General features: G+C 36.6%; 1 protein-coding gene across 2 annotated transcripts; it reads right to left on the reverse strand.

Annotated features, from left to right (window-relative positions):
• Positions 1–91102: 91102 nt before the first annotated feature.
• On the reverse strand, positions 91103–92456 carry LOC149180246 (protein BZR1 homolog 3-like). 2 transcript variants are annotated; one of them, XM_089415987.1, is made up of 2 exons: positions 92115–92456; positions 91103–91968 (listed from the first exon to the last, which is right to left on the reverse strand). In XM_089415987.1, the coding sequence occupies exons 1-2, from the start codon at positions 92328–92330 to the stop codon at positions 91351–91353; spliced, it is 834 nt and encodes a 277-aa protein (XP_089272113.1). In that variant the 5' UTR covers positions 92331–92456; the 3' UTR covers positions 91103–91350. The 2 variants fall into 2 exon arrangements, with proteins under 2 accessions (XP_089272113.1, XP_089272111.1); XM_089415985.1 differs by having other exon boundaries at positions 91103–91971.
• Between the last annotated feature and the right edge of the window lie 51723 nt (positions 92457–144179).

The following is a 144179-nucleotide window of genomic DNA, read 5'->3' on the forward strand; positions in this document are numbered from 1 at the left end:
CTAAATTGACATGCTATAACGACTTCCCATCATGGAGATAGTCGAGGACATGCACCTCCCACGAGTTCTATGACCCCCCACGCCCAACACCACACATTGTACCTGCACATTGCTTGGAGCTTAGACCACTCACATATGTTGCGCCACCTTGAGAAATGACAAGAGTAGGTGAAACTTCCATATTTTTTAGGCCAGGACATGCAAAGAGCAAGGACTAGGCTTCATGATGAAATACAGAAGGAATCTGAGGTCCTGGAGGCAATATCCGAGTTGAACCAAAGGCCAACTGAATGAATCCAGCAGCACACAGGCAAGGATCGAGAGCCCCAATGAGAAACCACCTTCCGCTAGAGTCCAGGCAAACCCCGCCACAGACTGAGAGGGTAAGAGAATCCAACACAGTAATTCCCTCCATGGGAAATTCACCACCAAACTAGAACCGAACTAAATCAGACCAAGCGAATGAATCCACAATGGAAAAGGCTAGAAGGTGAATATAAAATATCACATAACAGAGATATGAAAAGCGAGCTCCTAGAATCCATACCGATGCCAAAACCACAAAGAAATGTCAAAGGGAGGTCTGAAACCAGTGACCCCGAATGGGAAGAATCAAGAGATGAAAATGCCCAGAGACTAACACCACCCCTGAGCCAATTCTGCGACCCAAAAGGAAACAACAACACTAGAACACCACTAGAAGCAGCGGAAACCATACACATACAACCCAAGAAGAACCCACCAAAAGACAAAGGCGAGAAACCCAGAGAATGCAAAGTGATTAAACCTGAAACCAACTAAAGCCATAGACAACATGCCCTCCGGTTTAGGATGAAGAGGGAAAGCCTCTTCTCTGGAAATGATTTGACTGAGTTCGTCTAACATCGGTGAGTTGAAGGGAAGTGACCAATTGGAAAGGAGCTCCTGATCGTTGTGGTTGCTTCCCAGTTGGCTAGCTTATTAGCAACTTTTTCCCTCACTCTCTGACGTGTTCCATGATCACGTAGTCAAAGGAGGGAAAACGAGCCTAGACTTTTCACAAATATACGCCAATCGCCAGCTCTTGAACATTATCCAGAGGAGAACCATTAATAATTTTTTGAATAATAGAGATTACCAGCTACGAGTCCCCTGAGACTTGCAGATTTGTGATGCTCATTTCTAACGCAAGGTGGAGACCCTTCTCTAAAGCCAAAAACTCATCAACATTGTTGGTAGTGGTGCCACATGCCATCGTAAATACTTGAGAGTTTTCGTTTCCACGTCTCGAATTAGACCACCCAGCCCAGTAGGGCCGAGATTACCTTTGGAGGTGTCATCAAAGTTTATTTTGGTGAACCCTTGAGGAGGACAAAGAAAGTTGTCTGTCGAGGGTCTCTTCAACGCTCACTGCCAAGAATGGGTCGAAGAGGAGGTAGAGGGGCGAAGATCAAGGTCTCGAAGAATATGGGCCTCTCTTCCATCCCCCTTCTGGTCATCATCTGCCCAACATTCCACAAGGTTGGTCTTTTTGCTATTAAGCTTGGTCTCTGCCCAAATGTAATTAATTTGTATAGGACTTGAGTGGAAGACTGCTTTATTCCTAGCTCTCCATAGGTTCCACAAAGTGAAACCTTGGGATAAGCATGATGCTCTATTGACTATAGGATTTTTGAACAGGTTCCAATGCCATAGCTCCAAAGATTATTTCGGACCGTTGACCGAACGATCTTGTGCTCCAAAAAGATTTTCCACTTGTGTCCAAAGCTCATCTGCCATCAGGCATGAGTTCAAAAGGTGATCTATTGCCTCTTCTTCATTTAGACAAAGGGGTCATCATGATAGAACTTTGAAGCCCTTTTTCGGATTTTGTCCCATGAATTCCCAATTGAATTTTGAATGATAATAATTCTTAAAAATAGAATAAATAAGAATTAATCAAAATTTAAAAATTATTAATAATTAACTAATTTATAATAAATCAGAATTAATAATAAAATAATATCTGTTAATTGAAAATACGAATTAATAATTAAAGCATAATTAATTATAATAAGAATTGAAAAAAGAATTCAAATAAGAATTAATTAAAATTAAAAATTAAAATAAAATAGAATTAGCTGAAATTTTATTTATTTATTTTTAATAATTTAATTTACAAAATAATATAAGAATTAGTTAATTAGAACTAGTTGATTTAACTAATTCTCAAATTTAGTCCATTTAACTAATTCTATTCTCAAATTTAGTCTATTTAAATAATTTTCATATTGTTTTACTAATTAAATTATTGATGATGATGATTAATGTCCACTAAGACCAATGCGGTCTATCAAACTTTAAGAAAATAGGAATCTAAATGCGATTATTCAAAATATTATTTATATCATCAAAAAGAAGGGAAAGAAGTACTCCAAGGTCACCATAGTTAGGTTGACTTAACATGTCAAGAAGATTCGAATTCTGGTAGAAGTTTGATCATTGTTGTTATTATAAATAAATAAATAAAATTTCAGCTAGTTCTATTTTATTTTTATTAATACTTATTTCAATTCTTATTATAGTTAATTATGCTTTAAGTTTTAATTCTAATTAATTATTATTTTCAACTAATAGATATTATTTTATTATTAATTTTTATTTATTATAAATTAGTTAATTATTGATTATTTTTAAATTTTGATTAATTCTTATTTCTTTTTTAATTAATTCTTATTCTATTTTTAAAAAATATTATTCTTTGAGAATTTGGTAAAATACAAATTACAATTATTATTTTTAATTAATTTAATTTGACTTAAATTTCTTAAATATCAATTTGGTCAAATACCTATTTCACTTATCAATAAATTTAATATTTTTTATTATTTGAACTTGACCAAATTTATTCTCTATATGTTAACCTAACAGATACTTTGTTCCTTTTATCCCATAAAAAGGCTCTCAACACTTGTTTACTCATAAAATCTCTTGGGTCCCTGATGATGGATGGGCTAACCATCTGAAACATTGGACGGATAAAAAAACATTACACAATTCACTTATGGAAAACTCCAACAACAATATGAATAACTGTGGAAGTCTTCAATCACTTATATGAGACAGATTTAGCAATATTGGCCAAAACTAGAGGTCAACTGAAGTTGGAACTACATATAGAAGTCTATCTAAACCATGATATATTTCGTAATTGCAAATTTTGGCAGTTTAGCACATTTTCTCTCACATAGATAGAAGATGTTATTTTGAAGACTAATTGAATACATCTAGATGAGTTGAAAATAAGAGTTTATGCATGAATAAGAACTAAAGAGAATTAAAGTGTTTAAACCTAAAAGTATCAGCTCAAAGTCTTTATAAGAATAATTTAATTTTTGAGAATTTATTTGTTTAGAGGTTAATGTTGTTGTTATTGGTGTTGTTGTTGTGTGTGTTGATTAGAGATCATGTTGAAGGTGATTTTGTGGCGATTGATGTATGTGATTGAGGAGGAATTAATTTGTTTTATGAAAGAGAGTGTCCTTCATTATTTGAGTTTGAAAATGGAATAAAAGATGAATCAAGAAGGTCAAGCAAGTAGTAGCTTGCAGATCAGGGGTTATAGCTCCTTCTAGTAGTGGTTGGTAAACAAGTAGGGGGTAGTTTCTCCTTTCAGTGTGAGTTGATAAACTAGGGGTAGTTGCTCCTTTCAATAGTAGCTGATAAATTAGGGAATAGTTGCTTCGTTATGGTTGTATCTAGAGAACTTTGTAATAGAAAGTAAAATATTACCTTTGTGAAAGTAATTGAAGAATCTATGGGTGATTCTTATGTTGATGCTTGTGATGCCTATATGAATGATTTTTGAAGTGTTTATTGGTGTCTTAGGATTCTTTACTTGTAAAAGAAAATTTTAAAATTCTCACAATATTGATATACCCCACCCCCCTCTCATTATCTCCCTGGTTTCTAACACATTCTATAATGAAATTGAGCCATGCAAATAAGCAATGCCTTTGAGGAACACATAACGTTATAGAACCTTTGATCCTCCAAACAATTATTCCAAACAATGCCTTCGAGAAATATTTGTGCTTCAAACAACCAAAGTCACCTTCAGGATTTTTTGCTTCCTACATATTTCTCACTTGCATTTGGCACCATGGACACACACATATATGTTTGTGTGTCTGAATGCCCCCCGAGATGACACAAATTTGAATATTTAGGCTGGCATAGGTTTAAATTTTGGAGCTCATGTGACCATACTATGTGACACAGACCTAATGGTCCATAGTCAATTTGATGTTAATGTTAGCATGACATCACCACTACCATGTGGCACTCCTTGAGAGGTGTCATGTGTCACCAAAAAATCACCCCATTAGCAAAACCAAATTTTCCAAATCAACATGCTACGTATCACTATTTCATGTTGCCATGTCATCGTGTCCATGACGTTACTGAGAGTCAGTCTTAGGTTGTCGCATCTCACTATGTGGGTTTTCCTTCTACATGCCTATGTGACACATCCACATGGTGAGCAGGGGGTCGATTGACCTTTGTTAAAAATCATGCACGTGTGCACATGATCCTTCGCATGTCAAACCAAAGATCATTTCTGATCGATGGATCTACTCAAGTTGCATGAACTTTAACCTATTAAACATGATGCAAGTTGGGGCCAAGCATCGTTGATTACCTAGTAAAGAAGCATAGATCTTATATGGGACTTGCATGACCTTTAATTAATTTTGGGTTTGAACCCTTTTCACCCTTTCCTCCAATGTGATTTTCAAACTAACATATCTTCTCATTCGAGAAGATTTTGGCCATGTGTGATGTACCATTGGAAAGGTGTTGGAGAGGACTATCCAACCATACCATCTGTGGATTCATTTGAACAACATATATTCAATAAAATCTCAATAAAATTTGAACCACTTTGACATCATTTGATGTGATATTGTCAAGCCATCAAACTATCAAATTGTCATCAAACTATCATGTTGCTTCCTTTGACTTACCCTTTAACATAAATTACACTAGTTGTCATCAATGACAGCAATACGTCTAATATAGCTATCATCATAGGGGGGTCGAAGGGGGGAAGTGACACTTTTATGGAGCCCCCCTAATGGAGGATTTCAATGGTAGTGCCTCTGAAGAAAAATGTTAGGAAATTTTGCCTTGTAAAATATTAGAATTTCATATTTAATTTGGAATATTCATCATTAGATCGTAGATCTAATGGTAGAATTTATGTTAGGGTTTTTTTTCCCTGGAAGGAAACCCTCTTTTAAGAGGGAATTGTACAACAGTTATATAATCATTCAAAGATATATTAAAAAATATTTTTGGTTTTCCCAGTTTTGGGTTTCCATGATAATTTTTTATGTTAATGTATGTTTTCCATTGCATATTTTGTATTTTAATTAATAATTTTTTTTAGTAATTAAATTGTATTTTAATTAATTAATGCGATGGATCCGGAAGAAAATCTACACAAACATGAGACTCGCAGAAACCTCAAACACAAAATAAATTGTATAAGGTTAAAACATACAATATCCTCTTTTATCATAGCTTCATGTACACCATGAAGGAAGTATTCTCATCTATTTACTACACAATGAGATTCCCTCATAATGGGAAGATAGTCATCATAAACTAAATCATGTACTATGACCCTAAGATTTAGGTTGGTCTTGATAATGTGATCTCCTCGATGATTGGCCACTAAAATATGCCTTCCTTTGCTGAAATCATCCGTGGGATCTACAAATACTCTTCACTTCTTGGGGCTTACTACATTCCATCACCTTATATTAGTGGACCTAGCTCCTCTCAAGTGTCCATGGTGTCTAGATACCAAGCATCATAGAGGTATATATTCCCTTTTGTAGCTAGCTCCTCAAAAATATACCCCTACAAATTCAACAACTTTGAATGGGGGCATCCCCCTTTGTCACTACCCATGTGGCTAGATTCCTTTCCTATTCCCACTCCTGTGAATGTTTATCACACTAATGATAGCCATATTTAATTTTCCAAACCTTATATTAGGGATTCCAATATGGTACTTGGATCCTCAAACTCCTACAATGCCCTCTTAGCTACAACTTTACTTGAAATTGACACCCATTTGAGTTATTCCTAATACCCCATCCACTGCTTCAATTCCAGCCAAACCCCAACTAGCTTTTTCTCATGTTATGCAAGCATATGAAAACTAGGGGGCAAGGCCAAGAAGAAAGGGGGCACTAAGAAGACATCTCAAGGTGTGGCCACCAAAGTTGTTGCATCAAAGCCTTCACTTCCTTGTGCTTTGTGTGATATTCATGGCCATGATACTAATGACCTTCCTTCTCTTCTTAATCTCAACGAGCTTATCACCCTAGACAATCGAGAATCATATTCAAATTTTCTAGTGATACAAGTCACTCTTCCTAAATCATCTAAGTGTAACAAATCATTATGCACAACCACCTTTATGCTTTGTGCAACACATATAATCACTATTACCATTACTAGCCTAGACTTGAACATTTTTGTGATACATTAATTGTTGTGTGAGAATTTCAATCCACTCATAATGGAGTCTCTAGTCCTCTAATTGTAGCCTTGGTTCCTCCCCTATGCTAGGGAAGGAAACCAATCAACTAATCATTGAGATTGGTCCCCTTGATGTGGAAATGGCCAAGAATATTATACATATCCTCCATATTTTATCATGACTATAGTATTGACATCTTCATACCCTCCTTTGGCATCTAATCACAAACATACATACATACCTTCTATGTCCTGTTTTGTTTCAGTCTCAACATCAGTGGAACCTTAATTCACTACTCATCAGTCTACCCTTGTAGACATTGTGTATGTGAACCATGTTTCTCATTTCTATGGTGATGATTTAGGATTCACTTCACCATTAGTTTCATATGGTAGTATAGACTCTAGTACCATTATTCTTCCCCATCATGAAGAACTTTTGGAGTCCCATACTACTCCAGATCATCCTAGGGATGATCCACCCAATAATTCCTACTTCTTACCTCAACAACCCAGTCCATCCATCAATTGTGTCTTTGCATCACAGTCTCTTCTAGATGAGCATCAGTGTATAATATCCCTAGCCACTCCTTGGTATGGTGACACCTCTTTCCAAACCCAACAATTTAGTCCATTTAATTCATGTATGCAATGCCTATATAGATTGGCACTGCATCATTTCCTTTCTCCCACTGCATTATTACATTCATACCAAGAAGGTAACATTCTCACAAATTAGCGAGTACATAAAAATGAAACATGCATAATCATATTATGTATACCATCATCTAATATTTTCAACAATACATTGTTTAGAGTCCACTCCTCTAAATACATCTAGCATGTCCATAGCATGCTACATACATACCTAGCTAGGGGCATCATTTCCACCTATGCATACTCAATCAATTCCCCTCCATCATCATCTGTTTGGGGGCATTATGGAAACTTTGGCCAATTTCCAAATTATTCATTATCCACTTTTAGGCTAGGCCCCCAAGGTCAAGGTAAGGTATATTATCCTCTCATTCATTGTGTAGTCTATCATACCAATTTCAGAGGCAAGACATATATGCATTTCATATATTTTATCCTCGGTATCATATATTGAAATATTCTACTCTATGTGATGCCAAATTTACCATCAAATCCCCATGTTCGACTTGGTAGGGGGGTGATTGACTCTAGGCCCATCGCCTCAACCTTTTTTGTTTTGATTCTTCACCACCAAACATGTTTCAAAGAAGCATTAAGGCACTTTTCTTCAACCCCTTAGGCCCATTTTGAACCATTCTTAGAAAAGTGAGGTCACTAACTTGAAATTCACAAATCCATAATCCACCAGCTAGTTTTTTTAGATTGATATCTCCAATATTTAAGGCATCCTGCTCCTCTCCAAGCTCAGCTCCACAAAATGCACAAATTACTTGGAATTGAAGGGGAAAGAACTTTCAAAGAAAAATCCACCATTATTCTCTTGGTAAAAATGAAATAATCTAAGTTTTGTTTTATGAACCATCAACACCATTGGAAATATCTCTTCAAGCCCTCAAATGGGTCTTCATTAGTTTTCGATGCTTTGATACTTCACCCAAAAGCCAATTTTTTCCATGAGGTATTAAAGGCCCCTATTTTCAAATCAAATTTATTCATATTTGTATCTCTTATTTTGACACCACCTTGTCTTTGTACTTGCAATAGGGGAATTTTGAGGTCTAAAATGTGCCTCATAAGGAAAATGATAAAATAATAGTCAAAATAATAAAATAAGATTTATGAATTTTTAAAGAAAATGAAAGGAAACTACTTTTTTTATTGTATTTTCGACTCATCTCCTTTTAGGTTTACTCAAATTTCAAGTGTAGACACTTGATGGATACAGAATTCAATTCCACATCCAACAGAGTACCCACTCTAGATACTTATGAGTATATCCACATCAAAAAGAAATTGAAAATACATGAAAAAAGTGTGTTGAACATGTCTTTTTCATGTTTTTTCATTTTTTTTTATGTGTGTCTACTCAAAAGTATGTAGAGTAGGAAATCATTGGATGTGGAATTGAATTTTGTATCCACAGGTGTTTGCACTTGACATTTGAGTAAACCTATAAGGAGATAAGCTGAAAATACAATTAAAAAAAAAAAAGAAAAAAACTTCTAAATTACAAGTGATTTGTAGACATCCTAATGCTAAAAAGTTATTATTTCAAGTTGTCAATCAACAACCCTACGTGTCCTTGTACCTGTTAGAGTCGCTCTTGTCAGTCCTCCGTCAGAGATCAAAATTCTTTTTGCATTTCATTTTTAGGTGTCCCATCTTGCTGGATCACTTGCATTCCACTAGGAGCATGCCATAAATATAACGGAAGGGCTTTGTCATTCATTCCCCTCATGTCTTATACCTGATGGCTTAGGTTTTTTCATCGATGTTTATTAAATTCCATGACAGTCAATGTTTGATCTTTTAATGGGCAACGATTCATGTCAATCATAGGTCTAGGGTTTCAAAAATTGATTCGTTAAAGTGTTCAAATGCCAGCGGGCCAGAGGGAGGTTCTACACATGTTTTCTATTTCGCGAATTTCATCATTATATCGATGGATTATGACTGTTCTTCAAAACTCTGTTTTGAAGAAAAGTCAACATTTTGTCCTTTGTAATAATTTTCAAAAGTTTTCAGTTTTTGAAATCTTCAAGCGCAGCCCTGGTCTCCTTTGTCAAATTCCATGTCAGCTATCCCTGCAAAAATTTGCCAAGAATTTCATTGTTTCATTCAAAAAACCAAAAGGAAATTAAAAAACAGAGTTGTATTAAAATAGAAAAAGTGCCAATGCCAAAACATTATAAAGATGGGTCTTGGAGAGTCAAAAATTAAATCCATGCCTTTATAAAGACATTTTCATGAAGATCAATGTCATTTGTATGCCAAGACCTAAGAGAAGCCATTCAAAGCAAACCGGTAGAGTTAGTGTGCGATTTGGGTGAAGTTGGAGGAAATTTGGCCGGTGCGGTGCACTCGGAGAAAATTTCCAGTGTAAATCTGAACGGGCGCGGCGCACTAGCACAGCGCGGTGCGTTAGGCGATCGGCGCAGCGCATACACCTGAAAGCCCGAATTTGCTTTAAATCTCTCCAAATTACCATTTATTTGCGTGGATTCGCCAGGTAGGGTCGACATCTCAATGTTTCACCCATTTTTGTGATAAGGGATGGTGGTTTATGGATGTTAATGATTGAAGCAAAAATCGAAACCCTACTTCAAACGTGCCTCAAAGGAAATTGCTGTGGTTTCAACAATTTACTGTTTTGCTACCAAAGTCATTTCTCCATCATTCCATTCTCCCTTATTCCATTTCTCCTAGATTTCATTCTTCCCTATCCCCAAAAGTTACTAAACCCCTATCCTAAAATTCCCTTTCCCAAAAATTTCAAATGTGAAAAACCCTAAAACCCTATTCCCACACCTAAATTACTAAAACCCCTCCCATATTTCCCAAACAAATCTCTCCCAATAATTCCTAATCCGTTGATATTATCTCCCTTTCCTAACAGTCCCTGTTTCATTGGTTTTCCCCTTTGGTGGCAGAGTTGGCACACATTACTAAAAGAGCAGTCTAAATAGTTTTCATACACCAGCGTTTTCATCTTCAAGGTAGTTTGAAAAACAGCAGTCATGGCATTTGAGCATTCATTAGACTATGAAGTGGAAACCCAAAGTGACTCACCCTTGGAAGAACAGGCACCTCGGAGGCCTCATAAAAGTGGCAGACATGTTAGAGAAGAACCGACCACCCTTACAGAATTGTAGGGATGCCCTCTTGCCATGTTTTGTTTTCAGCATCAGTCATGCTATGAGTTTTGTCAAAAGGTGGCTAGTGTTCAATTTCATCATGAGTTGGCTCGTCTTTTTATGCTGCACTTACATGGAGATCAAGCTATCTTAGCTGGTGTCACCTTCACACTTACACCAGAATCTGTCTCATTAACAACCGGCATACCGAACATTGGTGAACCATGGAACAAGAAACAGAAGGTTGACCGGTAGCATTATAAGCCATACATTAAAACCAGTTTCTTGAGGTAGCTCAAGAGAGTGTTCCCATTCCGATATCTGAAAGATGAATATGCTCCACTAATGAAATTGATCATGAAATATTTCAGCTGTGAGGGATGGTTCTCTCGTCTCTATGCTTATCACATCAAGTTTCTCATGCATTTCACCAGGGTACGGATGATGAACATTCCGTATTTCATTTGTCAGAACATAGAGAGGATGACCACCCTTGTGCAGCATAAAACCCCTCAGCAGCAACTCAACAATGTCATTCATTTTGCTCTTACTAAGATTTTGGTGGTTCATCAGCTTGAATTACAGGGCATAAATTGGGATGATTTCATCTCTCGCGACTTTTTCAGAGCTTCACAGGAATTATTAGAGGTTAAGCATGAAGGTGGACCATCTCATCAGTATGAGCGCCATGAGACCGCTAGTGTGCCGGTATTCATCACATATCAGAGAGGTACCAGACATTTGTTTGCAGCGGCGAAGCGAGTGTTATCTCCACCCGGGGTGGAAGGGGCCTCGTTTCCTCCATCAGCATCACAGGTACAGGACAAAGGCAAGAGGCCAATGCAGGATGAGGGGCCTTCAAGTGAAAGAGAGACCGACTTCATTCTCATTCATGATGATGATACAGATACGGGCCCACAAAGTGCCAAACTTAGGGAGATCATCCAGGAGCAGCAAACAGAGATCCAAGCCTTATCCCTTGACTTGGAGAGAGCTAAGTGGACCATGAAATATTTGGAGCAGAGGAAAAAATATCTTGAATATCAGCAAGCAATCATGGAGCTACAGAACATCCGCGAGAATCGCCAGGCTGCACAAAGGAGAAGAATTGAGCTCACGTCATTGGAGCAAGAGATTAATGAGGATCGGGAGTCTAATCTCGAGAGAGTTAACATGCCCTTAGAGAGTCTGTTGGACAACACCAAAAAGGACCATGCATTTCTGAGACACATGGATTTCCACTACATGGCACAGAACAAGGTCTGCAAGGCACGAATCAGGAATTGAAAGGCAAAATTGAAGAAGGCAATAAGGAAGCAAAAGAGGAAAAGGGAGATTGATCGACTTTAGATATTGGCCGAAGCCTCTTTAGCCCGGCATAATACTTAATGAAGAAGCTCCAGCCCAAATTTCAAGAAATTTGGGGCATTTTTGGCATTTTGGCAAATTTTGGTACAAAAAACAGGGTTTTTCTCCCTGTGCGCCACACCACGTGGCACGCGCTTTTGCTAGGGAACTCCAAATTGCAAAAAGTTTACATTTTTGGATTTTTCATGAAAAATCATGACTGTTGGTGCATGGCCAAGAAGTTTGGGCAAGTTTTGAGTCCCCAGGAGGTCAAAAACACTCAAAAAATGACCTCACTGCCCCTATTTTGACACACAGGAAGCAGTCTTGGGAGATTGACGTTTTGGAGGGGCAAATGGGCACCAAATTCTGAAATTCCTCTTGGGTTGGAAAGTAGACAGGAAGGGATTTCCAACAAGCATACTTGGGCTCAATTTGAGCTTCAGGAAGTTCCTCAAAATCAGCTCCAAAGTAGCATGACGCATATAGATTTTGGCACGACACAGAGGATTTTTGCTCAATTTTTCACCTTCCAGCTCAGAAATTCGGCCAGTTTGACTAGTTTTGCTTTGTGATGTAATTTTTTATCTATCTTGATGTAATTGGATAAACATGATGTAATTTTGGCACTTATTTACTTGTTCTAGAGGATTCATTCACTAAAAAGTGAAAATTTAATGAATGAATCAGTTTCCTACCTTATAGAGGCAAGTTGTTTTGATTGCCTAGATTTTAGTGCTTTCTTTATAATTGGTTGAAACAGCTCCTAGAATGATGAGCTCAACCCCTAGAGGCAAGGGAATGGGTTGGGCTAGTCTATATCATGTAATTCCTAAGTCATTTTCAGGGTTGGACACTTGGGATTTTTTTGGCATATCATTGTACATTCTATCTCTGCATTTTTGGCTAAGGAAAGACCAGGGTTTTGCAGCATTGTTTGGAATCCATGTGGCTTTATGTTTTGATGTTGTGCTTCTCTAAGTAATTGTAAGTTCATTAGCGTTATGTATATCATTTTCCTCTCTTTTCTTCTGAATTGGAATAAATGAGTGATTAAGGTAGAATCCATTAACTGCTATGCTCTGCCTTTGAATTTGTTTAAATTTCCATGTTTTCATCTGTTTAAGGAGAATTCTCGAAACTCTCTTGCTCTCCTTAGCTTCTCACTAGTCTGATCTATCCATTTCACTCAATTTAAAGCATCAAAACGATTGCCTACCTTGCCCCAATCAGAACTCTGTAGAAATTGTGCCTCATCCCCGAGCCCAATTTGCCTTTCCTTGTTTCCAACACAAAACCCCCAAAAAAACTCAAATTAAACCTTTGTACTTCATACCTAGCCTAAGATTAGCTTTTATTACAGTCATCTCGAGCCCCATCGTTTGTCTTTTGCCGACATCAACCCAGAGAGAGCCCTCTCCTGTCCTCGTAGGGCTAGCTACGAGGCTGAGCGTGGTTTGATGTGGACCTAGAACCTTTTATTTTCAGCCTGAGACGAATCTAGGCTCTAACATAGTGGCGACCATACTAGGGGAGAAAATGGTTTGCTTGTTGATGTCATTTGTTTTATAAGCTACAGACGGAGCCTAAAGTTATTCCAGGTAGCCTTCGAAACGCTTTTGCTTTGCATTAGCGCAAGTAGATAAACGATGCTTCAATCAATCTCCGTTCTAGCTTGTAAACGTGACATCTAACTTTCTAATTTCCCCAGTACATGTATCAAGTTCAGATCTAATTGTTGATGGTGGACAACGATCAGACATAAGAAGGCTAAAATCATTCACCTGGCGACTCCATTCACTGAAAAATCCAGAGATCAATGCTTCATGGTGACTCCACTGCAGGAAAATTAGTAGCTTTAAGATTTTCAAGATGGAACGGGTTGCAAGAAGATACGCTCCTATGAGCCGAGATCACATCCCAGGTTTTCCGAATAAAATTCCGAAGGTAGATTGGTCAGGAAATTTTCCTACATTTAAAGATGATGGTAAAAGGATGCTGCTTTACATCTGGTTAGATTTCACATGCATATTCGCAAGTTGAAGGTTGATTTTCTTGAAGATTGCTTGATGAAGATATTCCTGGCCACTCTGGAAGGTGAAGCCCAATCTTGGTATGAAAGTTTGCCGCCTACTTGTATTTACTGTTTAAAGGATTTTCATGCCATGTTCATTGAAAGGTATAAAGAATCATATCCATCCTTGGCTTTAGTTCAGGACTGTTGTGGCCATGTTCATAGATTTATTGAAAATCTTGAGAAAGTTTATGAAGATGATAATTTCATGGATGATGAGATCATGGAAGCCTTGTATGAAAATTCGTTTCAGCAGCATACAAAACTCTTAGAGGAAACTTTGCAGTAGGATCAAGATCTTAGTATGGTGGAAGTTGAAGGAATTTTGCATCTTGACAGTCAACGGGAATTACATGAAATGGATCAGCAGTATGAGGAAAATTTGTATACTCCTTCACTTGAAATTAATGAAGACAATCACTGTTTGAGCGAAAGAAAACAAAAAGTATTATCTCCTCTGTCTGAAGATGAGATAGATCAACTCTTGAACGGTCATGTTCCAGCTCAAGTTAACGCAGATCTGCAGTGTGCACATGGTCAAGAAGGTGATGGTGGAACTTCTTCCTCTTCTAAAAAGGATGACAGTCCTATAAGCAGCTTTATAGATCAGCAGGTTGAAGATGTCCATATAGCTGAAAGTGATGAAAGAAAAAGTGTCATTTCATATCTGTCCATAGAAGAAGACAGCATGCAGGGAAGTCAAGTTTCAAATTCAGAATGTGATAACGTTAAGTCAGTCATTTCAGATCTAGATTCAGATTGTGATGACCAAGAAAACCTTGTAATGAATCCCATGAAGGAGAACCCTGCTGCTGAAAACATCTGGAATGAAGAAGACAGAGTTATGGATCCAACTGTTCTCATGTCATCAGAACAAATCCTTCATAAATAAAGGATCCATTCAGGTCAAGTAAGGGAACAACAAGATGAGATCTTTGTGCAAGTAAGTGAAAAAGTTGCTTTAGATGAATTTATGGTAGATGATAGAAATGATAGTGTTGGGTTTCATGAAGCATCTGAAGTTTCTTTTCTCGTGATTGATGAATGTAATGAGAATCTGGCTGTCATATCATATGAAGATGACCTACAACATATTCAAACTACAGAAGATCAGACCATTCGAGATTCCCTTTCAGGTTCTTCTTCATATGCCTCATGTTTTGAAATGTTTTTCCAAGAGGAGATCTGCTCATCTACTTGTTCAGAATTTTGTGAGGACTAGGAACATACTCTTTTTGAAGTACATGATGAAGGAAGATCAGAATCAAGTGAAAAAGATACCTTGTTTTTCCAGCAGGAGGTAAATCTTCATGTTTTTCATGATCCATTGGCAAATCTATTGCAGGCAGCAGTGAAGGTGATTATTACAGTGTTCAGTGACGAAGGAGATCATGGTCAATTAGCATTTTGGATGCCCAGTTACAAGTATCTACTGTTGACCAGAAGATCTGATCAGGAGAATTAGTCAAGAAGGCATCTGCTTGATTGGTTACATTGGCATTTTGATATAGTTTGATCGTATATTGTCTTGTGAGAAACACAGGTGGTCATGTACTACCACCAAGATTTAAGTCTTAAGTTCAGGTCTTAGTCATTTTGAGTTAGTTTGTTAGAGTCAGTTTTTCAGTCATTTCAGTTTCATAATCGAGTCGTTTTGCATCAAGTTTCAGTCACATAAATTGAGTTAGAGTCTTGTGTTGTTTGTTGAAATAATGACTCCATAGCCCAGTGCATGAAGGCACTGTCTAGCTCTCCCAGAGGTTTGCCATTCTTGGCACCTCCAAGGAGCTACCATCCCCATTGGAGCCAATGTTAGAGTCGGTCTTGTCAGTCCTCCGTCAGAGATCAAAACTCTTTTTGCATTTCATTTTTAGGTGTCCCATCCTACTCTATCACTTGCATTCCGCTAGGAGCATGCCATAAATCTGACAGAAGGGCTTTGTCATTCATTCCCCTCATGTCTTATACCTGATGGCTTAGGTTTTTTCATCGATGTTTATTAAAGTCCATGACAGTCAATGTTTGATCTTTTGATGGGCAACGAGTCATGTCAATCATAGGTCTAGGGTTTCAAAAATTGAGCCGTTAAAGTGTTCAAATGCCAGCAGGCTAGAGGGAGGTTCTACACATGTTTTCTATTTCGCGAATTTCAACATTATATTGATGGATTATGACTGTTCTTCAAAACTCTGTTTTGAAGAAAAGTCAACATTTTGTCCTTTGTAATAATTTTCAAAAGTTTTCATTTTTTGAAATCTTCAAGCACAGCCCTGGTCTCCTTTGCCAAATTCCATGTCAGCTATCCCTGCAAAAATTTGCCAAGAATTTCATTGTTTCAGTCAAAAAATCAAAAGGAAATTCAAAAACAGAGTTGTATTAAAATAGAAAAAGTGCCAATGCCAAAACATTATAAAGATGGGTCTTGGAGAGTCAAAAATTAAATCCATGCCTTTATAAAGACATTTTCATGAAGATCAATTTCATTTGTATGCCAAGACAAAAGAGAAGCCATTCAAAGCAAACTGGTAGAGTTAGTGTGCGATTTGGGTGAAGTTGGAGGAAATTTGGTCGGCGCGGCGCACAGAGTAGGTGGCGCGGCGCACTGGGAGAAAAATTCCATTGTAAATCTAAACGGGCGTGGCGCACTAGCACGGCGCGACGCGTTGGGTGAGCAGCGCGGCGCATACACCTGAAAGCCCAAATTTGCTTTAAATCTCTCCAAATTACCATTTATTTCCATGGATTCACTAGGTAGGGTCGACATCTCAATGTTTCATCCATTTTTGTGATAAGGGATGGTGGTTTATGGATGTTAATGACTGAAGCAAAAATCCAAACCCTACTTCAAACGTGCCTCAAAGGAAATTGCCGTGGTTTCCACAATTTACAGTTTTGCTACCAAAGTCATTTCTCCATCATTCCCTTATCCCTTATTCCATTTCTCCTAGATTTCATTCTTCCCTATCCCCAAAAGTTACTATACCCCTATCCTAAAATTCCCTTTCCCAAAACTTTCAAATGTGAAAAACCTTATTCCTACACCTAAATTACTAAAACCCCTCCCATATTTCCCAAACAAATCTCTCCCAATAATTCCTAATCCCTTGATATTATCTCCCTTTCCTAACAGTCCCTATTTCATTGGTTTTCCCCTTTGGTGGCAGAGTTGGCACACATTACTAAAAGAGCAGTCTAAACAGTTTTCATACACCAGCATTTTCATCTTCAAGGCAGTTTGAAAAACAACAGTCATGGCATCTGAGCATTCATCGGACTATGAAGTGGAAACCCAAAGTGACTCACCCTTGGAAGAACAGGCACCCCGAAGGCCTCATAAAAGTGGCAAACATGTTAGAGAAGAACTGACCACCCTTACAGAATTGCAGGCCTGCCCTCTTGCCATGTTTTGTTTTCAGCATCAGTCATGCTATGAGTTTTGTCAAAAGGTGGCTAGTGTTCAATTTCATCATGAGTTGGCTCATATTTTTGTGCTACACTTACATGGAGATCAAGCTATCTTAGCTGGTGTCACCTTCACACTTACACCAGAATCTGTCTCATTAGCAACCGGCATACCGAACATTGGTGAACCATGGAACAAGAAACAGAAGGTTGACCGGCAGCATTATGAGCCATACATTAAAACCGGTTTCTTGAGGCAACTCAAGAGAGTGTTCCCATTCTGATATCTGAAAGATTAATATGCTCCACTAATGAAATTGATCATGAAATATTTCAGCTGTGAGGGACGGTTCTCTCGTCTCTATGCTTATCACATCAGGTTGCTCATGAATTTCACCAGGGTACGGATGATGAACATTCCGTATTTCATTTGCCAGAACATAGAGAGGATGACCACCCTTGTGTAGCATAAAACCCCTCAGCAGCAAATCAACAGTGTATATCATTTTTCTCTTATTAAGATTTTGGTGGTTCATCAGCTTGAATTACAGGGCATAAATTGGGATGATTTCATCTCTCATGACTTCTTCAGAGCTTCACAGGGATTATTAGAGGTTAAGCATGAAGCTGGACCTTCTCATGAGTATGAGCACCATGAGACAACTAGTGTGCCGGTATTCATCACATATCAGAGAGGTACCAGACATTCGTTTGCAGTGGTGAAGCGAGTGTTATCTCCACCCGGGGTGGAAGGGGCCTCGTTTCCTCCATCAGCATCACAGGTACAGGACAAAGGCAAGAGGCCAATGTAGGATGAGGGGCCTTCAGGTGAAAGAGAGACCGACTTCATTCTCATTCATGATGATGATACAGATACGGGCCCACAAAATGCCAAACTTAGGGAGATCATCCAGGAGCAGCAAACAGAGATCTAAGCCTTATCCCTTGACTTGGAGAGAGCTAAGTGGACCATGAAATATTTGGAGCAGAGGAAAAAACAGCTTGAAGATCAGCAAGCAATCATGGAGCTAGAGAACATCCGCGAGAATCGCCAGGCTGCACAAAGGAAAAGAATTGAGCTCACGTCATTGGAACAAGAGATTAATGAGGATCGGGAGTCTAATCTCGAGAGAGTTAACATGCACTTAGAGAGGCTATTGGGCAAGTCTGACAAGAACCATGCATTATTGAGACACATGGATTTCCACTACATGGCACGGAACAAGGTCTGCAAGGCACGAATGAGGAATTTAAAGGCAAAATTGAAGAAGGCAATAAGGAAGCAAAAGAGGAAAAGGGAGCTTGATCGACTTCAGATATTGGCCAAAGCCTCTTTAGCCCAGCATAACACTTAATGAAGAAGCTCCAGCCCAAATTTCAAGAAATTTGGGGCATTTTTGGCATTTTGGCAAATTTTGGTACAAAAAACAGGGTTTTTCTCCCTGTGCGCCGCGCCACGTGGCGCACGCTTTTGCTAGGGAGCTCCAAATTGCAAAAAGTTTACATTTTTGGATTTTTCATGAAAAATCATGACTGCTGGTGCATGGCCAAGAAGTTTGGGCAAGTTTTGAGTCCCCAGGAGGTCAAAAACACTCAAAAAATGACCTCACTGCCCCTATTTTGACACACAGGAAGCAGTCTTGGGAGATTGAAGTTTTGGAGGGGCAAATGGGCACCAAATTCCAAAATTCCTCTTGGGTTGGAAAGAATACAGGTAGGGCTTTCCAACAAGCACACTTGGGGTCAATTTGGACTTCAGGAAGTGCCTCAAAATCAGCTCCAAAGTGGCGCGATGCATAGAGATTTTGGCGCGGCACATAGAGGATTTTTGCTCAATTTTTCACCTTCTAGCTCAGAAATTCGGCCAGTTTGACTAGTTTTGCTTTGTGATGTAATTTTTGATCTATATTGATGTAATTGGATAAACATGATGTAATTTTGGCACTTATTTACTTGTTCTAGAGGATTCATTCACTAAAAAGTGAAAATTTAATGAATGAATCAGTTTCCTACCTTATAGAGGCAAGTTGTTTTGATTGCCTAAATTTTAGTGCTTTGTTTAGAATTTGTTGAAACAGCTCCTAGAATGATGAGCTCAACTCCTATAGGCAAGGGAATGGGTTGGGCTAGTCTATATCATGTATTTCCTAAGTCATTTTCAGGGTTGGACACTTGGGATTGCTTTGGCATATCATTATACATTCTACCTCTGCATTTTTAGCTAAGGAAAGACCAGGGTTTTGCAGCACTATTTGGGATCCATGTGGCTTTATGTTTTGATGGTGTGCTTCTCTAAGTAATTGTAAGTTCATTAGTGTTATGTATATCATTTTCCTCTCTTTTCTTCTGAATTTGAACAAATGAGTGATTAAGGTAGAATCCATTAACTGTTATGCTCTGCCTTTGAATTTGTTTAAATTTCCATGTTTTCATCTGTTTAAGGAGAATTTTCAAAACTCTCTTGCTCTCCTTAGCTTCTCACTAGTCTGATCTATCCATTTCACTCAATTTAAAGCATCAAAACGATTGCCTTCCTTGCCCCAATCAGAACTCTGCAGAAACTGTGCCTCATCCCCGAGCCCAATTTGCCTTTCCCTGTTTCCAACACAAAACCCCCAAAAAAACTCAAATTAAACCTTTGTACTTCATACCTAGCCTAATATTATCTTTTATTACAGTCATCTCGAGCCCCATCGTTTGTCTTTTGCCGAGATCGACCCGGAGAGAGCCCTCTCCTGTCCTCGTAGGGCTAGCTACGAGGCTGAGTGTGGTTTGATGTGGACCTAGAACCTTGTCTTTTCAGCCTGAGACGAATCTAGGCTCTAACAGTACCTATAAGAATTACACTACAACAAAGGGGAACATGAAACCATTAGGATCATGCATGTGCACCGCAATGAAAATAAGGGAATTTAGGAGCAACATGTTTACTCTTGAACAAATCATTGACAAAAATAATATCATCCTTCATTAGGTTATGTTAGGGTCCTATATTTTATAGGATGAGCTGACTATTTGCTGTTGATTTTTGTCTATGAGATTTTGTAAATAATATTTTATTATTACTATTAATTATTAGTATTATTATTAATTTATATTATGAATCATTTATATTAAGATTAAGATTAAGAATTAGTATTTAATTATGAAGTTCTATTAATCAACTGATTAATTCTCTTAATAATTAGATTTAATAATAAATAGTTTTTAATTATTGTTATTATAATATTTTTAATTAATTAATTAACTTCTAAATTATTAACTCTTCAAAAATTATTATAAATTACAATAAAAAACTTAATAATTACAATAAAAACTTTAAAATGTGGATAATAATAAATATTATTAAACAGCTGACCTTCATCTCATCCTTAAATCAACTCACCTCATAACTATTTAAACCTCTAATTTAACTCTTCTACTATCAGCGTTCAAAAATAGTCCTGATGATGGATACCTGCTGGGATTTGAAACGTTGACGAATATGGTTCTTATTGTGGGTTCTCCAGAAATTAACTCAAACGATATAAACCATAGATGTCTAAAATCCAAAATATTTTATTATGCAAGTTATTTCCAAAAGGTAGAAAAGAAAAAATAAAAGAAGAAGAAGAAAAAAGGGGATACAATATATATGTGTGTGTGTGTGTGTGTGAAAAGAATAAAAAATCAAAAAATATGAAATAATAGAAAAAATCATAAAAAAAGACCCCAAAAAGAATGAGTGAGCAAATCTAAATGCTACTCAAAAAATGAAAAATGCATCATGTAATACCTTAAAATTTTGTAATGTGTTGCTAGTCAAAATGCCACATTGAAGTAGATTAGTTATTTTAATCACATTGTTTAAGTGTGATTAGGATGGATTAAATAAAATTAGTTTAGGTTAGTGAATAATCAACCACATAGTGTAATCGTGGTTGAATTAGATTAGTTAGAATAGAATTAATAGGCCTGCATGTTCAAATGCGCCTTTAGAGGTGAGTTAATTAGATTTAATGTTAAATGAATTGCTAAGTTAATCGCAACTATAATTTGTAAATAAAGTTTGGATGTGACATGTTTTGTTGCTACATAATAAAGTGGGCACAAGTTCGAATGGTTATGATCCACCCCACCCAGATCAATGGTGGGGGATTGTATCCCCCCCAAGCCCTTCCAATGCTTAATCACTAGGGGGGTCTAAAAAGACAATAATCCTCGGCGACATGGCGGCTTCTAGGTGTCTTGCACCGCACCCCCCCCCCTTCCCCCCCTCTAAAAACTATCATCCCACTCCCCACTCGCACTGACCATTGACTCCGTCTGCTCCTGTACCACTTGCATTCCACCAAGTTGACCTCCCATCCCCACCTTGCTCCTACGTCAGTCCATATTCCTCCACTGCCTGTCCACCACCTCACACCTGCGGACCCCACTCCCCTTCCACCAAAACAATCTTCCGTCACTACTTCTCCTCCAATGTAATGCTTCCATCTGGCACTCCTACCACCTCGTCAGCAGACCATTGAGAAATAAATGCTACATTCTCCCGCCACAAGGGACCCGCTCCATTTTAACAGTGAATTAGCAATGATAAATTCATTTATCCTATATAACCCATCATATCCTGTTCAATCGCATCCTTTTGTTGTTTCATGATAACAGGAAAGCAGAAGTTGTAGTGCACAGTCAACAAACAAAGTCTGCCCCAATTCCCAGCTAATGATCCATGCCATCGCTATGACCAGTCAGCATAACCGGTTGCTGGAACTAAGGGCCTAATTGTCAATTTGCATCCAGATACCAGTTTTCACCCTTTTTTTCTCGGGTATTTCTCAATTCCCTGTTCTTTTATTTTCTATCATGGTACCTAAAGGAAAATCCAAGGCCTCTGATCACAATCCTATGCTTCCCCCTACCATAGACTTAGATCACCAACCACTAGTAGACCAAGAGTACAAAATTGTTGAAACTAGTTGTGAATTTGACCTGTATGAGTTGCACAACTAGTTAAAATAGAACTTCTTGGACCAAAGCGATGAACTGAGCCTTTGGGATTCTCTCCTACCGCAATTCATTTTCCCTAGACACATCACTTCCCCAAATTCGTCTCTTGGTGTCAATTCAGGTATATCCCTAGTCAAAGGGAAATTGTTGCCCAAAACAATGATATCCTCTTCACCATCACTGCAGAATCCATCTCCCAAATGCTCCAATTGCCAAATTCTGACTCTCTGCAATCACTTTCAATAGATTCCCTCATGGAATTTTACAAAAACCTAACCTTCCCATAGAGAGCCAAGGTATTTGATATTTTTCTCCCTGAGGATGCCCAATTACCCAAGAAGAATCCCTCACACTCATCCTCTATGTTTCTTGAGATGATTAAACAAGCAATTTCAATTATTTCATGCATACTTGGCTATCAATCCAATTAGTGGGTTGATGATGACATTGTTGGTTTCTTATCATTTTTTGCAACTGGTGAGAAACCCCCTATTTTCAATTATAGTGAGTTCATTGCATAATCAATTCATGACCAGTTCCTCAAGTTCTCTACTGAAGGGACTTTTAAATATGCTTCAGTGTTGGTTTATTTGTTTCTTTATCATCAGGCATATAGTTTTTCATTCCCTTTGCAGAAATTAGATGAGCAGGGTAATCCATAGTCAGTAATCCATTTGACATCCATAGTGAGGAAAAATTCCACTGAGCACACATTCTCTGATTATGTTGATCAATTTCTACACACATTATCATGTTTATTAAACCACAATGTAGAGCCTAGGATAGGACCAGAGATATAGATAATTTTTCATCTCAGTGAGCAGACTAAACCGAGATGAGAGTTTATGGGTGTGAATTGCCACCATACAGGCTGCCAAAATTTGTTCCTATGAGGATCTTCTCTTTGGAATATATAAGGCAAATGATTCATATGGATGATCTTCATTTTGTTGCAGAAAAAAAGAAGTCTCAGTTTAAAATCAAGGCACAAGTTGGACCATTTATTTGTAACACCAAAGCAGCAGGTAAGGAGGCAGATTTGCTCCTTAAGAAGATGAACTTCAAGTTGAGTTTCACCTGGTCATATGACCCTTTTGGCATCATTTCTAAGTTGAGAGTGGAGCAGAAAACCACTCCTTACACTCACACTCCTAGACCAGAGATAGAAAAGTTCATGAATCAAAGTCAGTGGGAGGAGAATACACTATAGGAAGCAGAAGAACAAGTGATATCCATGACTGCCTCACAGACTCCAGTACCTCAAGAAAAAAGAGACAAGATGCCAAGGGAGGATGATTCCCCTTCAGTGACAGAGATTGGAGTTAAGGAATTTATGATATAAATGAAGAAGCAAAAGAGTAATTCTAAACCATTTTTTCTGCGAGAGGATGAGGAGTAGGCCACCATAATCTTAACTAGCTATCATGTTCCTACAAGAAGAGAAGATATCTTCAAAGGATCCCCATCTTCATTAGCTTCCCAAGATCCACTAGATACAGCTCAAATATCAAAATTGGTTTAGGACCAAGATGAACCAAATATTTTTGCAAAATATAGAGAAATTAAGAAGAATGAGTAGCTCAAGGCCACCACATACACCCAATTCTGAAAGCAAAAAACCTCTTCACAGCACAAGATTCTTTTAGCCTTCAATATAGAAAAGTGGAAAATGCAAATTGCATTCCTTCAAGCACAAGTTCTATTTCCAAAGACTCTAGTTGATTACAAGAATTTGTTTTTCTCCTTTGATGCTAAGCATATTCATCCCATTGACCAAATAGACTTGCATAAACAAACTGGTAAAATGTTTCACTCTACTTTGACTAACACAACCATGACAGCTTCCAAGTTGCAGACCTCACTCAATAACATACAATCACAATTGAAGCTTGAAAAGGTCTCATCTTTGGCTAAGGACACTAAGATCAAATCATTGGAGGACCTTGTAATTAAATTGGGGTATGACCCCAAAGATGTAAAAGCGACAGAAGAAGTTGTGAGGAGGAAAAATGCAGACATAGAAGCATTAATGAAACAACTCAAACTTCCCTCCACTAAGGATCCCCAAGCTAAGGATGTTGAGGAGTTTGAGAAACAAAAAGAGAACATGTTCAAGATAATAATTGAACAAAGCAGCCAAATTAAGGATATGGAAGTGGAAATGGAAAGACTTCTCAAGGAAAAGACCAATCATCACAACTAGCCATAGTTCCTCTAACAGTAATTCCTATTTCAATTGCAACCACAGCAGGAGTATCTACATCAACAACAACAGAATCATAGACCACAAATTCCTCAAATGAGTTGGTTAAACCTATGGAAGGCATGTCCAATAGAGGGCAAGAAATTGAAAAATTAAACACCCAAGTTAAAACTTTGCATGATCGGAAATTAAAGATAGATAATTCATACATAGGAGAGCTACAAAAATATCGCAAGCTAGCCCAAAGGATTGATAAGCTAGAGAATGAGTCTGTGATGGCTCAAACAATAGCACATGCTAAAGAATGCATATGAGTTGAGATAAATGAGGCCATCATAGAAATCTGACCTTCAATTGAGATAATATTTGAACAAGAGGACTCAGTGCAGAGATAAAAGGAGTTAATGGAAGGAGTCATAAGTAGCTTAGGACAGAGGCCAGGGGAAGCTAGCACCTTAATTAAAATTTTGAATTCAAAAACCAGGGATGAGTTAGCAGATTTTGAAATTGCAGATAGGACATAAACTGTGTTGGAAGTTAGGAGAGCCCTTACTAAAAGGAACTTACTAGTATAGTTGGAAAACAAGTGCTAGCACTTGGAGACCAGCATCCATAAGTTTCATAAGAAATTAAATGCATTACATTTGAAGGGATTGCCAGAATTAAAGGGAATTAGAGACAAGCTAGTGCCCCTAGTAGATTATCAGCAAAAATTGTACTCAATAGCCCAGTACAATTCAAAGTTTTCAACTATCAAAAGCTCAATCACATGAAAAGCTTTCATGGAGGCTTTGGAATTTGATCTGCGTATCACAACTAAAATCAATCATTTATTTCTAGTCAAAACAACTTTCCATAAATATACCGAGGTAGATGAGACTTAGCAAAAGTTGGTTAAAATGCCCATTCCAAATGAAGACAGATGGGACCAGCTATGTCAAATATTGTAGTAAAAATTGTTTTACCTTTAGTAACAGAGCAACACTTTTCTAGACCTAGTCATCAATAATAAGCCTCAAAGATAGTGCTATATCATCACACTTGTTTCAATTATCTATATTTTTGTTCTATTTTTACAAGAAGTTTAGGATATTTTGTAAAAGATCTTAAGGGTTTCACTCAACATATTTTTTGATAATTTTGTATAAGCACTTCCCAAGTCAAAGTACAAATGTTGGGACTTGTAGCAAGAAAGGACTACCATTTGATGTAAAGTTGTTCATCGAGCTAAAGTGGTCATTTTTCATTAATGCAGACAATGTTCCAGCATTCATGTGTCAGGCTTAATTGGTGATGTGTTTTCTACTTGTAATTCGATAATATCTTTGTTATTTTCATATGTATTTCTTTCCTCTATTGCGTAAAAGAAAATTATGGGCTGAACTTGTTTAATTACACTCTGCCTTAGATTTTAAGCAATATATATGTTTTCCAACTGAAATTAAATATAGAATTATTAATTGCTCTATGTTTAATTAATTCTAAACCTTTTCCTCCCTATCACTCCATCAAGCTCTAAAGATCCAACGGCTTGCCTACCTTGCCCTGTTATTTCTAATCTGATATTCATGCACTTGATCACTCTAAGACTTTGACTCCATTTCCCAATGGCCTTACCTTGCAGCCTCAACCAAACAATTCAAAAAACCAAATTCTAAACCTTATATCTAGCCTAAAATCCCACCACAACAAAGCTAAATATGATAGAGAGATCCCTCTCTGAGTTTAGAAGTGATAGCTTCTAAACTTAAAAATGGTTATGTGGTTAGCTCTGGGTTTATTTTGCAGGCTTAAGAAATTATGGAGTGCTAACGTCCTGGCAACCATACTGGGGAAATTTGAACAAATCAATTGTATTAAATTTTTCCCTGGTAAATTTTTGTTTCAGTACTTAAAGTTATTTCTAGGTTTTGTGGCTCAGAAATAGATTTTGATTTAAGGTTGTATTCCACTTCAAAATTTGTATATATCTTATCTGTGAATACTTAATAGTAGATCTGGCTCCTAAAATAATTTACACTAGAGCTAATCCAGATCCAAATCCACCGAAAATTGTAGATAATCCAGAAAAAATAATTAGAAAGAAACCTGTATCTAAGAGTGAATCAAGTGAAGGCCCTCTACCTAGGGTTACTTCCCTTCCAAATAATTTTGTCATTTTAGAAGATATAGAATTTTATCTAGCTTTTGAAAATAGTCTTTTTAGAAGTAAATCTGACAGCTTTGTGCCTAAAACTATGATTGATGAAAGCCTGCCAAAACCCTACAAATTAGATTCTCTTGTTGATGAAATCAAACAATTTGACAAGCTTGAAGATATGGTTAGTTAGTTAGATCAAGCAGTACATAAATCCCTCCTTCATCATTCACCAAAACCTTCTTCTTCTTCTTCTTCTTCTATTTCTTACTCTCCAATCTCATAAATAACTCCACCTAATTTTTCTATTCAATTTGAAATTCCCATTGTTTATACTACCCCTTTAAATATTCCTACTATTTATGCTCCTCTAGAGTTTCATGTTGTTTCTATTCCTCTAGAAATTTCTTCTATTCCTACTGTACCTTGAATAATCACCCCCATTTTCACTACACCCATTTCATCTTCAACCACTACCACCTCTACATCAACACATCAAAGTGTAATTTGTTGTAATTTTAATTTTTCCTTGAATTAAAATTTGAATTTAGTCTCACCAACTGCTTGAAAAATAATTAATTAATTCATCTTGAATTAATTAGTTGGAGAAATTCAAGCTAGAAGTTTTTGTGAGGTCATGAAATAGTTATCCCTTTGATTAAGGAAATTATCCCTTAGTTAAGGAGATAAGGATGAGTTGTATTTGAGTTGTAATTAGTTAGCTCAGTTAAATGAGTTAAGTCCAGTTAAATTAGTTCCAAACGGTTTGAGGAACTAATTGTGAGTTCAATCAGTTAATGCATGCATGCATGAAACTAGTGTACTCCAGATAACTAAATATTCTCTCATAAATAACTCATTCATGCCAGTTCAAAAAAGGACCCAATTGAGATTAAAGGCAGGGAAATTGTACTATCATTTGCAAGAATTTTCATATAAGAAAATCTCTTGCATGCAGAAGGAATTCATTCCTTGAGATTTGTGCAGTTTTACAATGTGTTGGAGCAATGTGTGAGATTAGTGCCACACAAGGTTACACTTGGAACACCTAGGGAAAACAACGCAAGGAAATAGGAAGCTTGGAGGGCATAGGAGAAGGCATATGAGTTGTCTAGCCTGTCTATGAGCAGAGTGAGGGATTGTACTAAGAGCTAAATCTGTGTGTAATCCTGAGATATTTCCACTTGTATGATAATACAGATAGTAGGGTTTTTAGCTGAGGCTTTTCCCAGAGTATTCTTCCGTGTTTCATGTGTATTGATTCTTCTTCTCTTTTATATGTGTTTTGTTTGATCTTGCTCAAATCGATTAAGCTTCCGCAAGTTTGATTGTAGAAGTAGATTAAGTATTTTTCTTTAGTTATATTGCATAATCAGGTTAATTTATAGTGAGAATTTCTACATGGTATCGGAGCAAAGGTGATCAGAGCTATGAACAGTATACTGAGAAGGGAAATTCGAAGTTTGAAGTTCTTGATTGCAAGTACAAAATCGAATTCTTATCACACCTCAAAGTTCACCAATGGCATTCAATGGCTTGAGACTCAAGTATGCACTAGATGGAAAATTGAATTACATAGCAAGGAAGTATCGCATGGAAGCGGTATTAGATGACAATGGTTTGAAGGATTTCATTGATCAAGAAATCCCCAAGCCAGCTGTAGCTAATGCACAAGAATTGGTTGAATGGAAGAAGTGTGTGGCAAAGGTGAGAAGGATTCTTCTGGAGGGAGTTCGAGACCATATTGTTTCAAGTCTTCATTGGAAGGAGACTCCGTTTTCAATTTGGACGACATTGAAGGACCTATATCAGAACGGTAGCTACCAGAGGAAACTGGCGCTCAAGGATAAGCTTCGGAAAATCAAGTGTTAGAAGGGTGACACTATTTCTACATATCTGAACAAGCTCACCACCTGTAGAGATGAGCTTGGTAGTGTGGGAATAATGATAGATGATGATATGGTGATCCTTTCTCTCCTCAGTCTTCCAAAAAGCTAGAATAGCTACCAGGACTCAGTGAATGGAAGAGAGAAACTGTCGATTAGGAATGACTGTGGTCGGACTGATGCAGGAGGAGATCAGGAGGAGCGGAAGAGATGGTTCTTCATCTAAGCATGATGATGAAGAAAATCTAGCCTTAGCAAGTAAGGCAAGGAAAGGGAAAGGGAAGGCTTCCCATTCCAAATCAAATTCTTCCCATGGAGGGAAGAAGATTGACAAATCTAAAGTGAGATGCTTTAATTGTCATGAGGTGGGCCATTATGCAATTAATTTTCCATTGAAGAAATCCAAGAAGGGATCCTTGAAAGGATCAGAAGGTAAGGCACTGGCCTCTCAGTTCAAATTGGATTTTACCCTCATCTCATGCATGGTTTCATCGATGGTGGGTTGTGTTTGGTATTTGGACAGTGGAGCCTCATTCCACATGATCGGCGATAAAAGTTTATTCAGTACCTTGGAGGAGAAATACCTCAAGATGTGCATAGAGATGGGTGATGATGGAAATTACTGTGTTTCAGGAGAAGGCACAGTTGCTTTTCAGAGGGAGCATGGAGCTCCTCTCACCCTGACTGATGTAAAGTATGTGCCTGGACTAAAGAATAACTTGGTATCGGTCGTGATGTTTGAGGACGAAGGCTATGATGTTGTCTTTAGTAAAGGAAAGGCATTCCTAAGACATATTGCCATGGGTCAAACCAAGAGGATTGGGATTCAAGTGAAGAATATCCATAAGCTAGAGGTAGATGACTGTGTTGCATTGAGTTCAAAAGCAGAATTGGTGCAAAGCCAAGACATTGGTGAGTTATGGAATAGGTGGTTGGGCCACTTGCATCATGGGGCCTTGAAGATAATGCAACACATCTATACCGGACTTCCCAAAGGTAAACTTGAGCAAGTGGACACATGCAAAGGTTGCACCTTGGGAAAGTACACCAAGTCTTCCTTTCATGATCGAGACAGTCGAGCTGAAGAAATCATGAAGCAAGTTCATACTGATGTGTGTGGACCATTCTTGATAGTATCCAATATGAAACAAAGGTATTATGTGATTTTCATTGATGATTTTTCTCGTAAAGGCTGGATCTATTTCATGCAGAAGAAGGATCAAACCTTCTCAAAGTTTTGTGAGTTCAAAGCTTTGGTTGAGAAAGAATCAGGGAAGAAGATCAAGGCCTTGAGAAGCGACAATGGTCAAGAGTATGTCTCTCAAGAGTTTAAGGACTTCTGTGCGGCGGAAGGAATTAAACTGGAGTTGACGGCACCTCATAACCCACAACAAAATGGGGTGGCCGAGAGGAAGAACAGAACGATTGTGGGTGAAGCTCGAGCGATGTTGCATGACCAAGGACTACCACTTCATTTGTGGGCTAAGGCATGCAACACAACGGTATATTTGCAGAATAAAAGCCTGCATCTCATTTTTGGGATGAAGACACCAGAGGAAGCTTTCTCCGGGAAGAGACCAGATGTGGGTCACTTAAGGATCTTTGGCTCATCGTTATATTGTCTTGTGACCAAGGATGCCTGGAACAAACTTGAGCTGACAGCTGAGTTGGGAATACTTGTGGGGTACACTGATACACCTCACAATTATCGGGTGTACTTTCCTACCAGTCGGAGGACAGTGGTTCGTAGAGATCACAAGTTTGATGAGCAGAAGTCCATGTGAGTTTCCTTTGAAAGGGAGCTCCAACTATAGGCTGTGGAGGAACTTTTGGTTCCTAAGGAGGAGGAGCCTCAGACTGATGCGGAGCAGCCGCATGCAGAGATTCTAGGAGTGGAGACATCCACTCAAGCAGAGTCTTCCAGAGAAGGACAAAAGCACACAATAGAAGCTGACAGATTGTTGTCGGATGCGAGAGAGAATGTGGGAGAACCATCTTCTCAGCGCAGAGACAGGATCGAGGTGGAAAATAATCCCTTTCTTGTTGAGAGGGAGTGTTGAAATGTGGAAACAAGAATATTCCAATTTTAATTTGTACTTTAATTAAAATTGAGAATTAAAATTCGAATTTAGTCTCACTAGCTGCTTGAAAAATAATTAATTAATTCCTCTTGAGTTAATTAGTTGGAGAAATTCAAGCTAGAACTTTTTGTGAAGTCATGCAACAGTTATCCCTTTGATTAAGGAAATTATCCCTTATTTAAGGAGATAAGGATGAGTTGTATTTGGGTTGTAATTAGTTAGCTCAGTTAACTGAGTTAAGTCCAGTTAAATTAGTTCCAAACAGTTTGAGGAACTAATTGTAAGTTCAGTCAATTAATGAATGCATGCATGAAACTAGTGTACTCCAGATAACTGAATATTCTCTCATAAATAACTCATGCATGTCAGTTCAAACAAAGACCCAATTGAGATTAAATGTAGGGACAGTATACTATTAGTTTCAAGAATTTTCTTATAAGAAAATCTCTTGCATGCAGAAGGAATTCATTCCTTGAGATTTACGCAGTTTTATAGTGTGTTGGAGCAATGTGTGAGATCAGTGTCACACAAGATTACAACTGGAACACCCAAGGAAAAAAACGCATGGAAATAGGAGGCTTGGAGGGCAAAGGAGAAGGCATATGAGTTGTCTAGTCTATCTATGAGCAGAGTGAGGGATTGTACTGAGAGCTGGATAGCTGTGAGAGCTAAAGCTGTGTGAAATCTTGAGATATTTCCACTTGTATGATAATATAGATATCATGGTTTTTAGCTGAGCCTTTCCCTAGAGTATTCTTCTGTGTTTCATGTGTATTGATTCTTCTTCTCTGTTATATGTGTTCTGATTGATCTTGCTCAAATAGATTAAGCTTCCGCAAGTTTGAATGTAGAAGTAGATTAAGTATTTTTCTTTAGTTATATTGCATAATCAGGTTAATCTACAGTGAGAATTTCTACATAATTATACCCCCTTTCTTACCTTCCATACCCAAACATATTGTAGTCCCATCTACTTCTCAAACACCAATCATGGCAGCGTGATATTCTCCCTTGGTCCTACCTGCAAAACTCAATGCAATGCCTCAAAAGTACCATAGTAGGATTCCTCAATTCGATAGCACTGGGCCCATAACTTCTCAGCAACATATTAATAAGATGAATGACTACTTAGACCTCCAAGAGATAGATGATGCTGATGTGAAAATGAGATTGTTTTCTCAAAGTCTCACTGGTGAGGTTAAAAAATGGTTTAAAGGGTTACCAACCAACTCTATCTCGGACCTTACTCAATTTCATGACATCTTCCTCAAAAGATGGGGAGTGAAAAAGAACCCTCTACAAATTTTAGCAGAGTGTGAAAGTACCAAAAGAGCCCTAGGTGAATCAGTCTAGGACTATTGTATCAGATTTAACAATGTCTATAACTCTATCCCTACAGTAATACAACCTCCTCCGGGGCTAGCCCTAATTAAATTCCCAGATGGTTTTGACCCTAATATGTCTTACCAGTTAAGAGAAATAAACCCTACAACCCTTGAGGAAATGCAAAGAAATGCAGTTAGTGTTGAAGCCAATTTGTTAGCAAAGAGAGCTAGACTAAAAGTTGAAAGGACAATTACTGTAAAACAGGAGAAAGCTTCTTCTTCCTCTAATGTTAAGTTAGATACTTTAGTAAGAACAATGGAGAAAATGATGGAGATAATTTCTATAGATGATAGAACTCCTCCAAGGGAAAACCAAGGTGGTCCCCAAATTAGAAATCCAAATTTTAGGAAAAACCAACCTTGGATTAAACAAAGAGAGTAGAGAGGCCAAAATGATCAACAACAAATTAGACCTCCATTTCAAGAAAACTATGCAGATGAGGAAGCTAACATACTTGAAGATCCTGAGGAAATAAAATAAATTTGTTTAAGGAAACTAAAGTTGACCACACTTTCCTAACTAAGGAAGAGAAAGACATTTTCTTACTCTCAAAACCAGAGGGCATTCATTAGACTCTGAAGACTACAAACAAGGATATCATAACGCAATTATGGAAGTACATAGACAATATTACTTGAGGAGTAAAAAGACTATTGACACTCCTCCCAAGAAGACTCAAAATGATACCCCTTCTACTAGTCAGCCTAAAGATGATTCTCAAAAGGAAAATTCTAAGAAACAAGATGCAACTACTAAAGAAATAGAAATAGAAAAACCTCCTACATCTTTTATCATTGAAATTGAACTGGCTAAAGTAAAAATGTTTATTCCCCTCACTGAATTAATCAACAAAAATGAATACAGATCACAAGTCAGAAAATCCTCAAAGATAGGGGAAGGGACTGACACAGTGAATTTGGTTGATGACCGATCTGAGTTATTGTTTGGGCCTAAGGTTGAAGGAAAATATCAGGATGGAAGTGTACCCCCTTTCTACATTATCTTGAACATTCATGATAAAATTCTACACAATGTTATGCTTGATTCTGGAGCCTCACATAATCTAATGCCTAGGGCTATTATGGAGAAACTAGGTTTAGACATAACCAAGCCCTACAAAGATTTATACTCATTTGATTCAAGTAAAGTAAGATGCTTAGGATTAATCAAAGATCTATGTGTTACTCTAGTCCAAATACCAACAAAGAGCTTGGTAATGGACATTGTAGTAGCAGACATACCTCCTAAGTATGGAATGTTGCTCTCTAGATCCTGGGGAGAAAAATTACAAGGCACTTTACAAATGGATATGACTTATGCTACAATTCCAGTGTTTGGTCAGCCAAGAAGATTATACAGGGAAACATTAATGAAGTACATGGTTAGTAGTCAAGGCAAACCCAACAATTACCCCCTATATTTAGTGCATTCAAACATGGATTCATTTATCTTGTACAATAACGAATGTGTAGAAAATGAAATTTCACACTTAGAAGCTGAAATCGGTAGTACAAAGGTAATAAAATTGGATACTGAAGAAAAATATGTAGAGGGAGAGGCTCTTTGGAATATGGATTTTGATGGGGCTGTGAGTAAGGATGGAGCAGGGCAAGATGTTTTCATTGTAAACTCATCCACAAATATGGAAAAGGGACATGGTTACAAACTTAATTTTCAGTGTACCAATAACATACCTGAATATGAGGCACTGATCTTAGGGCTGCACATTTTAAAGAGATTAGAAGCAAAAAGAATATTTGTGCACGGGGATTCTGAGCTAATAATCAATCAAATTAAGGGTGAATATGATGCTAAACACCCTACACTAAGAGCATATAGAAATGCAGTCTTAGATTTTTTGCAATGTTTTTCTGAATATTATTTGTTTGTTATCCCTAGAAGGAAAAATATTTTAGCTGATGCCTTGGCTGTTTCAACCAACACTTGCAAAATTCCTTTTCATCCCAATAGGAAATATGTGGTGGAAGTAAAACATAGGCCAACTATTCCTGATAATGTAATATATTGGCAAGTTTTCAGTAATGATAAAAAAAATAGAGAACTTTTTGCAAATGAAAGTTGAGTTTGATTTTGTAAATATTGATATAGAAAATGATATAGATGAAAAAGAAAAAGAAATAGTGTTTAATGAAATTGATGATAATCAAGAAGAGCTTAAGGTTCTGCAATTAAAGGACAATATGCTACCAAGAGGATTGGTACCATTGGAAGAGCTTTTTGACTTTGATGATGTAGCCAAGAAGCCAAAAATAGAACCAGTAGGAACTAAGGTAGAGGAATGTAACATAGGAACTACAGAAAACCCCAAAATTGTCAAACTGTCTAAACCTTACCTCCTAAAGAAAAACAAAAATACATTGAGATTTTTAAATAATTCTCTGATGTGTTTGCGTGGAGCTATGAATACTTAAAATCTTATGATACAAGTATCATTTGGCACACCATTCCCATCAAGGAAGATCAAAATACTTTTAAACGGAAATTGAGGAGAATAAACCCAGTCTTACTGCCTTTGATAGAAAAGGAAGTCAAGAAACTTTTCGAAGAAAAGATTATTGTACCCCTCAATTTTCGAAATGGGTCTCAAATCTAGTACCTACTAGAAAGAAAACAAGTGAAATTAGGCTTTGTGTAGATTTTAGAAATATTAACAAGGTTTCTCTAAAAGATAACTATCCCCTTCCCAAAATGGATCACATCCTACAAAAGGTAGTTGGTTCCAGCAAAATTTCATTTTTGGATGGTTTCTTAGGATACAACCAGGTTCTGGTTCATCCTGATGATCAACACAAGACAACATTTACTACACCATGGGGCACTTTTATGTATGTAAAAATGCCTTTTGGCCTTATGAATGTTGGGGCCACTTTCCAAAGAGAAATGGACATAGCCTTTGCTGATGAAATTGACAGGTTCATTGTGATTTACCTAGATGATATAACTATGTTTTCAAAGATAGATGAAGAACACTTGTTGCATTTAAGAAGAGTTTTTGAAAAGTGTAGAAAATATGGTATCTCCTTAAACCCTAAGAAAACTCTTTTTGGTTTAGAGGAGGGAAAAATTCTAGGTCATATCATTTCCAAAGAAGGTATTAGAATTGATCCTAATAGAGTCGAAGCCATACTGAAAATTGACCCTCCCAGAAACAAGAAAGAAGTTCAATCCTTCATTGGTAGGATAAATTTTCTCAGAAGATTTATTCCTAACTTGGCTGAAATTTTAAGATCCATTACAAATATGTTAAAGAAAGACATGGAAATAAAATGGAATACTGAAGCCAAGAAATCCTTTAGTGAAGTAAAGTTAGCTTTAACTACTGCTCCTGTTTTGATAAGCCCTGACTTTACAAAGGATTTTATCATTTTTTCTTTTGCATCTGAGCATACTATTGCAGTTGTTTTATTGCAAAAAAATAGTGAAGGCCATGAATAGCCCATAGATTTTTTCAGCGGAGCTTTAAGGGATGCATCACTAAAGTAGACCATCATGGAGAAACAAGCCTTTGCTTTGGTGAAAGAATTAAATGATTTTAGAGTGTACATCCTACATTCTCATATCATTGCATTTGTCCCAAGTGTTGTGGTAAAAGATATTCTCACACAAACTGACCCAGATGGTAGAAGAGGGAATGGATTGTAGTGATCCTAGAGTATGACATTGAGATTAAATCAACCAAGTTCATCCAAGGTTAGGTATTTTCAAAGGTAGTGGTTGAGTCCAATCTTCATGCACTGGATATCAATTATATTGTTGGACCAGATGAACAAGAAGATTTGGTGAGTCCACAGGTATCAGAGACCTTTACTACCTCACCATTATATGTAGACATAATATTTGTATTAAAAAACTTACAAGCTCCTCATGTTTTAACCAAGACAAAAGCTAGGTTTCTAAAACTAAAAGTTAAGAAACTTTGTATTTTAGATTGGAATGTATATTGAAAAGATTTTGGAGGTATTTTGCTAAACTATTTATTGAAAGATGAAGTAGACAGGTTCATGGAAGACTTTCATCAAGGATACTGTGGAGGCCATTTATAGTGGAAAACCAGAGCCAAAAAAATCCTAAGGGATGGCTTTTACTGGCCTACCTTGTTTGCATATGTGCATAAGAAAGTCACCACTCTCCACCAGTGTCAAATATTTGAAGGCAAGAGAAAGATTTTTCCTTTACCCTTAAAACCCATTTCAATTGAAACTCCTTTTCAACAGTGGGGTCTGGATTTCATTGGTGAAATTCATCCCAACTCCTCAGGCAAACATAGATGGATCTTAATAGCCATTGGTTACTTTACCAAGTGGCTTGAGGCTATCCCAACTAGGAAGGCCACAAACACTGTCATTATCCAATTTTTAGAAGGTAACATTATGTCTAGGTTTGGGTGTCCCCATAAGATTATCACTGACAATGTTGTTGCCTTTAAGTCAAATAAAATGGTTGATTTTTGTGAAAAATACCATATAATATTAGGACACCCAACTGCCTATTACCCATAAGGAAATGGGATAGTTGAGTCCTCCAACAAGAGTTTAGTCAACATCATCAAAAAGTTACTACAGGAGAATAAAAAATCCTGGCATAAAAAGTTGATTAATGCCCTGTGGGCTGACCGAATTAGCACCAAAAAGTCTATTGGAATGTCTCCATTCCAACTAGTATATGGAGTTGATGTTGTGTTTCCTATTTCTTTAGGAGTTCCTGTGTTAAAATTGTTACAAGAATCACAAGTGGAAACTAATGATTTACAAAGAAGGATCAACCAGACCATACAGTTGCAACAATCCATGGAAGAGGTCTATAACAAAACTCAACTTGTTCAAGACAACATTAAAAAGATCTATGACAGGAGAACAAAAGAAGATGATTTCTAGTTAGGTGACCTGGTGTTAAAGTGGGACTCAAGGAATGAAGACAAAGGAAAGCATGGTAAGTTCGACAACTTGTGGAAAGAGCCATACAAAATTGAAGCTTTCAAAGGTAATAATGCATTTTTCTTGAAGGATTTGACTAAAGAAGCACTTCCTGGTGGACCTATCAATGGCAGACTTCTCAAACACTACTTTCCTCAAAGTTAAATCAGTTTCATTTAGAATCATTGTACATATCATTTTACTATTCTACTGCAAGAGTGAGGGTAGCTCACATCAAAAATTGAAGCCCAGAGAGAAGGCCCTAAGCTTTTTATGATTTGTTTCTCATATTTATGATTAATAGCAGGTGGATCAGATTCAGTTGCAGAATAAGGACAACATGCCCAAGGGATCAAGGCTACTGATCTACAACGTTCTTGACACCTCACAAGGAGGGTTCCATCCCCATTGGAGCCACTGTTAGGGTCCTATATTTTATAGGATGAGTTGACTATTTTTTGTTGATTTTTGTATATGAGATGTTGTAAATAATCTCTGTTCTGCAAGTTGTTTCCAAAAGATAGAAAAAGAAAAAATAAAAGAAAAAGAAGAAAAAAAGGGGATACAAAATATATATATGTGTGTGAGAGAGAGAGAGAGAAAAGAATAAAAAATCAAAAAATATGAAAAAATAGAATAAAAGAATAAAAAATACCCCAAAAATAATAAGTGAGCAAATATAAATGCCAGTCAAAAATGAAAAATGCATCATGTAATACCTTAGAAATTTTGTAATGTGTTGCTATTCAAAATGCCACATTGAAGTAGATTAGTTATTTTAATCACATTGTTTAAGCATGATTAGGATGGATTAAATAAAATTAGTTTAGGTTAGTGAATAATCCACCACACAATGTAATCGTGGTTGAATTAAATTAGTTAGAATATAATTAATAGGCCTACATGTTCAGATGCCCCTTTACCAGTGAGTTAGTTATATTTAATGTTAAATGAATTGTTAAGTTAATCACAATTATAATTTGTAGACAATGTTTGGATGTGACATGTTTTGTCGCTACATAATAAAGTGGGTGCAAGTTCAAATGGTCATGATCCACCCCACCCGGATCAACGATGGGGGATCATATTCGACCCCCCCCCCTCGAGCCCTTCCGATGTTTAATCACTAGGGGGGTCTGAAAAGGCGGTAATCCTTAGTGACATGGCAGCTTCTATGTGTTTCGCACCCCCACGAAAAATACCATCTCACTCCCCACTCGTCTGACCGTTGGCTCCGTCCACTCCTATGCCACTTGCATTATGCCAGGTGGACCTCCCATCTCCACCTTTCTCCTACATTATTCCATATTCCCCCACTACCTGTCTGCCACCTCACACCTGCAAACCCCGCTCCCCTTTCGAAAAAACAATCTCCCGTCACTACTTCTTCCCTAATGTAATGTTGCCACCTTGTACTCCTGCCACCATGTCAGCAAATAGTTGAGAAATAAATGTTATCCGCTCCCACCACAACAAACCTGCTCCATTTAACGGTTAATTAGCAACGTAAATTCGTTTATCCTATATAACCCACCATAGCCCGTTCAATAGCCTCCTTTTGTCGTTTCATGATAACATGAAATGAGAAGTTGCAGTGCATAGTCAACCAGACAGAGTCTGCCCCAACACCCATTCAATGATCCACACCATCTTTGTGACCAGTCAGCATAAACAGTCATTGCAACCAAGATCCTAACTGTCAATTTGCATCCAGATACCAGTTTTCACCCCCTTTTTTTCCTGGGTAATTCTCAATTCCCTATTCTTTTCTTTTTTATCATGGCACCTAAAGGCAAATCCAAGGCCTCTAATGACAATCCTATGCTTCCCCCTACCATAGACTTAGATCACCAACCACTGGTAGACCAAGGCTACAAAATTGTTGAAACTAGTTGTGAATTTGCCCTGTATGAGCTGCACAACTGGTTAAAACGTAACTTCTTGGACCAGAGTGATGAACTGAACCTCTGGTATTCTCTCCTACCGCAATTCAATTTTCCCCAGACACATCCCTTCCTCGAATTCTTGTCTTAGTGTCAATTCAAGTATATCCCTAGTCAAAGGGAATTTGTTGCCCAAAACAATGACATCCTCTTCACCATCACTGCAGAATCCATCTCCCAAATGCTCCAATTGCCAAATTTTGACTCTTTGCAACCACTTTCAGTAGATTCCCTCATGGAATTCTACAAAAACCTAACCTTCCCATAGAGAGCCAAGATATTTGAGATTTTTCTCCCTGAGGATGCCCAATTACCCAAGAAGAATCCCCCATACTCATCCTCTATGTTTCCTGAGATGACTAAACAAGTAATTTCAATTATTTCATGCATACTTGGCTATCAATCCGATCAGTGGGTTGATGAGGCCATTGTTGGTTTCTTATCAGTTTTTGCAACTGGTGAGAAACCCCCTATTTTCAATTACAGTGAGTTCATTACAGAATCAATTCATGACTAGTTCCTCAAGTTTTCTACTGAAGGGACTTTTAAATATGCTTCAGTGTTGGTTTATTTGTTTCTTTATCATCAAGCATACAATTTTTCATTCCCTTTGCAGAAATTAGATGAGCAGGGTAATCCATAGTCAGTAATCCATTGGACATCCTTGGTGAGGAAAAATTCCACTGAGTACACCTTCTTTGATTATGTTGATCAATTTCTACACATAGTATCATGTTTATTAAACCACAATATAGAGCCTAGGATAGGACCAGAGATACAGAGAATTTTACATCTCAGTGAGCAGACTAAGACAGGAGATTGGTACTTGTACCAAAATTATACCGAGATCAGAGTTTTTGGGTGTGAATTGCCACCGTACATGTTGCCAAAAAAATTTCCTATAAGGATCTTCTCATTGGAATATATAAGGCAAATGACTCATATGGATGATTTTCATTTTGTTGTAGTAAAAAATAAGTCTCAATTTAAAATCAATGCACAAGTTGGACCATTTATTTGTAACACTAGAGCAACAAGTAAGGAGGCAGATTTGCTCCTTAAGAAGATGAACTTCAAGTTGAGTTTCACTTGGTCATATGACCCTTTTGGCATCATTTCTAAGTTGAGAGTGGATCAGAAAACAACTCCTTACACTCACACTCCTAGACCAGAGATAGAAAATTTCATGAATCAAAGTCAGTGGGAGGATAATACACTATAGGAAGCAGAAGAACAGGTGAGATCCATGACTACCTCACAGACTCCAGTACCTAAAAAAAAAGAGACAAGAGGCCAAGGGGGGATGATTCCCCTTCAGTGACAGAGATTGGAGTTAAGGAATTTATGATATACAAGAAGAAGCAGAAGACTAATTCTAAACTAGTTTTTCTGCAGGAGGATGAGGAGCAGGCCACCATAGTCCTAACAGGCCATCATGTTCCTACAAGAAGAGAAGACATCTTCACAGTATCCCCAACTTCATCAGCTTCCCAAGATCCACTAGATAGATCTCAAACATCAGAATTGGTTCAGGACCAGAATAAACCAAATATTTTGCAAAATTTAGAGAAATTAAGAAGAAGAATGAGCAACTCAACGCCACCACATACACCCAATTCTGGAAGAAAACAACCTCTTCACATAACAGGATTCTTTCAGCCTTCGATATAGAAAATGGGAAAATCTAAATTCATTCCTTCAAGCACAGGTTCCATTTCCGAAGACTCCAGCTGATTACAAGAAAAAAAAATTCTCCTTCGATGCTGAGTAGATTCATCCCATTGACCAAATAGACCTTCATAAACAAACTGGTGAAATGTTGTACTCTACTTTGACCAACATTGTCATGACAAATTCCAAGTTGCAGGCCTCACTCAGCAACATACAATCATAGTTGAAGCTTGAAAAGATCTCATCTTTGTCTAAGGACACCAAGATAAAATCATTGGAAGACTTGGTAATTAAATTGGGGTATGACACCAAAGTTGTTAAAGTAGGAGAAGAAATTGTGTGAGGAAAAATGCAGACATAGTAGCATTGAGGAAATAACTCAAAATTCCCTCCATTGAGGATCCCTAAGCTAAGGAAGTTGGGGAGCTTGAGAAAGAAAAAGAGAACATGTTCAAGATAATAATTGAACAAAGCAACCAGACTAAGGATATGGAAGTGGAAATGGAAAGACTACTCAAGGAAAAGGAGTAGTCGTCACAACTAGCCACCGTACCTCTAACAACAGTGCCTATTTCAGTTGCAACCACATCAGGAGCATCTACATCGACAACAACATAAGCACATACCACAAATTCCTCAATTGAGTTGGTTAAAGCTATGGAAGACCTATCCATCACAGGGCAGGAAATTGAAAAATTAAAAGCCCAAGTGAAAACTTTGCAGGATCAGAAGTTAAAGATAGATAATTCATACATAGTAGAGCTGTAGAAATCTCACAGGCTAGCCCAAAGGATTGAGTAGCTAGAAAATGAGTCTGTGATGGTTCAAACACTAGCATAGGATAAAGAACGCATATGGGTTGAGATAAATGAGGCCATCACAGAAATCTCGCCTTCAATTGAGATAATATTTGAACATGAGGACTTAGTTCAGAGATCAAAGGAGTTAACGGAAGGATTCTAAAGCATCTTGGGACAGAGGCTAGGGGAAGCTAGCATCTTAATTAAAATTTTGAATTCAAAAAACAGGGATGAGTTAGTAGATTTTGAAATTGCAGATAGGACAAAGACTATCTTGGAAGTCAGGAGAGTCCTTACTAAAAGGAACTTACTAGTACAGTTGGAAAACAAGTTCCAACACTTGGAGACCAGCATCCAGAAGTTTCATAAGAAATTCAATGCATTACATTTGAAAGGATTGCCAAGACTAAAGGGAATTGGAGACAAGTTAGTGCCCCTACCAGATTATCAACATAAATTATACTCAATAGCCTGAGACAAATCAAAGTTTTCAACTATCAAAGGCTCAATCACAGGAAAAGCTTTCATGGAGGCTTTGGAATTTGACTTGCATATCAGAGCTAAAATCAAGCATTTATTTCTGGTCAAACCAAATTTCTAGAAATATACCAAGGTAGATGAGACTTACATAAAGTTGGTTAAAATTCCAATTCCAAATGAAGACAGATGGGACCAGCTATGTCAAATATTGGAGTAAAAATTGTTTTACCTTCAATAACAGAGCAACACTTTTCCAGGCCCAGTCATCAACAGCAAGCCTCGAAGATAGTGCTAGATCATCACAATTGTTTCAGTTATCTATATTTTTGTTCTATTTTTACAAGAAGTTTAGGATATTTTGTAAAAGATCTTGAGGTTTTCACTCAAGATATTTTTTGATAATTTTGTATAATTACTTCCCAAGTCGAATTACAGATGTTGGGACTTGTAGCAAGAAAGGACTACCATTTGATGTAAATCTATTCATTGAGCTAAAGTGATCATTTTTCATTAATACAAATAGTGTTCCAAGATTCATGTGTCAGGCTTAATTGGTGATATGTTTTCTACTTGTAATTCTGTAATATCTTTGTTCTTTTTCATATGTGTTTATTTTCTCTATTGTTTAAAAGAAAATTATGGGTTAAACTTGTTTTATTACACTATGCCTTGGATTTTAATCAATTTTTATGTTTTCGAACTGAAATTAAATATACAATTCTTAATTTCTCTATGTTTAATTGATTCTTAACCTTTTCCTCCCTATCACTCCTTCAAGCTCTGAAGATCTAACTGTCTGCCTACCTTGCCCTATTATTTCTGGTCTGATATTCATGCACTTGATCACTCCAAGACTTTGACTCCATTGCCCAACGACCTTACCTTGCAGCCTCAACCAAACAATTCAAAAAACCAAATTTTTAACCTTATATCTAGCCTAAAATCCCACCACAACAAAGATAAATCCGACAAATAGATCCCTCTCTGAGTTTAGAAGGGCTAGCTTCTAAACTTAAAAGTGGTTCTGTGGTTACCTTTGGGTTTCTTTTGCAGCCTTAAGAAATTACGAAGTGCTAATAGGTTAAACCATCAATCATGCCAAACCCAAAAGCATTGGTGCCAATTATTTGACCAATAGATCATTTATGGTATGAATATGTTCTTCAAAATTAGTGACACTCCCTCCTCAGATATGTGAGGAGGACAATGTCATGAAGGAGAGAACATGATTTTGGAGTAAAATGGTGTGGAATGTACCCACATACCATCTCACACGAGTGAAATATCCTAAGTGATTAGTGGTGTTCTAGAGGCTCATTCACAAAATAAATTAGAATATAAAAACATGTAATGATTAATGCCTAGTGATAAAAGTAATTTCTAAAAATATAAAGTATTAATTAAAACTTAACCAGTGCTCTTATGTTAATATGTGCATTGATAAGCCATAAACACACTAATGTGTTGTTAGTTTACTAGCATGTCTATATGTAGATAATTTACTCACACACAAGCTACAATCATGGTAGTAGTGCACTATGAAATGCCAATTAACCATCATGTTGCACTCATGCCAAAGCGTACCATACCATGTACACGTTATCTATTATTCATATTGAAACCCTTAGCAATATTAATGCTTAACGTGTGTGTATGTGTGTGTGCGCGCGCGTGTGTGCATGCACCACCAACATGGATAGAAATGTCACTACTTAACCATGTTAGTGGTGTGCATATATATTTAAAGTGCACTGATATTGTTTTCGAGGTGCCTCATATTCACATGCTTCAGGTGCCTGATATTCACATGCTTCAAAAACACATATGGGCTATGTCATGATGCATTCTTGGCATTAGAAATACATCATAATACAATCAAAATGATAATACAATACAACATTGTAAATAAGCAAGAACAAAAGAAGTACATCCATCCAACATTGTAGTGGAAAAAACTCTTAAGTAACACAGCACATTAGTGTTTGAAATAGAAAATCAAATACTAAGGATGAAAATTCTCTAAAAAAAATTTAAAAATATTTGTTTTTAATCTTATACCCAATCCAATGTACTAATCTATTTAGCATACTTATTCACCTCAAAATCTAACCAATTATATAAGTCCTAATATTATTAACAACTAATATTGAGATAACACATCAAAATATTGATATGTTAGAATTGTAATTCTAATTAGTGTGTAATTCATAGGACACACTAGTGTGTTGTGTTATATGTTACTACACATGTAACAATACAACCCAACATATTGTTTCTTATTTAGCATATTTATTCACCTCAAAATCTAACCAATTATATAAGTCCTAATATTATTAACAACTAATATTAAGATAACACATCAAAATATTAATATTATTAACAACTAATATTGAGATAACACATCAAAATATTTTGATATGTTAGAATTGTAATTCTAATTAGTGTGTAATTCATAGGACACACTAGTGTGTTGTGTTATATGTTACTACACATGTAACAATACAACCCAACATATTGTTTCTTCAAAAAAACACACATAGATATTGTTTTTTCAACAACCACAACAAAAGAAACACAAATATATATATGCTTTTACCACAATTTTGTTAAAATTTTTATTAATATAAAATTTTAAATATCATTTTTCGAAAACTTTTATTAAAAATTATTTTTTAATAATATAAATATAAATTAAAGAAAATAAAAATATTTATAATATTAATTTTATATCTTTAAAAACTTCAAGGGGTTTAGCATCCATTTAGGAAAATATTTGATGAATGATGTCATACTTCAACTTTTCGTCGAGTCATGAAGAAGTAATCATGGATATTCAACCTAAATATGGAATACATCTGATACCATGCGAATAATGTGAACAGCATCGCAGGAAGTCACATGAAGGTACGTGATCATTGGGAAGACACTCTTTGGTTATGAAGGTATCTTTTAATCATTGGCCTCTAAATAGCTCCTAGCACCATGAGTGTAGCGCACTTCTTCGCTAACATTATTAATAATTAAAATGGTTTTTTATATCTGTATAATTTAACGAATAAGTATTTTGTTTATTTTATTAAAATTTAAAAATATATTTTTGAATAAGATTGTGAGTTTTCTAAAAAAAATTCTATAACACATTCAATTTTTATAAATTACACTATTTAAATTTGCACTTCTAAAAAAATCTCTACCAAATTTCACACTATATTAATAAAAAAAAAAAACCAAAATATTTATTTATTAATTCAACTACACTTTTTATAAATATATATTATTAAAGTCAAACCACCCACGTTAACTTAATTAACCATCAAGTACATTTTATTTTTTTATTATTTAGGAAAAAGTTCAACTAGACTAATGTTCAATACAAAGATTTAGAAATAGAAATTACTATGATAATATTTTCTTTTACCAAATTATTTTGTGTTTGTATGGAGTTACTTTATGATTAGTTTTGTTTCCTATAATTATTTACACAGAGTTGGTGAAGACTTTATTATTTATTTATATGAAGTTTCATTATTTTTTTGTATGGAGTTACTTAACACATATTTGTTGAAGACTTTATTATTTCTATGAAGTTTCATTATTTGTTTGTATGGAGTTACTTTATGACTAGTTTTGTTTCTTATAATTATTTATTCAAAAATTTAGTTTTGTTTCTTATAATTATTTACACAAACAATGTCAACCTGTAATTATTTATATGAAGTTAATGTCGACCTGTAATTATTTATATGAAGTTTTTTTATTATTATTAGGAGTTGAAAATTGCGTCGAAAAATGTATTTTCATGTAATTTATACCGAAAAGTTTTTCTCATAAACTTGATATAGATCACAAAAACCTCAATTCAACAAAAAAAATTATATATATATATATATATATATATTTCTTAATTATTATTTAAAAATAAATAAATTTAAATTTCCAACTCCTAATAATAATAAAAAAACTTCATATAAATAATTACAGGTCGACATTAACTTCATATAAATAATTACATGTTGACATTTTTTGTGTAAATAATTATAAGAAACAAAACTAAATTTTTTAATAAATAATTATAAGAAACAAAACTAGTCATAAAGTAACTCCATACAAACAAATAATGAAACTTCATAGAAATAATAAAGTCTTCAACAAATATGTGTTAAGTAACTCCATACAAAAAAATAATGAAACTTCATATAAATAAATAATAAAGTCTTCACCAACTCAGTGTAAATAATTATAGGAAACAAAACTAATCATAAAGTAACTCCATACAAACACAAAATAATTTGGTAAAAGAAAATATTATCATAGTAATTTCTAAATCTAAATCTTTGTATTGAACATTAGTCTAGTTAAACTTTTTCTTGAATAATTAAGAAATATATATATATATATATAAAAAAAAATTTTGTTGAATTGAGGTTTTTGTGATCTATATCAAGTTTATGAGAAAAACTTTTCGGTGTAAATTACATGAAAATACATTTTTCGACGCGTTTCAAGCTAATGTGGTTCATCCTTAGGACAAGTTGAAGAGTCAGATCATGGCTACATATTAAATAGGGAGAGCAGATCTTCCAACGGCTAGGTTTGACTAAAGAAACAGCTATATTAGGTCAGACTGGACAAACGGCTATAATTGACCAAGAAACGGCTAGATTTGACTATTCAAATTGTTTAACTATATTAATATGTTAAAATTAATATTATTATAATATTTATCATGTGTTATTTTAAGTAAAAAGTTAATCAGACTACATTTAGGGAATATTTACCAAATAATAACTTTAATAATAGAAGAGAATTAATATAGAATAAATAATATTATATTATTATTATAATAAGTTACTGTATTAATCTTCTTATTAGTGACTTGTGTAACTAATTAAAAAAAATTAATAGTAAAGTTTATCAAATGGGAATAAGTGTAAATAGATCTAGAGATATTAATAATAATTAGAATAATATTAATTCTTGTTATATTATTTGTACTAGATTATTCAGATTAGACATGAAAAGGGGAAATATTTTATAATAATATCAATCGTGGATAATTAGTAACAGTATGGAATTAATATTAAAAATAATATTACTTATTATTGTACTAATTAATAATAAATTAGTACTTCTTAATCATTTTTTTTTAAATTAATTTAAATTTGAATTTGAATTTTCAATATATTTATTTTAATAAATATTTCTGAATTATTATTTTAAAAAAATTAAATTTGAATTTTTTTTATTATTAAGAAGTGAAAATTCAAATTCAATTTTTTTTTAAATAATAATTCACAAATATTTATTAAAATAAATATATCCATAAATACATAGAAAATTCAAATTCAAATTTAAATTAATTTGAAAAAAAAAAAATGATTAAGTAATAATTTATTATTAGTTATTTCTATCCTAACTTGGTATAATTCATTTCATGATATATTCTGAGAAGAAATAATAATTATTTACATAATTTTATGAATAAATTAATTTGTTTTTTAGATCTAAAGGAATTGGTAATTTGTTGAGGTTACTTAAGCCGAGACTATATTTAAAGCTAAGTGGTTTCCATTACAACCTCTACGCTAGTGCAACAACAAGAAGCCAACACATAGTAGGAAACTAATGACTTAGTAAGAGCGGAGGCATCCAGAGGCATACCAAGGGTGTGAACCTCTATCCAGAGGTAATCTACTCTTTTAACCATATCACAATAGGTAAACTTGTCCTTTTGCACAATATAAACCTAGATAAAAGGGAGAATAAACCATGTTCCCAACCACCCAAGCTAAAACTAAATATCCAAAATAAACTAACATAGAAACATGACATTACAACATTAAAAATAATAAAGATGTTGGGCAGTGGATTCCCCGCGTAATGGTTTTGGGGCTTAAAGCCCACAATTTTGGGTAAAAGTATGGTAAAATTTCCGCGAATTGCGCGAAGCACGAATTGTAATGGGTTAAGTCCAAGGGTAGTCCACCCTAAAATGTTATAGATTAATCTAGAATGTGTTGGCTTGCCCATGGTCCGCGAACCATGGAAATGTATAAATAGAGCAAGGATCTAGGTTTAGAAGACAGTTTTTGGATAATAGCTTTGATGTATGGGTTTGCGAAAGCAAGAGTAATCTGAGTCTGTAAGTCCAAGTCGTGGGTAGTAGAGGGTAGAGTAGGCTCTGTAGCTGTGTGCGCAGAGGCCTGGTAGAGTCCGCAGCTGAGTGCACGGACCTCTACAGCTGTGTGCGCAGGGTGGAATTGTATTGCATTAAGCGGAAGATTAATAAAGATAAGTGTTCCTGAACTACTGTGTACCTAATTGCAGATCTAAATGTTTATGCTTATTTTATGGTTTTATGAAGTATATGATTGCGCGCACTGGGTTTAACTATTAAATGCTCAATTAAAGACTGTAAAGAATAAATCAAATCTATAATAACTGCAATGAGACTAAAGATCTAAGAAACACCCCTTCGCAGATCTTCGCAAAGGCCAAAATATTGCACGGAATAGCAAAAGTACGTAGATCGAGTTGCGAGCCATCCAGACCTCATCAAGACATCCCTAGGGTGCGGAAACCTGGTTCTAGCACCCTCCCATACTACCTCGGGTGAGACCTCAGTCCGCGCTCCGCGGATTTTTGCCGAAAGGGTCGGTAGTACAAGATTTGTTTGGCTAAAACTCTTCTGAACCTAGGTCAGGGCCCAACAAGCCAACAAATGGTTCCGTTGCTAGGACCGGGATCTGCCTAAAGGGATGTTTGATGTCAGAACACTGGAACCCTACGAAAAAATAGATTGAAGAGTGGTTGGATCAGAAGATTCATGAGTTCGTGGTGCAGGAGAACAAAACCCCACAGATATCTGAGAAGAGGTGGCTGGATCGCTACATATACACAGAAATCCACGAGATCTTCTTCGCATCCTTCTCGTTAGAACTGTATGAGTGGATCACGATGCTAGTAGACAGCATAGGAAGGTGTAAGCTTGATTAGTCGATAGTGTGGACTCTGGAGTTAGTATGCAAGCTAGAGGCATCTAAAGATAAGATCACGCAGGATGCAGATCATTGGTTGGATTGAATAATAGGAGGGTTTATCATTGAATTTGCGATAAAAACAACTAAAGCCAAAAGGCGTTTTCTCAAAGGACCGCGAGGTAAGTACATCAAATCATTGAATACCTGGATTAAAATGTTGTTATGTGAAAAATGGGTTATGCGAATCCATTGATGTCTGGGATAACGCGGAGCAGAAGAGGCTACCAAGGGATCGAAGGATTAGAGAACAGTCCCCTGATTTCACTTTCACGAGAAAGCGAGGAGGAGCTTGCTGGGTTTTCTCCGAGAAGTGCAGTTCGGTTGATAAAGCAATGCATTCCATAGCTATCGCCCCCATCCACAGTGTCGCCTTCTTCACCTCCATCCACCCCATCTCCACCTACCCTACCTCCACCACCTCCAAGGGTTGGAATGGTGAGTGCGATCAAATTGCCTATGTTTAGAGGCGTAGGAAATGAGGAACCGGATCAATTATGGTTTGTGGTAAAGGCAGTATGGGAAGCCCAAGGCATTACAAACGATAACATCAAAAAGGCTACCTTGGTGAGCGCGCTGCAGGATCGTGCATTGACGTGGTATATTAAGAACTCTAGTGATCATCCGAATGTTGGAATAGCAGAGATCCAGGATGCGTTGAACAAAGAGTTTAGTCGACCAAAATCAGAAACTCAGTCAATCATCGGATTTAAGGAAATTACGATGCTTCCAGGTGAGACACTGTGGGATCTGGATCAGCGCCTGAAAAGTATGATCCGTGAAGCTAATATGACATTGTCAGATGCGTAACACCACGCCTAGTTTATGCATCCTTGACACCGCATCTAAGAACGGCGCTGTCACAATAGAAGATCTCAACCCAAGCTGAAGCTTTAGAGATAGCGATGAGGTTGCATGAAACACCAATACAAGATCCTGGGTTGGGAGTCCAACAAATCCACGCGCAATTACAAAACCTATGCCTAGAGATGCAGAGTTTGAAGAAGGATAGGGCGCCCCAGTCAGAGGCGCGCGAAGAAGTGTGGTGTATAAAATGTAAGGGCCAGGGTCACGATAAGGATCACTGTCCTGTATTCACGAACTATTTGGCAGGAGGGGGACCGATGCCAGTGAGGCTGGAGGTACAAGCAGGGCGAGTGCAGCCCCTACACTTTGGTGCATGATTTGTCAAGTAGGAGGAAAGCACGCAACGGACAACTGCCACCTATTGCAAAAGTATACCCAGGCTCCACAGCAATTATACTGTAACTTTTGTAGATCAGTGGGCCACGATGAGTGAACGTGTCAGAGCTATGAACTAATGATGGATAGAACCCTGACGTACCGAATGCAGACTGAAACGCGAGGTTTCGATCCAGCTGCAGGGGCATGCAGAGGATTCCAAGGACGTGGATGAGGGAGAGGAGGAATGGGACCTGGACAAGGGCACGGACAGCTGATCTATTATAATTGCAGCGGGCTGGGGCACTACGCACACGATTGTACCAACCCAATGAGCATATCTTGTCCGTACTGTGAACAGTTTGATCATGAAATGGTGGATTGCCCGACTCTGATTACCCAAATGCACGAGAAAGGGGTACTACAGCCTACCCCAACTCAAATATCCAAATGATGAGGTTTGAAACACACGAAGAGGACCCCAATGTGAACATGGTACTTAGAAGTGGCGCAAATACATGGGAGGATAAGGAAAAGCAACCTGGGATGATGTATAGGTCCACAAGACCCCTACAAAGGCAATTGAACTTGACTCGGGACGCGTAAAGGAGATGGATATGGAAGCTACGCAGAGCTTCATGGATGTCTCTACCTCTGGTAGTAAGAAGCAACCAGAACCGGGAATGGATCCGTCTATGATTACTACCTTTTTAGAGACTTGCATGAAGTTGTTACGAGACAATGAGGCAGTTCAAGGACTCCAAGAGTTGATCACTAAGTGCGCAGGCCCAAGGGAACCATGCGTAGTCCGAAAGATGGGAAAGCATACTTTGCGTACAGGGAGGGAAATGCGGTTGAGAGCACAAATTGGTGAATATGAGATGGATCAGGTAGTTCTTGACCTAGGTTCGGACGCGAATGTGTTACCAAAACAGACTTGGGAATAACGTGAATGTGTTACCAAAACAGACTTGGGAATGAATGGGGCGACCCACGTTACAGTGGTCTCCTATTCAATTGAGGACGGCAAATCAGCAGAAGATCGTTCCCATGGGAAGACTACAAGGGGTAATTGTGGATATTGATGGCGCGAGTACACAGACAGATTTTGAGTTAATAGAGATTGTAGATGCCAATAACCCTTACCCCGCATTGTTAGGGATAGATTGGGCTACAGACATGAATGGAGTCATCAACATAAAGAAGCAAAAAATGATTTTCGAGAAAAAGTCTCTACATGTAATTGTTCCGCTGGATCTAGCCGAAGGAATGCGCTGCACTGAACCTGTGCGTGATGAGGACAATGATGATGAACTAGACTACATTTACTAGATAAGAGCGCAAGACCAAGACCGCGTGAATCCGACGGCGTACGGAAGATTTTCATGGGAACGCGACAATTCTTGCACATCGGATTCAAATGAAGAGATAGAGCGATGGTAGAACTGATCACATGAAGTTACAATACTAAATTGTAATATGATGATTAGATCGATGCAGCGTGTGGTAGCCGAAGGAAGGACACTGCCATTAGAGGATGGCACCACAAATAGGGAAGAATTCGTAGACTGGTGGGGAATTACATTTATGGAGCAGAAGTGGCACAATGTGCAAGAAAGGGTGTTGTGCGCAGCAGCTACACAAGGGTGGAGAGCACTTGGGAAGATTAGGTGGAATGGGCGCGACCGTAAAAGGTCGCTGCATGTACGGGTTAGAGGCCCTCAGCGTCAAACGCAGTCTGGGCAGCCAGGATAGAGTGGTTTGGGCACCTACCTACGACGAGGGATGTAGCCGTATGCAAATCTAAGCGTACCAAAGGTTCGGTGGGCATATAGGACCACAAACAAAATGAGGCATGTAAAGATGACCCTATCTGCGCTCAGAACGGATGAAACCAAGAAAGCAGAGAGAGTTTCCCCGATCACCGCCCCTACAGTTCGGATTAACCTGGATAAAGGAATTCGATGATTGCATGAAGCTATTTGGCGCAGAAGCTTGAGACTTCGCAAACTTGATGAAGAATGGGCAAGGCTAAGGAGGAAAAGCACGAGGCTAGATGAGAAAATTAGCAAAATAAAAATTGGAGTCACACTAACGAGCTGGAGCCCTCCTACGATACTTGAACAAACTGTGACCCTGTTATCATGGTTGTGACCACACCCTACTGAACGAGGAAGCACAGAACGCAATGCACTACTAGATTCAAAGATACATGAAGGGTGCCCTCAGCCTAGGCTAGCAGGGAAGTGGAAGCCTCGCACAGGGGGTGCGACCACCTGACTATCCATAGGAGGTCTAGTCTCAGTTTTTCAAGCAGTTGAAAGAAGCCGCGAGACTATAAACAAGTCTGCACGAAAGCTGCGTGGAAAGGACGTTCTGTGCACGACCAGTCTGTTGTCCAGATCGTGGTCGCGAATAAGGGGTTGCGCTGCCGTGTGGAGGGGATGAGGGATGACTATTGACAGCACTATTCATGACAAGAAATTTGATTTATGGCCGAGAGGAGCGGGCGGTGGGCCATTAAGACAAGCATTCCGAGTTAGATACGAAAAGATCTGCCACCAGGAAGATGTTAATGACTCAGAAGTGGAGGGAAGGGTCAAATTTGAATTCACACGGTCCTATAAAAACCCTAACTGGCTGCCCATGTATATGTGCCCGAGTGAATCCATGATAAAAATCATGTCTAGAACTAGAGCAAGGTTCATGGAAGAACCCTATCTGACCCAGGAAGAGTCGGAAAAGGAGGCCGCTGCCCCAGAGATTCCAAATTCCCCATGTATGCCACGACCCCAGAAAAATAAACAAGCTATGGGGCCAGTACGGGCATCACCGCGACTCAGTAAATTTTCAATGGCAGAAAAGGGTAAGAAAATCACTACTGAACTCGAGGAGGACGAGGAAGATCTCCAAGATCTGATAGCTCAGATTGAAGCCCAAGATGAGGAAGAGGAAAATGTTCCCCAAGTGCCTTCGGCGATAATGCTATCACCATATATGCAGGCAAGATACGAACTCAGAGAAGCAAGTGAAGCTGCTAATGACGTATTAGAGGCTTGCGCACAACAAATATAGCAGAGGGCAGAAGAATGTGTTGCAGGAGTAAGCGAAGCATAGAAATTGTTGAATAACCTCCGTGCAAAGATCACCGCACCAGCCGAGTGACTTGGGACGAGTCATGATGATTGTGTTGGGGGCTTGTTGGGCAATGGATCCCCCGAGTAACAGTTTTGGGGCTTAAAGCCTGCAATTTTGGGTAAAAGTATGGTAAAATTTCAACGAATTGCGTGAAGCGCGAATTGTAATGGGTTAAGTCCAAGGGTAGTCCGCCCTAAAATGTTATAGATTAATCTAGAATGTGTTGGCTTGCCCATGGTCCGCGGACCATGGAAATGTATAAATAGAGCAAGGATCTAGGTTTAGAAGACAATTTTTGGATAATAGCTTTGATGTATGGGTTTGCGAAAGCAAGAGTAATCTGAGTTTGTAAGTCCAAGTCGTGGGTAGTAGAGGGTAGAGTAGGCTCTGTAGCTGTGTGCACAGAGGTCTGGTAGAGTCTGCAGCTGAGTGCACAGACCCCTGTTGTTGTGTGCATAGGGTGGAATTGTATTGTACTAAGCGAAAGATTAATAAAGATAAGTGTTCCTAAACTACTGTGTACCTGATTGCAGATCTGAATGTTTATGCTTATTTTATGGTTTTATGAAGTATATGATTGTGCACACTGGGTTTAACTGTTAGATGCTCAATTAAAGACCGTAAAGAATAAATTAGATCTATAATAACTGCAATAAGACTAAGGATCTAAGAAACACCCCTTCGCGGATCTTTGTGAAGGCCAGACTGCTGCGCAAAATAGTAGAAGTGCATAGATCAGGTTGTGAGCCATCCAGACCTCATCAAGACATCCCTAGGGTGCGGAAACCTGGTTCCAGCACCCTCCCATACTACCTCGGGTGAGACCTCAATCCGTGCTCCACGGAGTGTTGCCAAAAGGGTCGGTAGTAAGGGATTTGTTTGGCTAATACTCTTCCGAACCTGAGTCAGGACCCAACAAGCCAACAAAATAGTTAGAGAAAAAATTACAATCCATAATATATAAATATAGGAAGTACCTTTAGATAACACCAATATCTTTATAAGAATTTGAACACTAATGAAAAAATAAATATATAAATATGCATTTTATCTAAGAGGAACCCTGAGGGTTAGATTAATTGGTCGAGTGCTTGTTGCTAAAATCATCTTGCTAATCGGAGGTCACAAGGTCAATTCTCCTCGACACCCTCGGGGTTAGGATTTGCTAATAAAACGACAGGAAGTGATCCCTTCAGGTGGATCTACTTGGATATTTCCTCGAAACTTAAAAAAAAACATGTCTCTTCTCCTCTTTTTCTAATTTTATAATTTTAAATTGAAATATTAATATATAGTTACACTAAAATTTAAATTGTAATTATATTTTAGATAATCAACCCTTTTTTTTGTAAGTTTGGTGTCCCCTTATATTATCAAAATCAAAGCATCATTACATCAGCATCTCAAGCACTATCCTGCAGCGTTATGACAAGTGGTCTCAACTGGCCCAATGGGAAATCATGCTTTTAACCACTTGTTTATGGAGTAACATTCCCAAAATTGAAAGAGATACATTTGCAGTAGCAACATTGAAGAGTCTATAAACCTATTATAATAGGAAAAAACAACAAACACCATCAAGCACATAATTCTTTAATAGGTTCAGGATCCTAAGAACTGGAACCTGGAGGTGCAAGTTACGTAGCCAAACATGGAATGTGTCACTCGATCTTAGCTAACCGGTTATCCATTCTCTCCATATGAAAATGCACATTGCGTTTCTCCATTTTACATCATCCAAGTGAGCAAATATGTCATACTAATGAACTTATCTTTCCATTAAAATTTGACCCATTAAAGTTTTAATTTTCCTATACAGGAACAAAGCCTAGAGATATTACTTACAATGACCTCCAGTGTGTCTTGGGTCTATTACAAGTTGTCTGAATTCCTCAGGTAGTTCAATGTTAGACAATGCGTCTTGACCCCTAGTGGCCATTTCCTCCAAATGATGCATCTTGTTTCTAATATCTTTAGGGATTGTGGATTGGAAATATTTTGCCACATCCCTGGCATGTTGATGTTCTTGGTTCCACCCCTGGGGGCCTCGACGACCCCCCCCCCCCGACGGTTCCACATTTATTGCATTTACGTGGTCATTGGCCAATAAAGGTGAAGCCTAAAGCTGGAGGAGTCACTGTTGGTGGTCAAAAGTATGAAAAAAATTGGATGAATACTTATCGTGCACTGCTAGTTCACACTACACTCACCACATCACGACCTCGGTGTCTTTCTATCACCTATTGAGGCCAACATCCATATAGAGAGCTAGGTGGGCCAGAATACCGCAATACAATTTCTGATAGTTACTCAATCGATCAAACGGAATAGAAAAAACCCCGAGCCATAACCCACATAAAACAACACTAAAATTGTGAGAAATCCTGGGAGTAACAAAGGCCTAAGCTAGAGGGTTATCTAGAATTACATTGTGGCCATTAGAAAACAAGAAAAGCATACAAATGTTGGGATCCTTCAGAGAGGCTTTGTCAATTATCCTAGGTAAAAACAACAGAAGGGTGAGCCTTCTTTGAAGCACTCCACTGAAAACCCCAGACCAAGACTTTGTTATCCAAAATTTCTCCACACACTAACCATAGCCACTTATTTCCACCCCCAAGCCTTTATCCATAGTCTACCACTGTGACCAAGCTACCAACTTTTATGGGACAACACACCCCGATCAAATTCAAGCATACTATATGGGCATACTAGATGAAAAGGAAACCGCCCTCGAGTCTACCACTATCCTTATATCCACTATACATAAGACAACCTGACTCACAACCAAGAGACTAGTCACAAGACAACTAAATTGGAATAAAGAAAATAGAAATCTATGAAGTTGGAATTAAAAGACCCATTGTACTTTTGACAGCCATGAAATTAAGTATTATTTATGCAAATGTAAGTACCTCCTGTTAGGTCCCTATAATACTAGTGATTCCCCTATTACTATTGACATTGTAGTCCATTATTATTATTGTTGTGCCCCAGTTGTCCCCACATTGTTATTATTGTGCCGCATAAAAGCCCATTATTGTTATTGTTGTGCCCTTATATTATTATTGTTATGTCGGCTTTGATTATATTGTGACCCCTTAGACTCCTATATATAGAAAGGAGGTTTTGCCATTTGAATCATCTAAGAATTTTTCATTTGTGTAATGTAAAGGAGGTTTCCCCCTCGAAGAGGCTTATTCTGAAGTCGTTGATCTATCTTTTCTTCTATTTTGTGAGTTGGTTGCATAAAATGGTATCATAGATTTGGATTCTAGGGTTTCATTGCTCCAAACAAGCCATCGTGGGATTTTCGTTGTAACAATTTTTATACAACGTTTCAGAAGCTAAAAAAAACCCTTTGATTAGAAATCTTGCTGACCCTCGGGCCTAGATCTTAGAGCTTGTCTCGCTATATTTTAAGAGATATGATCTAAGGAAGTTAGGGTCTTTGAAGGATACCAAATTACATCCCAAATAGGTGACCTTGGGAAAATTGTCATAACTTTCTTTCTAAGAATTAGATTGAAATTTCGTAAGAAGTTACAGAAAGACGACGTACATTAGTTTTTTTTGCATCGTTTTTAGGTCTGAATGTTGACACAATGATATGTGGCATTTCGTACAAGTTCGCTCTACTGAAAAAGTGTATAATCAGGTCATCTTGGGAGATTGGGCATAATTCTTTCTTGGAGAATCCAATTTCGATCAGACTAGTGGCATTGGAAAGAGGACTCAGAGGGCTACCACAGTTCACAATTTCAGACCTCGAAGATCCAAAATTTCAAATATACCTCAGATTCAATATCAAGCTCCTACAAAAAAAATGTGTAGTCTTTTTAAAATTTTGCATAAGTTTTGTTTGAAAAATTAGTTTGAAGTGATTAAAAGGGAATAGTGAAGAAAATTATCATTAGTTGATGCCCCGAAGAAAGAAAATGTTAACACCTAGTTAGAAACCTGAAAAATCTACTATGACACATGAAGAAGAGGAAGAAATGCAACATGATATATCAAAATTACGAGACCAAGTGCAACAAATTTCTCTCTCACAAAAAGTAACAGAAGCTAAGATGGATGGTTTGAAGAATGGCATCAATGGTATGAAAGACAACATTGAATATTTGAAGAAAGACATGGAAGGTTGGAAGGAAGGTTTGACAAAGTTGCTACAAGAAAGGCTTCCTAATGGTGAAAAGGTAGTAGAGAAAAATCATAATGAGAACAAAAGAAATGTTAATCATGATTTGAAGAATGACAACATTGAAGATTTGAAGAAAGACGTGGAAGGTTTGACAAAGTTTCTACAAGAAAGGCTTCCTAATGGTGAAAAGGTAGTAGAGGAAATTCATGATGAGAACAAAAGAAATGTTAATCATGATTTCATAGACTCTAATGTTGGAATAAGACGCACCATGTTCCAAAGATCGATATGAGGAAGTTTGATGGCAAGGATCTCGTAACATGGATACTACAGATGGAACAATATTTCGATCTCCATAATGTGCAAAACACACAAAAGGTACGCATTGCAACTTTATATTTGGAACCCAATCAGTTTGTATGGTATCGATGGCTTTGCTCTTGTAAAGAAATTGTCACTTGGTCAATTTTTATGGACGAAATGATAGCACATATGAGGATACAAAGAACAACACCTTCTTTAGCCAATTGATAAATCTCAAACAAAAAGGGTTCAATGGTGGAGCACATTGAGGACTTCCAAAAATTGAATATAAGGGTAATTGATATTCCAGAGGAGCATAGGATTGATGTGTTCATAGGGACTTTAAAGTATAACATCCAAGATGAGGTTCGCCTTTGGGAACCTAATTCATTGGAGAAGGCATTCAGGTTGGCAAGAAAAATTGAAAGCAAAATTATGGCAACAAGGAAGCCTACCACTCACAACTATAAATATGGAAGCGTTGTTGCCCCTAGCCTTCCACAACCTACAAGGTTGACACCACAACAATTGGAAGAAAAAGGAGAAAATGGAATTTGTTATAGTAGTGATAGAAAATACACTAAAGATCATAAGTGTGTTGAGAAGAAATTATTTTACATAGATTATGAAGAGGAGGAATAAAAGGAACAAGAAACGTCAAAAGAAGAGGATATACATTAGGAATCAACCCTAGAGAAAGAAGAAATGAATCCAACCATATCTTGTAATGCATTGGCAGGAATTACTACTCCTCAAACTCTCAAGATAGAAGGACATATCAAGAAGAAAAAGATAATAGTGTTAATTGATTTGGGTAGTACCCATAATTTTATTCATTGTAAGATAGCCAAGGAATTGAATTTCTTCCTATATCCAACATTAGAGTGTCAAGTGATGGTTGTAAATGGAGGAACCATAAATTTCTCTGGAAAGTGCCATAATATCAAGCTATCCATGGGAGAATATGTATTGAATAGTCCTATGCTTTCTATTCCAATGGGTGGTGTTGATGTTGTACTAGGAGTCCAATGGCTATAATCTTTGGGTACGATAGCTTTTAATTTTCAAGAATTTTTCATGAAATTTTGTTAGGAAGGAAAGGAAGTTGAATTAAGGGGTATCACAGGGAAATTGGAAAATATCTAACGGCATGAAAAAGCTTCTAAAGAAAGAACAACGGGGTGTAATTTCACAATTATGTTCATTGGAAGTTCCCACATTGAAATCATCTATTTCTCCAGATCTCCAAAAAGTCTTGGACGATCATTCCAAGTTGTTTGATCTCCCAAAGGCCTCCCACCTATTAGTGATCATGATCATGCTATTCATTTGATTCCAGGAAATGTTCCTCCAAACATCAGGCCTTATAAACACCCCTATACCCAAAAAAGTGAAATTGAACGTATGGTTGTAGAAATGTTAGAGGCTGGTATAATTCAACCTAGTCAAAGTTCTTTCTCTGCTCCAGTAGTATTGGTGCACAAGAAGGATGGATCATGGCACCTGTGTCCGGATTGTAGGGAGCTCAACAAGCTCACTATTAAAGATATATTTCCCATTCCTGTCATTGATGAATTATTGGATGAATTACATGGAGAAATTTACTTCACCAAGTTGGATCTTCATTTAGGATATCATCAAATCAGAATGAAGACTGAAGACATTCCGAAAACAACATTTAGAACTCATGAGGGTCATTATGAATTTTTGGTCATGGCTTTTGGCCTTACCAATGCACCTTCTACATTTCAAGGTTTGATGAATTATATTTTCAAACCATTAGAAACTTTGTGTTAGTATTTTTTTATGATATACTAATCTATAGCAAGTCTTGGAAGGATCATGTTCAACATGTTGACAGGATGCTCAAACTATTGGAGGAGAAACAATTATATGCAAAAACCTAGAAATGTTTCTTTGGAGTATAGGAGGTGAAATATTTGGGTCATATTGTATCTCATGAAGGTGTTAAGGTAGACCTTAGCAAAATTAAAGCCATTAAGGAATGGAAAACCCCCACAACCATAAAGCATATGTGAGGATTTCTCGGGTTGACAGGGTATTTTCGCAAGTTTGTTAAGAATTATGGGAAAATAGCAGCGCCTCTAACAACATTATTGAAGAAAGATGCATTTTCTTGGACTCCAAAAGTAATGAAGGCCTTTGAATATCTTAAAGAGGAAATTTTCCAAGCACTGGTCTTAGCTATGCCAGACTTCATAAAAACCTTTATTGTGGAATGTGATGCCTCAGGAAATGGAATTGGCATTGTTTTAGTGCAAGAAGGAAGGCCCATTTCTTTTGAAAGTCGTCCAATCAAAGGAAAGTATTTACACAAAGCTATTTATGAGAAGGAAATGTTGGGAATACTACATGCACATAAGAAATGGCGACCTTACCTAATGGGAAGACACTTCAAGGTAAAAATGGATCATGATAGTCTTAAATAATTTTTAGAAAAAAGATTATCTTCAGAAGAGAAGAAAAAATGGGTCACAAAGATGTTGGGTTATGACTTTGAAACCATTGACAAAAAAGGGAAGCAAAATGTTGTTACAAATGCACTCTCAAGAAAGGATGAGGATATGAAAGAATTTCTTTGTTCCATCTCTATCATCCAACCAGATTGGATAAATAAAGCAAGGGACGAATGGAAGAATGACATGGAAGTGTGGGCACTCATTCAAAAGTTGTAGCAAGATCCTAGTAGATCTGATACATTTAGTTGGAAATATGATTCGTTATGGTTACTTGATCGTTTATACCTCTGTAAGAATTCCCAACTCAAACAAAAGATTCTTCTGGAATTGCACACCTCTCCCTTAGGAGGGCACTCGAGATTTTTTAAATCTTACCATAAGGTTAAGAAGGGATTTTTTTGGGATGGCCTTAAATCTGATATTCAAAGGTTTGTGGCAGAACGTTTGGTTTGCCAACAAAACAAAGTTGAGACAATTAGGACGCCGACTCTATTACAACCTTTATCCATTCCAAGTCAACGTTGGGAGGAGGTTTCAATGGATTTTATCACTGGTTTACCCAATTCCAAAGGAAAGAGTGTCACCATGGTTGTAGTTGATAGACTTACCAAGTATGCACACTTTTGTGCATTATCTCATCTATTTAAAGGCCATACAGTTTCTACTTCATTTATGGAAACAATTCAAAAGCTACATGGAAACCCAAAGATTATTGTAAGCATAGAGACCCCATTTTCACTGGAAATTTTTGGACTGGATTATTTTCTTGTCTAGGTACTTAGTTAGCTCATAGTTCATCTTATCATCCTCAATCTTATGGGAAAACTGAGATAGTGAACAAATGTTTGGAAGGATATCTTAGTTGTTTTATATATGATAAACAAACACAATGGGTCAAGTGGTTGACTTTGTCTGAATGGTGTTATAACAATTCATTCCATACTGCAGCAAAAATGACCCCATTTATGGCACTTTATGGATATCATCCACCATCACAACATCTTTAAGAGAAAATTCTAAGGTTCAAGCAATGGAAGATCACATCGAGCATCAACAACAAGTTCTCCAACTCTTAAAGGATAACCTCACTTTGGCGCAGAATAGAATGAAGCAACAAGCAGATCAACATCACAACAAAAGAATTTTTGATGTAGGTGACTGGGTATTTCTACAACTACAATCATACAAACAAATGTCCCTCAAGCAATCTAAGAAGGACAATAAATTATCACCAAAGTATTATGGTATGTACAAGGTGTTGCAAAAGATTGGTTCTATGGCATACAAATTGGAGCTTCCTGCATCTCCCGAGTGCACCCAATTTTCCATGTTTCATGCTTAAAGAACATTATAGGTGACAAGCTCCCAATTCAAAGAATATTTCCAGAACTTGACGGAGGAAGGAAAAATCATATTGGAACCTGAAGCAATCACAGAAACATGAACTCGGCAGCTACGAAATCGATCAATTTCATAATATCTGATCAAGTGGAAGAACTTACCCGTTGAAGATTCCACATGGGAGGATGAGAAATTTATACAGAAGCATCCAGAACTACTCAAGTGTTGAGGATGACACTTTTTTGAAGGAGAGGGGCATGTTAGGTCCCTATAATACTAGTGATTCCCCCCTTACTATTGACATTGTAGCCCCTTATTGTTATTGTTGTGCCCCAATTATCCCCACATTGTTATTATTGTGCCCCATAGAAGCCCACTATTCTTATTGTTGTGCCCTTCTATTATTATTGTTATTACGACTTTGATTATATTATGACCCCTTAGACTCCTATATATAGAAAGGAGGTTTTGTCATTTGAATCATCCAATAACTATTCACTTGTGTAATGTAAACGAGGTTTCCCCCTCAAAGAGCCTTATTTTGAAGTCGTTGATCTATATTTTCTTCTATTTTGTGAGCTCGTTGCATAACACCTCCTCTAAGTGTATGTTATTTTATTCTCCCTCCATTCTATAGCTTTCGTTCCCACCTAAAGTATGCTTGTGGAAGATGGTTGTTGATAACCCAAGGTTGTAATCTTGAATGGAAGCCCAATTGTAAGGAGCTCCTTCTCCCTATTGGGCATCGTATAACTCCACTGGGGCACACACACTCCCCCTCCCATCGTTCCTAAACACCATAGTAGGATCACTAGTAACCTTGGCGGGGAGAGGAGTCGATACACCCTTAACGGGAAAAAACATGGAATGTTACCCTTCACCCGCCTGCTGCAAACCAAGACTGTGCATGGAAATTTCCAGGCCCATATGGATGTGGGTACATGCATGGGGGTGGCCACGTCACCTTCATATTCAATGCAAATCGTACTCACAAGTTTGGAGGGCACAGAGGCAAAAGCCTCGTGATTCTTCTGAATGCACCCCCACATGGGAGTATCAACACTCTTCATCCATTCCTCCTTGCAGTCAATTTTATTCTAGGATCTCCACTAGCTCTTTTAGGTCGTCCATGTGAGAGGTTGGGGGCCAACCACCTTCTGATCTACCCCCCTAATGAGCACAACCTCAATTGGCTAGATAATACACTGCGCTATTCCCATACAACAAGTATGAGAGAGAACAACATATCTGAATAATTTGAGGAGACAACAAATTCATTGGGCCAAATTGATTAGTCTCCAACTTTTGATGATATTTTCCATAGGGGATTATTGAATTAGCTTCCGCGCAATGTTAATGGAAAGCTGTGAGTCTCCATCAATATGAATTTTCTCATATCCCGCAAATAAAGAAATTTTCAGCCCCCTTTCCAAGGCATAAAACTGAACGTTGTTATTGCTAGCAATCCCATTAAGGGATTTTTGAGGTCTAAAATGGGCCTCCTAAGGAAATTATTAAATAATAGTGGAAATAATAAAATAATATTAGATTAGATCATCAAATTTTAGAAGGCAAAAAGAAAAAACTATTTTTTCAACTTATCTCCCTATGGATTTACTCAAATTTCAAGCGACAACACTCGTTGGATGCAGAAATTGATTCCTCATCCAAGGAATACCCATGTTGCATACTTTCAATGGACCTTACTATACGAAAAATGAGAAATACATGAAAAATGTGATTGCAATCATTCTTTTTCATGTATTTCTCATTTTTCGTGTAGCAGGGTCCATCGAAAGTATGCAACATGGGCACTCCTTGGATGAGGAATTAAATTTTTCATCTAATGAGTACTCCCTCTCAAAATTTGAGTAAAACCTTAGGGAGATAAGTTTAAAATACAAGTTGAAAAAGTAGTTTTATTATTTTATTATTTTTTAATCTTTTTACTTTTTTACTCCAAAAATGGTGAATCATCCCCCATGGTTGACATCATCATTTTGAATCCTATTGGTCCTTATAATGTTTATTTTGGTTGTACATTTTTCTTAGGAGGCCCATTTTAGACCTCAAAATTCCCCTAATGCATCACCTTCAACAAAAAACCTATGAACTTGATATTCCCAATATGTGATGATTCCTCTCAAGACTGCGAGTTTGAGGTTCCCTTTGGAGGCGCCATCAAAATTGATCTTGACCAAGCCTCTAGAGGGGGGAGAGAATTTCTAAGGAGAGGATAGCAAGGGTGGTGGTAGATTCCAAGATGCAAGGGCTATCATATCTAAAGATAACTCTAATTTGAGAAGCATACATGCTTCTGGTGGTTGGGTTTTCTAGTCCTCTTAGCTCTATACCTTCGCTAAAATGATCTATCTAATATTTAGGTTGATCCTAATCTAGACCAGTTCCTTTGATTGTCGCATGTTCCTAAAAATGTGTCTATTATGCTCCTTCCATATATCCCACATTACAAAACCCACTACCAAGGTGCAGGCTAGATTAACTATCAGACGCTAGAATAAAAAATGTATCCATAGTACCAATGTCCATGTGGTGTTGTTTGGTGATATGTTAAAATAACAAAAAAACTCTAGAATTATTTCCCATATATATCAGCCTAAATTGTTATTTAAATTATTTATTTTATATATATATATATATATGTGTGTGTGTGTGTGTGTGTGTGTGTTTTATCTAAGATTTTTTTGATTTTATATTCTAAATTGTTATTTAAATTATTTATTATAATTTTATTAAATAAAATAAGAAATATATATTTTATAGAACTATGAACAAAATTTTTTATGAACTTTTAAGAAATAAATAAAATAATTAAAGAAAAAATGATGATGATGATGATTAACATCCATTAAGACCAATGCGGTTTAGTGGATCTCAAGAAAAGAAAACGAATCTTGTTTATATGATAAAAAAGAAAGGAAAGAAGGGCTCCAAGATCACTATAGTTGGAATGGATTAATAAGTCAAGAAGATTAGAAGTGTGGCAAATGTTAGAAAATTGAGAGCGGATGTGAGTAAGAGTTGGGCACTCTAAAAGGAAGTGTTTTTCATCTTCCACCTTCTTAGTATCGCAAATCTGACAGATTCTATTGTCCCAGGGAATCTTCGAAGTAGAACACCACCTGGTTTCACTTCTAAGCTCATGAGAATTAGTTATTATCCTAGCATTGTTCATTTTTTCTTAGTGTTGGTTAGCACAGAGAGATAATTATGGTTATCGAGGGTGGGGTTGATCACCTCCTTATAGTATCTTAGCTTCCTTTTACTCTCCAACTCCTTACATCCCACAACTTGTACTTAAAATTGGAGGTTATAGTATCTTGGACACTATCCTTGCTTCCCATGATGATCTCCTCCTTAATCCCCCAATGGTTGAGCCAAGACTAGGCATCCTTATGCCGTCTGCGCTTAAAGCGAAGGTGGGGATTTTGACTAAAGTTAGAAGCAATTTTTGGGAGCCTCTTGGATTCCATGTTGTAAAGCTTCTTCTTATGCATCATATATATAAACATAGTCTTGCTTTCAATGGGGGATAGGCCAACTTCGCTCAAGAGGATAGGATAGGGAGTATTTCCCTTGATCTTGAGGTTGTAGGTTATGAATTGCTTTTGAATCATCTCAATCTTTCTCCACGACTCTCTGGATATATTACAACCTCAAACTTAAAAGTCCAATATCCTATTAGAATATTGCATGCTCTTTTCCTCGAATACTCAAGGGCATCGTGTTAGAGGAATCATAAACCATAAAATATTTTTTCCAACTATTAATTTTTTTTAGAAAAAAAAAGAAAAAGAAAAGAAAAACATAGTTATGATTTTTTATTAGCATTAATAGTGATACAATGTATTTTATTAAAATATATGTTGGATTATATATTATTAAATTTATTGTAGGTTTTAAATATTTATAGTAAATAATTTATATATAATTTCTTTATAAATTGAAAAAAATTAACAATTACATTATGTTTGAAAATTTATTTTGTTATATTTAAATAGGAAAATCATTAAAATGTTTAAAATCATATCTATAAATTTTGTTATTTATTAATTAACTTTTATTTTATTAATTAATTAATTACAATACAATAACTAATTAATTATAATACAATATATAGGATTTAAGGACATACAATACATTAATCCATTGACCCAAATTAAATTAGAATCTTAAAAATCATATATCACAAAATTGTAGAAAGAAAAAACCATGTCTAAAACTATGAGAAAATGGATACTAAATATTACCAAAAAAAAAATCTAAAGATTGTGCCACATCCCTTTTAATTCCATATTAAAATAAATGGAGTCTTTTTGTTTTGTATGACACAATAAAGTACCAAAAAAGAATCAAAAGTTGTGCTCCATCCCTCTTACTTCCACATTAGTGTACAACATATGAGGCACTTTTACTTTCCATATCAATGTACAATTCATGAACCAAACATGAAAATAATATTACACATAATCAACATATTGTCTACTCTACAACAAGGAAAAATGATCAATTAGACAAATGATTTTATTCTCTCTCTTCTTAAATAAAATAGACAGCATTGTCTTAGAATTAAACTAGATATCTCACCCCCTCCCCTCCACCACCCCATAAAATAGACAACATTATCTTAGAATTAAACTACATAATAGGTTGCCCTACTCACAGTGTGGTGAGTATGAGAGAGAACAACATAGCTAAATAATTTGAGGAGATGGCAAATTCGTTGGACCAAATTGATTAGTCTCCAACTTTTGATGATCTTTTCCACAGGGGCTCCTTGAATCAACTTCTATGCAATGTTAATGGAAAGTTGCAAGTCTCTGCCGATATGAATTTTCTTGTATCCCACAAATAAAGCAATTTTTAGACCCCTTTCCAAGGCATAAAACTCAACTTCGTTGTTACTAGCAATCCCAAAACCTGTAGCAAAAAACTTGTGAACTTGATATTTTCAATCTCTGATGATTCCTCCCAAGCCTGTGGGTCCCAGGTTCCCTTTGGAGGTACCATCAAAATTGATATTGACAAAGCCCCTAGAGGGGGGATGAAATTTTTGAAGGAGAGGATACCAAGAGTGGCGGTGGCTTCCAAAATGCATGGGCTATCATATCTGAAGATAACTCTTATTTGAAAAGAATGCATACTTTTTGGGGTTGGTTTTTCCAGTCCTCTTGGCTCCAGACCTCTGCTAGAATGGTCTCTCTAATATTTAGTTTTGCCCTAGTCCATACCTGTTCCACTGATTGTTGCTCATTACTAAAAATGTCTCTATTAGACTCCTTCCATATATCCCACATTACAAAACCCACTTCCAAGACCCAAGCCCAATTAACCACCGGACATTAAAATAAAAAATATCTCTATAGTTCTAACATATTTGTGGTGTTGTTAAGTGACCTGTCCAAATAACCAAAAAGCTCTAAAATTATTTTTCATATGTTAATAAATAAATAAATATACAAATTTATTTTTTTAATTTTATATTCCAAATTAAAACATTAATATAGTTACACTAAAATTTGAATTATAATTATAAATAGATAATTAATTTAAATATTATTTAAATTATTTATTATAATTATTATTAAATAAATTTATAAACATATTTTGTATAAATAGGAAAAGAATGGTCGATAAACTTTTAAGAAAGAAATAAAAATAATAAGTATGAAAAAATTATTAAAGGACCAATATCCTATCGGAACATTGCATCCTCTTTTCCTCGAATACTCTCGAGGGCATCATGTTAAAGGAATCTTGAACCATAAAGTATATTTTATCAGCTTTCAATTTTAAATTTAAAAAAAAAAAAAACATAGTTATGATTTTTTATTGGCATTAATAGTGATACATTGGATTTTTTATTATTAAATTTATTATATATTATTAAATTTACCTCAAAATGATAGGTTTTAAATATTTATAATAAATAAATCTAAAGCAATCAAGGGCATATTTTTTTGGATGAAAATCGCTCTACATATGATGCAATCAATTTAGGGTTTGACAACCAGCAAAACTTTAACAATCTTGAGGGCTCAACCTAGAGACAAACGACTTGTAAATTGATAGAGGCAATGCAAGCCCCAGACGGGGGGAGAGATCCCCTCCTACCAAAACATAATAGTCGGCGAATCAATCAGGAAAACTTGAAATCAGCCTAGTCCCCCTGAAGCCGTAAACCCTAATAATGGTCCTATCTTCGAAGCTCGATGGCAGGGAAGAAGTAGAGGGCAGTGTTTAACATGTGTAATGGAGAAACCCCGATTTTTAATCCCACTGAACAAATTGGAGAAATACCACAGTTATATGAAGGATCATGCGATGATATGCAAATTCATCGGAGTCTGGCCAACCGAGAAAGACCTGATAAAGTGGATCCAACAAATATGGCAACCAAAAGGCCATATAGAACTCAAATTGGGAGCCAGAGGATTTTTCATGGTAATATTCTCAAACCTACAGGATAAGGAAAGGGTCTTTGAAAATGGTCCATATTTTTACCATAATGCAACGATGTTCATGAGATATTGGGAGGAATGATATAACCCAGATAAGAAGCAATTTATGGCAGCCCCTATGTGGGTTCGACTCTCCGGCCTCTCAATGGATTTCTAGGATTCAGAAATACTATAAGGCATTGGTAATTCAATATGCAGATTTGTTAAAATAGCAAAATCCACACGCTAGGGATGATATACCTCATATGCCTGAATTTGTGTTTATATGAATAACTCGGAGCCCATCCCTGAATCGATAGAACTAGAATACCAAGAAGAAATATGGTAGCAAACCCTGAATTATGAGCACATTCTGATTCGCTGCCGCCGGTGTCATGAGTATGGTCACCTGTACAAAACATGTCCGATGAATTAGGAGGGCCTGTCATATCTAAAGGAGGAGCAGAAGAACCCCCCACAAGAGGCAAATGAGGGGTTCAAAGAGGTCATGCATAAGAAGAAGACCACGAGAGTGCAACAGAACCCAGGAAATCATAGTCAAAATCAAAGGGAAAATAAGAATAGATACGAGGTGCTGCAAGAGGAAGGAGAAACCTCATACGATCCAGAAACAATGGAGAATCAAGACAGATAATAGGAGAACAATCCTGCTAAATCGAAGACCACCCCAAAGAGAAAATCCCAAATCGATCTAACAAAAAAAGAAGAACAAGACCCATTAGATCTTACCGCAATGGAATTTGATGCAGCCAGGGACAAGTTGAGCACGGAGGAAGTAGTACTGAAAAGACTCTTGAATGAGTGGAGGCACCTCGATGAAAGATTCATTCCAGAGGATCAAAAGAAACTATACAAAGAAACCTTCCAACGATATATGGCTAACCAAGGCCAGAGATAATGAGACATAGAGGAGAAGCTCGGCATGCAACAAGAAACATCTCAGGAACAACACAGTCGAAGTAAAGGAGGGAAGAAAAGGGGGAGAAGAAATCTACAAGAGTCGATCCAAATAATGGGAGAGATGTTGGTAAACGCGAAAAGGGTAGTACCGCTTTCAATGGTATTCCAACAACTCAATAAATTTACCAAATGATAGTGATCTGATGGAATGTAAGGGGCCTTAACAACCGAGGTAAACAAAGGTACCTACAAGATCGATTGAAAAGGGAGAAGCCTCAAATAGTACTCCTACAGGAAACAAAGGTAGTAGGAGAGAAGATAGAGGAAATACTTAGGAAAATGAAACCAAGATACAAAGCAGTAGCATTAGATGCAAAAGGAAGTGCAGGTGGAATTGCAATATTGTGGAATCCTGCAAAGGTAATGGTAGATTACTGGATAGGAATGCCAAGAATTTTGACTGGAAGATTTCGCAACATAGGGACCAAAGAATGGATTATCATCTCGACAGTATATGGGCCTCACACTACTGGAGAGAAAGAAAGCTTTATCCAAAGCATTAGGAAACTAAGTCAAATGCATACAGAAAAACTATGGTTGATAGGAGGGGACTTCAACCTGATAACTTCACTAGTAGAAAAAAAAGGCGGGATAAGAATAGAATAACCATAAATGGATTAGTTTAGGGATATGCAAGAGCAGATGCAACTAGTATACATTCCAACCATCAACAATACCCATAACTGGAACAACCGCAGAGGAGGAACCCGCCAAATAGCATCCAGGTTGGACAGGTTTTTGGCAATGGAAGATCTGATAAGTAGGGATGTATACTATGAAGGGTTAATCCTACTATGCATGGGATCAAACCACTGGCCAATTAGGCTGGAAGTAGACATGAAAGAAGGACAGAACAAAAGGCCATTCTGGTTCGAATCATTCTGGCTACAGGACCCTACCTTCATAGATAAAATTAAGGAATGGTGGATATTGAGCACATAACAGGGGAGGAATAAAATGCATACATTCTAGCTACGCTTGAAAGAGCTCAAGGGCAAGATAAAGAAATGGAACAAAGAGGAATTTGGAAACATCCAGCAAGATCAAGAACTGCTTCAGGCTAGGATGCAACAAGTCCAACAACAGATGATAACAAACGACCGCTCGGGATCCCTAGTGGAGGAAGAAGGCAAACTACTAACCAGGATCGAGGAAAGAAGAAAGAAAGAAGAGATCTTATGGAAACAAAATTCGAGAGTTCAATGGGTCCAGGAGGGAGAAAGAAACAATAGATTCTTCCACAAATCTATGATACAATATAGACAATACAATCAAATATTCTCATTGATAGATCTAGGAGGAAACCGGCTGGTGAAAAATGAAGAGATGGAAGAGTTGTTGGTGAAACACTTTCAAAATACCATGTCAAAACCTAATCCTGACAGGTTAGAAGCCATAAACAGGATAACCAAGAATATCCCTCAGTTGGTAAGCAGGGACCAAAACTTAGCCCTTATGAGAGCTGTCACCTTGGAAGAAGTGGAGGAGGTGGTCAAAGGCCTGGCAAAAAACAAAGCGTTGAGACTGGATAGCTTTTCAACATAATTTTTCAGGCAAAGTGGTCCATTCTAGGAAAAGACATACTAGAAGTAGTAGAAGAATCCAGAAGAACAAAAAAGGTACATCCTACCCTTAAATCAACTTTCTTAGCCCTTATTCCTAAATTGGATCACTTTGAAGAGCCCCAGGGATTTATACTTATAGCAATGTGCAATGTAATATATAAAATCCTCTCAAATATAATGGTAAATTGGCTCAAACCGATCCTCCTGACCTTAATCTCCCAGGAACAAACTAGCTTTGTCAAATTCCACCAAATCTTGGATGGTATAGTCACTGCTAAAGAGGTTATCCATTCCCTTAAGAGTCTTAAGTCCAAAGGAATGATGATCAAGTTAGACCTATCGAAAGCCTATGACCGTTTAAGCTTGACCTATCTTCAGAGTATTCTGAAAGCCTTTGGCTTTGATCCCCAATGGATAAACTGGATCTCCTCTTTCATATTGACCCCAATGTTCTCCATACTCCTGAATGGAGCACCTTCAGAGGCTTTCAATGCAACAAGGGGGCTAAGACAAGGAGACCCGATCTCCCCCTTCCTGTTCATCCTAGCAGCTGAAGGTCTAGGTAGATATGTCAAAGCTAAAGTTCAAGAAGGACAATTCAAAGGCCTGCGTATGTGGGGAAATGATCTTCCTTTAACTCATCAACAACTTTTTTTATGACATTATGATGTTCTTTCAAGCTAACCTTGGGGAAGAAAGGGCCCTCTTGGACATCCTTCAAGATTTCATGAATGCCTCAGGAACTCAGATCAATAAAGATAAGTCAGATATATTTTTCTTCAACACAGTTGCTTAATCCCAAGCCTTCTTAGCAAGAATATTGGGCTTTCGAATAGGAACCCTACTCTCAAAATACATGGGTATTCATTTATTCCTTAACCCACTCAAAGTGGAAAATTGGAAGGCTCTCCTAGACAGGATTCAAGGTCACCTTCAAAACTGGACCTTTCGAGCCCTTAACATGGCTAGCAGAGTCACCCTTCTAAAGGCGATGTTGCAATCCATTCCTATCTAACAACTTTCAAGTCTAGCAGTGCCCAAAACTGTATGCAATGAAATGACAAATATATTTAAGAAATTCCTATGGCAAGGGCCTCAAACAACAAATAAATGGGCTCTCCTTTCCTGGAACTGGCTAATGAAGCCCAAAAAAGCAGGGGGTCTAGGTCTTCGAGACCCTTACACTCTGAACCAAGTAATGGGGGCCAAGCTTTGGTGGAGATGGATACAGGGGGGAAATGACTTATGGAAAGAAATCTGGGGAAGAAAATATGGAATGCCAAGGACGATAGAAGGAAGACTGAGAACTTAGGTAAATACAGAGGGATCATCTATATGGAACCTAGCAGTAGAAAATAGAGAATTGATAAGAAACCACAACTTATGGGAGATCAGGGAAGGAGATAAGTTCAGGTTCTAGAAAGATTCCTGGCAGTAGAGGGAAAAACTCTTCAACAGACAGGACCTAGCAGAAATATTCCTGAACACAAACCGTCCCATCACCCACTTTTAGCAGCCTTTAGGGTATTGAAGATCGAGACTTCCGGACAAAGGGCAGGGTATGGGTAGGGCATAACTTGAAAGTAAGCTCATATTTTCCCAATTCCAATATCCGGAGAGGTCAGACACCAAAATAAAATATCTTGTGGGACGCTTTGTTGAAAAATCCCACTTGTATTAAATTTACACACCACTACTGCACCGAACTCCAAAACCAAAGGTGTTATTAAACATGTTCAAAAGCCAAAAGGCTCTAGAATGGCCAAATTATAGCTTTTTATTTTCAAAATGTATAATCTATCTACATCAAAATTAAGAGTGCATCAAACGATGTAATTTGGCCATTATAGAGCATTTTAGAAAACATATAGCTCAGCGGTTAGAGCATTTATTAGGTCGCAGGGTTCGAGTCCCGCTATGTTTGGGTGTAGCACTTAACTCATTTTGGATAGCCGTGTGGTTGGGTGTCCTGTCAGCTCCCCTTGGACCACATTCTAATATCCCCTGGTATGTGGCAACCAATTCCAAACTAAGTGGAAGGGTCAAGCTGAAGAGCCCCTCTATAGATATGGGGGACTCCCCCGACTTCCCCTCTCTATTTCATTGAGCCAGGGATGAGAGATTAAGAAATCTCGGTGGTTCGGTTGGTTAGCCATCTAGCGGGGCAACGGGTCAAAAGCATGAAAACCTATACCCCCCCTTTGTCCGACAATATCTGCTATGGGATCAAACTGTCTGGGGCTTCAACAAAGCTTGTCGTGCTTGTAAGAACATGAATTTTATGTCCACGCCACGGGGTATGTATAGGCCACGGGGTATGTATATTCTCGCTGAACCTGGTCAAAGTAGACGGTGAACAAATACTGGGAAGCAGTAGGATCAATACGCAGAAAGTGGAAAAGGAGACAACAGTAGTTGGAAGCACTAGATTCTCCATAATGGACAACCTCTAACAAAGAGGTTGACTCCAGAAGTATAATGATAACAAAAGGAACGGACATCATTAGATGGGGATACAGAATCAAAGGAATGTTTACAATACAAGAAGGCTACTACTTGAAAGCAAAACATCACTAGCAACAAGGGATCCCCATATGGGAACGAATATGGAAGGATCAAATATGGCCGCAAGTAGTTTTTTTCCTCTGGGTGGTCCTCCATGGCCGATATCTCACATGGGACCAACTTCAGAAAAGAGGGATGCAGGGACCTTCGGTGTATTGCATATGTGAAGGACAAATGGAAATGATGGAATACCTATTGAACGTTTACACCTATAGCAACGTCCTATGGTAGAATCATAAAATCCTCTTTGGGCATTCAGATAAATATTTCTCAAGCACAAAAACAACAATGGAAAATTGGAGGAAGAAAATATACTAGAGCCTCATCCTCAACTGAGCCTAGAACGCCTCCTTAGGATTCCTCCTGTGGGTGGTGTGGAAAGAAACAAATCGAAGGGTTTTCAAAGATGAAAAAAAGACAGCCATGAAAGTGTGGAAGGTTATAAAACAAAATATTAGTGAAACTATTCTGGCAGAGAAATGGTACCCAGAGGACTGGGAAGTAATGCCCCAAGAGAGCAGAATAATGGAAATTTTCAATCTGCACCTACAAATGTTGATTCCCAACTCTTGGAAGTTGAAACATACTCCCCCGCAATCCATATCATACTTCGCTTACCCTCCTGAGGAATTCATAAAGCTAAACTTTGACAGAGCTGCCAAAGGAAATATGGAAGAAGCAGGATTCAGAGACCATCGGGGCCAAACTATTTGACAGTTTGCAATGGACTATGGAATTGTGAGAAATAATGAGGAAGAATTCAATGCACTCAAACAAGGATTGGAAATTGCTAGAAGAGAAAGATTCCAGAAGCTTGTGGTGGAAGGGGACCCCACATTAGTGATAGACACAATGAAAAAACTACAACAAGGAACCTAATGGGAAAAAATAAGAAAGATCTGGAGAACGGCTAGATTAGTCCAGGAAATAGGAATCCTTGTAAAAGGGATAGCATACCTTATCTCGACACATGTCCTCCGTTGGGGGAATGCGACGACTAATTTCCTAGAAAATTGGGGAGGTGGCAATCCTAGAAAACACTTGGACATCCCTGGGAATGCGATAGATTAGTTAGAAGGAATGAGCATTCTGAAGGAGATCCAGGGAAAAGACAGGGAATGAAGACAAGACCCCCGATCGGGGTGTGAAGGGAGATCAGATCCAGACGAGAATCATTCACATGGTTGAAGGACGAAATATTAGAGTACGTGGGCAGCGCATCCAAGGACCCCACATGAATGCGGCAAAAGGGCCCGAGAGAATGAGACAAGTGGAGGAAACCTCAGGAAAACAAATGAGTAGGTGGGGGAACTTTCAAGACATAAAGGTGGCAAGGGAGATTAGTGTATGCATGCAAGGTGGGAGAACGAAACAAGATCCAGGTGACAAGGTTGGATGCCGAGAGGAGAACCATGCTTGCAAGAGAAGGGGTTGTTGTCGACACTTGGATTTCGTCTTCATCGCCCTGGAAAGAGACTGGTATGTAACTCGAGCCTACCTAAGTCTAGATTTGGAATTAATGTTGCAAAATTAGAGGCGAGTTTGGCATTGAATTAGGGTGATGTCAAAATTTTACGGAAAATGTTGGTCCATTCTTATGTTGTTGATGTCTAGTTTCTTATTTGATGAAAGAAATGAAAGACTTCTAGAATCTTGACTCAGTTTTCTGTTGTTAATGTCTGGACATGTATTGGCTGCATTTTATGGAAGGTTGGGGGGGAGAGGAGATCTATGGAGGGTTAGGAGGGACTCTCGGATCTTGGGGAGTGAAATTGGCAATTGCCACAGTGAATATCAAAAGCCCAGGATTGAGAAGAGGTTATGGCTCTTCTGACAGCCTGCGGGGGTATGGTAGTATCCAGAACCGGTGGGGGGTGCAAGGGGGGTATGGGGAATGGAAGATAGGCTCAGCCTGGCTATTCTAGGTTATGGGGGGCATGCAAACCCCAAGGGGTAGGAAAGGGATAATGTGGAATATAAATTGTGGGAATATAGACCAACAGAGCTCAGTATGGAAACCAAGTAATCCTAAGAGGCAATAGGGTATCAGAAGGGTGGATAGGGATTGGAACCCCAATGCGACTGAAAATGACTTCCAAGGCACGCATTCCCTAGGGGAAATGGGGATATGAGTGGGTAGAGGGCCGAAAGTTTGACCGGAGGGGAATTCTGGGTAGGAAACTAAACTCTATTTTAGTTATCCTGAGTAAAGATGGATTTAACAGGGGCAGGAGAAACCTCTTAAAGGAAAGATGGAGGTGTCGGGGCATCTCAATCCTAGAGGGTCTACATTAGCTACTGAAATGGAGCCAAAACCTTGCAATTCTTACTTTGGACACCCAAAACCTGGTTTGCCAACATCCTAGAGTGGATTTGGACCACAGCTTGGAACACAGTTTTTCGACCTCAAGGGGGGGATGGAGAGTAGGAGGGAAGTGATTCCCTTTCTGTTGCGCACATCAAGGACCAATAAAATATAGGAAGGGAAGGGGGGAAATCGGGTTGTCGAAAGAAAATTCGAAGTTGTTACTCTATAAAGATGAACTACAGAGAAAGGTTGCATATCATGAATGAAATTTGGATTGATTATAATGTTTTCACTTATGTTAACATTACAGGTTTAATTAACTCCTCCACTATTCCGAATCTGGAGCTTTGACAATAGGAGCAGGTAAAAATGAGTGAGGGGTGGGGGCTGAAGGAATTGCAGAAGGAAAATATGGTGAAGGCAGAAGCAAGGTAGGGAAGAAAAGGAGGTCGGCGGGCTGGCAAACAGGCAAAAAAGAAAATGAAGGCTCAAGTGGCTTCGGCGAGCAAAACCCAAAGAAAAAGAGGAAGGAAAATGGGTGAGGAAAGCATGTAGAAATTATTGCATGCATACCATGCAGGAACTCCAACACAGGTAAAAAATGTAATAGCAAATTGGGAGATAGAGTTAAATGCCAATGCAGTAAATGAGGAGTTGCCAATGGAGGACTGGGAGCCACTGCTCATTGATCCAAGGCATACATGAGGCCGTCAAACACTGTTTACATAGACCATCCAACAATACTGGATCATGAAGAACCTATTGGCCAAAGCAATGATAACAAACAGGCATAGAGAAGAACCAGTGTAAGCTCTTTAGGAGTAGCCAAGTCTAAAGGACATCTAAAAGGAGATACAGGTGATGCAGGTACAACAATATCATAAGAACCTCCGTTTTGGGCGAATGGAAAAACAAATCCAAACCTTGTTGCAGAACGAAGTGCTCGGGTCGAGTGCCAAGGACCCGACTCCTATTGAGTCATCTGATGACTGATGCAGAGTAGTAGAAAGTAAATTTTGTTTTTATGATAGATAGAATTTACTTTACAAGTCAAAGGATTAAGCATATAGCAGATATAGTAGCAAACTTAGCATGGATGATTATGATTAAATTGTTTAAATTTTGGATGGCTTATGATGTTGATCAGTGGCCAACAGACCTAGTTTCCCTTGGGCAGGTTGAGGCCACCAGACATATTTTTGTTACCTGCCTATAGATAATTAATAGAAAAAGGAAGTACTACCAAGCTTACACAAAAAAACAAAAAAAATATTTATAATAAATAATGTATATATAAAAAAATTATAAATTAAAAAAATAACAATCACATTATGATTGGAAATTTATTTTGGAAAAGTTTAAGTTGGAAAATCATCAAAATGTTTAAATCGCATTTTTAAATTTTATTATTTATTAACTAACTTTTATTTATATTAACTAGTTAATTATAATATAATATATAGGATTTAAGGAAATACAACAAATTAATTTATTGACTTGAATTAGGTTAGAATTTTAATTTCTTATGAGAATTGAAAAATCATGTATCACAAAATTGTCTTAAAAAATCATGTTGAAAGCTATAGAAAATGGACACTAAAAATCACCTAACAAAAATCAAAGGATTTACCCCATTCCTTATAATTCCATATTGCAATAAATGGAGTCCTTTTTCTTTTTATGACACAATAAAGTACCAAAAAAAATATTCAAAATCTCTACTCCATCCCCCTTACTTCCACATTAATGTACAACATATGAGGCACTTTTACTTTCCATATTAATGTACAATTAACAAACCATCCATGAAAAGAATATACACATAACCAACATATTGTCTACTCTACAACAAGGAAAAAAGCACAATATGCCCCATTCCTTTTAATTCCATATTACAATAAATTGAGTCTTTTTGTTTTTTTTATGACGCAATAAAGTACCAAAAAAAAGATTCAAAATCTTTGCTCCACCCCCCTTACTTCCACATTAGTGTACAACATATGAGACACTTTTACTTTCCATATTAATATACAATTAACCAACCATCCATGAAGATAATATTACACATAACCAACATATTGTCTACTCTACAACAAGGAAAAAAGAATAGTGAGAGAAAAGATTACACCTCCCCCCTCCCCCTTAAAATAAACAACATTGTCTTAGAATCAAAATGTTTAAAATCACATCTCTAAATTTCATCATTTATTAACTAGCTTTTATTTTTATTAATTAGCTAATTATAATATACAAACTAATTAATTATAATACAATATATAGGATTTAAGGACATACAACACATTAATATTTTGACTTTAATTAGGTCGGAACCTTAATTTCTTACAAGAATTGGAAAACCATGTATCACAAAATTGTCTTAGAAAACCATGTTGAAAGCTATCAGAAAAATGGACACTAAAAATCACCCAATTTTTTTTCTAAGGATTGTACCCCATCCCTTTTAATTCCATATTACTATAAATGGAGTCATTATTTTTATGACGCAATAAAATACCAAAAAGATATTCAAAAGCTTTGCTCCATCCCCCTTACTTCCACATTAATGTACAACATATAAGGCACTTTTACTTTCCATATTAATGTACAATTAAAGAACCAATCATGAAAATAATATTACACATAACCAACATATTGTCTACTCTTAAAAAAGGAAAAAAGAAGTGAGACAAAAGATTACCTCTCCCCACTCACCCCTTAAAATAAACAACATTGTCTTATAATCAAAGTTTTAAAAATCACATCTCTAAATTTTATGATTTATTAACCAACTTTTATTTTTATTAACTAGCTAATTATAATATACTACTAATTAATTATAATACAATATATAGGATTTAAGGACATACACATTAATATATTGACACGAATTAGGTTAGAACCTTAATTTCTTATAAGAATTGAAAAACCGGGTATCACAACATTGTCTAAGAAAAACCATGCTAAAAGCTATCAGAAAAGGGACACCAAAAATAAAAATATAAGGATTGTGCCCCATCCCTTTTAATTCCATATTACAATAAATGGAGTCCTTTTGCCTTTTATGACACAATAAAGTACAAAAAAAAAGATTCAAAAGCTTTGCTCCATCCCCCTTACTTCCACATTAATGTACAACATATGAGGCACTTTTGCTTTCCATATTAATGTACAATTCAAGCACTAATCATGAAAATAATATTACACATAACCAACATATTTTCTACTCTACAACAAGGAAAAAAGTACAATGAGAAAAAATATTACCCCTCCCCCTCTAGCACCCCCACCGCTCGCCCCTCTATAAAATAGACAACATTGTCTTAGAATTAAAATAGATATCCCCTCCGCCACCACTCCACCCCTATACCTCCTATAAAATAAACAACATTGTCCTAGAATTAAACTAGATATCACCTCCCCCACCCCTCAAAAAAAAAAAACAAAAAAAAAATGTATAATTTAGTTGAATATAAAATTGTACATTACATATGCATCAAAATATACACATTCATTATGAAGGGCCTACACACATTCAGTGGTGTATATCATCCCTTTTCTTTGGAGCAATCTATAACTACTACCTCTGTGAGGTTCATACTCAAACCCTACTCATTTGCACTATAATTTCTACTAAGTCTAGTACCAACAATCCGCAAATGATGATTGATGATTTAGTTATGCTAGTGCCAACAATCTACAAGCTAATGTTTTGAAGGAAACTTATGACTTAGCAAAGGCAAAGAGGGCCAAAAACACCCCTGTGAGAGGGATCTCACTCATAGGAACATCCACCATTTTTTATTTTTTATTTTAACTATAATGGTTATATTAATTATTTAAAACCGGTTGGGTCGAAACCAAAACAACCATCATTACAATATTCAGAATTCCTTTTAGTTGTATCTCTCCTTTTCCTTACATGGGTGTAGATTTACTCTAGATTACAAGATCGAGTTCCATGTAGGTTCCTCATCATTCTTGCTTAAGGCTCCTTGTGGCAGGGGGCATGCTAGGTTTACTTTTGCGTCTACTTCCTTATTTGAGCCACGTATAATATGGAAAAGGAGATAGGGAGAGAAGTCTTGGAACATGTATCTCATCGTTTGAAGTGTCTTGTTGAGCATCGCATTGCTGAAGTGGTCCTCCGAATTTAATATCTTTATCAAGATTTCTGAGTCCCCAAAGACTTGTATTTCCTTAATGCCTTTTTCACGTGCTATCTGCTAGGATTTTAGCAGCCCAAGGATTTCTACCTAGTTGTTGGTTCTTTGTCCAAGTCCCCAGCTGAAGCTATCTTCACGAATACCCTCTGGGGAGTAGATCACTCCGCCTGCTCTTGTTGTCCCTGGATTGCCTTTGGAGGCACCCTAAAAAAAAATTGTTGTTTTACCTTGTTTCCTACACCAATCTTGAAAATCTGAGTCTGTGTCTCGTAGTCTCCATACAAGAGTTTTACTGGGGCAAGTGGTGTTCTTTATCCTGTCTCGAAATATATAAGTTCCCATCCATTTTTTGTTTTCTTTTGGGATAAGCATGTTATTGTTTTTAAGGGGATGATTGGCCATAGTCTCGAGGAGTAAAGCTTTTGATTTTGCTGCCACCTTCAAAGGGGAGTTTGGAATGTTGTTGAAGATATGGTCGTTTCTGGTGAGCCATATTTTCTAGCAGACGTATTTAGGTATTGATTTCCAGATTCTGTTCCATGCTGTATTTCTTTGTGTCATGTGAGGATAACGCATTCTCCAGGTGCTAAAAACCGTAGCTACTTTGAATTGCGATGGGGTAGAGACATTGAGGCCTTGAAGGATGCAGTCCCAGTCTTCTTGAGCAAAAGAGAAATCCACAAACACATGCTCCATGGTTTCCTGGGCTTTGCAGCAGAGAGAACACCAATGTGGCCCGTGAATACCTCTTTTACTCAAATTGTCCCCAGTTAGCACTTTCCCATGCATTAATACCCAAGTGAAGAAATTTATTTTGGGGAGACTGAGAGGATCCCAGACTTGTTTCCACACAGATGCAGTAATGGCTCGAAGCTTGTTGTGGTTGAAGAGAGGCAAATACATGCTTGCGTTGTAGATTCTAATCTTTCCCCATCCCCATTTGTCCGACAAACATATGTGAACCGATGCCAGTCCCGTTAATGCTTCTTCCGGGAGGGTCTTTTGACTGCGCATTTGATTTGGAACTTGTGGGATTTCCCAATTTTGCCATTTTTCAGAGTCGTCCCATGTCGAGATATCTGCAAGTGAGGAATCCTTGCTGCATGAGCCAGTTCCTGATTTCTTTGATTGCTTCATTTTTGCTCAAAGGCGACTGTCCCATTATGTTGTCTTGCCACAACATCGTGTTTTCTCCATTGCCAGGAATGCGATACAAGTTCTTTTGGAAGAATTTTGTCCCACAGTGGCAGAGATGCCATATCGACGTCCCTTTGATGTTGTTATCTATCTGAATGCTCCTTAGTGTTGAGCCTTTTAGATATTTTTTCTTTATGACACTCACTGATAGGGTGTTTGCTGTTTGAGAAGAGGGTCCAAAGTATTTTACCTCCAAGAGCTAGATTGGCAAGGCCTGGGTCTCTTATTTGCAGGCCTCCTTTAGAGATGGGGTGTTTAACTATATCCCAATTCACTAGGTGGAATTTTCTTTGGTTTCCTCTTCCTCCCCTCCACACAAAATCCCTGATAAGTCTAGAGATCTGTTTCGTGATCTTCTTTGGAGCCAGAAGAAAGGAAGCCTGATAAATAGGCAGGGAGGACAAAACAGATTTTATAAGGATGAGTTTGCCAGCATTGGTGAGCCATTGACCTCCCCAAGCTGTAATCTTGGACTTAATATTGCTTATTACCTCTTTCCACAACGATAATTTGTTAGGTCCCAGGGTTATTGGTAAATCGAGATATTTGATTTTATCCGAAGAAGCAAATCGCAAAAATCCTAAGGAGAGGGCTATTCTTTGAATTTCTTGTTGATCCACATTCCACCCGTATATTGAACTTTTCCTTTTATTTATAAGAGCTCCTGAGACGCTACAAATTTTTTGAAGAATTCCACTGTAAACTTTGGCTATCTTGATGAAGGCTTCGCCCAAAAGAAGAGTATCATCTGCAAATAGTACATGATTGAGAGGCTCTAGCCCTTTCGTCAACCTGACTCCTGGATCTATCCTTGCGTGCTTTTTAACTATCAGTTTTCTACTTAACGAATCTTCCATCATAATGAACAAGAAAGGCGAGAGGGGACAACCTTGCCTTATTCCCCTGGAGGCTTAAAAATACTTTGTTGGCCTGCCATTGACTAAAGGAGCTATCCATGGCTTTTCAGTACAAGCTTTAATCAAATTGAAAAAGTTAGAGCTGAAACCAAAGGAAAGAAGGACTTTGTACAGGAAAGAAATATTTACCCGGTCGAATGCGTTTGCCATGTCTAGCTTTATGAGCATACCTTGCTCCTGCTGAAGATAACTGGAATGTATGACTTATTGCCCCTGTATTACATTGTCCAATATATGTCTCCCTTTGACAAAAGCCACCTTGGGTGGGAGAAATGAGTTTCCCAAGCAGTGGCTTGATTATGTTTCCCAATGTTTTTGTCAAGATTTTGTATGATGCATCACAGAGTGAGATTGGCCTAAACCTGTCAAAAGTGCCCGGATTCACTTCTTTTGGTATTAATGCAAGAAAGGTAGAATTAGTACTGCCTCCTACTTTAGCTTTTTGATGAAAAGTTTTAATCATCCCGAGTAAATCAGTTTTTATTATTTCCCAGCGGATTCTATAAAAATGAATGGAGAAGCCGTCAGGTCCTGGTGCCTTGTCTGGCTCCATGGACTAAATTACTTTACAGATTTCTTCCTCTGAGAAAGGTTTCGTAAGACTAGTGTTGTCCTCCTTGCTTACCAAAGAAGGAATGTGAGAGAGAAATTCAGAGATGACTTCTTCACTACCATTCCCATCCTCTTTATAAAGATTCTGGAAATGATCTTCTACTACCTTTTTTAGTTGTTCTTGACCTTTGAGCACAGTCGTGATTTCAGAGATATGATTTCGGGATAGCCGAGCTCTATGTTACCTATGGAAGAATGAGGTGTTTCGGTCTCCAGCTTTAAGCCACAGGCTACGAGACTTAAGCCTCCAAGTCTCTTCTTCTTGGCGGAAAGCGTGGAAATATTTGATTTGGGTAGCTTGTTCTTTTTCTAAATTTGAAGCAGAGATCTCCTTATTTTCCATATCCATTTGCAAATCTGTTAAAAACTTAACTGCCTCCTTTCTGTTGCTGGTGGGATAATTTGAGGGTTCTTTAATCCATTTTTTCTAAGCTGTCTTGGTTATTTTTATTTTCTGCTCCCACACGAAGCTGGGAGACCCTGTCACAAGTGTGGACCATGCCCCTAGAACAATTTCCATGAACCCTTCTTTTCTTGACCAAAGCGGGTTGAATCTAAAAGGGATAGGGCCCAAATTTTCTTCCTCTTCCAGATGTAAGAGGATAAGTTTGTGGTCTGAGGCCAGCATTGGGAGAATTTTCAAAGAGATTAGTCTTTTTCCTAGCAACAAAGAGCTCTACGCTAGGAAACGATCTAGACGGGCAGAGATGTGTTCTGCCCCAGTGATATTGTTTGTCCAGATATAAAGAACTTTCTTCGGTTTGAAGTCAAGAAGATCCCAATGAAGTATTAGCTCCTCTACGAATGGAAGCATTTGGTCCCTGCCACTATTACCACCTCTCTTTTCTTTTGGATCAAAGACGAGGTTGAGATCTCCAGCGACTATTATATTCTGAGGGGAGTAAATGTCTAAGAAATCAGACAAGGTCTGTCAGCGTTCTTTCTTCTATGTAAGGAGGACTAACTAGGACATAAAGGTTGAAAAGAGAGATGGAGAGCTTACTAGATAGATGCTGAAGTTCAGTGTATATCCAATGTTGGGTCTCAAAGGAAATTTCTAATTGAAACTTGTCCTCCGACCACAGTGTTGCTAGGCCACTAGAGGAACCTCTTGAACTAATGGCCTTTCCTGCATTTTTCCCCCATTTTAATTTGTTGATCTCAAGAAGGGTTTCCCCTTCAATCTTAGTCTCTTGGAGCATGAGGATATCGGGAGTTTCTATTTTCAGAAGGTCTTTAACAGTTTCAGCTTTCGCAGGATTCGCCAAGCCTCTACAATTCTAAGAGATTAGTCTCATTACTTAATGGGAGTGGAGTGAGTTGATCCCCCCTTAGGGGGCCTTGCTTTGGTGTTTCTCCCGATAGACATTTCAATGGTGGATTCACTTCCTTGCATTTTTTTTCCTCTCCTCCTTTTCGTCCCTGGCTTCCTTGTGAGATTTCCTCCCAACTCTTTTGGAGGGTCTCTCGAATGTCTCATCTTTTGATGACCCAGAGATTTCCGGAGGTTTTGTCCTTGTCATTTCTGCATAGGTAGGTGAGGAGGAGGTTCTTGCTGGGGAGTTAGGTTGGTTACTTCTATGTTCTTCTTTTCTGCTTCGAGTGAAGGAACTTGGTGTTCAATCTCCTCTATCTTTGATTCTGGAATTTCGTTTGGTGTGTTGGGAGTTTCGAATGGGTTTATTGAGGTTGTTGTCCTTGGTAGTTCTCCTCTTCCTTCCGCTTGTACCATTTTTGTTAAGGGAGCTCCAGATTCCGTCGGTGCCTCTTTCCCTTTGTTCCTGTTATTCACCTTGGCCTGGACTGCTTTCTGCACCTGGGTCCATTTTTCTCCTCTCAACTTCTTTAGATCTTCCTCCTTTTCTTTTTGCAGTGTCTTGTGAAATGCTCGTATTCATGGCAATGTCTACATTTGAATGGTAGTTGCTCGTAGTCCAACTCTTGGATATAAGACCAGTGTGCTATTATTAACTTTACAGCTTCAGGTAACCCTATTTCCAAATCGACTTGGACGCATATTCTTGCACGAGTACTGGTCCCTTCTCTCTACTCGATCTATGTATTTTCCCAGGGTGTTACCAATCATTTTTAGTGACTTCGGGTTCCAACAGTGCAGTGGTAGATGAGGGAGGCGCACCCACACTAGAACTGCTGTTGGCGCATCTTGTGTCAGATCGAAATCTAGTGACCATGAATTTAAATACAGACCCCGAGGTCCCATGAAATATGGTCTATTCCTAAAAATGAGATTGTTTTCTTCTACCGAATAAAAAACAAAGACAAAATAGCCCTTACCAACCAGAAAACTACTAATGCCTTCCTTTGCTAATGGTCGCCAGTGCCTCTGTACCCAAGCCTCGACAACCTTGGGGGAAGGCGATAGCCTTGTAAATTATTCGATGTGCCCTCTTTCAACTAAGTCCAAAGTGGATCTCTAAAAATCTTCAACGGGCAGGGCGACTGTGGGGATGCTGTCAAGTTTCTTTACGAACTTGCGCTGAGTTTCCCTTGCTGGGCATTTACCACTGTCGCTGATCAACTTCCTGAAAGCAAGGATCTCTGGCGAAGGAGGTGAAGGAGGAGGGGTTTCAGGACCTTCTCCCGGGGCCATGGCAATGATGGCAAATATTTCACACTAGGGGTATGCGCGCACAGATTATTAAACGCACTCGCCTCGACCACATGTGTCACGCCCCTACACCTGCGGTGATCTTTCAACCGCTTGTAGCGAGGTGCGGCACCACCGAACGCTTTCTTTTTAACAATACTAACGTTTATGGACTACGCCTACTCCAACATAAACTTATTTTAACTTATGTTTTCTTACAACCAAGTAAAGAGTTATCCTTTATACTTTAAAGAAGATCATTCTCAATCATTAACCATGTACAACAAACCGAGAACATCAACAATACACAAGTATAAAGGGAGGGGCAACTCCCAGAAAAGTCTGCCCAACAATATATTATAACAGCTTCTTCAATATTACAATACAAGTGATGCTTGGCAAGCTCCAAGCCAACACTTAGAATAATTTTACAACCAAGGCATAGAACAACCTTTCACCATCATATGCACTCTTGCACAAAGAAGAATGCCCACCCGGGCCACCTATCTTACTCTGTCAAGTCCTGCACACAATCTGCACATAATCTGGACCTCGGCACACTTGCCTTACCCAAACCGGCACTTAGAAACCCAAATCTGCACTCACAACTGAACCTTCATACCTCAAACCGTAAGTCACTTCCTCCTCGTACTTGGGTTAGACTACGCATGAGGTATGCGTATCTACCTCCAAATCTGCGCAAGTGTTTTACCCCTTGAGCGTATGAAAGGTGAGCGAAGTTGCTTGGTTGAAATGAGCCTCATGCTCACATGTTTATATGCATCCATCGTATGTTTTTTGGAGGGGGTGTGCCACCCCATGGCCGACCCCCAAAATACTTCCAACGCACCCATAATCGTCCTCCAAGTGTCGGCCCTGCTCTCAAGCTAATCCTCTTTCAATTTGCTATAAAGACAGCCTCAACACTTAATCGAATTCATAGGTTTTCTGTTATCGTCACATTTCTGTTCACGGTTTCGTCGCATTTCCGTGTGCGCTCACCCGCCCGTGTGCGCTCACCCGCCCGTCGTGCAGACCCGCCCGCCTGTCGTGCAGACCCGCCCGCCGTGCAGCCTCGCCTGCCCGCCGTGTAGCCTCGCCCGCCCACCGTGCAGACCCGCCCGCCGGTCGTGCAGCCCGCGCCCGCCCGTGCGCCCGTGCACGATGACTTCGCCCGGCGCCCGAACGCGGCCGTTTCCAAGGACCTTACAACATGGGTATCCAGGGACATCTACCATTTTAACCTTATCATAATGGGCTAAAATATTTTCTTGAAATATATGTTTACCCTTTCTTAAAAAACTAGAAGAGAATAGACAAGTCTAAACATTCTTCTTTTAGGATCTTTTTAGACAATCATCACTAAAATCTAGTTATAAAGTTAATGAAAGTGTTGCATTTTCAAATTCACAAAACTGCTAAAAGCTCATGTTATCTTTCAAATATGAAATCTCAATAACTAGCACAACTATATAAATTAAATGGTTGTGACAATCCATGATAAACATCAAAAAGCTTCCTTCTTAATACATCTCACATTAACAAAAATTTTAAAAATTCAAAAAATTTGACTTAAATTATTATTATTATTATATATACATTAAATATAATACATATAAAAAAACATGTAACAAGATTCTCTACTCTCAAGATTTAACTCCACTTTACCATGAAGATTTTTAAATTGTGAACAGGCTTTGTGACAATAACATGGGTCAATATCATGATTTATCAATGCCACATTACTACAGGGCAAAAAGCCATAATTCATTATATATGACAATTATTCATATTACTTTTTTTTTAATTAATCAATTTAATTGAAAAGAATAGAAAAAAATAACTACTTATAAGATAAATTTCAATCTTTCATGTGTATACTACTAAAAATAGTATAGAATGATTCATGGAAATCAAATCTCTACCATTCATTAATAATTATTGATAAGTAAAATAAAATTCTAGAAAATTTATTCTAAAATAAACACACCTATACACATAATTAATATTTACAATATTACCAATTTATATTTTAAATTTTAAGCAAAGCTCATCAAAAACATATAAAAAAATCTAAAAAACAAAATATTTAAATTATTGCAAAATGAAAATGGATTGTATTTCATCTTTCCAATATGTATAAACAAAATAAATTAATATAATTTTTGTGTTAAGTTTTTTACATTTTACCAACTTATTTTTTAATAGAAATATTGGAAAATTTAATTTTCTATATTTTTACTAACTTTTTTTTTAATAGTGCTTTTTAAAATAAATATTGGAATATTTAATTTTAAAAGTCTATTGGGAATTTTTTTAAATTTTTTAAATTTAAAGTTATAATTTGGTCATACAAATTTGTGATTTTATATTAATTAAAATGTGTTTCTAAATTTATATGTGATTTTATATTAATTAAAATGTGTTTCTAAATTTAAATTTATAAAACTCTTGGAGCATTTAAATTTTGCAAATTATACAATTCAATGTAAAAAAATCTTTTTTGGATTTGGAGTAAAAGTTCTCTGAAAACATGCCCAAAAAAAGCTAAAATAGCTATTATTTTCTGGATCAAAATGTTTATTAGCTAGCTAGACTGCACTACTACAATTTTGATTTTTGTATTTTTTTTGTTTATCAAAATCTGATTATACAATTTCTGGTAAGTGACATGGACCATTTAGATTCTGCAAATTACACAAGCTCAAACTTACAATTTCAACAAATCTCTAATTTCTAAGAAAATCTATCAAATTTCTTTAAATTTAATTTCAACAAATCAATTATAATATATACTAAAAACAAAAAGTAAAGTATAACATTGTATTCCATATAAAAGAGCAAAGTATAACATTGCATTCCATATAAAATTTGGGCCATGTCTAACTAGGGGATGATTTAATTCATTTTTTTTTCAAGAATTCCAACCATGAGAACATTTGAATTGTTTGATATGTGTATATTACTAAAAATATTATAGAATGTTTCATGAAAATCAAATCTCTGCCATTTATTAATAATTATTGATAAGTAAATTAAAATTCTTGAAAATTTATTCTAAATTAAACACACCTATAAACATAATTAATATTTATAATACTACCATTTATTTTAAATTTTAAGCAAAATTCATCAAAAACATTTAAAATAAAATCTAAAAAACAAAATATTTAAATTATTGCAAAATGAAAGATGAATTGTATTTCATCTGTCCCATATGTATAAACAAAATAAATTAATAATTTTTATGTTAAACTTTTTACATTTTTACTCACTTATATTTTAATAGAAATATTGGAACATTTAATTTTCTACATTTTTACTAACTTTTTGTTTTAAATGGTGCTTTTTAAAATAAATATTAGAATATTTAATTTTAAGTAGTGCTTTTTAAAAGAAATATTAAAATATTTAATTTAAGTTTATTGGGATTTTTTTTATTTTTATTTTTAATTTAAAGTTAATAATTTGGTCATACAAAATTGTGATTTTGTACTAATTAAAATGTGTTTTTGAATTTATAAATCCACACTACTTTTAAAAATTCTTATAGAGCATTTAAATTTTGCAAAGATTTGGAGTAAAAGTGATCTAAAAACATGCCCAAAAAGGAATCAAAACAGCTATTATTTTTGGGATCAAAATGTCTATTAGCTAGCTAGACTGCACTATTACAACGTTGATTTTTGCTTTTTTCATCAAAATATGATAATACAATTTTCAATAAATAACATAGAGCATTTAGGTTCTACAAATTACACAAGTTCAAACTTACAATTTCAACAAATCTCTATTTTCTAACAAAATCTAATAAATTTCTATAAAATTTCAAACAAATCAATTATAATACATACTAAAAAAAAGTAGCAAAGTATAACAGTGCATTCCATATAAAATTTAGGCATTGTCTAACTAGGCAATGAATTACCTTCAACCAAGAATTCTATTGGTTTTTTAAATTCCAACCAAAATTTTGAAGACTATAACCCGGATTTCTAAAACTTCCTTTCAGACCTTGTCAAAATTTGCCAAAATTTCAGACAAAAATGTCCAAATTTACCAGATTTTCACAAAACTGTGTCCTTGAAGTACTCTTAAAATTTGTAAGAAACAATCCACCAAAAGTGGACTATGACACTGAAATATTAGATTTATACAAAACTTGTACAAAAGTATTGACGGAAAGTGGAACAAGACACCAGAATAGGGAGCGTTTGAGAGCATTGTAAGAAACCATCCACCAAAAGTGGACTAGGACACTGGAATATTAGGTTTATACCAAATTTGTACTAAAGTATTGACGGAAAGTGGAACAAGACGCCAGAATAGGGAGCGGTTGAGACCATGGCAGTTCATTTATTAAATATTTTGGGGTAATTTTTAAAATTGGAATTGTTTAAAATTTAATCAAATTTATTGAAATTATAAATATGAGTTGTACATTTTTTATAATTAAGTGGCCTGAATTATAATGAATTTTTTATTTTTTTTCCAGGGAAGTACATCTCCTGAAGAAGCAACATATTACATATATACGCCGAAGCGAGCAGATACAACAGCCGAAGCTGTGGAGTGAATCCATCACATCAATCACAATATACCGTACATTTTCAATGAAAACACTATAGGCTGCTGCCCAGCGCCACATACAGGGACTCCATCACTAGTGAGGTGATGGAAAACCGACTGCCCCGACAGTTGACCCGTGCACTCAAATTTATCTATGTAATCAAAAACATATTTAAAATATCAAAAAAAAATATCAATTTAATCTCTAATTTTAAATCCCTGTGATCTATATCGTATTTCCAAATTAATTACCATTTTTGACCGACTTTTTAAACCACCTACCATGATTCATCTTAAAAAAAATAAAAAAAATCAATAATTAATTTGAAACCAAAATATATTTACAATCTTAAAAACAACGATTTAACAAAATTATTTTACTAAACCGCAATCTAAAACTCCAAAACATGAAAACCCATTTTCAGATTTAACTTGAGGCCAAAAGACGCTGTCTGTAAAAGTCGAAACCAACCATATCCAATCAAGAGTGGCGAAAATGCGATGGCAAGCACGTGCGTAATACAGCCATCTCACGTGTCACGAGAGATGAGAAACCGTATTGCTGATTTCTGGCAATCTGACACGACGCCTGCCATTGCAAGTGCGCCATCTATTCCCCCTCCCCGTGACGAGAATTAATATCTAAAACGTGTGCCAGGATACCATGGGACACCATCCCACCCACAGCCTGTAAAGCAGAAATTCCAATAATTCACATACGCACAATTCATGCTGCTCTGCGCTTTCTCTGGCATGTTACCGTGAAACAATTTTCACGTCATCGTAAGGCAAAGGATAGACGTTTTTGCTCTTTTCCAATAATTATTTCACTTAATTTTCGCTGAAATCCGGTAAGGAATTTTTGGAATTTAAAATTTTATATTGTAATGTACAGCAATGGGGGGTGCTCTCAAAAAAATTTCAAGCAGCTGATTTTAGTTTAAATCATTTAAGTTCACAATTTGACCAAAAATTATAATATTAAATTAAAAAAAAAAATTCTAACTTTTGAATTTATTTATACATTAAATGTATTTTAAATAATTTGAAATCTTAATAAATTTGACCTTAATAAGTTTGTTGGTTGGATTAATCATATTGTAGAGATTTAGATCACAAAAATCTAAGATCCAATCCCAAAAATTTTAAATACCAAATTAATAAAAAAAAATCAACAATAATTTTAACTCAAATCGAACCAAAAATTTCCTGAATTTAAAATTTTAATGTTGTGATTATACAGCATACCAGTGTCCCAAAAAAAATTCAAGCCACTGCATTAATTTATATACTCCAAAAATGTATTTTAAACTTGTGATTATACAGCATACCAGTGTCCCAAAAAAAATTCAAGCCACTGCATTAATTTATATACTCCAAAAATGTATTTTAAACAGCCTGATCTTACCAAAACATGTAACACCAAATTAAAAAAAGACAATCAAAAGTATAATCATTAGACTAATTCTCGATTTAAATACCAAATTAATAGAAAAAAAAAATCAACAATAATTTTAACTCAAATCAGACCAAAAATTTCCCGAATTTAAAATTTTAATGTTGTGATTATACAGCATACCAGTGTCCCAAAAAAAAAAAATTCAAGCCACTGAAATAATTTATATACTCCGAAAATGTATTTTAAACAGCCTGATCTTACCAAAAATTGTAACACCCAATTAAAAAAAGACAATCAAAACGTATAATCAGTAGACTAATTCTCGATTTAACGTGTCAATGAAAACAAAATAAAAAAATCACCCATTAATCACCGCACAGGAACAAGAATCAAAATAAAAAAATCACCCATTAATCACCGCACAGGAACAAGAATCAAACTCTACAGTAAACACTGTACATGATAACAATATGCATGTAAGTAGATTCCATCACATGTGAGAAAAGATCAAAAAATATATATAACATCAGCATCACCTTCTGCAACAAAAACAAGGAAGAATAACAGTATCATCCCATCGTACACAATTGGGATGGATGTCTGATCCTTGCACTTCAAATTTTCCCTACATTTTTACACAGACAGATTTATGCATACTAAAATTTACCTTTTCATGGATGGTCGCTCCAGTTACAGAGTAAATATTGTTTAGTCAGTTAGCAGTATGAGTATCGTTTTCATGGTCAGGGTTCAAATCTTGGCGGCGCCTTGACAAAGGGGCAGCCAAGCGTCAATTCAAGGTCGTCATCTCGAACTAAATCGTGAATCTTTTCGCCCTTCCATGCGCTTAAACCACTCATTACGGTCATCTGTTGTGCAAGATTATTCTCAGAGCTGATTTGGGAACATGAATCTGCTCCGGCGCCCTCCGCCTTTGTATTGATTCGATCATGATACGCACTGGTTCCACGGACATGCTCCGTGAAAAGCCCCACGGTAGGCGCAGGATCGACCTGACAATTAAAAGAAAAAAAGGCAGATTGATGTGTCTGCATTGGCCACGGCGCAGCAGAATTCAGAAGCCCACCCTGAAAACCATCAGAAGTATCTTTATCCCATTCACTCTTTATATTGTACGGAATTGAGCACCTAATTGTTGTTGGAGAGCTTAAGGGAGGCGTTACAGGGGCACTGCTGCATAATCTCTGGAGACCATTATTGGGAAGCCCTCCTGATCCGAGGTCTTTTAGCCAGGGAATCAGAGATCCATTCTCTACCCCTCCTCCTACTGATAATCCGCAAGGATTATTCCCTTCCACGGGCGATGAGACGGCATTAACGCATTCTGAAGGCTTCATTCCCTGCTACAAAAAGGGGCAAATTCACATTTTATCATACACAGAGAGATTATTTCAAAGAAAGAGAAGGCCTCATTCCCTTACACAAAAAGGGGAAAATTCACATATCATTTCAAAGAAAGAGAAATATAAGCATGAAATTTTGGTACCTTTCTGTAGGCGCTGCCGTCTTCTTCCACTACCCAACCAGCCTCTGCACAGAGGGCTTTGAGCACTTCATTGTTATCGCAGTGCTTGGGAAGCTTGTAATTCCCATAAAGTCTCAGACCTGTGAAGATCTTGGCCGCAATTGCTCTTCTCCTCCTTTCTCGCTTCTTGTTATTTTCGCGCTCTTTCCAGTTTGGAAGCCGGTTCGCTGGACTCATATCTGCGAGCTACAGCAGAAGGTATTCTTGCTCAAACAACAATTTGGATGCAAGAGGCGGTTACAATACAATACAATACGGTGGAGGATTTTTTTATCTGCGGGGGGGATGAATGAGGGCGCTACAAGTGTGTGTGATTCTATCTTGATTCTTGAAGAATCCACACAAGTGGGATGAAAGGTGAAAGCGACTGGTGAGGAATAAGTGGGCGTGACGGCTAGTCAAGTCGCTGTCATCGACCGCAGTGTCCGCACGTGTGTAGAAAGGGAGGAGTTGCACCCCGGTGGGGCCACCAGCCTACGCCTTATGCACGCGACAGCACGAGGTGGGGAGGCAGACGGGAAGGGGGAAGCGTCGTCATAATTTCATTGGCTATTTTGGTCAGGGACTCACGGCAATGGGCAGTAGGTCCATCTGCTTCTGCTTTGTACGGAAAGCGATTTTTTAATTTTTTTCGTTTTTTCTTCGTCGTCGGGTAGCAAATTGACATGAGGGACTCTCGCGGGGAGTCTGACGTGACGCACGCAAAGCATGTGCTGGTTATATCGTCAGGCGGTGGGGGCCCACCGCAGACCACCGACTAGTTTGGTTACAGGCGGCGGCGCCTCACTGACGCGCCAAAAGTAGGTGTACCGCGTCGTTGGCGTGTGTGGCTCAGGGATAGCAATCATACCACACATAACAACCTACTTCACGTGTAGAGCTGGTACCTCCGCGGGGCCCACTGCAGCGGCCAATGGCCATGCATGGGCATCGTATATTGCCACACGTATCCCCGCCGAACATCACGTGGTTCTCTTATTATTATTTAATTTCCAATTGTGGCCCTGGAAATACAATGAATGTCATGCCTCCTGGGCCCCCCGTCCAGATTAATGACAGTGAGGCTCTTTCCGTAATGCCCATTGCCACAGTCAAGTTACAGACGGGGGAACAAGAAGTTGAACAGTATTAATTTCCGGGCGGTCCCGATCCTAATCTTCGCTCCCACTCACACCTAACCTCTTTCTTCTTCAATTCAATACCGACAATGTGTTGCCTAAAGGGATGCAAATACTCGCATTCCGTTGCGTCAGACACGCACTGCATTAGACCACCTATCTCCAGGTGTCCAATGTTTACTTGAACCATAAGTTTGTATCCAATTTTGCATACATGATACCTCTAGGTAACCAACCGCTTATCTCCATGTCATTTACCTTGTAACTCTCAACCACCTGCAGAATCCAAGTATGATATCTGGAGGTTGAATTCTGTATTCTGGCAAGCTGGGAAACAAAGCCATCCACTAATTCATTGACTCCAGCATGTTTCATGACAATTAGCTTTTCTACCCATGCTTGACTCTAGTGCCCACGTTTCATAACAATGAGATTTCCTACCCATGCTCGTTGTGGTGCCCTAGTTTTGAGCAAGTATTTGGCTAAGCAAAGTTGACAGATGATTTTGCAAAGAAATGAAATCAAATCACATAAGTTTGAGTATATAATTTCACTATATTCTCTACATTCAATTTCTCAAATATATGTAGATTTAATAATAATATTGGTGTAAACAAATTCTCTAATATATTCCAAAGTTTTTTTGTAATCACTCTACTTGTTTATATAATATGAGAACTCTATTGTAATTAGAAAGGTTTGAGATTAGAGAGACCTGATAATTAAGGGATTGTTATTATTGTGGATTATACCATAGTCTAACTCTTCTATGTTTTTGGCTTTTTTTTGGTTAATTTTGAAATTTAGCAACAATTTGTTGGAATTACAAATTTAAGCCATGCAGTGTGGACAATACAACTACCTTAAAGGTTTCTAAGGGCGTTGAATCCAATTATACATTTAGAAAAGCATTTTAAAGGAAGTAAAATCACAATCTTAACAAAATAAATTACATTTTGCAGATGTTATTCACATTTAGTAAGAGCAACTTCTCAGCGTGTATGCACAAGAAAATTTAAAAATATAAAAGAAACCTAAGAAGTTAAGTGTGATAGTAATCTCTTAACTTTTCCTTTCTTTGGACCTTCTGCCATCCACCTGAGTTGGGGTTAGCTGGAACCATTTCCAAATCGATCACGATTATCTCTAGTGAGTGTTCTTTATCTGAATACGAACTTTCCGAAACATGAGCTATTTTTGTGCCCACCATCCCATCCTCTCTCTGTGCCACATTTTTCTGTTGTTCTGGTTCATGGATCGCTTTTGATTATATACCATTATGTTTGTGGGTTGCATTGCCAACTTGTACTTGAATATTCCCTTCTTCTTGGTTTGGATGGCTCTTTGTGATTTCCTCTTATTCTTCATCTATGAGGTAGGGATCAAATGGTTGTCATCCTTTTGTCTTACAACTCTACCCCTTTTTCTTTTTTGGGTACCTTTTTTTCTGAGGGCATGTGTCCTACAAGTGTCCTTTTGGTAACATGAGTGGCATCTGAATGTCGTATTTTCATAATCCAGAATTTGGGTGCACTAAAACATTTTATGTTTTAGTTGAATATGGTCAGGTGGACCCTTAATTAGGTTTATTTCTGCACAAATTCTAGCGAAGGTAAATAACCTTTCTCCATTCTTTCAACATTAGTCTTATTAAATGACCCCAGGGTGTTTCCAATATCCTCAAGAACCTTTTGATGCTTGAAAGGAAGGGGAATATTTGGCAGCCTCATCCACGCTGCTATTTTTTAGACTACCAATGTCGTGGAATCAAAGTTGGGGAAAAAAGGGGTGATGAAAAGCTTTACTCTACCCCAAAACTGAGGCCCTTCTTGCAATACTCTCCCCAAATCTTCTTGAGTATCAAACTAAACTATGAAAAATTCTTTTGAACATAGGTATATGTCACAGTTGTTGGTCCAGGTTGTAAAAACCCACTAATGCAAAGCATCGAACATGAGCCAAAAAACCATTGAATCTACAAATCACTACCTTGGATTAAAGAGCAGAAAAGGGTGATTTACCTTAATTAGGTTTACCTACAAGGCGGGCACTTGTTGCAATTGTTTGACAATGTAAGGTCATGGTTTTTATTGAGGCAAATCCGATGGGTTAGATCCCTTACCCCACGCCGCATCCTTATAGGAGATTGAACCTCTTAGGTTCCTGGATCCTGAAGCACCCCCTCGCAACCTTAAATCAAGACAATGGTGGAATTTCTTGAAATTTTATAATCTTGTAGCTAAGATAGATCCTAAAGTTGGTTCCCTTTGTGAAGAAGATGATGTATATATGCAAGAATAACCATCCAATTCTCTATACTCTACTTGATATTCAACACATAATCCAAATCAGAGACCCAAAAGAGGAAGGAATTCACATTAAGGGTCTTAATAAAAATTTGAAATCCCTCCCCCTATTCCAACTCTTTCAACCCTCCACCCAACCTAGACTGATAAGAACAAGGGATTTTTCCTAGTGGATTTGCGGTGTTCAGATAGCTACAGAGGTTGTGTGTGCATGGATATAAACTTGCAGTCCAAAACGACCTAAGGAATGTGGCTATACATGCCTGATCTTATTTGATAGCAGGCATGGGCTCAAAAAAGGAACATATTAGGATAAATTTTACCTTGTTCTAATCAACCTCGACCATATTCAGCTCTTTTGGGGTTTTTTTAATTAGTTCATCATCTTCCTGCAAGAGATTGACAACTCCCTTGACCTGTGAACTCCCCTTGAGCACAGTGACGCCCTTCTTGGCCTCTGTGAGGATGGTTAGTGCCCAAACTTTAGGCATCTCTTCTTTCATTTCCTCTGGCTCAGTAGTTGCTATAGGAGCGTCGCCACCCGCACCTCCATAAAAAATGGCTGTAGTTGCCCCTCCACATGAAGTACTGCTGCAATTTCTCCCTTCTAGAGGAAATCACATGTGTTATGTCTTTGCTATAAAACAAACTTAACAGAGAATCTATTTTCTCATCTTCCGCATCCACTCCAACTGACCATAGAATAGATTTAATGTCCTTTGAACTAGGATTGTTGTTGCCACCACGTACAACAAATAGGTAGGAAACCACAACCCTCATCTTTTGCTTCTCCACAAACCCTAGCATCGACTCATTATAGAAGTTTGTTTCCCTTGCAAACCCTAGCCAATTTTTTTTCTGATAGTTGTATATTGAAGTTATCTAATATCATGCATGATGTAACATAATGATTTATAGGTGGTGTCATCTTCCGGAATCATCACATTCATATTTTTGGAATCGACATTTCGAACCATCCTCTGTGGTTCATCATCAGGATAGATCCATGAGTGAATAAGCCAGAACTCAATAGGGTTAAATAAATAAAGGTGAGGGCTAGGATGGGAATGAATGACAACTGACAAGTTTTGATGGAAGGAGAGTGAAACAATAGATAATGATTTAATTTTTAATTTTAGTTTTTAATACCTAACTTTCTTTAAAGATTATTAATAAATTTTTGTTTTATATTATTTAATGTTTATAAAATAGATTTCATTATTTTATTAAATAATTATCACTAGTTTTTATTAATTATAAATTAGGGTTGAGTTTAATGTTTAAATTAAATGTAATGTGTCAAGTCAAATTAAAATTTTTGTTGGAATTAAATTGTAATGTAAAGTGTTTAAATTTATTAAAACTAATTAATAACTAGTAATTGTTTTAATTATTATTAACACATATTAAATAATTAACCAAATTCAATCAAGGTTAATGGGTTATTTGAAATATTTTTGCTAATTTTACTATTATTCTGTGAACAAATTTTATTATTCTATTAATTAATTTTCATTAGTGTTTAAATTTATTAGATTAAATAGAATTTTAATGTTTTGAAATTAAATTAATGTTTAGAATCAAATTAAATTTATTGGAATTAATTTGAAAATTAAAAAAAAAAAAAAAATTAATTATTAATAATAAATACCTAATATGATTATAAACATATTAATTCATTATTAATTATTATTATTATTAATTTTAAGACTAAAATTGGAATTGAATTTAGTTAAAAATCATAAAATTTTTATAGCATATATTATTAAAAGTTTTAGTGAAATTTTTAGGGTTTGTGAATTTTTACACTATAGGGAAGTGATAGAAAGGGAAAATTGAGTAGTTAAGAGGGCAGGGATTAGCTAGGGGAAGGTGGAGTCGGAGGTTAGAGTGGGAATCCAATTATCACTTATTTTCCAGCCATCATCACGGTTAAGGTTGTTAGGGTGTTTTCCTATCTCTATAGCTTCTTTAAACTTCCTATGGTGATAATGCTCAATTTTGGCCACAACACAAGAGTTTTCAATAAAAATATGATGATTGGTTTTACTGGAGTGCTCTGCTAAAGCCAAGGTTTTGGTCTGGTTATGTTTAATGTCGGCAGCATGCTCTTGAATCCTTGTTAAGATTGATCGACCGGTCTCCCCAATGTAGGTTTTGCCACAGCAACAAGGAATCACATACACCCCTTTGTGGCATTTTGGATCAATGGGATCTTTTACCGATTTTAGGCATCTGCTAATGGTGTTCATAGGTTTAAAGGTGGTTTTTATATTGTTCTTTTTAAAAATATGAATGTGATGACTTTGGAAGATTATAAAACGCAGAAGCCTCAAATCAATAATAATGATTCATAGTTAAGTATATTTGTTTTTGTTTTTTTTTTTGTATGTCTATGTTATCATTTTGTAATTTCCCAAGGGTGTGAGAGAAACCCAGAGGTAACCACATGTTAAATTGGCAACTAGGGCCAAACTCCATGTGGGTCTGTTTATTTATGGCAGCTGATATTTTTATTGGATCCCTCTCGTCGAGAGGTGTAGGATTGATCCAAATATCATCCGATTCCGATAAGTATTTATGGAGATATGAATTTATTTTGTTTATGTAATTATTATCAAGCCGACGAGCTCTTATGTAGGCTCTAGAAGCCCAACCGTCATGTCTATTCATCATCCTCGTTGTGGTATAAATAGATGAGGATTTGATATCATTTACACACAACTCTTGAGTGATCTCCTCCTCTCCACATCTTGGGTTTTTGAATAAGGAGTGAGACATCAAGAGAAACACGCGCTGGCCCAAAGATGATGCCCTACCAATGCGTAATGATGCCCTAAATGGAGAACGCAGTCATGAACTTATTCGCTGTTTTAAGCAGCCATAAACGAAGTCAATGGATGCCTTTATATCGCTGTACATGAGAGGATCATATGCACTGTTCACAAAGGAACCACACACTTACACACAAATCATATAGCCAACGTGATGCGAATGTAGATGCAACAAAATCTATGTGTCGGGTATATATAAATGAAACCGCAGTACGACGCAATCATGGTCCTAGAGATGCTTACACGCAGATAATGGAAGTGTTCATGGTTACATTCATATGCTGGGTATAGACTGTTCATGATGAAGCCGCAGTAGAAGGGAGCCACGGTAGATGAAACCCGCAGCTATTGAACCCAGATGTATGCAGACAGATGTTGGAACGCAAATATAAATGCTATTGGACAACAGCTAGATATGGAACGCAAATACATATGCTATTAGACAACAACTAGATATTGGAACGCAAATAGATAGCAGCTAGATGTTGGAATGCAAATATATACGCTACTGGACAGCAGTTGTATGTAGATAGATAATGGAACACAGGTATATATGTCATATTCATTATAAACGCTGTCATATAAGAACGCAGTCATATATTATGGAACGACAGTAGCTATATGGAACGCAGCATGATACAGTTGATGATGTATGAAATGCGAGAGTATATACATGCGTTGTTGTACACAGCCATAGACATATGTTGTATGTAGACAGTCATATATATAATGGAACGTAGTCATCAGGGATTATATAATGTGGCTTAGGTATATAAACTTTGGTGGCATAAGAACGTTGTGTGATCTGGGCACATATATATAACGCAGTCTTGGGCAGCAACATGATATATTGTGGATGGGTTGTGCAACGAATACATGGAGCAAGGGCAGCAGCGTGATGGGCAGCACTATGAGATCATGTGCATGGGCAGCACAATGATACATTAGCAGGGGCAACAACGTGATGATGATGCACATTAGTTTGAGCAGCGTTATGATGGATAAGATCATGGACATGGACAGCCGCATGATGTAGTATGCAATGGTGCAACTAGAGAACCAGATGCAGCATGATGATAGGTATCAATTGAAGCAAAATGTCTTCAACTGATCTCATCGTTATAGGAGATGATCTATGCTTAGATCTAGATAAAGTCAAAGTGTTGACTTCTGTTGTAAATGTACTCTCTTTCTCTCTCTCTCTCTGTGCTGAACTTTGAAGATAAAAGAAGATTTGATCAAAGGGTTTCCCCACACATTGTGGGGTTTGTCCCTGGCTTGCGCCACATCCTGTGTCCTCTTGTCTTGGCTTGTCTTCTGTGATTTATATTTATGTTCTATCTGCAGTTTACTTTATGCTGATGTGATTGCTAATATGGAAAAGAAATTAATAAATTGCTCTAGCATAGAACATACCTAAACTTAACATGGTATCAGAGCTGAGGTGAAGACAATGCCCAAGCAAGAGTGAAAGAGCAATCACCGAAGACAGTTGGGATAAGACAGAAGGATCAATGGGTTCCTCATAATTCACCTAAGGGAGAAGTCGAAGCAGAGAATGTTATCAGAATGGCGCAACAGAAGTTTTTGATGGCCCATCTAAAGATCACTTCGTTGGGAAGTTCAGATCTAAGGGTGGAAGGAAAGGCGGATGCCTTGTTGAAATAAGTTCGGCCGTTATGCGAAGGAGTGTCCGAATGGCAGAGACACATCTCTTGATGAAGATAAAAACCATTCCTTGGACATCTTCAATGATCAAAGGAATGGCTGGTAATGCAGGTCATCAAGGAAATGGTCGATTCTTCCACGAAAGCAAGGAACCCCTGAATCTCTTTTATGTACCTGATCGCAAGAAGAACCTGGTGTCCATCTCGGAAATGGAAGTCAAAGGTTACAGGGTGGCACTTATCGATGGAAAGGTACGTGTTTGAAAATAGATCTTTCGAAGATGTTTTTGAGTTCAGGGTTGTATCAAGTTGCAGGAAGTCCACTGGGGACCATGTCCATTGACTCAGCACCAGAGGTCTGTGAGTCAGATGGTGACTAGGATGCCCGAATTAAAAAAAAGAAGAAGCATGAAGGTACATGTCTAAAATGTACCGAAGGAAAATATTATAAGGGGATCATTCCCCTCATGCAGCAGGTCCACAGGCTTGGAACAACCCGAGGAATTTGAGACTCATGTATACAGATGGAAGAAAGCCCTCTATGGCTTGAAGAAAAACACCTCGGGCGTAGTATGAGAGGATTGATAGCTGTCTAATGCAGCTGAGATTACCTAGGAGTGAAACCGATCCAAACCATTACTTGAAGGTTGTGGATGATAAACCTCTCGTACCGGCACCTATGTCTAACAGGTGCAGACCCTCTCATTTATAGGAGACAGAGGGAGTTGGATTCTGAATGTGGGAAGATAAGCTGCAAGCTTGTGACTGCCTCGAGGATCTTAACTTTCAGAAGTTATATGGTAATGATGTCGGACCAGATTTGGGAAATGCCTCTGAGTTTCATAAACTCATTCGCGTGGATGTTCTTGAAGAACCTCCGTTTAGACATCTGTGTTGCAATTAGCATGGTGAGCTCATATTTGGTTGAGCCTCACTAGATTGGTGCCAAGAATCTTCTAAGATATCTTCAGGGCACAATCTCTCATGAATTGAGATACACTGCCAGAAATATGAAACCACATGATTATTCGAATGATGAGTGGGCAGGCAGTATGGAGGATCACTAGAGCACTTCTCAGTGTTGTTTCTCTTTGGAATCTGCCTCGATATCCTGGATGAGCAGGAAGCAGAAGTCGGTGACTCTGAGCACCAACAAGGCAGAATACATTGCTGATAGTATGGCCTTCTGTGAGGCAGTCTATTTGCTGAAGCTCTTCAGTGAGCTGTTTGTACACATGATGAATGCCACTGTGATTCTCTGTGACAACCAGAGATGGGATTCGATTATTGAGGAATCTCGTATTTGACAATTGCTCCAACATATAGACATCAAATACTGCCTTATCTGGGATATGGTAAGTCGATGATCAAGGAGGCTCCATAGCACTGAGATGATGTACAGGACAAAGCCCTGAGGAAAGATCAAATTTGTGATTTTCCCGAACGACTTGGAGTCGTCGAGAGACCTTTGTAAAAGGGTCCTGCATGTTGCATACATCGAGGTCTAGGAGCTTTGGGGGGCTTGCAGTTCTATTGGAGCAACATACGACCACAGGGTGACTCACCCTCCCCTGGTGGTGCGCACTGGAACAAGATGATTCGCTCTCTTGTGGGATAAGATGATTCGCTCTCTTGTGTAGCAGGATGATTAGTTCTCCTGTGAGGCCTGGATTGATGTGTTCTCCATGGAAACCTGGATTGATGTGTTCTCCATGGAAATTGTAGCAGGATTGATTAAGTTCTCCTGTTGAGGCATCCTACCCATGCAGTCTGGGACTCATGGGAAGTACCTCTCATCTGATCAATGAGCAGGGAAATGAAGTTAGGGACCATAGTAGTACCGATGGACGCATCGTTGTATCTACCGTACTCCCTACGCTAGGATGTCCTCCATTGATCTGGGATCAATGATACTGGTCTGGGACCAGTGGTAGGAGTTGTACATACTATGACGCTGACTTCGGGTCGGCTGAGACTGGTCTGGGACCAGTGGTACATACTCTGAGACTGACTTTGTGTCAATGCAGGACTGGTCTGGGACCAGTGAGAGTCGTACATACTATGACGCTGACTTCGGGTCGGCTGAGACTGGTCTAGGACCAGTGGTACATACTCCGAGACTGACTTCGTGTCAGTGCAGGACTAGTCTGGGACCAGTGAGAGTCGTACATACTATGACACTGACTTCGGGTCGGTTGAGACTGGTCTGGGACCAGTAGTACACTCTCTGAGCCTGCGATACTGGTCTGGGACCAGTGGTAGGAGTTGTACATACTATGACGCTGACTTCGGGTCGGCTAAGACTGGTCTGGGACCAGTGGTACATACTCCGAGACTGACTTCGTGTCAGTGCAGTACTGGTCTAGGACCAGTGAGAGTGGTACATTCTATGACGCTGACTTCGGGTCCGCTGAGACTGGTCTGGGACCAGTGGTACACTCTCTGAAACTGCGATACTGGTCTGGGACCAGTAGTAGGAGTGGTACCTACTATGACGCTGACTTTGGGTCGGTTGAGACTGGTCTGGGACCAGTGGTACGCACTCTAAGTCTGACTTCGGGTCAGTGGAGAATGGTATGAGACATTCTCGATCAATTCTTCTTCTGCATATTTGAACAGAGCAGAGCTAGCAGAGCCAGCAGCGCTGAGTAGAGTAGAGCTAGCAGAGCCAGCAGCGCTGAGCAGAGCTAGCAGCGCTGAGCAGAGCAGAGCAGAGCCAGCATAGCTGAGTAGAGTAGAGCAAAGCCAGCAAGCAGAGCTAGGCAGAGTAGTGCAAGGCACTAATGGCAGAGATAATACAGTCGTACATATGGATTAGCGGATGGAGTTCTCCCTAGTTGAGAGGGAGTGTTAAATTGGCAACTAGGGCCAAACTCCATGTGGGTCGGTTTATTTATGGTAGTTGATATTTTTATTGGATCCCTCTCGTCGAGAGGTGTAGGATTGATCCAAAGATCATCCGATTCCGATAAGTATTTATGGAGATATGAATTTATTTTGTTTATGTAATTATTATCAAGCCGACCAGCTCTTATGTAGGCTCTAGAAGCCCAACCATCGTGTCTATTCATCATCCTCGTTGTGGTATAAATAGATGAGGATTTGATATCATTTACACACAACTCTTGAGTGATCTCCTCCTCTCCACGTCTTGGGTTTTTGGATAAGGAGTGAGACATCAAGAGAAACACGCGCTGGCCCAAAGATGATGCCCTACCAACGCGTAATGATGCCCTAAATGGAGAACGCAGTCATGAACTTATTCGCTGTTTTAAGCAGCCCTAAACGAAGTCAATGGATGCCTTTATATCGCTGTACATGAGAGGATCATATGCACTATTCACAAAGGATGATATACACCGCACACTTACACGCAAATCATATAGCCAACGTGATGCCAATGTAGATGCAACAAAATCTATGTGTCGGGTATATATAAATGAAACCGCAGTACGACGCAGTCATGGTCCTGGAGATGCTTACACGCAGATAATGGAAGTGTTCATGGTTACATTCATATGCTGGGTATAGACTGTTCATGATGAAGCCGCAGTAGAAGGGAGCCACGGTAGATGAAACCCGCAGCTATTGAACGCAGCTGTATGCAGACAGATGTTGGAACGCAAATATAAATGCTATTGGACAACAGCTAGATATTGGAACGCAAATACATATGCTATTAGACAACAGCTAGATATTGGAACGCAAATAGACAACAGCTAGATGTTGGAATGCAAATATATATGCTATTGGACAGCAGTTGTATGTAGATAGATAATGGAACGCAGGTATATATGTCATATTCATTATAAACGCTGTCATATAAGAACGCAGTCATATATTATGGAACGACAGCAGCTATATGGAACGCAACATGATACAGTTGATGATGTATGAAATGCGAGAGTATATACATACGCTGTTGTACACAGCCATAGACATATGTTGTATGTAGACAGTCATATATATAATGGAACGTAGTCATCAGGGATTATATATTGTGTTCATAAAGTGATATTGCTTAGGTATATAAACTTCGGTGGCATAGAGATAAGAACGTTGTGTGATCTGGGCACATATATATAACGCAGTCTTGGGCAGCAACATGATATATTGTGGATGGGCTGTGCAACGAATACATGGAGCATGGGCAGCAACATGATGGGCAGCACTATGAGATCATGTGCATGGGCAGCACAATGATACATTAGCAGGGGCAGCAGCGTGATGATGATGCACATTAGTTTGAGCAGCGTTATGATGGATAAGATCATGGACATGGACAGCCGCATGATGTAGTATGCAATGGTGCAACTAGAGAACCAGATGCAGCATGATGATAGGTATCAGTTGAAGCAAAATGTCTTCAACTGATCTCATCGTTATAGGAGATGACCTATGCTTAGATCTAGATAAAGTCAAAGTTTTGACTTCTGTTGTAAATGTACTCTCTCTCTCTCTCTCTCTCTGCTGAACTTTGAAGATAAAAGAAGATTTGATCAAAGGGTTTCCCCACACATTGTGGGGTTTGTACCTAGCTTGCGCCACATCCTGTGTCCTCTTGTCCTGGCTTGTCTTCTGTGATTTATATTTATGTTCTATCTGCAGTTTACTTTATGCTGATGTGATTGCTAATATGGAAAAGAAATTAATAAATTTCTCTAGCATAGAACATACCTAAACTTAACACCACAAAACCACTTTTGAAAGTTTGGATCTAGCCCTTCCAACTTCAGAGAGGGATCTCTCTATATGATTTAGATTTGTTGATTTAAAATGTTAGGCTAGTTATGAGTTATGAGTTTGGTTTTTTCAAAGGTTTGGTTGAAACTGCAAGGATAATCCATTGGGCATGGAGTCAATGAGTCTTGGGTGATCAAATACGAGAATTTCATAACAGATGTAACAGGGCAAGGTAAGCAGGCTTTTGGATCTTTAGAGTATTTATGGAATGAATGGGATGAAAATATTAGATTCAATTAAACATAGAGCATATTAGGATGAATTTTATATTTAATATCAGTGTGAAAACATAGATATTATTTATAAGCCAGAGTAGAGTGTATTCAAACAAATTCAACCCTTAATCTTCTTTAAACAATAAAGACATAAAAACATATGGAAAACTGGAAAAATAACAATTTTACAAGAGACGAAACTTCACCAATTGCCTGACACAGAAATCCTAGAACAAACTTTATGTATTAATGGAAATGATCACTTCATTACATGCACATATTTACATCAAGGATTTGCTTTCTTCATAAGAGTTCCAACCCTTTGTACTTCGAATTATGAAGTATTTATACAAATTCATCAAAATATCTTGATTTAAAATATCAAGATTTTCCTACAAAATATCTTAAAAATTGTTTACAAAAATAGTACAGGAATACAGGAAAACTAAAACAACTGAAGCTCTGGCACTGACTTCGAGGATTGCTGGTGATGACTCGGCCTGAGAAAAATGTTGTTGTATTGTTGAAGATGAATACCTATTTTACTCAATAATTTGACAAATTTTGTCCCATCTGTCTTCATCTACGGTGGAGAATTTAATTAACTTTCTGTAGGTTTCATCCACCTCGGTATATTTCTAGAAAGTAGGCTTGACTATAAAAAGATGTTTTATTTCATGTTTGATCAGTAAGTCAAATTTCAAACCTTCCATGAAAGCTTTATTTGTAATGGTTCCCTTTATGGTGGAAAATTTTGATTTATCTCTGGCTATTGAATATAACTTTTGTTGATAATCCTCTAGCTAAACTAACTTATCTCCAATTCCCTTCAAACCTGGAAGCCCCTTCTGGTGTAGTATGTTGAACTTCTTATGGAATTTATGAATGCTAGACTCCAGATTGTGACACTTATTCTCTAACTGTAGCATTAAATTCCTTTTTGTAAGAATTCTTCTTACCTCAAGTATTGTTTCAGTTCTGTCAGTGATCTCATATTCCTCCAACTCTTCCTTGGTCTTTGAGTTCAGAATTCTTATTAAGGTAGTGGCTTCACCTGGTTTCTGACCCAAGTTTTCCTTTATCTCTTCTATGACCTCTTTTGATCTCTGTACCAATTCCTCCTGCTCGAAAATTATTTCGATGGAAGGCCAAATTTTAGTCATAACTTCATTGATTTCCACCCAAATGTTCTCCTTTGCCTATGAAATTGTCTGGACCATGGCAGATTCATTCTCTAACTATTCAATTTTCTGAGTTAACCTATGAGTCTTTTGAAGCTCTGCCACATACACATTGTCAATCTTTAATTTCTTCTCTTGAAGGTTTTTAAGTTGAGATTTCATCTTTTCAATCTCTTGGCCTATGATAGACAAGTCTTCCATAGATTTAATTAATTATCCTGATGTATCTGTAGACTGTGTCTATGTTGTAGTAGTTATTGAAGTCGAAGCACCTATTGTTGATGTACCTGCAACTAGAATTTTTGTGAGAGGAATGACTGCTAAGTTAGTTGACTTTTATTTCTCTTTTAGCAGCTTCTCAATTTCAGTCTCCATTTGTTTAATCTGCACATTTTGCTCAATGATAATTTTAAACATATCTTCTTTCTCCTTCTCTAGTTGGCCAACTTCCTTTGTCTATGGATCTTCAATGGATGGAAGTTTGAGCTGCTTTTTCAGGGCTGCTATGTCAACATTTTTTCTTTTAATGATCTCCTCAACAACATTTTCATTACTGGGATCATATCCCGATTTAATCACTAAATCCTCTAAAGACTTTATCTTAGTGTCTTTAGCTAAAGAAGATATTTTCTCTAATTTCAATTGAGATTGAATGTTGTTGATTGATGCCTGAAGTCTGGAGGCAACCATTGCTGAGTTTGTCAAGGTGGAATGCAACATCTCACCTGTTTGCTTGTGCAAATCCATCTGATCAATAGAATGGACTTGATCAATGTTGAAAGAAAAAATGAGCTTCTTGTATTCATCTGCAGTTTAAGGAAAAGGAACCTATGCTTCTAAGAAAGCTATCTGCAATTTCCCTTCCTCAGTGTCAAAAGCAGAGAGAAGCCTATGCTGAGATGAAGTTGTTTGCTTGCAAAACTAAGAATAGGTGGTTGCTTTCAAGAGTTCATTTTTCCTCTTTATCTCCTTATACCTAGAAAATATACTTGGTTCAACTTGATCATGAACCAATTCTCCTGATTGAGATGTTTCCAGAGGTTCTTGAGAAGCTGAAGATGATGGTGATCCTATGAAAATGTCTTCAATGTGAGGGAAAGTAGAAGTATAAGGGCCTATCAAAACTATTGTAGACTATACATTTTCTTCCTGTGAAAACTCTTCTACTGGATTGGTTTTCTTCCTCTTCTTATATATTTGAAATTCTTTCCCTTGAATTTCTGTGATTGAAGGGGAAACATCCTCCCTTGACCTTTTATCCTTCATTTCTGGGGGCACTGGTTTTTGTGATGTCGTTGTAGAGAGTACCTATTCTTCTGCCTCCTGCAATGTGTTTTCCTGCCATTGATCTTGATTCCTATATTGCTCAATTTCAGGTCTAGGAGTATGAGTGTAGGGATTAGTTTTCTGCTCTACTCTCAACTTTGATATTATTCCCAAAGGATCATATGACCAAGTGAAACTGAGTTGAAAATTCATCTGTTTGAGCATAAGATATGTTTCTTTTGTTGTTGTCTAGGTATTGCAAATGAAAGGCCCAACCTGTGCTTTTATTTTGAATTGAGATTTCCTCTTGGCTATTACAAAGTGTAGATCATCCATATTGATCATTTGCCTAATATACTCTAATGCAAATATTCTTATGGGAATAAATTTAGGAAATTTATAGGGAGGAAATTCGCACCCATACACTCTGATCGTAGTGTAATTTTGATACAGGTACCAGTCACCTATTTTTGTTTGATCACTGAGATGTAAAATTCTCTTTATCTCAGGTCCAATTCTAGGTTCAACATCACTGTTAAGTAGGCAGGAAACTGTATACAAAAACTGGTCTACATAATCACTGAAGGTGAATTCATTGGTCTGCTTCCTTACCAAGGAAGTCTAATGAATCACAGATTGTGCATTTCCCTGATCATCCAGCTTTTGTAATGGAAATTGAAATTTGTCTGCCTGATGGAATAGGAACAAGTACACTAAAACTGAAGCATGTTTGAAGACTCCTTCTGTAGAAAACTTAAGGAACTGTTCATGAATGACCTCTGCTAAGAATTCACTGTAATTAAAAATGATTGAAGGCTTTTCTTTTGTTGAAAACACTGATAGGAAACCTATGATGGCTTCATCAACCCATTGATCAGTTTGATAACCCAATAAACAAGAAACTATAGAGATAATTTGTTTTGTCATTTCAGGGAACATGGAGGATGGATAAGGAGGGTTTGTCTTCGGCAATTGGACATCCTCAGGCAGAAATGTCTCAAAGATTTTGGCTCTGTGAGGGAAAGTGAGGTTTTTGTAGAGTTCCATGAGGGAATCTACTAAAAAAGGTTTCAGAGAGGTTGAATTCTGGATCTACAACATTTGGCAAATGGAGTCAGGGGTAATTGTGAAAAGGATGTCATTGTTCTGGGCTATAATTTCTCTTTGGCTAGGTATGTACCGGAAATGGCACCATGAAACAAATTCAGGAAAATGATGGGTTTGAGGAAAGACAAATTGAGTTAGGAAGGAGTCCCACAAGCCAAATCTGTCACCGAGATCAACATATTTTTTTGTAGCCAATTGTGGAGTTCGTAGAGATCGAACTCACAATTAGTTTCAATGATTTTGTATTGTTGATCCACTAAAGGCTGGTGGTCTAAGTCAATTACATGGGGCAGCAAGGGGTTTTTTGTTGAGGCTTTTGATTTTCCCTTAGAAGACATGTAGGAAAGGAAATAAATAAAACACTGCAATTACCCGGGAATTTGGGTGGATGAGACTTTCTGGTTCGATGACTGGTAGTGGTGACAAGTCGACTTGCTAACTGGTAACAATGACAGGTTGACTTGTTAACTAGTTGCATTAAGAGGCTTGGGTCATTCAATGTCCCGGAATATTAGAAGAAGGGCCAATTGAGCAGGATTATGCTTTATTTATAAATGAAATCATTTACCGTTAGAGATTGATCCGTTTAATAGAGCGGGTTAGTTACTTGGTAGTGATTATATCTCCTAAATGGTTGCTTTAATGGTTAAATGAAAGGTGTAAGGGATGTGACCAGAGCGGGAGTAGAGCCAGAGGGGATGTGCCATGTGGCGGGAGTAGATTGGAGCGGAGTGGGAAGGGATGTGACAAGAGTGGGTTTAACGACTTTTTATTAGGTGGGAAGGGGGAGAAGCGGCTTTTGGAGGTGGGGGTGAGTGGTAAGTAGTTGAGGCATGGGGGAGGGTGGAGGTGGGTCCAAAGTCCACCAAGGAGTGTCACGTCGCAAAAGTGGTAACGGGAGAATCTGCTTTTTGGACCACCCCCCCCCCCTTGATTAATTGTCAAAGGGGCAGGGGGGGGGGTCGTAGATATCGTACGTCATTGATATGGGTGGGTTAGATCACGACCCTTGATTAAAGCACAACTTTTATTACATAGCGACAAACTATCGCAATCAAAATAACTTTATTAAAAGTAATCTAATCGAGATTGCACTGTGCAATTAAACTAATTAAGCACACTTATTTATAATCCAATGTGGTATTTAAACTAGCAGTGCACATTTTTATTTTTCTAAGGGTTTTCATCATATTTTTTATTTTTTAAATATATACCTAATTTTTTATTGAAGTGGCATTTCAACTAGCTCACTTATTGGGGCAATTTTTCATTTTTTCATATTTTTATTTCTTTTGTTTTTTTCACATATATATACCTTTTTTTTTATATCCCCTTTTCATTAAAAAAAAACTCTTTCTTTTTTCTTTCTTTCTATTTTTCATTGGAAATAATTTATAGAATGAAGTATTATTTACAACATCTCATAACATAAAAAATCGATAGATAATCATCAGATGATCCTATAAATTATAGGACTCTAACAATCTAGATGAGTTATGCATGTTTCTTATTAAATCTAAATGTTGTTAGTTGGTCCAAGCTTAGATGAATGGAATTAATACACTAGCAAGGAATATTTCCCCACTAAAATCTTGAACACTTTGCACTTTGCTAAAGATGAAATATCATACGCACCTTAGTGAGACCTCATTCCTCCTATAAGGTTGAATATGTCAATGCACTAGGCTACATCAGGCCATTGTTAGACAAATTTTATGGACCTAAAGGCTTTCACGAAGCCAACAACATGGTTCTATTTTTGTGACCTTAACCAACAAAGAGTATTAGAGATGTAGGGGAGGTTAGAGAATATCGAAATTCAAGATTGGATTGAAGAAAGGATTCATGAATTTCCTTGAAAGGAAGTGCATAAATACAAGAGCATGTTGTAAGATTTAATGCAAAATACTTATTCAAGTGTTTGCATGAGTTATTATGGGTTCAATTTTTAGGAATTTACACAAATAACTGTAAATGCTTGTGGAGTAGACATTTTTTGTGCATAGTTGAATGGACCATCAAAATTTTGTTAAATGCATAACATTGTGATCACAGCATGGCCCAACTAGTGGATTTTTGGTATGGAGGCACAATAGAAGGCCATGCTTTGGAATTTGAAGGAGATGCATTAGAATTTTCAATAGAATATCATTAGTCTTCAACCAAGGTGCTCAAATTATTTAAAAGAGGACCATGCAAAAGCTTGATATTGGTGAAATGGGGTATGTCTTTTTAGCCCTATTGAGATAGCAACATAAGCCCTGCATAGTGGGCTGGAATAATAGGAGGCTCGAGTGACAAAGTCAGTGTCATGAGTTTCTCAAAGGCATAGTGATGGTATAAGTGGTGGACTATGAAAGAGAATGATAGAAGAGATAACAAAGATACATTGAAATTGTAGAATACTAGTGGGAGGGTTAAGAAATGGAAAATATCCACACCAAGTAAGAGTTGTTGATGATAAGTGATGGTACTAAACATCGGGGTGTGAAATAATGCAAAGGATGAGAGAAGAAATTGAAGGAGCTTTGGTCAACCCCAAAAGTAAAGATCGGAAAAGTGTATTGTTGAGAATAGAAAATGTGTTTGTGAGGGAAATAAATTTGGATGAAATGAGGTGGCGACCACATTATCAAATATGGAACATAGATACTCAAACCACTAATGTAAAGATGCTACCTAGAAATTCCAGCTCGAGTGTTTCTATGGAAGCTCTATAAATGAGAAAAACCAAGAAGAGGTGACATTTGGAGATGCATTTGTTTTTTTAGGATTCTAGTATTCTAGCCCTATAGATTGCCATATTGCCAATGAAGTAGGCTAAAATGGAAATGAAGTTGGTCCATTCTATGTACTACCCCCCACACCTTTTGAAATTTATTAATACCTTGTTCTTGTTGAGTCTACAAATCACAAGTGTCTACTTGATTAGTAGTTCAAGTAGTCTCACTATAACAATTATGAATGATACGAGTGTGAGATCCCAAGGGAGTCAAAAGTTGTCTTCAGTAATATCTAGTTCTAGAAGTGTTTCCATGGGAGTAGCATCAATGACCCAACAACCAAGATCATAGGAATATTTGCTGGTTTAGATTCATCAAAGAATAATGAGAATTCAGCCAAATGACATCATTATAATTACCTCTATTCCATGGCAAGGGTGCGTTGGATTCACAATTATATTAAGGAGGTGGGAATTAGTATAATACAATTTTTACTTGTTTAAACCTTTAGGCAACATATAACATTAATCTCATAGTCAAAACATGAAACACAAGATATACATGGAAACCCTTTCGAGAGAAAACCACAGAACTTCTTTAAATGATAATTCTTTGTAGGAACAAACTTATTATTACAACAATTTATAGGAACAAACCTACAAGAGAAACTAATCCCCCATATTGTTTATGATGTAAACTTATGCTTCATAGGTCCACTTTGTGTCTTTGAACTTTTTTCTATAGTCTTATTCTTCAAAGGTCCACACTATTATTATGAATATTTCTCTATAACAATACACTCTTGTTATATGTTCGATTCTTTACCTCTGTATAGTTACCCCTTACTATGTTATTTTTAGTTTCGCACTCCCTTCAATTTGAACAATCATAATAGGTGATTCCTTCAACTTGAAATATTAGAATTGGAACTTCTTTCAAACTGTCAAAATAGGTGATTCCATAGGTGATTCCTTCAACTTGAAATATCATAATTGGCACTTCTTTCAAACTGTCAAAATAGGTGATTCCTTCAAACCACCTTCAAAAGTATGTTGCTTTATAACTAAGTGCTTTTACTACATGTAATATTCAATCTTAGTAATACTACAACCTTTGGGCTAAATTCAAACTCCACATATGCCTCTGCTTTTTTCTTGGGCACTTATACCACCAACGCGACACCTTTATGATATTTAGGTGCTCCCTTCAATCCAACCTTTTAAAAGTTGGTGCTTATAGATATTCACACCAAATACAAGCAAGTGTTGTGCAAGAGCTTACCAGTCTTCATAACTTCAAATCTCCCTTCAATCCAACATTCCACAAATTAGTGAAAATGCACGTAAGTGCTACAACATATGCCAAAATGGTGCATCTAAGTGCTTTCACATTAGGATATTGGAGAAATACCCAAAATATTTTACACTAAAATCACTTACAAAGCCCAACATTTTTAGGGCCTTTGCCTTTGAGTGCTATAGCTTAAGCACTCTATGATGAAGGGTTGTAAACAAGGCCTTACCATATATCGGAAAATTTGAGCCTTTGTTGAAAATGTTGATTTGGTGGTTTATCAATATGCCGAGGGTCTTCAACCCTTGGAGCAATAACTAGGTTCTTCCATGACCAAAGGCATAACTAAGAGCTATTATATCAGGATAACAAAAATCCTCAATCATGCACTTTTTGATATAATGATGATATGGCAATATGCTAAGGTTTCTTAGCCCTCAAGTGCTATATCTTAGCACCCTTATGACCGAGGGTTATGACCAACAACCAATGTTGAGATATCTGTGATTCCATGAGTGATCTTGCTCTGATAAAAATGTGATATGCTAATATGTTGAGGGGTGCTTAGCCCCCAAGTGTTACTCCTTAGCACTCTCATGATTAGGGTTATAACTAGAGGCTTTTAGGGTTCAAAATATTGGAAAATCCATGTGGCCATGCATTTTGGTAAAAAATCAAATATAGTGATATGCCAAAGGATTTTAGCCCTCGAGTGTTATACTTAAGCAACCACATGACCAAAATTGTGACTAGGAGCTACATATATTGGATATTTGGAAAATCATGAACCTACCCTTTTTGTTAAAACTTCAATATGACAATACATCAAGGGAGCTTAACCCTTAGGTGCTAAACCTTAAGCACCTTCTGAACACAGGATGCGACCACGAGCCTCTCTATACAAAGATATCGGTAAATTTGTAGAACACTTCTTTTGTATAAATCCTAATATGTCGAGGGTGTAGTAGACAAACCATTTATTGATGCAAAAATATTCATATATTAACTCACAAAGGCATCCTGAAAACAAAGGATTTGCAAGCTATTTCACATTATAAGCAAGTTTGAGGTTTTTAAGAATTTTTTCAAAAGTTTTTCTTATACCACTTCCGAGCTTCACATCTTCTCATCATGTTGTGCGAACCTATGATCTGTGTTTGGTCCATGGCCTCACTCTTGCCTTCACTCCTTAATACTTAGACTACATTACCATTGATCTTGAGCCTCATACTTCCTCACTTCTCTGTTTCTTGTACTCTACACCCTAGATCATATATGCTTTACATCTCAATCCACACATTGATAACTTATAATGCACTCACCAATCTTATTTATAGATATCTGGTGTGAAATTATTTACTTCATTCATGATGGGTCAACTTGTGGCTATGGCTAGGTAGACATATAGAAGGGTATTTGAACATTATCCAAAATGGTCTCCTCCTAACTTTGACATCAATGATAATAGATTAATAAAAAATATCTCCCATTTTCATTTATGGCAACCCTTGGATAAATTTGGAAAAACATTGACCTCCCCCTATCTACAACTCCTCCTTTTATAGCAACTTAACTCCCTCGGTCTACAATTCTTCATTTTTCTTCAATTTCTCATTATTTTAAATCAATGGAAAAGGGATTCTCCCCTTGAACTAATGCTTCTTCTCATATAGAATTCTCCCCCTTTTTCATAAATCAAGAGCAAGAGGTTACTCCCCTTGAGTTTATGCTTTTCTTTTTACTGATTAGATGAGAGAAATATTAATCCTAGCTTCTGCCTTAGATATTGAAATGTCTCTCTGGGAAATGGTTTGGTGAATATATCTGCAATTTTTTCTTTAGTAGCAGTGTATTCCAACCTAAAATTATAATCAACTACATGTTCTCTTAGGAAGTGGTATTTGATAGGAATGTGATTTGTTTTCTAATGCATGATAGGGTTGTATGAGAAACTGATTCCACTAGTAATATCACTGATAATTGATCTAGGTTGATGATAATCTATCTTGATGGATTTCAGAGTTTACTTCATCCAAAGGACCTGAGTACAACATGATGTTGCTACAAAATATTTTGCTTCAACTATGGATAGAGAGATTGGGGTTTGTTTCCTACTCAACCATGATACTAAACAATTTCCTAAGAAGAATGTTCCACCACTAGTGATTTTCTTATCATCAACACTTCTTGCCTAATTTGCATTAGTATATGTTGTTAAGGTGAAATCCTTGCTTCTTGAGTACCATAAGCCAAAGTCGATAGTTCCCTTAAAAAGCCTGAAAATTCCTTTTACCACGCACAAATGTGTCTCCTGAGGTGTTTATTAAAACCTTACAACCAACCATACTACTTGTGTTATATCGTGTCTTGAAGCTATCAAATATGATAAGTTGCCAATAATTGATGTATACAAGGTTTGATTTCCATCTAGATATTCATTATATTTTCCTAACTTGCATCATGTAACCATGGGAGTGTCAATAGGTGCAAAGTTTTACATTCCAAACTTCTTCAACATCTCTTTAACATATTTAATTTAGGAGATGAATATGCATTTACTTGACTAAGAAACTTGCAATCCTAAGAAGAATGACAATTATCCCAGCATGGAAATTTCAAACTCATTTCATTTTTGTTGCAAACCATTGACTCATTATGTCAACATCACTTCCAAAAATGATATCACCCATATAGACAATAATGATCAACAAATTTTCATTATCATTTTTGATGTAGAGGTTTATATCTATTGCTCCTATTTTGAATCCTCGTTACTTTACATACTTGTAAAGTCTTGAGTACCATGCCCCAGGAGCTTGCTTTAGTCCATAATATGTGTTCTTCAACCTACATCCATAATTTTCATTTTATGATAGATGAAATCCATGTAGTTGTTCAATATACACTTCTTGTGCTAAGTTTCCAGTTAGGAAAGCTAACTTGTTTTTGAAATTTATAAAACATGCACATGTTGGGAACATTATAATTAATTCTATCCTAGAAACTAGAGAAAAAGTTTCTTCAAAATACACACACTTCACTTGTGCATATCCTTTTCAAACAAATCTAGCTCTATTTATCATAACATGTCCATCCTCATTTAATTTGTTCCTTAAGACCCACTCAATGCCAATTACATTCTTATCTTTTGGTTTAGGTACAAGATCCCATGTTTCATTTTTATCAATTTGATTTAGTTCTCCCTCCATGGTATTGACCCAATGCTCATATTCAATAGCTTCTACAAAATTCTTGGGTTCTATGTTGGATAACAAGGAAAATTTTGCACACTTAGGTGAGCTTATCAACCTCCTTCTGGTCTTAATTCCTAAATATTTATCACAAAAAAGATTATTTTCCAGATGATTTTTATGAACATACATGGATGGGGTCATTGGATGTTGATGCTCTATCTCTTCCTATCCTTCCTCTTGTTCTTTCTATTCTTCCATTTCTTCTTCTTCTTCTTCTTCTTCTTCCTTTTCATGTTTTTTGTTGATTGTCTCCTCTGACTCTTTATTTTATTGTGGTTTCTCCTTTTGAGATAATGCTTCATGTTGACCAATGTGTTTTCATTAATGTCAAAGGAATATCTTGTAGGGTTATTGTTATTTCAATGCATGTTTTTTAATTAATGATCGATTCAAAAGGTAGCTTGGTGTTTCAAGAAGATCCAATGCCCCCCCTTGTGCAAATGATATGATCCTATAAGTGATTAGAATCTTCTTAATGGGTTCCAAAGGAAAGAAAGATAAAAGGGATCAAATCCCAAATTTCTTTGGGCCATAATATTATTTATGTATGAGGAGTAACCCCAAATTTTAGGTGCATAGAGGCAAACCCAAAATTTGGTAAGACGTGTGTAGGTTGGAAGGTGATCATAGGCTCATCTGACAACATCACTAGATCAATGGTATGTGGGGCCCTCAAGTTGCACATGAGTTAAGCCTTACCCAAATGACATTTAATGCACAAGTTTGACAACAGAGAGTTCCATTGAGTTGCAGAGTGCATAATCAAATGATAGAGAGTGAGTGTAGATCCCCCCTTAGGTCAATGTTTAGTGGGAGTGGAGGAGGAATGCAGGGCATAATCGATGGTCACATTAAATTGCTCTTAAAAAATTAATAACCCATATCTATTGTAGGTCCCCCCTTCCCCAAGTATAAAATCACTATGTGAAAAATTGGTGGTGTTCATAAAAATGGTTTTAACGATCAAACGAGCAGCACAATGTAGGCTTCCACGTGGGTCACAAGTGGAGTGGAGTTTGTCCATAGTTGGTGCATAGGTGGAGTATAGAGGGAAAACAAATGGCATGGTGATGTGGCCATTAGACCTTGGGTTCTTAGGGAATTTTCACAAAGTTTTTTCTACCAACATCAAGATCCAAAGGGTGATACAAGTGGAAGTAACGACATGCAAATACAAGTGACTTGACATGTAGTAAGTGACATGGCACCCTAAGAAAGTGACGTGTGGCATGTGGTTTTGGCATTTTTGGGTGCCCAAGTGGCCCTTTTCTAGGTGGTACATGGCAAGTGAACATGTAACACACATGGTAGCTACAATGACGTGGACACACGATGCTATGACCAAAGGTTAAAATGTAAGTGCTTATTTATGGGGGTATGGTCCTATGGGCCAAGTCGTAATGCTCTCGATGTGTTGGTCACAAAATTTGAGGTCAAAGCATAATATTAAATTACTAGGGGTGATTAGTTTAATTATTGATCCACTGTAATTAAATTACCATGGGTGGAAAAGCCAAAGACTCTATCAACCCTCATAAAAACACAATGTATAAATACATGGGTAATGAGATGATCGAAACATGGATGGTGTGTGTGAATATCTAAATTGCACAGATAATTGAAGTGTGAAAGTTGTTTGATTATGGTGTTGTGGAGCAAGTCTATGTGACTATTTTTTGAGCCATATACATAATTTTTTTTTTTTGAGAGAGCGCAAACAAAAGGATTGATAGGAGTGATGAAGTTTGAAGAAGATGAGTATTCTGTGTAGGGAACATATGAAGTATGTCTATTTTATGATACTAATATGAATTTTATTGATATGAAGTCTATGAAGTCTGATGTTCAATGTTGTTTAATTTATGTAGTCAATAATATAATTCTAGAGTGTTGTTATTTGACCAAGGTTGTCTTGAAGAAACAAGATTAGTATATTGCAATTTTGAATCAGAGATAAATTGAGGTAAGTTGAGATAAATTTTTGAGATCAGAGGTGTGAACTAAATTATAAAGGAAGACCATATTGCATCAAGAATCAAGGAGAATACTAGTGTATCCATTTTGAAAATGTTTATGAAAAGGGGGTCTATACAAATGAAAAGAGAGTAAGTTGAAGTTGTTGTATGTAAGAATAAAATTGTAGATATGAGGTAGAGTAAAATAACTACATATAAATATAGCGCAGAAAGGAGCATGGGCTTGAGGAAAGAGATGTAGAACAGAGACAGAGTCTGTATATGTGATTGAGTAAAATATTGATAGTTTGAGTATGTCTAAGATGTAGTTGAATATCTAGCTAAGTTAGACTTGAAGAATAAATCAAATAAGTTTGAAGATTAAAAAGGAAATAAAGCATGTGGGTTTGAGTTTGAAAATGAATGAAAGAGGGATTTACTAGGATGAGTGGGTTGGTGCCTACACATTAGGATATAGGAGTCTCCTTCAGGTTGGTGCCTGTAAAATTCAGGGAGTTAGTGCTTCCTTCATGTTGATGCCTGTAAAGAAAGGGGGTTGGTGCTAGTAAATTTGATGTAACAGTAATTTGGATCCTACAGAAATATTCTGACATAAGTTTATTAGTTTTCTCCCTTCATTCATGGGTTTCCACGTATATTTGGTGTTGTTATGTGTTGTTTATCTATCATCTGTTGAATGGCTTGAATTACTATATATTACTAATAATAATTATTTTTTTCCATTAAATTGATTCAACCCCCCCCACCCCCCCCCCCCCCCCCCCCACCCTTAGTATAATCATATGCTAATACTTCATCTACTTTTACATCAATGCTTTCTATAATCAAACTTCCCTAAATTGTCGTCATTTATCTTGATGTAGCATTTTCTTCTAACCACTTTAAAGTACTTAATTGTAGCTAGTATTCCTTTAAATAATTTAGAGTCTTTTTGTTATTCACTCTGATCTAAGCTCTATTTATAATGTAAACTACTATATCAATTGCTTCTCCCCAAAAGGTGTTTTGGAGCTTTGCTTCATTCAACATTTTTCTAGCCATCTCATGCGGAGTTATATTCTTTCTTTCAATAACACTATTTTGCTAAGGAGTCTTTCGTACTGAAAAATGTATTTTAATCTCATGTTTTTCATAAAATTCATTGAATTCATCATAAATAAACACACCTCGATATTATCTTAAGTATTTGATCCTTTTATTAGTTTCATTCTCAACAAGCGCCTTGAAGTTTTTTAACTTTTCAAATGATTCATATTTTTGTTTAAGGAAATTCACTCATGTCATTCTTGTATAGTCATCAATCATATACGTAAAATAGATTCCAGCTCTTAATTTTTGTGTTCTTGTTGGCCTACAAAGATCTATATGAACAATTTCAAAGGCTTTATTGATAATTATTCTATTATCTTGAAGTTGACACCGGTCTAATTTCCATGCTAACAAAGCTTGTAAATAGTGTCATTTGGTTTTGGAATCCTCAACATGTCTCTCATTGCTAGTAATTTTTTGAGTTTCACTAGATTGTTAAAATTGATATGACCCATCCTTCCATGTCATAACCAACTTTCATCTAATTTCCCCTTGCAACATTTTTCACCCTTTACTCTAGGATATATGCATTACTTGAGGTTCTAGCTACATTTGCCACCAATCTTATGATTCTCATTTCTTTATTTCACACCCTTTAGACTGAATTGTGAGATCATATCCTTAATCACACATTTTAATAACACTCAAAAAATTGTACTTTAAGCCCTTTCCAACTATCCTTGTTAATGTATCGTTTCGAAGGATCACACCGCCTCATTTTTCTTATTTTAGAGTAAGAAACTTACTTTGATCTCCTATCATGTTCCTTGAGAATCCAATGTCAACCTACCATTGGCTCTCTTTATTTTGATCATATAGTGCAAAGCCACATTCTTCATATTTTCTTGCTTCCTCTTCCATACCTTTGTGTATTCATTTTTCTTATTTTGTTGAGGAATCCTTATTGAGATGCTTCTACATTCACTTTCCTTATGCCCATAGTTGTTACATTTATAACATTCAACATGATCCAATAAAGGAGCAAATGAATTGTAGTTTCTAACAACATTCTTATTAAAGCCTCTAAGTTTGTTTTTCACATAACCATTCATTGGAGTCTCATAGGATTCTTTGTTTCTATCTCTCATATGATAATTTCTTAGATAAGCTCTACAATTCATTACTTTATGACAAAAAATATTACAAGAAAAACAATAGCCCAAGAAAAGGTTTTGATACCTAGATATCACAGGCCTTTTTGAAGAAATAGTTCTTTTGAAATTATTCTAATTGAGAGAAAATTCAAGTCCTTATTGCTCCTTAAATCCATTTATGGTGTTTCTTGTGTTGTTGATAGGGCCATGTCTCTCTTAGTCCTTCATTTGATTTTTGATGCTACCTATATTGTCAATAAGGCCATGTCTCTATTGGTTCTTAACTTCATTTAAGATCTTGCTTGTATTGTTGATGGGATCATGTCTTTGCTAATTCTTGCCTCCTTTTTTGGAATTGCTTCATTGTTGATAAAATTCATAAGAACATTAGCAAATAATTTAGATTCTTATTTGCATTCCATATTGACGTCGGAAAAACCGCATAAAGGCAATTTCCCTGGTTTCCACAATCACCTTACGTAAACCTGTGGGTTATGGCCCACCTATACAAATCGGAAGCATTTCTATTGGTGGATTTTATCCAAAACCCAACCAATCACCAAACAACATTTCTACACATAATCCGCCAACGAATGCTGGTCCCACCTAAATGCACACAAGACCAGACCTCAAATTGCAATTGAACAACAATCGAGAATTGAACAACAATCGCAATTGAACAACAATCACAATTGAACAACAATTGAACAACAATCGAAAAGCAACTGAACAACAACTGAACAGTAATTGAACAACAACTGAATAGCAATTGAACAACAATTGGACAACAACTTAACATCAATTGAACAACAACTAAACAACAATTGAACAACAACTGGTATTTGAACAGCAACCGATCCCACGTTGACTTTACCTTTAGAAGGCAGGCGCTTCACTTTTTGTCGTTGATCTCCTCTCTCCAGATCTAATGGTTGGCAGTGACATCACAAATCACAATTTCTCTCGGCCAAGGTTCATTCACTCCTGAATTATGCGATGCGATATTAATCAAACGGTCAACATCAACAATGATCCAATGGTCTATGGCCTTTCAACTAACACATAGATTACCAAACAACTCAACCCCCATACTTGACTGTGACGTAAGCGTTGACTAGTGAAATCGATGATTATGATTTAGTGCGGGCCTTCAACCACAATCAGGGCATCCCGTACTCTCCTACCCCCATTGTGGTTGTTGAACAGACTTCCTCTTGGTTTTGAACATAGAATTAACATCTTGATTTCATTCCTGGAATGGTCGAATTCAGGTGTTAATGCAGATCTTCCTTCGTAGTTCCACTAAGTTGTCTCTAAAAAAGAAATGCACGGATTCCATTCTAGTTTGAATTTCCCCAATTACATATTGTGTGAAACAGAGTTCTCCTAGCTCGATCAGATCCAAATCTTTGATCCTCCCAATCCAAATATCACTATAACAAATGGATTCAATGACTTAATATACACATAACTACTTTAACTTCGATCAGATTATCATGATGATCATGATCGCTCTCTCTCATTCCACTGGATTCCTGTATGGAGCTCTCGGCTAATGACTCACACTAAACTTCACACAGATGCAGATTCATCTACCAACCTTACCCAATCAAAGAATCGACATCACAAGCTTCTTCAATGCATATTCTTAGATCTAAAGATTTGACTTATTACAATGGTTTTTCAAAATGATAGAATTGCTTCAACACAGAACATTAAAGGAGCTAATCTCTTATCCAAGACTTCAATAGGAATTCAATCAATCAACAATCATCCAAGATGAAATAACATAATGAAAACTTTCTTTCATTAATCAAACTATATACATAAAATGCTTGGCCTGGTTTCTACATTTGGAATGGCCCTCACACATTTCCTCACACCCATCTCTGTCTTTTCCTCTATCGCTACTTTCTCCTATTCTCTCTATCCTATCTTCCTCATACACAGGCTTACATTTATAAAATTAATTACATAGTTATGGATTATTCTAAATCCATTATTTCCTCCATAGATCACTCAACTAAATCCCTAAAATATCTTATTCCTCTTTTGACTCAACTAATTTCTATTCAAGTAGCTCATAATCCCTAACCTATCTAAACAACCCAACCCCTCTCATATTCTCAATTATAAGAGAACATTTACAATAAACCACATACTCAGATTTTCCTCTTAAAATGTGCATAATTTATAAAATAATTAAGAAAAACATCACCCCCTAAATCAACCAAATAAACAATGACATTTGAGCAAGATGCTCTTGCATCACATATTTGATGCCTTTGTGCTTGATTCTCCCTTGAAATTCACATGATTTTGTTTATAACCAAGATCTATTTTAATGAATGGATACCTATGACCAAGGAAAATTTTAGGGGTGAAGTTTCACTAAATGGCTACTTTTTGGACAGTTTTTGAAAAAAAAACATTCACTCATTTGGTTTAAAGTTCACTTATTTTTTACATATATATGATTAAATGGATAATATTCGCCAACAATTTACCAATTTCAATAGTAAATTACATATTTTTATAGAATATTCATCTACATTCTCTATGTATGACGTTTTAGACTAGAATAGTTACCAATAATACTATAAATAGACAATGCTTGAATCCTTAAAAAAACCTTGCCTATGACAGTTGAGAATGTAATATAAGATTTCAATATTTTTCCCAAATTTCAAGCTTCATGAGGTTAGAAGCAACCTATTTCCAAAATACATCATTATTTCCTTCCCACATGCTTATGTATTAGAATTTCATAGAGAGAGATAAACATCAAAACAAGAAGGACAAACTACCTATGAAAGAGTGATGATGACCAGCTGCAAAATAGTCTTGGATACAATGAAAATGATCTCTTATACAAATAAGGTAGATATTCCAATTCTCATTAAATTCTTAATGTAAATTACAATAAAATAAATGGATACTTGGATGTAGATCTAAAAGCCATAATGTACACATATGAAGACAGCTTCAATTTTCAAGAAAAGGTATTGTAAACTAAAGATCCTTGTGTAGAAACATGGGAACCTAGGAAGGGTACAAAGTAAAAAGTATTATCCATGAGGAGGGACCCCAGAACATGTGGGCAATAACAAGGAGGGTGGCTTCTGCTTGAGGGCTAGAATAGCCATACATGAATATGGATCTTTGATTGAAACTTGAACATTGAAATAACCATATTGTACAACTCCTTCTAAATATTTGATAATGAGTTAATGTAAAACATAAGAGAAACTATCAAATTGAATAGCAATCATGACTCTCTCTCTACTTGATTCCACCTTGATTCAAGTTCAACCATTAGTGATGAAAATTGGGAACATTGTACATGAAACCTCTCTATAAGTTGATGTTGGTGGGAGTGAGTGTGTGAGAGTGAGGGATGAGAGCACCCCTCAAAATCAAAAGAATCATCAAGTAATCAATTGTAATGAACTAGGAATTTGATAAGAACGCAATATATTTGGCCAATGGAAGTACAAGACTAAATACTTGCCTTAGGTAGAGCATAAATCATGATTGATATGTGAAGTAGTGATAATCAATATGGCATGCAACAATCAAGTGTTAGGTTATAAAAAAGGGTTGCAAAATGAGACATAGTACTATGTATATAATGAAATACTAAGAGGATGAAGAGGTTCATGACTCAAAATAAAAAGTTTTAATAGTTAGTGAAGGCAACTTTTGGATTCACACTAGTGGATATTGAGACATGAGAGACATTTTAAGCAACTAGAACTAATGTGGACATGGGGACTTAGTGACAATTCTCTGACCAAGGGTGACAACAATTGTTGTCATTTGAAGAGATGTTATTGCACAAGAAATATGATGAGTATTAGTCTTCCCATCATTTTGGATTTTTGAATTTAGTGGATGTTTTTATATTTTTTTGTTACCCAAAAAATAAAATAATTTGGATAAATTATAGACAAGGGAATAGGTTGCCTAAAAATAAATAAATAACTCTTCCTTGCATATGTAATGAGAGTTGACTAACAGAAATCAATAGGGGTGGTTCCCCTAAGGCGAGTCTCCTTTGTAATATGATGAATGATAGTGTGAAATGAAAATGTTTTATGGGTTAGGGATGAGAGGAGAGGCCAATGATAATGCATTGAAGAATTTTAGCATAACCAAGCATAAATAATGTGAACTATTACGAGTATGAGGTTATGGAACAACATAATGATGGAAAAGAATTCTAAGGCTTTTTCTCTAAAATGAATAGGATAAAGATATTAATCTAGGGTAAAAGGTGACATTATTTTCATCATGCAATGGAGTACTAAAACCAAGGAAACACATGAAGGTGGAATGCTACCAACAAAGTAACAACTAAATGCATTTGAACTAGGTGAATTTATTTGCTAAACCATGGGGAAACCAAGAGGTATATTGGGTACATATCCGATAATGATAATTGTGGCATAAATGAGGGCATATTTTGTTTAAATTATAGCTTGAATAAAAATAGCTAAAGGATTTTTGACAAGCCTTAACTGCAATTGGTGAAAAAATTTATCTTCCCAAAAAACACTTGCATAGATGAGACTAAGCGCACAATGTAAAAATGCACATGAAAATAAGTGTAGCGGTGCAAATAGTGTTAAAACAAGAACCCATTAAGACACATACCTTCTAAAAGACGTTGGTCTAGAAAATTTCAAACCATTGATGTTTCTAAATGCCACAAATGATAGATTTACCATGTGAAAGACGATGAGACAAGGATTTCAATCATCCAATTGGTACAAAAAATAGAGCTACTAAGGTCTCATATGGATCAATCAATGTTCATGGTTGATACCTATAAATAATGCAAGACTCACAAAGAAAAAATCATTTATATCTTTTGGATTTTAAAACCGTATTTGCGCTCTAAATTTTTTTGGAGGTTGTTATGCATGTAGAAAATCCTTGAAACCTTGCAATTGCTAATGAGAGCAAACTGATCACAGAATACACAATATTTCTCTACCAAAAATATATGGAAAGAAAACAATGAATAAAAACACAATCACACATAGAACACAAAATATATCTGGGGAACCCAACTGGGGAAAACCACTCTTGCTTGTATAGAATCAACTGAGCAGTCTAATCTATTACATAAAATCTGCTTCAAGCCTAAAGTTCCTTGCAATACTGATCAACTCTCTACAAGACTTGCACAACACTTAGGAAAATAAGACTTGCTAGGAAGCTCCTATTTCCTAGCACGAATCTGCCCCTAAAAATAAAAATTTCTCCTATTTCCTTGTGCAATTCCCAAGAAAATTGCTTTGCTTGCTTCTCAAGCTCTACACACAAAAACCTGTGTACCATAATAAGTACAATTTGTGACTTCATTCAATCTCAATAGATAATTCAAATTGCATGACCTACTAGGGCTAATTTAAGCAGCTACAACTAGTTAACTGAGAGTAAGTTGAGTTAACATAAATTCAACTACTTAATTAAACTCAAATCTATCTCTATTCTAGAACTAGAGATCGATTAACTGATAGACACTAGAGTTAACTCCACTAGATAGCAAATTTTAGCCATCAACTAGTCCATAATTCACTGAATTCCATCTAACTCGAATTAACTGATAATAACTCAGTGATAGGCCACATCACACGTGTTAACTGACAACTAATTCATGTATCTATGAGTCAAAATTCGAATTAGCATATTTGACTAAGGTACAAGTTAAAGAAGCCATTCCTTTCGATAATTTTAATGCTCCCTCTTAATGAGGAAGGGCTTCTTGGAACAACCTCGTCCACCTCGATCTGTCTTTAGCTCTACCAAGTTCTTTGTTGTAGTAGTGTTGACATGGGCATTGACATGCCTATGTCAACAAGGGAGAGACAACCCAGACCAAGGATCTTCACACAGCCCCAACTGTTTGGAGTAGTCGTTCTCGACAGGTTTAAAGGCTCTGTTGGCCTTTGGCTTCCTCCTCTTATGAAGGAGATAAACTAGGAAAGTATCCTAAAACTATGGTATACATTACATTCTTCTAAAACTAAGCTAAATAATACCTAAATTTTTGAGTTATGTTAATAGAATGAAAATATAAAAATATGTAATCAATACAACTAACTAAATTAGATTGTAATATTTATGATACTATAATACAAAAAGAAGGCTAGAACTCAATGTAACTAGCACAATGAAAAAATTGTTATAAAATAACCATTATTTTAAAGAAAGAAAAAGCTAAAGAAAACTCTTTCATTAATAGAAATAAAAATTACTTATTTTCTCAATGTAATATAAAATAGAATGAACAATTGTAATCAAAACAAGTAGTTCACACTATTAAGTAAACACAATGTAAAAGAAATATGTTTTCTTTTTCAAATCATTAAGAAAAGACAAAAGGCAAAAGTTAAAATTATTTATTGTTCCATACAATTACAGCTTGGCCAAGACTTATAGATGCGAGAGAAAATTCAAAAAATGGATGATAGTATTTAAAAAAGTTATACTATCATTGGTGATAAACGAATCAAATAAGATCATCATCAAATCAATACTGAACGAAATAATATTTATAACATTCACTGTAATATTCCTACTATAGATTCAAGAAAAAAAAGAAGTAAAATTAACCAGATATTGTTCTCTAAAAGCATGCTAATGTGTCTCATTATATGGCAAAAGCAAAAAAGTACTCAAATGAAAAAAGATAAAAAAAAATAGTATAAAAATATCAATTAAATGAGTTGAGTTTCATTCTTGTTAATTATAAAAAATAAATGCTAAATTTGTAACAAAGCTAACTCACAATAAATTTTAGTAAAAGCTATAGTGAACCTATTTAATGGGTTTAGAAAATATAAATAATGTTATAAAAAGTAAATGCTAAATTTGCAAATAAGTCAACTGATAGTAAATATTGGTAAAAACTATGATTAATCACTCACAAAATATAAATAACTTTATGTAAAGTTAAATGAATGCTAAAACTCTTTAAAAATATATATAAAAATAGAATTAGAATTTCTAAACAAATAATTTTATATATTATATTTTGAATAATATAAAATATGTTATTATAATCATAATTAAAATTTTTATTATAAAAAATTTAAAATATATTTTAAAAATTTTCAAAAAATAATTTTAACATTTTGTTATATGTTATTTTCAAATTTCTATTAAAAAAAATTGATTTTATAAACTTGAAATGGTAGTTTCTTGGGTCGCGGTTTTATATATACGAAAAGATGATCATTTTTACTAGTATTTTAATAATAATTAAAAAATATGCTTACTTTTTATTTTTAAATTTGTTTAGCAATCTTTAGAATGTTTACAACACATCTCTTAAAGAAATTGGAATTGAAAAACATAAATCAATAGAGAAATGGGGGGTCGCAGTTTTGTCACTACTTAAAAATTTATGTAAAATATTAATGATATCTTTTAAAGAAAATGAATAAATTAGATAAAAAATATATACTAAATTTGAGAAAAAATATGACATGAAATTGAATTTAAATTGACATGTTTTGTCTTCTTTTACCACCACCTAATTTTTGATGATTTTGTAAATTTAAGAGTAAACTTTCCAGCTCCATTTATTTTTATAAAACTTCTTTGCCACAAAAAGGAAAAAAGTGATACACATTAACATGCTTTTACATGTTGAAATCGAATTATTCTTCTCATGGGACAAGCCACTAGAGATGAACAATTGATCAATTAAGAAAATTTGAGTAGTAAAGTTATAATAACAGAGAAATAAATAAAAACATTCACTTGTTAGCACACAAAGTCAGCTTAACAAATTCAAATACATTCCATAAACCACAAGATATTATAAAATTTTATATTATCACTATGGAAGAATTAAAACATAACACATTGACAGAATGAAACCACATCAAAATGTCAGAACTATCATTCATTCCACAGTCGAAAAATAACACTTCTCTCTCAAAATAATATCTCCCTCTCCTCTCTCGGGTCCCCCCTTTTTCCTTCAAAAATAAGGGGTTTATATAGGAGATTACAATATCAAAAAATGAAACTATGAAACAATTTGATTAGAAAATAATAAAACATTTTTTTTTTGCTAGGGCAGGTGACCGATCTTACTAAAACACTATTAAAGACAAATGATAAAAGAACTTTTGGGGATATGTCCCGATTCAAACAAGTGCCTCCCACAAACATAGTGATAGTGAATTTCATTAATGATTTGACTTGTGATAATACATAACAAATAATTAAAAAATAATATAAAGCGAATAAGGTTGTTACAGAATTAGAAATTTTGTAACATCCTTTATTATTATCTATTCAATCTTCTAATTTTACTTTATATAGGAAGAAATGAAATCAACAATAAAATCTTACCTCAAGACCAATCTGAAAGAAATATCAACTTAAATACTTTATTTAGTGCTTTCTGGTTCCTGAGAAATAACCAACTTGAGATTGGCAGACTTTACTATAATGTGAGTGTCTGACCCTTGAGAAATTTCAATAGACTGGGAAGATTCTGGATTCTTAGCATTAATATGACAATTACAGGAAATCATCAACTGCTCATTTTCCTGGGTCAATTGTTCAATTTGATGAGTGAGTCATGGAACTGTCACCAAATATTAATGGTGCCAATAAATATCTAACAATGACTCAGAAGCATTCTCTTGAGACTTGTTCTCTAATTCTGGTGGAATTTGAACATCATAGGGAGAACTTTGTTCCTAGTTAACTTCAGGTTTAACCCCTTTTTACTGAGTTTCCACCATCTCTACAACATTCAGGTCAGAGGGGGGTTTTTCATATTGCACAACAACCTAGATATTTTCCTATTTAATAATTTGTCCTTTATATAATTATCGTTATACTGACTTTTGTGTATTGTGTTGTAGGGTCTGAATCAAAAGAGTTGACTTGAGGTTTTTCCTTTTTAGCTAGAGGTTTACCTTTTCGACCTAAGACCTTTCAAACCATACCCTTCTTCACAATGGGGTTTCAGGTGCCGAAACCTTGTCTACCCTTTTCCCCAAAGATATGGGTAAATTGACTAAGGTTTGCTAAGAGGGGTATCATCACCCAAGGGCTCATCATGAGCATCATCAATTTCCACATCAAGGTTAGAAGATGCCTGAAGGTAGGATTCCTCAGGTTGGGTTTTACCAACAAAACCATTCTTTAAAAGAAAAGACTCACACTTTAACCCTAGTTTATTCAATTGAAACTTAACCAGAATTGGAATTAAACCATGATGAATTAGGTAGCGATCGTTTTTTCGGCTTTTGATATGTTGAAGCCATTTTAACCAGTGAAACATACAAGAAATGCGAGAGATTTAAAGGGTAACCCATAAAAACCATTAACAATCTAACATGATAAAAACCAAACCATAGTGGCTTTCACACAATATATACATTTTGATAAACAATAACATGTTTCGCCATTAGGTTTCAAATGGGTAACCAACATACCTTTAATGTTATAGGAGTATGACCTTTTAGCCAACAATTTCTTCCAGGGAACCTTTTTTATCCTCTTGGTCTTCGACCATTTTTCCCCTTCAAGTGACAATTCGGTGGCTTCTGCAATGAACTCAGGGTCAACTGTAAACTGCATATCACCAATTTTAACCCTATGGCCATTGAAATAAGCAGTGAAAGCCTATGTGACTGCCTGGTTATGTCCTTGAAACAATTTTAAGAATTAAAGCCAACCAATGGTCTGAAACAACTTCATATATTCCTCATAGACCTCTAACATATAAATTCCCAAAGTCTCATATCGAACCACTCAAGACATGGTAGAATAATACCAGGCATACACATTCCAAGACTTTTGTAGGATGAAAAAACCTTCAAAACCCTCGAAACCCTCACTTTCTACCATGAGAGCTAAAACCAAAAGAGACTACTAAAACAACAAATGGAGCAGGATTCGAAAATCCTTGCTAATTCGAGCAATGAATTGAGAGGTACAGTCATGACAGATATCACAATCTGGACCGTCCAAAAATAAAAAGTGTACAAGACGATCAATACCATGATCATGGCACTTCACATCATCATGATAATCCCGTATCCCAATCCTCGTGACCAATGCCTCATTCTAGAGGGTTCGAAACACATTTAAGAGTTTAGGTTAAGGTTTTTAGCAACACACATTTCGAATAATAATAATCATTTGAGAGGTGTTTAGTCATAGGTTTAAACAATAATGATAAGACCATTGAAATAAGTTTGGAATAGATTAGGATAGGATTAGGTAAATAGGTCCGAGAAGGGTATAAAAATGAGCATACATGCAATTCGAACATAGTAACAAAAAGACATTTCAAATAATAAATAAAGGGTTGTTACAAAAATTTTAAAATTTTGTAATAACTTCTAATACAATATGTCTTGTATGAGTTCGAATGCACTAACAATTATGACCTTGGGGTATGATCATTAATGTTAAGTGAGATCAAATCAAATAAAATCTAAGTCCAAATATACAATGTTAGCTATTCTCAAGTGACCAAAAGGCATTAAAAACCAAAAACCATAATAATCAAATCAAAAATTAAAAATAGCGAAGAGGGGGCCATGTCATTAGCAGTGAATGATATGGGAGGGGTTGGCCTACCAACAATTGGCAGCTCACTGGGAAGGACCAGTTATCTCTTCCCGCAATTAAAAAGAGAAGATCAATTGATAACATTGTTAAGTGGAAAATATTGAGCATGTTTTCCTTTAGAGGGATCTGTAGACAAGTAAGAGCCAAAATTAGTTACATGATTAATGAAAAAAGTATACACATTTTCAAAAAGAAAGCTCAAAGTGAAACAGGTAATAAATAAGCATCTTTTAAAAAAAGACTAATTAAATATTTACTTCACTACCACTAGCAAAGCCACTGCTTCCAGTAGGCGTCTATAGCCTCTGCAGGGTTATCATTTAACTCGAGCGTGTCAATATACCATTTGTTTAGGGATTCAGAGTGAGCAAGTTTTCCATATACTTATTTATCATTATCATTTTTTTTTTTTCTTTTTTTTTTTATATTACTAATTGAAAGCCATGTTCAGGCTTGCTGACCTGTAAGATAACACTGCCATTCACAAGACATAACAGATGTGAGTAGGTTGACTCGTGATGAGACCCCGTGTCTTGTGATCAGATGACCACAAGCCAATGTCCTAGATTGGTAACTAGATATGACAATGTCACATCTGCTAAAATCCCATGATCATGGTAGGTAGGCTCATGATGAGACCTCCTATATTTCAATTAATAACTTTTAATATTTTTGAATTACACTCTGAAAAATTTTAAAATTTAACTTTTAGCAGATGGGAAGACACATCCACTCCTTAAGAGCGGGATGGTGTAAGAAGTTTAAGTAACTAGTATATTCATAAATATAGTTGTTGAAACAAATATGTTGGCTTTGAGACATTATATTTATGAGGAAAACAAAGATAGTAAGTTTCCTATAATATATTTCGGATATTTTACTAATTAAAAAATCAAACTAACAACTGAAGAAAATATTTTCATTTGGTTGGAAAACTAACAATCTACAGCTAAAAGTTTTATAAAATGCATTGCAGATGGATTTACTATTTAATAAAACATTTTGCAGCAATCAAAGGAAAATACTCAAATAGAAAGAAAAAGATTAAGAAAAAATTGCAATCCAAAGGAAAATATATACAAGTATTGACAAGAGGGACAATGAAAAATACCTTTTCAAAAGAAACCATTGACAAGAAGTGACTTAGACTGCCCTTCCAAGTTCTTCAACCGGAATGTTCTAGGACCTAACTTTTTGTAATAGTGTAGGTTCCCAACCACAACTTATAGAACTTGGTATCCTCTCCTTTATCTTCGCGGGCTTTGTCCCATTTTAACACCAAATCACCAACTTGAAAATCTCTCTTGGAGGAAGATTTACTATCGAACCAATGTTTTACAAGTTTTTGATGCTGGTCAAGTTTATTTTTGGCTCTAAGTCTCTTGTCTTCCAGCCTTAGTAATTCATTTATCCTATTTTCCATGGCTAAGGATTTTAATTCCTGAACATTCTAGGGCAATTACATAGATGGAAAAACAAATGCAGTGGAAATATGGCTTCTCTACCATAAACCAAAAAGAAAGGAGAGTTGTGAATGACAACTCTTGTAGTAACCTTATCATCCCACATGCATTAAAGAAAGAAACATGCCAATTTCTCTGATTATCAGACATAGGTTTTTAAGAATTCTAAGCATTTTTTTATTAGATGACTCAGCTAAGTCATTACCTTGAGGGTAATAATTTGCTAAGTATTTAATATTTATGCCTTTATCGAATGCATATGCATCTATGTCATGTGATCAAAGTCTAGAGATTAAGGAACGCCAAAACATGAAATGATATGAGTCTCTGTTGGAAATAATACTAAGAGGGGGGGTGAATCAGTATTATCAAATCAATAATTTAATTTTCAAAAATGATTTGTATACGCTACTTTAGCTCAGTGAACTAACATGTATACGCAACTATACTCAATGAAACTAGCGTATATGCAGATGTCTTTTGATTTACCCAAATTATGATGTATTGAACTTTAATAAGTATGTCAGGAATTCATTAGATAGTGTAGTAAAAGCAGAATAAAGCATCACACATAAGAAACACACATGAACACCAAGATATAAGGTGGAAACCCAATGTGGGTGAAAAGCACCTGCTGTTGTTGTCTCTGTCTTCGTTTAATAATAAGAAGAATTCTGTTTACAATTTTTGTATTGGTGCAGTCTTATACCAGTACGCAGGCTTCTACCTATAGAAGGCTACAACCTTATCTCATTCTCCAGCTTCTACTGGAAGGGAGCTACAACCCCCTAGCTCTTGTACTAGCTGATATGTTTGCTAGTCTGTAGGCGTCGACCTACAGAAGGCTATGACCTTCTTTCTTCCTTTAGGGGCCTCGTTTCATAAATTTTCAAACTCAATCCATCAACATCATTCAATCATCAAATATATTTGCATCAACCAATATCCTTTTGAACCAACCACAACCAAATCACTCAATCACTTTGACAAACCATCAATCTAATTATTCAGAATGCTGTCACCAGAATACAGTAACCTGAACCCAAGCCAGAACCCAGAACTCTGCAACAGTAAAGAGAAAACAACTAAAATATATTTTATAAGGTATACGCTACTTCCATGTGTCGAACCTGCGTGTACACGCGCTTTGCTCAAAGCCAACCAGCGTATACATCTGCAAGTATAAAATCAGAGTGCTGCAGCTATTCCAGACTTTAGTTATACCTAGATCATATCATTTAATGAATAATATATGCATCAGTATTCAGATCTAGAATATACATGAGAAAAAAAGCATAATGATAGTTCATTTTACGCCTTAAGTTCCCTATCCATCATTAGATCTGATCTCTCCTCATGAGCTAAGGTCCATCCTTGGTTTAGATCCAGCAATGCACCATAACCCAATAACCTACATACTAGATCTCATACTTAATCAGATATTCGATACTTTCACGCCATGGCCTAATGATCTTCTCCTCCTTTTATAGTTTTAGGCCTTTCTCAATACCATGGACCAAAACCACTTAGGACCAATACCTTGGACCAAATACCTAGGGTCAATACCTCGGACCAGATACCTTGGACCAAATACCTAGGGTCAATATCTCGGACCAGATACCTTGGACCAAATACTTTGGACCAAAATTTTAGTTTTCTAAGGTATATGCACTCTTCCTTCTGTGAAAGTGCGTGTGTACGTATACACAACTTGTATATAGTGAACTTGCATGTATATGCAGCTTGGTCAATGGTGAACCTGCGTATACCTCTCTTTCTTCATTTTGTGAAGAACGATTTGCAATTCTTTGCTGTTTCTGCTATACTTTCTGAATTGATTCCTTGAAGCTGCCCTACATTTCATCACGTCTATAAACACTGTTGTCATGCACTGTCATGCATTCTGTCACATCTGATATCTCTTCTGTAGATTTATCTAGTTACCATATACAAGTGAGTTGTTTTGCTACAAGTGGGTTGCCATCAAGTACAACACATACATCATAATGCCAACAATCTCCCCCTTTGGACTTGATGGCAACAACCACACCAAGTCATTCTCCCCCTTTGACATCAAGGGCAAAGGGTCATGCTCCCCCTAAGTGCATGCTGAATTCTCTGATATGCTGAAGTGTGCTGATTGAGCTCCCATGATCGAGTCCATGCTCCCCCTGAGCATAAGCAAGGTCTGCAAAAAGATGTTCTAAAAGAAGAACATGACTCTATACATACATCATAAATGACCTTCCTATCACCAATGACTCATACATACATCCATCTCCCAACCAAGTGGAGATATACCAAGTTTGACTCATCCACCCAACCAAGTGGGTATATATCAATTGTTTATACATATTACATCATCCATCCCATGCATAGTGGGGTTACAAATTAGGTCTTTTCATGACCTTTACATTAAAATATATACATGACATATATAACAGAGACCAAATATCTTAAACAAGACCATGATAGTCATAAGCAACTATCATATGATCTGCACCATTAGCAGCATCTATCAATCAACATCCAGACCAGCAACCTGTATATGTCCATCCTTAGTTCCCAAACTATCATCAACCATGTTCTCCCCCTGCACCTGTTCCACCTGTTCACTGTCAGATTTAATCATTGTATATGTCAGTAAGAGATTTCAAAGCATCAGCATCAATAACATATACATCAAGTTATCAACAAATTTATGAGGACCAATATATTTCCATATGTTATCAGCAGAGTGAAACCATCATTAAACAGAGCAGATAATTGACAGAACCATAGCAGACCCTTTTTTTTTGAGTCTGGTCCACTGCTTTCCTTCAAACCAACATATACACAACTATTCCCATAGAAACCCACGTATGTACGCGACTATGAATTATGAAACTCACGTATAACCACTTTTATTTGAAGAAAATGGGATTTAACAACAGGATGATGTAGCAACTACTCCTAGCTTTTGTCTGAGATATTCAAATGTCTCTCTAGGCAGTGGTTTAGTGAATATATCAGCAACCTATTCTTTGGAGGGAACATACTCTAGTTTGACCTTTTGTTTAAGCACTTGTTCACATAGAAAATGATATTTGATGGGTATGTGTTTGGTCTTGGAGTGCATGACTGGATTCTTTGAAATACTGATGGCACTTTTGTTATCACATAGAATGGAGATGGGTGGAGTACATGTGATTTGAATGTCTTGTAAGGTTTTCATCATCCAAAGTAGTTGTGTGCAGCAAGATGCAACAACCACGTATTCTGCTTCAGCTGTAGATAATGCAGTTGAACTTTGTTTCTTGCTGAACCAAGACACTAACCTGGAACCCATATAGAATGCACCACCACTAGTGTTTTTCTGTCATTAACACTTCCTGCCCAATATGCATCTGTATATGCATGAAGTGTAAGATCTGTATCTCTAGGATACCATAAACCAAAGTTCTGTGTTCCTTGAAGATATTTGAAAATCCTTTTGACTGCCTGAAGGTTTTTTTCCTTAGGATTTGCTTGGAATCTTCCAACTATTCCTACTGCATGCATGATGTCTGGTCATGTACCTGTTAGATAAAGCAGACTGCCAATCATGGATCTGTAAGTTGGTTGATGTACTACTGCTGATTCATCATTTGAGCTAAGACTGCATCCTGTTACCATTGGGGTACATACTGGTTTAGAATCTTCCATGCCGTACTTTTTCAGGATATATTTGAGATATTTGGTTTGTGAGAGAAAAATACCATCTTTATTTTGTTGAACTTGTAGACCGAGAAAGTAGGTAAACTCACCAAGCAAGGAAATTTCAAATTATTGCTGCATTATTGAGGCAAAATTTTGACTCATGGATTCTTCATTGCTACCAAAAATTATATCATCAACATACACAACAATTATTAGCAATTTATCAGTGTCCATCTTTGTATATAGATTGCTATCTACTGACCCCTTTGAAAAATCCTATTGGTGGAGATATTTGTCAAGATGGTAATACCATGCCCTTGGAGCCTGTTTTAGACCATAGAGAGCTTTTTTGAGTTTGCATACAAGTTTTGCATCATTTCCAAGTATGAATCCTTCTGGTTGTTCAATATAGACTTCTTCTTCTAAGTCTCCATTAAGAAAGGTATATTTTACATCCTTTAGTATACTATGAATTTTTGAAAACTAGAAAGAGAAAGAAACATTCTTATGGCTTCAAGTCTAGCAACAGGTGCAGAAGTTTCTTCAAAATCTATACCTTCTTGTTGATCATATCCTTTACAAACAAGTTTGGCCTTGTTTCTAATAACTTCTCCATTTCGTTCAACTTGTTTTTGAATATCCATTTAGTTCCTATGAAATTCTTATCATGAGGTCTACGAACTAATTCCCAAGTATTATTCTTTTCAGTTTGCTCAAGTTCTTCATTCATGGCCTTGACCCAACATTCATCTTTGCATGCTTCATTTACATTTTGAGGTTCGGTGGAAGATAGTAATGCTAGATAGCTTGAGGCTTCAGCAATGGTTCTTCTTGTCTGTACACCTGCCCCTTTTTCCCCTAAAATTTGAGTTTCTGGATGATTTTTCTGAACATACCTGGACGGAGTCTTTTCTTCTATCGTTATCTCTTCTTCTGGTGCTTCATTGGTTTCTTCTTCAGAATCAGTGTGATTTGATGTGGGAAAATGATCCTCATCTTCTTCATTGTCATAACCTTCGGTTTTTATCAGTTTTGGATTTTTGCATTCTTCATCAACCACAACATCAATACTCTCAATAATTTTCCCAAGTCTTTTATTATAACATTTATATCCTTTACTTCAGGAAGAGTAGCCAAGAAGAATACCTTCATCTACTCTGGGTTCAAACTTACCAAGTTTTTCATTAGTCCTTTTGATGTAACATTTGCTTCCAAAAACTTTGAAGTATTTTATTGTAGGAGTCTTACCATACCAAAGTTCAAGTGGAGTTTGAGTGTTGTTTACCCGAACATTTTCTTGGTTGAGAATAGTGACGATGGCGAATGCAGCTTCACCCCAGTAGGTTGCAGGAGTTCCAGATTCGTCTAGCATAGCACGAGCCATTTGTTGAATAGTTCTATTCATCCTTTCTACCACTCCATTTTGCTGAGGAGTCCTTCCAGTAGAGAACTACCTTTTTATTCCATGTTGTTCACAAAAGTCAAAGAATTCATGCGAGGTAAATTCCCCTCCTCGATCAGATTTGAGGCATTTGATTTTGCGATCTGATTCATTTTCAATCAAAGCTTTGAAGGCTTTGAGCTTTTCAAATGCTTCATCTTTATTCTTTAGAAGACCTATCCAACACATTTTGGAAAAATCATCAATGAACAATATAAAGTAATCTTCTCCACGAGGTGAATTTTTCCTTGATGGTCCACATAAATCAGTGTGAACAAGTTCAAGAGGCTTACTAGCTAACCCTTCCTTTTCGATGAAGTGAGATCTGGTTTGCTTACCGAATTGACATGATTTTCATATAGTATTTTCAGGAATGTTGATATCTGGAAGATCACGAACAGCCTGGAATTTGCATGCTTTTCTTATTTGAGAAAATCTTAGATGTCCCAATCTTCTGTACCATAGCCAGTTTTCATCATTTTTGCTTAGATAACACTGTTGTTGTCCTCCCTTGAGTATGTATAGGTTGTTTGGAGTTCTTGTACCTTTGATCACGATTTCTCCTGTATTAAGCTCACAAACAACACATCCATTTGATCGAAACACTACTTCATTTCCTTGATCACACATTTGACTCACACTCAGCAGGTCATGCTTTAAGCCATCAACATACATAACATTCCCAGCTTTAAATTTTTCTTTCAAGAAAACAGAGCCTTTACCTTTTATGATAGTAGGAGTGTTGTTTCCAAATGAGACACTCTTTTCCTTTTCTAAGGAATTATATGAGTGTAGTTTTTCTTTGTCACCTGTCATGTGTTTTGAGCATCCACTGTCGATGTACCATTGGTTTTCTTGTCCTTCTGCATACAAGGCTATACCACATCTTTTTGTTTGTGGTTCTTTCTTTCTCCATATTTTGGGGTTTAATGGAGTTTTCTGCTTTTGAGATATTTGCTGAAATTTACTCCTACATTTAGATTCTTCATGGCCAAATTTTTTATAGATTGAGCATTCTATTTCATTTTCAAGAAGAGAAAAGTTATTATCGGAAATTTTCTTGATCCTTGTCACATTCCTTTGATTTCATGCTTCTCTAGTCATGATGGTTTTGTAAGCAATACATTGAGAAGCTTTGTGTCCAAAATTATGACATGAGAAACATTGACCATTAAAGAAGTTCCTGCAATTATCGAATCTACCAACCTGGTGATTGTAGTTTCTATTGATATTTGTCTTTGAAGCAAATTGAGTATGATTTATCTGAGGATGATTGTGGCTTCTGTTCATCCTTGAAGTAAATTGAGTTTGATTTACCTGGTGATCTACTTTATGCCTTTGCTGATGATTGTCAAATTGTTCACTGCTCTTTGCTGCATCAAGATAGCTTTTAGTGGAGGTTGATGGCTTCTGTGATTGAGATGCTTCTTCAGTATATCCAAGACCTGTCTTTATCAGAGGAGAATGTTGCACTTTGATATTTCATTTAAGGTTTCTGATCCTTTAGCAAATCTAAGATTGAGAGCTTTTGCTTTCTCAAGATCCTTTCTTAGACCCACAATTTCACATTCTAGTTTTTCATTGTGTTTTTCTCTTTCAGCAAGTTGGTATGTCAAGGTATCTATAATCATATTCTTTTCTTCTAAACAGATTTTGAGTTTAGAGATTTCTTCATAAAGGTCATCTTCATCTAAAGCATCCAAAAAATCATCATCTTCATAAGCCATCAATAGTCTATAGTCATTACTATTTTCATCTTCATCACTATTTGATAAACCATCGCTATCTTCATGAGTATAGTAGCTCTTTTTACTTACACTTTGTTTTCTATTCCATTTTGTAGATTCCTTCCCTTTATCATATTTATCTTTATGAGGACATTTGGCAGCATAATGACCGACTCTACCACAGGCAAAACATTTGAAAGGTAGTTTACCTCTGAATCTTCTGGAACCCTGTTGAAGCTTCTTGACAAATTTTACTTCCTCTTCTTCTTCTGAAATATGTCCTGATTCATTGAGTTCTTCTTTTCCTTTTGCTGAAGATTTAAATGCTTCTTCTCTCATATCTGACGAACCTCCTTTTCTCATCTCAAAGGCAATTAAGATTCCGTGAAGCTGTGTCATAGTAATAGTTTGTAGATCCTGCTTTTCTTCTATGGCAGATACTTTTGATTCAAATTTAGCAGATAAGGATCTTAAAACTTTTTCAACTAAGGTAACTTCCTTTATCTCTTCACCCAGATTCTTCATGCAATTAACAACCTCATCTATACGTAAGAAGTAACTAGCTATACTTTCATCATTGTGCATCTTGAGAGTTTCATATTGAATTCTGAGAGCTTGCAATTTAGCATGTTTTACCTGAGAGTCTCCTTCGTAGCTTAGAACGATTTTGTCCCATATTTCTTTGGCTTATTTGAGCTGCATAACTTTGACAAACTCTGATTGTGACAAACTTCCCAATAATGTATTAACAGCCTTGGCATTGGTTTCATATTGCTTTTTACTTGCCGTAACTATAGGAATTGTTGATGGAAATGTATATCCTCCTTCCACGATTTCCCAGACATCTGTTCCAAGAGATTAAAGATAGGCTGTGGTTCTTACCTTCCAATAAACAAAGTTTCTCCCATCAAAGATTGGCGGTCTGATGGATCCCCCACTTTCTTGATTACTCATGATGATGGATCTTCCTTCAAGCGATCAAGCTTCTTTTCAAGGACCTGCTCTGATACCAATTGTTGGAAATAATACTAAAAGCGGGGGGGGGGGTGAATCAGTATTATCAAATCAATAATTTAATTTTCAAAACTGATTTGTATACGCTACTTCAGCTCAGTGAACTAGCGTGTATACGCAACTATACTTAATGAAACCAGCGCATATGCAAATATCTTTTGATTTACCCAAATTATCATGTATTGAACTTTAATCAGTATGTCAGGAATTCATTAGACAGTGTAGTAAAAGTAAAATAAAGCATCACACATAAGAAACACACATGAACACCAAAATATAAGGTGGAAACCCAATGTGGGTGAAAACCACCTACTACTGTCGTCTTTGTCTTCTTTTAATAATAAGAAGAATTTTGTTTACAATTTTTGTACTGGTGTAGTCTTATACTAGTACGCAGGTTTCTACCTGCAGAAGGCTACAACCTTCTCTCGTTCTCCAGCTTCTACTGGAAGGGAGCTACAACCCCCTAGCTCTTGTACTAGCCAATATTTTTTCTAGTACGTAGGTGCCAACCTACAGAAGGCTACAACCTTCTTTCTTCCTTTAGGGACCTCGTTTCATAAACTTTCAGGCTAGATCCATCAACGTCATTAAATCATCAAATATATCTACATCAACCAATATCCTTTTGAACCAACCACAACCGAATCACTCAATCACTTTGACAACCCATCAATCTGATTATTCAGAATGTTGTCACCAGAATACAGTAACCTGAACCCAAGCCAGAACCTAGAACTCTGCAACAGTAAAGAGAAAACAACTGAAATATATTTTATAAGGTATATGCTACTTCCATGTGTCAAACCTGTGTTTACACGTGCTTTGCTAAAAGCCAACTAGTGTATACATATACAAGTATAAAATTAGAGTTCTGCAGCTATTCCAAACTTTAGTTATACTCAGATCATATCGTTTACAGAATAATATATGCGTCAGTATTCAGATCTAGAATATACATGAGCAACAACACATAATGATAGTTCATTTCACACCTTAAGTTTTCGATCCATCATTAGATCTGATCTCTCCTCATCAGCTAAGGTTCATCCTTGGTTTAGATCCAGCAATGCACCATAACCTGATAACCTGCATACTAGATCTCACACTTCATCAGATATTCGATACTTGCACGTCTTGGCCTAATGATCTTCTCCTCCTTTTATAGTTTTAGGCCTTTCTCAATACCATGGACCAAAACCACTTAGTACCAATACCTTGGACCAAATACCTAGGGTCAATACCTCAGAATAGATACCTTGGACCAATACCATGGATCAAAATACCATGGACCAAATACTTTGGACCAAAATTTTAGTTTTCTAAGGTATACGCACTCTTCCTTCTGTGAAAGTTCGTGTGTACGTATACACAACTTGTATATAGTGAACTTGCATGTATATGCAGCTTGGTCAATGGTGAACCTGCGTATACCTCTCTTTCTTCATTCTGTGAAGACTGATCTGTAATTATTTGTTGTTTACCTACTATACTTTCTGAGCTGATTCCTTGAAGCTGCCCTGCATTTCATCACATCTGTAAACACCACTGTCATGCATTCTGTCACGTCTGATCTCTCTTCTATAGATTTATCTAGTTACCATATACAAGTGACTTGTTCTACTACAAGTGGGTTTCCATCAAGTACAACACATACATCATAATGCCAACAGTCTCAAGAAAGTTAATCACTTGGTTTGCACTTACTACAGGAAGTGGTGCTACCTCAACTCACCTTGTAAAGTAATATGTTGATGTTATAATATACTTGTGTTACTGGGCTGAAGTAGGATTACTGGGGCCTATGATATCTAACCCCCATTGTTGAAAGGGAGCTTCATTGAAGACAAATTGCAAAAGAAATTCATGCTTACCCAACTTGCCAACAGCTTTTTGGCAGGTCTGAAACTTTCTCACTAAGGCATGGGCATCCCTAAACAGGGTTGGCCAATAATATCCTACCCTTAATATTTTGTGAGCAGTAGTCTAACCACCAAAGTGGCCACCAATAGAACCTGAATGAATTTCATGAAGAACTTTAGATGCTTCCTCTTGCTCAAGACAATGGAGCAGCACTCCATCATAATTTTTTTCTAAAAAGGACATCACTGATAAACTGGTATGGAGTAAATTTTAGTCGCAACGCCCTTCTTTGGGTCGATTTTAAATGAGACGTTGTGGTACCATTTTTCAGATAATATTTTATGTCTGCATACCAAAGATCAAAATTCTGATTAGTACACAAAACTTCATTTTGAATAAAATAAACTTTATTGTCAAGAGGAGATTGATCATGAGTGAAATAATGACTATCAGTGGGAGGAACCGATTGAAAAACCAGCTTGCAAGTACCTTGACCTCTAAAAATATGGGCAGGTTTAATATCAAGATCAAACTCTTGCAAAGATGTCATCCAATGTGCCTTTTTTCCCCAAGTTCCTTTTGGACAAACAAGTTCCTAACTGCAGGGTAAGGTACAATTACTTTCATCCTCGATTTTAATAGATAAAAATGAAAATGCTTGATTGCTTTATAAACTACGGAAGTTTGTTTTTAAACCGGTGCATAATTCAATTCAACTCCTTTAAATGAGGAGCTCATAAATGCAACCTATATTTCAACATTTTAGTAAGACTTTTGTGTAAGGACAACAACATAAGCTGAATCTATGACAAAAGTGTATAAAAGAAACTTGCTAGAAAAAATTGGGCTTATAAGAGCAGGGGAATTTATAATGGCTTGTTTGATAGTGTCAAAATCCTGCTTTTGAGGATATCCCCACTTAAAAACAATAGTCTTTTTAACCAGATCTTGAAGGGGTTTGACAATTTTTGAAAAGCTTGGGATAAAACATTTTACAAAGTTGATTTTACCCATAAAAGATTGGACTGCTTTTTTAGAATTTGGAGGAAATAAAGACTTAATTATATGAATCCTTTCTAGGTCAATCATGATGCCATCTTTAGACACAATTCATCCTAATAGTTTCCCTTTAGTGACTGCAAAAAATGATTTTTTGGGGTTAAGGGAGATTCTTGTTTTCCTGCATCTTTCAAATACAACTTTTAGATGTTGGAAGTGATCTGATCTATGTTTGGAAAAAATGGTGAGATCATCAAGATATATGACAACAAATTCATTAATAATCCCTCTAAAGGCTATGTCCATGGCACGCTGGAAGGTAGCCCCAACATTTATCAATCCAAAAGGCATCGTCATGTATGCAAAGTTGCCCCATGGCATTTTAAAAGTGGTTTTCAACTGATCAGTTAGATTTACCAAAACCTGATTATATCCTGAGAAATCCCAAAAAGGACAACATCTCGGATCCTAAAACACGTTGAAGTATTTGTTCCATGGGTGGGACAAGATAATGTTTTTTTTCCAGAGGCTTTATTTAAATTTCTGAAGTTTACACATGAACATATATCACCATTTTCCTTTCTAACATGGACAAGATTTACAACCCACAGCGTGTGCTTGACTGAAAAAATTATCTTGGTTGACAAGAGTTTATTTAGCTCTTGTTTGACAGTTGATTCTATATTCAGATGAATCTTCCTAAGTTTTTGTTGAAAAGGTTTACTCTGTGATTTTATAGGGACAATGTGCTACATAATGTTAGGGTCAAAAGTTTTAAGACTGTCATACTTCCAAGCAAATACATCCTTGTATTGCTTGAACAGATGGATAAAATCAACCCCTTCTTGGGTGAACAATTGACTTCTAAATTAACACACTGAGGATGTTCTTGTGTGCCTAGGTTTATAAGTTCAGATGACATGACAAAACTATTGGTCTTACAATTAACTTTTTTAAATCTATCATGTAAATTGTAGAGATGCTCTAACCTTACAACAAACCTAGGTATTGGTTTTACCATTTTAAGAAGCTCATCAAATGACCGTTCTTTACTTTCAATTGAAAAATATTGCAGGTTTTTCTCATGCATAAATTCATCGATAACTGAATCTTTAATAGTGCCATCCATGTGTAAGAAATCAATGATTTTCCTGTCATCATCAAATACACACCAATTAGAAATTGTATTTAGTATTGAAGGTCTAAAAATAAGTTCAACAGAAAATGCATCAGGATTAAAATTATCAACATGAATTAGTTTGGAAGCAACATTTTCCAATAAATCAACTTCCTGATTAGCTATTCAAGGCACATATTGAATATTAAAAGCCAAAAATTTATACATTAAATCCCATACC

The sequence above is a fragment of the Pinus tabuliformis genome, chromosome 3_2, assembly GCF_031772625.1.
Source record: "Pinus tabuliformis cultivar Carrire ecotype Pingquan chromosome 3_2, CPIR1, whole genome shotgun sequence".
In the NCBI taxonomy this organism is placed as follows: Eukaryota; Viridiplantae; Streptophyta; class Pinopsida; order Pinales; family Pinaceae; genus Pinus; species Pinus tabuliformis.

Bases quoted from the DNA above. Each gene is read 5' to 3' on its own strand.
- LOC149180246 (XM_089415985.1), bottom strand. From the start codon at position 92,330: ATGAGTCCAGCGAACCGGCTTCCAAACTGGAAAGAGCGCGAAAATAAC. The intron at 91,972-92,114 runs GTACCAAAATTT...CCCTTTTTGTAG, and splicing joins ACGGCAGCGCCTACAGAAAG to CAGGGAATGAAGCCTTCAGA.